The sequence below is a fragment of the Anolis sagrei genome, chromosome 12 (assembly GCF_037176765.1).
Source record: "Anolis sagrei isolate rAnoSag1 chromosome 12, rAnoSag1.mat, whole genome shotgun sequence".
Classification (NCBI taxonomy): Eukaryota; Metazoa; Chordata; class Lepidosauria; order Squamata; family Dactyloidae; genus Anolis; species Anolis sagrei.
Window position 1 is genome coordinate 10,192,075 of NC_090032.1, and position 144,179 is coordinate 10,336,253.

Sequence of the window (144,179 nt, forward strand, 5' to 3'; positions counted from 1 at the left end):
GGTGGCATCTCATTTCCTGCAGTTTGACTCCATTGCTCCATTGTGTCCTTATCTCTGGATCATAGAATCATAGAGTTGGAAGTGACCTCATGGGCCAACCAGTCCAACCCCCTGAAAGAAGCAGGAATATTGCATTCAAAGCACCCCCGACAGATGACCATCAAGCAGAAAACAAGCCTAAGAAAACCCATTGAAATGTATATGGTATCCATAGATTGACAGGCAACTCATATTGGTGTGACTTCTCGTACATACTTGGAAGGTTTAAAGGTGCTTCACCAGGAAAGGGGAGGGCTGTTTCTGAGATTCCAAGAAGGGAGGAGAGAGCAGGCGTGCTCAGCACTCGGCAACGTGGTGCGCATGTGCGGGCAAGGGAGAGCATGTGAGGCGAGTGGGAAGTCCCTTCAAGGCATGTGTGCCAAGTTTGGTTCAATTCCATCGTTGGTGGAGTTCAGAATGCTCTTTGATTGTAGGTGAACTATAAATCCCAGCAACTACAACTCCCAAATGTCAAGTCTATTTTCTCCAAACTTCACCAGTGTCCACATTTGGGCATATAGAGTATTTGTGTCAAGTTTGGTCCAGATTCATTATTGTTTAAGCCCATAGTGCTCTCTGGATGTGGGTGAACTACAACTCAATGCCCACCAAACCCTTCCAGTGTTTTCTGTTGGGAGTTCTGTGTGCCAAGTTTGGTTCAATTCCATCGTTGGTGGGGTTCAGAATGCTCTTTGATTGTAGGTGAACTATACATCCCAGCAACTGCAACTCCCAAATGTCAAGTCTATTTTCTCCAAATTTCACCAGTGTCCACATTTGGGCATATAGAGTATTTGTGTCAAGTTTGGTCCAGATCCATCATTGTTTAAGTCCACAATGCTCTCTGGGTGTAGCTGAACTATAACTCCAAAACTCAAGGTCAATGCCCACCCAATCTTTCCTATATTTTCTGTTGGGAGTTCTGTGTCCCAAGTTTGGTTCAATTCCATCATCGGTGAGGTTCAGAATGCTCTTTGATTGTAGGTGAACTATAAATCTCAGCAACCACAACTCCCAAATGACAAAATCAATCCCTCCCAATCCCGCCAATATTCAGATTTGGGTGTATCAAGTATTTGTGCCAGATTTTGTCCAGTGAATGAACATACATCCTGCATATCAGATATTTACATTGGGAATCATAACAGTAGCAAAATTAGGATTGTGAAGTAGCAACGAAAATAATATGGTTGGGGGTCTCCACAATATGAGAAACAGCATGAACGGGTCGCGGCATTAGGAAGGTTGAGAAACACTGATCCTGATTGTGAGAGCCGTTCAGCAGTGGAACTCTCTGTCCCGGAGTGTGGTGGAGGCTCCTTTTTTGGAAGCTTTTAAACAGAGGCTGGATGGCCATCTGTCAAGGGTGATTTGAATGCAATATTCCTGTTTCTTGGCAGAATGGGGTTGGACTGGATGGCCCTTGAGGTCTCTTTCAACTCCTTGATTCTATGATTCTAGATTGGCAGAAGCTGAGGCTAACAGTGTAATTTAATGCTTTAAATTCTTCTTTGGTGATTTCTCCCTTTTTCCACTTCTTGTGCAAGTCAGGCCCAGGACAGACCCCTGCTGATGGCACTCAACTCGTCACTTCTTTCCAGGGCTTGACTTTTGCTGTTCAAAAAGTGGAGGGCTGGGCATATTTTGGTATCACTGCTGGATTGTTTTGCTAGTGCAGACAACCCCTAAGAGGGTATTTTGTATAGCTGAATATTGCAAAAACAGAGAGGGAAACGGTGGCAGGACGGATACCGCTCTGCCGCTCCCCATCAGTGCCTCTCTGATGACATCCAGAAGGCCATTCATCAAGGCCAATATAAATATTTCCCCACCAATGGACAGATCCCCAAAAGAGAGCCCGTTCTGAGCCACGTGCCACGCTGGGCCTGATTCATACGCTGAAGAAGGCACCTGACTTTTCTTGGAAGGCATTTCTCTCCCCGAGTTGGTAGATATTTATTAACTATGAACTGTTTGGAAGAAGGCGAGATAAATTATCCTTTGGCTCCGAAAATGCTCGGATAGGCCAAGGATGGTGATATGTTCAGGCTTGGCATCCCATCCAGAGTAATAGCAGGCTCTATAGTACCAGCACCCATCCTCTGCCCAGTATTTATTTGTCGTGTCAGGGCAACCAGTCAATTGTATTACAATTCTAACAGAACAGAACAAAACAAACAAACAAACAAACAGACAGACAAAATACAAAATTGGCAGACTTGGTATTCTATTAAATGTCCTTTGACCAGTAGCTGGCAACTTGGAGTGCTTCTGGTGTGGCTGCAAGAAGGTCCTCCGTTGTGCATGTGGCAGGGCTCAGGTTGCATTGCAGCAGGTGGTCTGTAGTTGGCTCTTCTCCACACTCGCATGTCGTGGATTCCACTTTGTGGCCCCATTTCTGAAGGTTGGCTCTGCATCTCGTGGTGCCAGAGCACAGTCTGTTCAGTGCCTTCCAAGTCGCCCAGTCCTCTGTGTGTCTCTCTTTTGGTATCAGCCATTCGTTGAAGTTCAGTGTTTGAGCCTGCCACTTTTGGACTCTCGCTTGCTGGGGTGTTCCAGCAAGTGTCTCTGTAGATCTTAGAAAACTATTTCTAGATTTAAGTTGTTGACGTGCTGGCTGATACCCAAACAGGGGATGAGCTGGAGATGTCACTGCCTTGGTCCTTTCACTATTGGCTGCTCCTTCCCGGCGGATGTCAGGTGGTGCAATACCAGCTAAGCAGTGTAATTTCTCCAGTGGTGTAGGGCGCAGGCACCCCGTGATAATGCGGCATGTCTCATTAAGAGTCACATCCACTGTTTTAGCATGGTGAGATGTGTTCCACACTGGGCATGCATACTCAGCAGCAGAGTAGCACAGCGCAAGCGCAGATGTCTTGTTGTGTCTGGTTGTGATCCCCAGGTTGTGCCAGTCAGCTTTTGTATGATATTGTTTCTAGCACCCACTTTTTGCTTGATGTTCAGGCAGTGCTTCTTGTAGGTAAGAGTACGGTCCAGAGTGACTCTCAGGTATTTGGGTGCACTACAATACTCCAGTGGGATTCCTTCCCAGGTGATCCTCAGAGCTTGGGATGTTTATCATAGAATCATAGAATCATAGATCATAGAATCATAGAATCAAAGAGTTGGAAGAGACCTCATGGGCCATCCAGTCCAACCCCCTGCCAAGAAGCAGGAATATTGCATTCAAATCACACTGACAGATGGACATCCAGCCTCTGTTTAAAAGCTGTCTGTTCTTAAGGTGAAAGGCACATGTCTGTGTTTTGGATGGGTTGGGGATCAGCTGATTTTCCCTGTAATAGGCAGTAAGAGCACCTAGAGCTTCGGAAAGCTTCTGTTCTACCATCTCAAAGCTCCCTGCTTGAGCAGTGATGGCACGATCATCTGCATAGATGAAGCTCTCTATCCCTTCTGGCAGTGGCTGGTCATTTGTGTAAATGTTGAACATGTATGGAGCAAGCATGCTCCCCTGAGGCAGGCCGTTCTTCTGTTTCCGCCATCTGCTTCTCTGGCCCTGGAACTCAACAAAAAAGCTCCTGTTTTGTAGCAGGTTTCCTATGAGGCAGGTGAGGTGGTCGTCCTTTGTGATACTATACATTTTTTTCTCAGGAGGAGGTAGTGGTTTACAGTCTCATAAACCGCTGACAGGTCTATGAAGACAGCGCCTGTGATCTGCTGCCTTTCAAAGCCATCTTCTATGTGCTGAGTCAGGTTCAGCACTTGCGATGTGCAGCTTTTGCCTTTCCTGTAGAATCAGACATGGGTCTATTTCTTCCATAATTCTATGCAAAATAAGTCTCTCCAGAACTTTGTAGAGGTGGCACAACAGGGAGATTGGTCTATAGCTTTTTGGATCATTACGGTCTTTGCCTGGCTTGAAGATGGCGATGACTCTTGCTTTCCTCCAGATTTTGGGGATCTGACAGGATGCAGTGCAGTTGTCTAAGAGAAAGTAGAAGAGGCAGAAAGAGAGATCCTTCAGTCCCTACCCATGTGCTACACTACAGGCTCTCTTTTGACTTTTGGAAACATAGGAACCTTTACCTTGTTACCTTCCAAGGTGACTCTGAGGTAAGGCCATGTTTGAACATGTGAATTATAATATTGACACAAGGACAAACATGGAACAATTGAAGAAGGAACAGTGGGAGGTTGTGCTATTTTACCAAGTCGGACTAATTCAGTTCCTCCAGAGTGGCAGAGGAACAAAATGGAGTAACACAACAGCAAAAGGAACTGAAGCTTTCAAGCCAGGCAGAAAGATCTAAGCAAGGAGGTGATACCTTTTTAGAGCAGTGTTTCTCAACCTTCCTCATGCCGTTCCTCATGTTATGGGGACCCTAACATTATTTTCATTGCTGTTTCATAATTTTTCTACTGTTATGAATCGTAATGTAAATATCTGATATGCAGGATGTATTGCCATTCATGGGACCAAATTTGGCACAAATACCCAATACACCCAAATTTGAATATGAGATTGGCAGGGTTGATTTTGTCATTTGAGAGTTGTAGTTGCTGGGATTTATAGTTCACCTACAACCAAAGAGCATTATGAACTCAACCAACAATGGAATTGAACCAAACTTGGCACACGGAACTCCCATGACTAATAGAAAATACTGGAAGGGTTAGGTGGGCACTTGAGTTTGGAAGTTGTAGTTCACCTAGATTCAGAGAGCACCGCGGACTCAAATAATGATGGATCTAAACCAAACTTGGCACAAATACTCAATAGGCCCAAATGTGAACACTGGTGGAGTTTGGGGAAAATAGACCTTGACCTTTGGGAGTTGTAGTTGCTGGGATTTATAGTGCGCCTACAATCATAGAGCATTATGAACTCTACCAAGAATAGGATTGAACCAAACTTGGTGCACAGAACTCCCATGTCTAACAGAAAATACTGGAAGGGTTAGGTGAGTATTGATCTTGACTTTGGGAGTTGTAGTTCACCTACATTCAGAGAGGACTGTGGACGCAAACAATGATGGATCAGGACCAAACTTGGCATGAATACTCAATATGCCCAAATGTGAACACTGGTGGCGTTTGGGGGAAACAGACCTTGACATTTGGGAGTTGTAGTTGCTGGGATTGATAGTTCACCTGCAATCAAAGAGCATTCTGAAGATTGAAAGAGAGAGAGAGAGATCGGTTTTCTGCCTTTGGAGGTAGGGCTTATTTCAGATCTTGAGTTGTTAGAAATCATTATTTGAGAACATTAGTTTCCTTGGATGATCTCAATGAAAAGTGCTCATTATAGACTGGTCCTAACACCACCACCACCACCACCACAACAGCCCACCTCTCATCACGGTTCAAATTGCCGCGTGTTAAAATAAGTTCCAGTTATGGAACATTTCATTCTAAAGGGTGGTGGCCTTGATGGAGGATCTCTTATTAGATACTAGATAGGCTGATGTGATCTAGCTACGTTCTTCTCTCATAGCTCACTGTTGTTTCCTTTCTTCCCCTTCTAGTTGAAGCCTTTGGCTTTCTTCCTGGAGCACCTTCTTGGATGGTGGCACGCAGAAGATGCCTCACAGTGAGATTATGAACCTCTCCACTTTCCCACCGTCTCCCAATCACACCCAGGAACCTACAATGCCTTCCTCGGGAGGTGGCTACTCCTTATGGGAGATAGCGCTGATTGTTTTAATCACCGGGATCCTCTCCTTGGTCACCGTGGTGGGGAACCTCCTGGTGATGATCTCCTTCAAGGTCAACCGAGAGCTGAAGACCGTCAACAACTACTTCTTGCTCAGCTTAGCTGCTGCCGATCTCATCATTGGCACCATCTCCATGAACCTGTACACAACCTACATCGTCATGGGCCAGTGGGTTATGGGCTCCTTGGCCTGTGACTTGTGGTTGGCCCTGGACTACGTAGCCAGCAACGCCTCTGTCATGAGCCTCTTGCTCATCAGCTTCGACCGCTATTTCTCCATCACCCGGCCACTCACCTATAGGGCCAAGCGGACCCCCAAGCGGGCCGCGGTGATGATCAGCATTGCGTGGCTGATCTCCTTCATCCTCTGGGCCCCGGCCATCTTGTTCTGGCAGAAATTCGTCGGGGAACGGACGGTGGCCGAACACGAGTGCTACATCCAGTTCTTCTCGGAACCCATCATCACTTTTGGAACTGCCATTGCTGCCTTCTACCTTCCGGTCACCATAATGGTGGTGCTCTACTGGAGGATCTACCAAGAGACACAGAAGAGAGCCAAGGAACTGTGTGGACTCCAGGGCTCAGAATTCAATAAGAACTTAGAGGTGGCATCTAGAACAACCAGGAATGGAGGAAGTGGAAGTAGCAGCAGCTCAGAGCCTTCCCAAGCTCTTGCTCTTTCTTCAGTGGCTGGAGAACGTCCTCTGCAACGGTGCTGCTTTGCTGGGCCAAAAACGGAGGATCTCTACATGGACCAGAGCAGCAATGGCAGCTGGAACACCACCGAGGATGAAGAGGCTGGTGAAGCTTCTGCTGACTCCTTGACGTCGTCTGAAGGTGAGCAGCAGCCTTTCGAGCTCCACAACGTCTGCTCTGCTGTTATTCGGCTCCCCATGATTGGCACCATCATGCAGCCCCCCAAAGAAATGCAGCACAAGGACCCCAAGATGGCAACTGGAATGGACTGGGTGGAAGGCAAGGTCTTTGTCGTGATCCCAAAACAACCGCTAGGCCTGGACAAGAGACTCAAGAAAGTGGCCTTAATGGAGAAGGCCCCAGAAATGGCCAAGAACCAAGTCATGGTGCCAGGCAAGAGGAGGAGGAGAAGGAAGAGGAGGAGCCTCTCCAAGCGGAAAACCCTATCACTGATGAAGGAGAAGAAGGCGGCCCGGACACTCAGCGCGATCCTGTTGGCCTTCCTGATCACTTGGACGCCCTACAACATCATGGTGCTCGTCTCCACCTTCTGCGAGGGGTGCATCCCTCAGAGCCTTTGGGAGCTGGGCTATTGGCTGTGTTACGTCAACAGCACTGTCAACCCCATGTGCTACGCCCTGTGCAACAGGTCCTTCCGCACCACTTTCCGGAGGTTGCTGCTGTGCCGTGGGGGTCAACGCCACTGAAAGAAGGGGTCAAAGAATCAATGGGAAAATGAACAATTATTCTGGGCTTAGAACCATGTTGGCAAGCCTAGAACCATGTTGGCAAACCTAGAACCATGGTGGCAAACCTAGACTCATGTTGGCAAGCCTAGAACCATGTTGGCAAGCCTAGAATCACATTGGCAAGCCTAGAATCATGCTGGGAATCCTAGAACCATGGTGGCAAACCTAGACTCACATTGGCAAGCCTAGAATCACATTGGCAAGCCTAGAGTCATGTTGGCAAGCCTAGAACCATGTTGGCAAGCCTAGAATCTCATTGACAAGCCTAGAACAATGTTGGCAAGCCTAGAATCTCATTGACAAGCCTAGAACCATGTTCAACTTAAACTCGCCCCTTCCTTTGGATAAGTCAGTCTGAATAAACAAGTATGCCCAGACATGGAAGAAATGGAGAAGAGGAAGAGAAGAGATAGGCTATTAGCACAACTTCATTCTTGGTGGGCTGCTGTGGCCCATTGCTCTACTGCTGTCACCATGATGTTTAGGTTATTGCTTGAAGCTGTTCCGGGAGCAACAAACTGTGGCAAAATGGTGGGAATGTCCCCAAACCAAGCTTAATATTATCTTTTCTTGCTAACATGCTTGCCAATGTCCTAAGCTGTCAATCAGAACTGAAGATCACTTTGAAATTCTGGTGGGCCACCATGTTCATCCAGCCATGTTCCTCTCTCAAATCCAACTCTGGATGTACAAGAGATATTTTGGAAGCTCCAGTCCCTTAGAACTATGGATTTGGAAAGGATGTCAACAGCCTTCTAGTCCAACAAATGTGCAGGAAATACATGACGAAATCATCCCCGGCGTTGGTTATCTAATCTTTTTTTCGACCTCCAATGAGACTTCACCACTGAGGCTTTATTGTGGCCTGTAAAGTTTACACCTTCGATTCAGGAAAACTTAGCAATGACTTCTCTGCTTGACATCCTGGAGAGGTATTATCACTAGTCTTGCTTACTTTGCAATAAATTTTATAAATATTGATGTGGTACGAGATTCTTTGTGCCGTTCACTCATCGACGCAGACGATTCTGGGCCAGCTAATCAATAGGTAAAGGTTTTCCACGACATTAAGTGTAGTTGTGTACGACTCTGGGGGTTGGTGCCCTCCAGAGGAGGGCGACTAAAATGATAAAGGGTCTGAAGAACAAGCCCTATGAGGAGCAGCTTAAGGAGCTGGGCATGTTTAGCCTGAAGAAGAGAAGGCTGAGAGGAGATACGATAGCCATGTATAAATATGTGAGAGGAAGCCACAGGGAGGAGGGAGCAAGCTTGTTTTCTGCTTCCTTGGAGACTAGGACGCGGAACAATGGCTTCAAACTACAAGAGAGGAGATTCCATCTGAACATGAGGAAGAACTTCTTGACTGTGAGAGCTGTTCAGCAGTGGAACTCTCTGCCCCAGAGTGTGGTGGAGGCTCCTTCTTTGGAAGCTTTTAAACAGAGGCTGGATGGTCATCTGTCAGGGGTGATTTGAATGCAATATTCCTGCTTCTTGGCAGGGGGTTGGACTGGATGGCCCATGAGGTCTCTTCCAACTCTTTGATTCTATGATTCTATGATCTCCATTTCTAAGCCAAAGAGCCGGCATTGTCTGTAGACACCTCCAAGGTCATGCGGCCGACATGAGCACTTTTTCCTTCCACCAGCGCGGTACCTATTTATTTACTCAAATTTGTCAGAAATATTAAAAATTAGGTATTTTTAATTATGTGAGTCAAGCACAGAAAGGGTTAAATAACTCATCAAAAGCCGCAGTTCAATATAAGCTTAGTAGCCCTCAGTATGAGAGAGTCCTCAGTGTGAGAAAGTCTCAGTGGGAGAAAGACCTCAGTATGAGAAACACAAAAAGCACAAATCCACTACAAGTTGTGGTACACAAAACACAAAGGTAAATATATTCTTTCAGCTAATATAATGCAATATTGAACAAATAACAAATAACAATTTACAATTTATATATTGTGTGGCATACAGCAGTATATAATGAATGCCCTATAGAGAAGTTGGCTTTACACCAAGAAAGACTTTTGCTACGGTTGTATAATCACTGTGTAAACCAAGTTTGTAATTCATTATATACTGCTGTATGCCACATTATATAAAATTGTAAATTGTTATTTGTTCAATATTGCATTATATTAGCTGAAAGAATATATTTACCTTTGTGTTTTGTGTACCACAACTTGTAGTGGATTTGTGCTTTTTGTGATTGTGGGAATCCATTGTCTTTTGTGTCTCAGTATGAGAAAGCCTGGTGTGCTTTTTTTTTTGTCATGTCAGGAGTGACTTGAGAAACTGCAAGTCGCTTCTGGTGTGAGAGAATTAGCCGTCTGCAAGGACGTTGCCCAGGAGATGCCCAGATGTTTTGACGGGCTCCCGGTGGCACAGTGGGCTAAACCCCTGTGCCGGCAGGACTGAAGACCGACAGGTCACAGGCACATATCCGAGGAGAGCATGGATGAGCTCCCTCTGTCAGCTCCAGCTCCTCATGCGGGGACATGAGAGAAGCCTGGCGTGATAAGCTTAAGTGGGAGAAGCCCCATTGTGTGTGCAGCTCGTGTGTGAAGGCTGCTGTGTGTAAAGCTACTGTGTAACTCTGGTGTGAGAGGAGGCTCTATGGGAGCAAAGCTGTTTACCTACATGAGAAAGAAGCCCAGCGTGGAAGCAAAGAAGAAAGTATAAAGCACTTTGGGTTGTTGTGAGTTTTCCGGGCTGAATGGCTATGTTCCAGAAGCATTCTCTCCTGACATTTCGCCTGCATCGATGGCAGGCATCCTCAGAGGCAAAATGTCAGGAGATAATGCTTCTGAAACATGGAAAACTCACAACAACCCAGTGATTCCGGCCATGAAAGTCCTCAACAATAAAGAACTTTATTTGTTATAGAAACCTTGTAAGTAGCAAAACCATATTATTCCATTATAAAGAAAAGCCTCCTATGGAAGAGATATTAACATTGGTCTGTGAGTTGTTATTTTTATCACTTTTGGCTACTGGTGCTTGGTCACGCTGCTGCTAATAAGTTACTCTGCTGTACATTTATGAGGAGGGTCTATTGTTAATAAGCCCACCCGCCCAACATTTGCATGTTTTCAAACTGCTAGGTTGGCAGAAGCTGGGGCTAACAGCGGGAGCTCACCCCGACCTGAGGGTTTGAACTGTCAACCTTTTGGTCAGCAAGTTCAGCAGCTCATCGGTTTAATCTGCTGCGCCACCAGGGGCTCCCTAGTTAATCAATAGTTCAGCTCAATTTGGGGGAAACTTCCGAAATCTTATTACGGTGTTCCATCACTTATCGCGGATGTTACGTTCAAGGGCCACCTGCGAAAAGTGAAAATCCACGAAGTAGGGACGCTATATATGTATATCGAATTGAGGGTGAGGCAGGAGCAAGGAGAGATTTAAAGGCACTGTGCACCTTTTTTCTCTCTTTCACCCTTCATTCGTGCTTCGTCAAATTCTACAGCACTCCTGGTCATAGCTGACCTTCAGCTGGAGCGTCCAAGGGCCAGTGCTTCCGAGTTCTTGATGTCTATGCCAGAGTTTTTAACGTTGGCTTTGAGCCCATCTTTCAATCTCTTTTCCTGCCCACCAACATTGTGTTTTCTGTTCTTAAGTTTGGAGTAGAGCAACTGCTTTGAGAGACGGTGGTCGGGCATCCGGACAACATGGCCGGTCCAGCGGAGTTGACGGCGGAGGACCATCGCTTCAATGCTGGTAGTCTTTGCTTCTTCCAGCACGCTGACATTTGTCCGCTTGTCTTCCCAAGAGATTTGCAAGATTTTCCGGAGGCAGCACTGATGGAATCGTTCTAGGAGTTGCATGTGATGTATCTAGACAGTCCACATCTTGAAGGCGTATAACAGGGTTGGGAGAACGATAGCTTTATAAACAAGCAACTTGGTATCCCTACGAATGTCCCGGTCCTCAAACACTCTCTGCGTCATTTGGAAAAATGCTGCACTCGCAGAGCTCAGGCGGTGTTGTATTTCAGTGTCAATGTTGACGTCTGTAGACTGTCCACGTCTTGCAGGCGTATAGCAGTGTTGGGAGGACAACAGCTTTATAAACAAGCAATTTGGTATCCTTATGGATGTCCCGGTCCTCAAACACTCTCTGCGTCACTTGGAAAAAAGCTGAACTCGCAGAGCTCAGGTGGTGCTGTATTTCAGTGTCAATGTTGACGTCTGTAGACAGTCCACGTCTTGCAGGCGTACAGCAGTGTTGGGACTACAATAGCTTTATAAACAAGCAACTTGGTCTCCCTATGGATGTCCTGGTCCTCAAACACTCTCTGCTTCATTCGGAAAACAGCTGCACTTGCAGAGCTCAGGCGGTGTTGTATTTCAGTGTTAATGTTGACGTCTGTAGACAGTCCACGTCTTGGAGGCGTATAGCAGGGTTGGGAGGACAATAGCTGTATAACCAAGCAATTTGGTATCCCTATAGATGTCCCGGTCCTCAAACACTCTCTGCGTCACTTGGAAAAAAGCTGCACTCGCAGAGCTCAGGCGGTGTTGTATTTCAGTGTCAATGTTGACGTCTGTAGACAGTCCACGTCTTGCAGGCGTATAGCAGTGTTGGGAGGACAACAGCTTTATAAACAAGCAATTTGGTATCCTTATGGATGTCCCGGTCCTCAAACACTCTCTGCGTCACTTGGAAAAAAGCTGAACTCGCAGAGCTCAGGTGGTGCTGTATTTCAGTGTCAATGTTGACGTCTGTAGACAGTCCACGTCTTGCAGGCGTACAGCAGTGTTGGGACTACAATAGCTTTATAAACAAGCAACTTGGTCTCCCTATGGATGTCCTGGTCCTCAAACACTCTCTGCTTCATTCGGAAAACAGCTGCACTTGCAGAGCTCAGGCGGTGTTGTATTTCAGTGTTAATGTTGACGTCTGTAGACAGTCCACGTCTTGGAGGCGTATAGCAGGGTTGGGAGGACAATAGCTGTATAACCAAGCAATTTGGTATCCCTATAGATGTCCCGGTCCTCAAACACTCTCTGCGTCACTTGGAAAAAAGCTGCACTCGCAGAGCTCAGGCGGTGTTGTATTTCAGTGTCAATGTTGACGTCTGTAGACAGTCCACGTCTTGCAGGCGTATAGCAGTGTTGGGAGGACAACAGCTTTATAAACAAGCAATTTGGTATCCTTATGGATGTCCCGGTCCTCAAACACTCTCTGCGTCACTTGGAAAAAAGCTGAACTCGCAGAGCTCAGGTGGTGCTGTATTTCAGTGTCAATGTTGACGTCTGTAGACAGTCCACGTCTTGCAGGCGTACAGCAGTGTTGGGACTACAATAGCTTTATAAACAAGCAACTTGGTCTCCCTATGGATGTCCTGGTCCTCAAACACTCTCTGCTTCATTCGGAAAACAGCTGCACTTGCAGAGCTCAGGCGGTGTTGTATTTCAGTGTTAATGTTGACGTCTGTAGACAGTCCACGTCTTGGAGGCGTATAGCAGGGTTGGGAGGACAATAGCTGTATAACCAAGCAATTTGGTATCCCTATAGATGTCCCGGTCCTCAAACACTCTCTGCGTCACTTGGAAAAAAGCTGCACTCGCAGAGCTCAGGCGGTGTTGTATTTCAGTGTCAATGTTGACGTCTGTAGACAGTCCACGTCTTGCAGGCGTATAGCAGTGTTGGGAGGACAACAGCTTTATAAACAAGCAATTTGGTATCCTTATGGATGTCCCGGTCCTCAAACACTCTCTGCGTCACTTGGAAAAAAGCTGAACTCGCAGAGCTCAGGTGGTGCTGTATTTCAGTGTCAATGTTGACGTCTGTAGACAGTCCACGTCTTGCAGGCGTACAGCAGTGTTGGGACTACAATAGCTTTATAAACAAGCAACTTGGTCTCCCTATGGATGTCCTGGTCCTCAAACACTCTCTGCTTCATTCGGAAAACAGCTGCACTTGCAGAGCTCAGGCGGTGTTGTATTTCAGTGTTAATGTTGACGTCTGTAGACAGTCCACGTCTTGGAGGCGTATAGCAGGGTTGGGAGGACAATAGCTGTATAACCAAGCAATTTGGTATCCCTATAGATGTCCCGGTCCTCAAACACTCTCTGCGTCACTTGGAAAAAAGCTGCACTCGCAGAGCTCAGGCGGTGTTGTATTTCAGTGTCAATGTTGACGTCTGTAGACAGTCCACGTCTTGCAGGCGTATAGCAGTGTTGGGAGGACAACAGCTTTATAAACAAGCAATTTGGTATCCTTATGGATGTCCCGGTCCTCAAACACTCTCTGCGTCACTTGGAAAAAAGCTGAACTCGCAGAGCTCAGGTGGTGCTGTATTTCAGTGTCAATGTTGACGTCTGTAGACAGTCCACGTCTTGCAGGCGTACAGCAGTGTTGGGACTACAATAGCTTTATAAACAAGCAACTTGGTCTCCCTATGGATGTCCTGGTCCTCAAACACTCTCTGCTTCATTCGGAAAACAGCTGCACTTGCAGAGCTCAGGCGGTGTTGTATTTCAGTGTTAATGTTGACGTCTGTAGACAGTCCACGTCTTGGAGGCGTATAGCAGGGTTGGGAGGACAATAGCTGTATAACCAAGCAATTTGGTATCCCTATAGATGTCCCGGTCCTCAAACACTCTCTGCGTCACTTGGAAAAAAGCTGCACTCGCAGAGCTCAGGCGGTGTTGTATTTCAGTGTCAATGTTGACGTCTGTAGACAGTCCACGTCTCGCGGGCGTATAGTAGGGTTGGGAGGACAATAGCTTTATAAACAAGCAACTTGGTATCCCTACAGATGTCCCGGTTCTCAAGCACTCTCTGCTCTTTCTTTCTTTCTTTCTTTTTTTGAATAATCTTTATTGAATTTTCCAAATCTAAAAACATACACACATACACACATTGCTTGCGTGGAAATAATGAAAAGTGGGGAAGGAGGGGGGAAAGAACCCATGCATACTCACATTCACCCACACAGACATTGCACATCTATGCCTACACCCGAACATCCCTAGAAGGGAGAGAGGAAGGAGAGAGAAAGGGAAAGAGAAAGAGAAAGGAAAGAAAAAAAGTGGTGAAAGGTCATGTATACAAAGTTAAAATTTAACTTCCATTTTGTGTCCAAACGGTGTAGCTATTTGCAAATTATAGTCTCCCAATTTCTCCTCTTTATTCGAGGATGAGATCCTAATGTCCTTGTGACCCACTGTTCTAATATTATACTTTTTAGACCTCTTTATTACCAGTTTTAGGCAGTTCTTTCTTCAGCTCTTTTTATCATCATCATCATCATCATTTAATCACTTATTAATCGCCCTCCATCCGAGAATGCTCTATGCGATTTACAGCTAAATTACAAAAGATAAAATACATACATACAAAAATTAAAAATCAACAGAGATCGAATGCTCTAGTAAAAAGCCAGGTCTTAAGTGCGAGAGTAAAAGGCTCAAAGTCACGCATGGCTCTCATGTAGGGCGGCAAGGGATTCCACAAGGCAGGGGCAGAAATAGAGAAAGCCCATCTGCGCCTGGTCCTTTCCAAGTGCACTTCTCTAGGACCCGGTATACGGAGTAAGTCACGTTGGGCTGGTCGTTGCGACCTCCGATGATGGGAGAAGGAGAGGCGGTCCCTAAGGTACGATGGACCCTGGCCGGAAAGAGTTTTAAAGGTCAGAACTAGCATCTTACACAGGCCACGGTACTCAGTTGGAAGCCAATGTCAACGTTGCAGCACTGGTGTTATATGGCATTTCATGGGCGTTCTTGGGAGTAACCTGGCTGCCGCATTCTGAACAATACGGAGCTTTCGGGTCGTAGACATCGGAAGGCCCACATACAGGGCGTTGCAATAGTCCAGCCTAGACGTGACTGTGGCATGGATGACCGTTGCCAGAGCCTCGTCAGATAGGTAGGGTGCCAGTTGCTTCGCTTGTCGTAGATGGAAAAAGGCCTGTTTGCTGGCAGCAGCGACCTGAGCTTCCATTGTCAGCTGCGAATCCAGGACGACACCTAAGCTCTTAACAGTGGTCGATGGAGATAGGGCGGCACCATCGAAGGTGGGTAATGGAGGAGTCGGACCTGCCGGGCGGCCATGCCAGAGAATCTCAGTCTTCGCCGGGTTCACCTTCAGTCGGCTAGCACGTAGCCAGTTTGACAGAGCTTCCAGACATAGGGTGAAATTGTCTGGAATTGACGTTGCTCCAGGCTCCAGGTGCAGAAGGAGTTGGGTATCGTCTGCATATTGGTAGCAGTCCAGGCTGAAACTCCGAGCCAAACTAGCAAGGGGTCTAACGTAGATGTTGAAGAGAAGAGAAGAGAGAATTGCACCTTGGGGGAACCCACATAGGAGGGGGGAATCTATCGGAGACTTGATCCATGTACTCCACGCGTTGACTCCGGTTCCGGAGAAATGTGTTGAACCAATTGAGGGCCTGACCACGAACTCCGGACATGGCAAGACGGTGAATCATTAGATCGTAGTCGACGGTATCAAACGCTGTGGTAAGGTCGAGAAGTACCAGTAGCGCGGATCCACCGTTGTCAGACTGGCAACGGAGTTCATCCGTAATGGCAACCTCCTTCCTTCCTTCCTTCCTTAGGCGATCCCTCGTTGGACGAGTAAGATGGTCTTCCATTATGGATTTCCTTGTGGGTCCGTATGTGGCTGTGGAGCCCTATTCTTGCTCTGCATCTTCTTCCACAGTGAGGGCATTAGTTTCCAGGTGGAAGGCGGTCCCGGTCGGGGTTGGCTTGACGCGCCTTCCTCCTGGCATGTTTCACTCTTTCACCCTCCACTCGTGCCTCCTCAAATTCTGCAGCACTGCTGGTCACAGCTGCCCTCCAGCTGGAGCGCTCAAGGGCCAGGGCTTCCCAGTTCTCAGTGTCTACGCCAGAGTTTTTAAGGTTGGCTTTGAGCCCATCTTTAAATCTCTTTTCCTGTCCACCAACGTTCCGTTTTCCGTTCTTAAGTTCGGAGTAGAGCAACTGCTTTGGGAGACGGTGGTCAGGCATCTGGACAACGTGGCCGGCCCAGCGGAGTTGTAGTTGGAGGACCATCGCTTCAATGCTGGTGGTGTTTGCTTCTTCCAGCACACTGACGTTTGTCCGCTTGTCTTCCCAGGAGATTTGCAGGATTTTCTGGAGGCAGCGCTGATGGAAACGTTGCAGGAGCTGCATGTGACGTCTGTAGACAGTCCACGTCTCACAGGCATATAGCAGGGTTGGGAGGACAATAGCTTTATAGACAAGCACCTTGGTCTCCCTACGGATGTCCCGGTCCTCAAACACTCTCTGCTTCATTCTGGAAAATGCTGCACTTGCAGAGCTCAGGCGGTGTTGTATTTCGGCGTCAATGTTGACTTTGGTGGAGAGGTGGCTGCCAAGGTAGCGGAAATGATCAACATTTTCTAATATTACACCATTAAGCTGTATCACTGGCATTGGAGAGGGGTTGGCTGGTGCCTGCTGGAAAAGCACCTTGGTTTTTTCAATGTTCAATGACAGGCCGAGCTTCTCGTATGCTTCTGCGAAGGTGTTTAGAGTAGCTTGTAGATCTTCTTCTGAATGTGCACAGACGACATTGTCATCAGCATACTGGAGTTCTATAACAGATGTTTTTGTGACCTTGGTTTTGGCTTTCAGTCTGCTGAGGTTGAATAGCTTGCCATCTGTCCGATAGATTATTTCCACTAATGGCAACCAGGACTATCTCCGTCCCATGACCTGGGTGAAAACCTGACTGGAAAGGGTCCAGGCCAGCTGTGTCATCCAGGAATTGCTGCAATTGTCCCAGTACAGCCCGCTCTATCACCTTGCTTTTATCTCATATTCCTCTACTGCTTTCCAGTCCGTTTGTTTCATTGGTTTTCCGGAAGTAGCTTTAAGCACTCTCTGCTTCATTCAGAAAAAAGCTGCACTCGCAGAGCTCAGTACGACAGCACTGTATTCACTTAGAATCTGCATCAAGAAAGGCGGGAGGAAAAGCACAGTGCCAGATGATGAAAAACACGAGAGCGTTCTTCTGTGTAAAAATGATATTTATTCACTAATGTTTATTACAGTACCTTAAAATAATAATAAAAAAGCCAAAACCACATATTTTTTTCAGCTTCGACTGCGATAACAAGATGGGTAGGAGGAGAGCCTCAGCACTTCTTTGTGAAAAGAGAACCGTTAATGGATCCCAAACGTGTAAAATGACATAATCGCACGGAGAAGGGGGACGAAAGCAATCCAATGTAATGATATAAAAGGGGAAGAGAAGGAGGGATGTAGAGAAGAGGGAAGTAAACGCAGGGTTGCAAAACGGACCCGTCGACACAAAAGGGCTGAGGTATTTTGGCCTCCTGAGTGCCCCAGGAACAGAAGAGATAAGAAGGGAAAGAAAGAAGAGAGTCCCGTGCCGGGAAAGGAGTAAGAGATGTGAACCCGCTTCTCTTTTGCTCCGAGGTGCTTTAACAAGGCTTTCCATCCCTCCTTACCGCATTCTAACAAACACAACGTAACCTGAGCATGGATTTCCCACAAAGCAGCAGGTATTTTCCAAAACTATTCCCCACCACACTGACTACATTAAAAGAGAAGTGAAAACAAGCCATTTTGGTGTTTAATTTCAGGTAATAATATATATATATATATATTTTAAGACACAGGTGTGATGCTTTGAAATGAGGACACGTCATGTTTTCTTAATGCATATCCCCATTTTTTGGGAACGGGCCGTCATCCCCACGCTTTGTCCGTCCATCCAACGATCCTTTGCACTTTACCCGATCCCCACAAACGGATGCGGGAGGAAAATCAAGTGCAAGGTCAAGGAAAAACAGCAACAGGTTCTCTTTGCGGATCGGGTCCCTAAAGAGATCCAAGGTTACGTTAAGTGCACAACAACTTGGGAGACTTCGCCTGATGTCCCTAGGTAAAGGTATCATTTTCCCCTGACATTAAGTCCAGCCGTGTCCGACTCTGGGGGGTGGTGCTCATCTCCATTTCTAAGCCAAAGAACCTGCGTTGTCCGTAGACATCTCCAAGGTCATGTGGCCGGCATGACTACATGCAGCACCATTACTTTTCAACCAAGGCAGTATCTACTCACATTTACATGTTTTCGAACTTCTAGGTTGGCAGAAGCTGGAGCTAAAGTGGGAACTCACCCCCCTCCTCGGATTCAAACCACCAACCTTTCGGTCAGTTCAGCAGCTCAGCAGTTTAAACCACTGCACCACCAGAGACCATTCCGATGTCCCTAATAAGCTCCAAAATGGGTTGTTGTAGGTTTTTTCAGGCTATATGGCCATGTTCTAGAGGCATTCTCTCCTGACGTTTCGCCTGCATCTATGGCAAGCATCCTCAGAGGTTGTGAGGTCTGTTGGAACTAGGCAAAAGTATATCATTATCACAGATTATATATCTGTGGAATGACCAGGGTGGGACAAAGGACTCTTGTCTGCTGGAGCTAGGTGTGAATGTTTCAACTGACCACCTTGATTAGCATACAATGGCCTGACTGTGCCTGGGGCAAACTTTTGTTGAGAGGTAATTAGATGTCCCTGGGTAATTAGATGTGCCCCAGGCACAGTCAGGCCAATGTATGCTAATGAAGGTGGTCAGTTGAAACATTCACACCTAGCTCCAGCAGACAAGAGTCCTTTGTCTCACCCTTTTGTTGAGAGGTAATTAGATGTCCCTGGCTAATTAGATGTGCCTGGGGCAAACTTTTGTTGAGAGGTAATTAGATGAGAGGTAATTAGAGGAAACCATGAAAATGAACAAAATCTGGCTACCAGTATTAAAAAACTCTAAAATTGCAACAGCACAACAACAGAGAGGAAGCAGGCAGGGACATCTAATTACCTCTCAACAAAAGTTTGCCCCAGGCACAGTCAGGTCATTGTATGCTAATCAAGGTGGTCAGTTGAAACATTCACACCTAGCTCCAGCAGACAAGAGTCCTTTGTCTCACCCTGGACATTCCACAGATATATAAACCCCTTTTCCTAGTTCCAACAGACCTCACTACCTCTGAGGATGCTTGCCATAGATGCAGGCGAAACGTCAGGAGAGAATGCCTCTCGACCATGGCCATATAGCCCAAAAAAACCTACAGCAACCCAGTGATTCCGGACATGAAAGCCTTCGACAAGCTCCAAAATGTTCCTGGGAAAACTCTTTGAGACCTGAAACTCTTATGTCCGCATGAAGACCCGTCAGAACACATAGGCATTGGGGTCAACAGTTCCCATTCCATTGCCATTGTCATATAAGCGAGATCTAGTTCCTCTGAGATCAATGCTATCTAGCAATGCGGCAATAACCAAGATGGAGTCCTTCCTCCATTTAGGTCAGGCCTGCACAAACTGCGGCCCTCCAGACTCCCAGAAGCCCTCACCAGCTTGACCAATGGCCAATTTTGGGAGCTAAGACCCAAAACAGCAGGCTTCATTTCTGCCTTAAGGGGAACTAAAGCTCGAGCATCCATGATTTGAATTCGTGACTTAAGAGAGGCATAATAATACAAGGGTTATCCGGAAAGTATGGTTACAAGGCACGTAGCTCTTGCGGGGAATTTTCGCAAGAGAAATTGTTATCACTGCTGTGTAGCAGGAAGCCAGCGGAAGTGAATGAGCAGTGCCAGCCATTGGTAGCTCAACTGGCATTGTGATGAAGGTTAGAGATGAGCATCCTCATTCCTTTTCCCTCCAAGTGCAAAGTTCACGCTGTAATAAGCTACCTGAATTCCATCTGAATATTACAAAGAACTTCCTGGCTGTGAGAGTTGTTCAGCAGTGGAACTCTCTGCCCAAGAGTGTGGTGGAGGGTCCTTCTTTGGAGGATTTTAAACAGAGGCTGGATGGCCATCTGTCGGGTGTGCTTTGAATGCGATTTTCCTGCTTCTTGGCAGAATGGGGTTGGACTGGATGGCCCATGAGGTCTCTTCCAACTCTAGGATTCTATGAAATGCATAAATGCACTACCTAAACATGGGGAATTTTCATGGGGAGAGTTAGTAACACTGCCTTGTAGCAGGAAGCCAGCTGAAACAAACGAGCAGTGTCAGTCGTCAGTAGCTCATCTACTGGCATTGTGGTGAAGGTTAGAGATGAGCATTCTCATTCAGTTTCCTTCCAAGTGCGAGGTTCGCGCTGTAATACTCTACCTAAATGCATAAATGCGCTACCTAAATGTGGGGGAAGTTGGTAACACTGCCATGTAGTAGGAAGCCAGCTGAAGCAAACGAGCAGTGTCAGTCGTCAGTAGCTCATCTACTGGCATTGTGGTGAAGGTTAGAAATGAGCATCCTCATTCAGTTTCCCTCCAAGTGCGAGGTTTGCACTGTAATACACTACCTAAATGCATAAATAAACCACGTAAACGTGGAGAAGTTGGTAACACTTCCGTGTAGCAGGAAGCCAGCAGAAGCGAACAAACGGTACCAGTCATCAGTAGCTCATCTACTGGCATTGTGGTGAAGGTTAGAGATGAGCGTCCTCATTCAGTTCCCCCCCCCGAGTGCAAAGTTCGCACTGTAATACGCTACTGGGCATGAATGCTGCTGCGATTCATCGTGAGATAGTTTCAGTTTATTGAGAGGACATAATGTCAGCACAGCATGTGGCAAAATGAGTATGGAATTTCAATTGCGGAAATTCACGAAAAGACAGGTGGACAGCTGTCCGTTGTGAGTGATGATGTGGCTGAAAAAAGCAGAGGGAGACTTCTATGACACAGGTATCAAAAACTCATCTTATAGATGACAAAATGTATTGAACTGAATGGTGATTATGTGGAAAAATAATGTAATACATAATCCATGCAAGTTTTATTAAAATATATTCATTCTTTGTATTTTTAAAAAAATCTTCCAACCTTAATCTCCAAATATCCGTCATACAGCTTGACCGCTGCACTTGGAGGGAAACAGAGTGAGAATGCTCATCTCTAACCTTCACCACAATGCCAGTTGATGAGCTACTGACAACTGGCACTGCTTGTTCGCTTCTGCTGGCTTCCTGCTACAGAGCAGGGATACCAACCTCTCCCGCAAAAATTCCCCGCGAGAGCTACATGTTTTGTAACCTTACTTTCCGAATATCAGTCATACAGCATGAACATTGCACTTAGAGAGAAACGGAGTGAGAATACTCATCTCTAACTTTCATCACAAAGCCAGTTGATGAGCTACTGACAACTGGCACTGCTCGTTTGCTTCCGCTGGCTTGCTGTTACACAGCAGGGATACCAACTTCTCCTGCAAACATTCCCCGCGAGAGTTACATGTTTTGTAACCTTACTTTCCAAATATCCGTTAAACAGCATGGACGCTGCACTTGGAGGGAAACCGAGAGAGAATACTCATCTCTAACTTTCATCACAAAGCCAGTTGATGAGCTACTGACAACTGACACTACTCGTTCGCTTCCGCTGGCTTCCTGCTACACGGCAGGGATACCAACTTCTCCCACGAAAATTTCCCGCGAGAGCTACATGTTTTGTAACCTTACTTTCCGAATATCCGTCATACAGTATGAATGCTGCACTTGGAAGGAAACTGAGTGAGAATACTCATCTCTAACTTTCACCACAATGCCAGTTGATGAGCTACTGACAACTGGCACTGCTCGTTTTCTTCTGCTGGCTTCCTGTTACACGGCAGGGATACCAACTTCTCCTGTGACAATTCCCTGCGAGAGCTACATGTTTTGTAACCTTACTTTCCGAATATCCGTCATACAGCATGAACACTGCACTTGGAGGGAAACTGAGTGAGAATACTCATCTCTAACTTTCACCACAATGCCAGTCGATGAGCTACTGACAACTGGCACTGCTCGTTCGCTTCTGCTGGCTTGCTGCTACACAGCAGAGATACCAACTTCTCCCGTGAAAATTCCCCGCGAGAGCTACATGTTTTGTAACCTTACTTTCCGGATAACCCTCGTAGTATCCCCTTCTCTGCTTTGCCAGTCTCAAACTATCAATTGCAAAGGAAAAGGGGATTGAAGGAGTGTGGAAGGACGGATGAAAGGGGAAGGGCTTTTGTGGAGGTAGGTCTGAAGTCAATTTTATCAAAAACAGGCACATCTTTATTATATTTTATTACACAGAACCCTATTCCAGAGAATAAACGCTTCCTCTTCCTCTCACTCTCGGAGAAGGACGCTGGAGGAAACGGCCATTATTTTTTAAAGAAGGGCTTTTCAAACATCACGTTAGGGCAAAGTCCTCCAACATGGAGGCAAAAAAGATGGGAACTGGGCAATGGTTTTGATGCATGGAAATGGGAAAGTCCAGCACGCCAACTGATTCTCGTCAGGCGGCGGCCATACTGCCCCCACGCTCCCATTATGTGCAAATGAATAAAAACTTGGCAGAAGTAAGGCTGAGACAAAAATAAAAAGTAGCCCAAAACGGATGGCACAGTGACCCAAAGAGGCACATAATGTCATGACAGTGGGGAAAAATGGGGAGAAGGCTTTGGGGTGGCCTCCTTAGATCTCTGCTGCAGAACCGAAACATTATAGGATGCTACCGTAGGTAAAATACCATCCATATAGGAAGCCATCCCTTTGCTGCCCCCCAGGCTACACCCTACAGAGGCCCCAAGACAAATAAACCTACTACAGTGGGCGAAAGCATAATACAAGAGGAATAAAATATGAGCAAGAAACAGGACAAACTCTCCAAAGGGTTGGCATTAAAAATATATATATTAAAATCCATCACACCTTAGAACTGCGAGCCAAACCCCGCAGGTTAGAGGTGTGTTTAAAACAGGATTCTATGTTCTGCTTTGAAGAACATAGAACACCAAGACACAGTCTTGACTCAGAACCATTATAATCAGTGGAAAAAAGGAGATAGCATATTCCCTTTGATTCTTTGGATTCGGGTCTTGGCTCCATCAGAATGGGAGCAAATCTGCCCCAAACGAGAAACGCAGCCACTTTCTGAACCAAGTCCTGGTTAGGTTGCTGTGAGTTTTCTGGGATGTATGGCCATTTTTCAAAAGCTTTCTCTCCAGATGTTCATTTTTCTCTACTGTTCATTGTTTAATGGTGGTTGTATTATTATAATTGTTTATATGTAGTGGCATCGTATTGCTGCCAAAATGTAAGCCATCCTGAGTCCCCCTTCGGGGGTAGAGAAGAGACGGGGTAGAAATACCAGAAATAATAATAACAACATCAATAATAATAATAATAATAATAATTAGAACCAATGCCATCAAAGCCAGAATGGAAAAGTCGACAACAGATCCCAACAGATCACAGTAAAGAAAGAGCAGCACTCAAATACCAGACAAGAAACAATCAGGACCAGCTAACACTTCCCAACAAAGCATTCCCCCAGGCAGGAAGCAGAAGAAACAATAGATTACATCCTCAGCTGCTGCAAGAAGATCGCGCAGACAGACTACAAGCAGAGGCACAACACCATTACTGAGATGATACATTGGAACTTGTGCCACAAATACTATCTGCGTGTGACAAAGAACTGATGGGATCACAAGCCGGAAAAAGTCCACAGCAGACACTCTGCTGGCTGTTGTATTGGATCACATGTTAATAATAATAATAATAATAATAATAATAATAATAATAACAACAACAACAACAACACATTATTTGTACCTCGCTACCATCTCCCCAAGGAACTCGGTGCGGCTTACATGAGGCCGAGCCCAAACACAACAGACTTCACAACCTCTGAGGATGCCTGCCATAGATGTGGGACAAACATATTATTATTATTATTATTATTATTATTATTATTATTATTATTATTATTATTAACATGCGATCCAATACAACAGCCAGCAGAGTGTCTGCTGTGGACTAATCTTCTTCTTCTTATTATTATTATTTGAAACACAAGAAGATTAGTCCACAGCAGACACTCTGCTGGCTGTTGTATTGGATCACATGTTAATAATAACAACAACAACAACAACAACAACACTTTATTTGTACCCCGCTACCATCTCCCCAAGGGACTCGGTGCGGCTTACATGAGGCCGAGCCCAAACACAACAACAAAAGCAATAAAACATCCATACAAGCAGTTAAAAGCATAGACAATAAAATACACAACATTATCAATAAAACAACACATAATTAAAAACAGTGGGAATGCCAAATGTAGAGTTAAAATTGGAAATAATGTTGGGACATAAATGGAAGGTGATACTGGTGTTTGTGGAAGGGCATACGAGCAGACTTAAAAAAAATGTTGGACACTTCCCACAGATGTGGGCAAAATGTCAGGAGAGAATGCTTCTGGAACATGGCCAGACAGCCCAGAAAACTCACAGCAACCCAATGATTCCGGACATGAAAGCCTTCGACAACACATCGAGTCCTGGTTCATAGCAATAGCCCATCTTGGTTTCTAGTAAGTATTATACAGTGTTTACTTGGGATTTCAGAGATTACTGTTTTGGTGCTGGATCGGCTGTCACTCATGTTTGGGACATAATAAATTCCTAGGACTCAGAAGACTATTCGTTGTCGTTTTCCTCGCAAACTGAAGTGGGAGCAGAACAGAGAAAAACGCAAAAAGATTTTGAAAAATAATATTATTTTTAAGACGGAAACTTGACAGTTGTCTGTTGGATAGAACAGCACAATAGGCTGCCCTTCCCATGGGATTTCTCTTGGAATATTAAGGCCGTAGATATGGTGATTTTCCACTCGGTGCTTCTAAACTAGCCTCTCAAGGAAGGGACCGTGGATATCTCAAACACAGGGCAAAAGCTACGGGGCAGAGGCCTGTACCCTGAAAAGGCTGTGGGCAAGATGGAGACCCGGATGAAGAGCAGGATGTAGGCGACCAAATCAAGACAAAGAAGAAGGGGGGAAAGCCCTGTGACGCAGCAGGCAACCCAAGGCGCCTCTTCCTCTTGACCTCCCTTTCCCCCTCCGCAGCTCCAAGGCCCATCAGGAGGAGTTCTGGTTCTGATAGATCGAGGCTTTCTCCTTCAGCAAGTCCAGACACAAGTGGCAGCTCCAGCTCCCTGCGAAGGGAACAGCGGACAAAGACAAACCATATCATGCCTGCTTGCAAAAGCAACGATTTTTGCCTCTTTGCTAGCTGCACTAGTCTAACTTCAGGGATGGGGGGGGGGGGGGGTCCCTGTCCATATTTTTAGGATCGTTGGTCTTGCAGTCCCAAAAGATTAAGATAATCCTGTTGGAAGGAATATGTTATCGTTTCTATATATATACCTGATATACTCAAGTATAAGCCAAGGTTTTCAGCCCTTTCTTAGGCTTATACTCGAGTTAAGATTATTTATTATTTTATTTTTATTCTATTTTATTACATTTATTTTACTCTACTTATTATTATTATTATTATTATTATTATTATTATTATTATTACTACATTTACATTATTTTGTTCTATTATTATTATTATACTAGCTGTCCCCTACTATGGCACAGTCTGGGTGTATGTGTTTGTGTGTGTATATATTTGTGTGTGTGTGTTTTGGTCGTGTCAGGAGCGACTTGCGAAACTGCAAGTCACTTCTGGTGTGAGAGAATTGGCCGTCTGGAAGGACGTTGCCCAGAGGACACCCGGATGTTGTGATGTTTTAACATCCTTGTGGGAGGCTTCTCTCATGTCCCCACGTGAGCAGCTGGAGCTGATAGAGGGAGCTCATCCGCACTCTCCCTGGATTTGAACCTGCAACCTGTCGGTCTTCAGTCCTGCCGGCACAGGGGTTTAACCCACTGCGCCACCAGTGTGTGTGTGTGTGTGTATATATATATATATGGTTTTGTGAATGCATTGTAATGTTTGTGGTTTTTTTTTTGCTTTTTAAGTCTCTTCTGCTGTGTTTTTCAGTGTTTTTATGAGTGATGGCCACTCGTTGGCCTGAGAGGTGTGTCGTGCCTGATAGGTGTGTCGAGTTATGTTAATCCCACAAACGAACATTACATTTTTATGTATATAGACTAGCTGTGCCCGCCACACATTGCTGTGGCCAACCTTCCCTCCCTCTTTCTGTCCTTCTTTCCCTCCCTCTTTTCTTCTTTCTCCCTTTTTCTTTCTCTTCTTCTTTATTCCTTCTCTACCTGTTTCTTTTCTCACTTCCTTTGCTCTTTGGTTCCATCCTTCCTTGTCTCTTTCCTTCCTTCCCTCTTTCTCTCTTTCGTTCCTTCTCTCCTTTCCCACTTTCACTATTTTATTTCCTTCTCTCCTTCCTTCCTTCTCTACCCTTCTTTCTTTCCTTCTCTCTTTCCCTCCTTCTTTCCTTCCTTCTTTCTCCACCTTTCTTTCCTTCTCTCCTTCTTTCCCTTTCTCTCCCTCCTTCTCTCCTTCCTTCTCCACCCTTCTTTCCTTCCTTCCTTCTCTCTTTCCCTCTTTCTCTCCTTCCTTCTCTACCCTTCTTTCTTTCCTTCCTTCTCTCCTTCATTCTCTCCTTCCTCCCTCCTTTCTGGGTATGTGTTTTGTGTGTATATGTATATTTTTGTGTTTGTGTATATATATGTGGTTTTGCGCATTCATTGTATTTTTTGTTTTTTTCTTTGCTTTTTATGTCTCTTCCATTGTGTTTTTCAGTGTTTTTATGAGTGATGGTCACTTGTTGGCCTGAGAGGTGTCTTGTGTCCAAGTCAATTCGTCCAGTGGTTTTTGAGTTGTTCATCCCACAAACAATAAATTCTATTTTTATTTATACAGATTTATTATTTTCCTCTATTATTGTTATTATTACATTTATTATTTTATTATTATTGTTTTGTTTATTATATTGTTATTAGTGTCTGACTCTGGGGATTGGTGCTCATCTCCATTTCTAAGCCAAAGAGCTGGAGTTGTCCATAGATGCCTCCAAGGCCGTCATGACTGCACGGAGTGGTGTTACCTTCCTGCCAGAGCGGTATCTATTGATCTACTCACACTTGAATGTTTTCGAACTGCATTTTGGGGGGGGGGGGGGTGGGTTGGTCGTAGTACTTACCTTCAGGAGGTTCTGACATGGGCGGTGTGAGGCAGTACATGTGATACCCACGGTCACAATCGTCACAAAAGAGCAGCTGGTCCTAAGCAAAATGGGGAAGAGGAAGGAGGACAAAAAAAAGCAAGAGAATGCAAATTATTCCTTTGGGAGGGTGGGATTCAATACCTCACGGGTATCTGCTTTCCTTCCTCTAATGGTGCTCCAGTTCTGTCCACCTGAGTGACACCCATCACGGAATCCCAGTGTTGGAAAGGACCCTAAAAGTCATCTAGTCCAACCCCGTTCTGCCAGGCAGGAATTGATCAATTGATTTAATGGTGGATTGAATCCTGGAATCATGGAGTTGGACGAGACCCCAAAAGGCCATACAGTTCAACGCTCTGCTAGGCAGGAAAACACAATCAAAGCCTTCCTGATAGATGGCCATCCACCCTTTGCTTAAAAACCTCCAGAGAAGCAAGGAGACTTGAGAAGGGCACATCTGAATCCCATACCAATCACAGAATCAGGGGATTCAGTCCTATGATGGGAACTCACATCGTTTTCGGAGGTTCCGCAGATATTGCAGCACTTGCATTCGATGCACTGCCAGCGGTAGGTCTTCACCGCCGCCATCATGACTGGTGTGAATTGCAGGCAAGAAGGGTGTCCTGGGAGGGAAGAAACAGGGTATTGAGGTGCATCTCCCAAATAATAGAACTGAAGGTGAAATGTACCATATATGTGTGTAAGTCAACCCGATGTATAAGTGAGGGCAGGTTTGGGCACCAAAAAGTATGGATTTTTGATAAGCCAAGGGTCATTCTTCAGAGAGACAAACAAGCCAGTGCTGCTTCAAAGAGGACAACAACAACAACAACAATAATAACAACTTTATTTTTATACCCCACCAACCATCTCTCCTAGGGGACTTGGGGCGGCTTACAACAATCCTTACATAAGATAGTTCATTTACTATTATTATTATTATTAGAACAAATGCCATCTAAGCCAGAATGGAAAAGTCAACAACAGATCCCAAATGTAGACTTTGCAAGGAAGCAGATGAAAAAACAGATCTCATCCTCAGCTGCTGCAAGGAGATTGCGCAGGCAGACTACAAGCAGAGGCACAACACAGTTGTTCAGATGATTCATTGGAACTTGTGCCAAATTATACCAACTGCCTGCGACAAAGAACTGGTGGGATCACAAGCCAGAAAAAGTTACAGAAAATGAACATGTCAAGCTACTCTGGGACTTCAGGATTCAGACAGAGTTTTGGAGCACAACACTCCTGACCTCACAATTGTGTTAAAAAACAAAGTATGGATTGTCAATGTTGCAATTCCAGGTGACAACAGGATTGCAGAGAAACAACTGGAAAAGACGACATGATATAAGAATTTAAAGATCGAACTGTAAAGACTGTGGCACAAGCCAGTCAAGCTGGTCCCAGTGGTGATTGGCACACTGGGTGCAGTGCCTAAGACCTTGGCCTGCACAAACGCAATTGGCGCTGACAAAATTATCATCTGTCAGCTGCAAAAAGCCACCCTACTGGGATCTGCACACATTATTCACCCATACATCACACAGTCCTAGACATTTGGGAAGTGTCCGACATGTGATCCAATACAGCAGCCAGCAGAGTGATCTTGTTTGCTGTGTACTGATCTTGTTATGTTTCAAATAACAACAACAACAATAACCTTGGCCAGCACTGAAAAGCAATCGGCACTGACAAAATTACAATGTCAGCTGCAAAAGGCCACCCTACTTTGATCTGCATGCATTATTCGCCAATACATCACATAGTCCTATAAATAATAATAACTGCAAAGACTAATAATAATAATAATAACAACAACAACAACAATCCCGGGCCCTCGGGATTGAAGGTGGTGCTGCTGAACGCCAGATCTGTCAACGGAAAAACGACCTGGATCCAGGACCTAATCCTGGAGGAGCGGGCAGATCTGGCGTGCATTACGGAGACCTGGTTGGATGAAGCTGGAGGGGTAAACCTGACCCAGCTTTGTCCTCCAGGCTTCTCCGTACAGCACCAACCTAGATCCGGAGGACGGGGAGGCGGGGTCGCAGTGATCTACAGGGATTCCATCCATCTGACCAGGAGCCCCATCCCGCAGACCACAAATTTTGAATGCGTCCACCTGAGGGTGGGTGACCGGGACAGAATAGGGATTCTGTTAGTGTACCGTCCACCTCGCTGCACTACAGTCTCCCTGCCTGAGCTAGCGGGGGTGGTCTCGAGCCTGGCGTTGGAGTCCCAACGGCTTCTTGTGCTGGGGGACTTCAACATCCATGCCGAGGCGGCCCCCACAGGAGCGGCTCAGGACTTCATGTCTGCCATGGCAACCATGGGGCTGTCCCAACAAATAACTGGCCCCACCCACTGTGCTGGACACACATTGGACTTGGTTTTCTGTCAGGGATGGGAGCAGGGTGGCGGTGTGGAGGAGCTGTCCATCTCTCCGTTGCCGTGGACTGACCACTTCCTGATCAGATTTAGACTCACTGCGCCCCCCAACCTCCGCAAAGGTGGAGGACCCATTAAGATGGTCCGCCCCAGGAGGCTTATGGATCCGAATGGATTCCTGACGGCTCTTGGGGATTTTCCCGCCACCTCGGCAGGTGACCATGTCGAGGCCTTGGTCGCTCTCCGGAATGGGGAGATGGCCAGGGCAATTGACACGATCGCTCCGGAACGTCCCCTCTCAAGTAACCGAGCTAAACCATCTCCTTGGTTCACTGAGGAGTTGGCAGCGATGAAGCGAAGGAAGAGGGAACTAGAGAGCGTGTGGCGCTCAGACCCAAGCGAGCCAAACCGAGCACGGTTTGTGTCCTTTTTGAGGGCATACGCCGTGGCAATAAAAGCCGCAAAGAAGACTTTCTTTGCGGCTACTATTGCGTCTGCAAAAAACCGTCCGGCGGAGTTGTTTCGGATTGTCAGAGGTCTTTTGACTCCCACCACTTCAGGTGGGAGCCCTGACAATTCGGCCACGCGCTGTGAAGCATTTGCTCGGTTCTTTGCAGACAAAGTCGCTTTGATCCGCTCTGGGCTGGACACCACATTAAATGCAGTCTCTGTGGATGTGACACGAGCGCCTGCTTGTCCTATTTTGTTGGATTCTTTTCAGTTTGTGAAGCCCGAGGATGTGGACAAGATACTTGGAGGAATGAGGCCCACCACGTCCATCCTAGACCCCTGCCCATCCTGGCTTCTGAGGGAGGCCAGAGGGGGATTGGCTGAGTGGGTAACGGTGGTGGTTAACGCCTCCCTTCGGGAAGGCAAGATTCCAGCGAGCCTAAAACAGGCTATTATAAAGCCGCTGTTGAAGAAACCATCACTGGACCCCACTAAATTCGACAACTTTCGGCCTGTTTCCAATCTTCCCTTTTTGGGCAAAGTCATGGAAAGCGTGGTGGCTTCACAACTCCAGGTACTCTTGAGAGACACGGATTATCTGGATCCGGCACAGTCTGGTTTCAGACCGGGACATGGTACCGAGACGGTCTTGGTCGCCTTAGTGGATGATCTGCGCCGGGAGCTAGACAGGGGGAGTGTGTCCCTGTTGGTGCTCCTGGACCTCTCAGCGGCCTTCGATACCGTCGACCACGGTATCCTTCTGGGGCGCCTTGCGGAAGTGGGTCTTGGGGGCACTGCTCTGCAGTGGCTCCAGTCATTTCTGGAAGGCCGTACCCAGAAGGTGTTATTGGGGGACTCCTGTTCAACTCCACAGCCGTTGACCTGTGGGGTTCCTCAGGGTTCTATCCTGTCCCCCATGCTGTTTAATATCTACATGAAGCCGCTGGGTGAGATCATCCGGAGTTTCGGGGTGCGGTGTCATCTGTACGCAGATGATGTCCAGCTCTGTCACTCCTTCCCACCTGCTACTAAGGAGGCTGTCGAAGTCCTGAACCGGTGCCTGGCCGCTGTAATGGTCTGGATGAGGGCGAACAAACTGAAATTAAATCCAGACAAGACAGAGGTACTCCTGGTCAGTCGCAAGGCCGAACAGGGTATAGGGTTACAGCCTGTGCTGGATGGGGTCGCACTCCCCTTGAAGGCGCAGGTTCGCAGCTTGGGTGTGACCCTGGACTCATCGTTGAGCCTGGACCCCCAGGTTTCAGCGGTGACCAGGGGAGCATTTGCACAGCTTCGGCTTGTGCGCCAGCTGCGCCCGTACCTTGGGAAGTCTGACTTGGCCACGGTGGTACATGCTCTGGTCACATCCCGTCTTGACTACTGCAACGCTCTCTACGTGGGGCTGCCCTTAAAGACGGCCCGGAAGCTGCAGCTAGTCCAGCGCGCGGCAGCCATGTTGTTAACAGGAGCAGGACGCAGGGAGCATACAACGCCCTTGCTGTTCCAGCTCCACTGGCTGCCGATTTGCTACCGGGCCCAATTTAAGGTGCTGGTGTTAACCTACAAAGCCCTAAACGGTTCCGGCCCAAAATACCTTGCGAACCGCATCTCGGCCTACGAGCCCACGAGGACCTTGAGATCATCTGGGGAGGCCCTTCTCTCGATCCCGCCTGCCTCACAGGCACGTCTGGCGGGGACGAGAGAGAGGGCCTTCTCGGTGGTGGCCCCCCGGCTGTGGAACTCCCTCCCTGCTGATGTCAGACAGGCCCCCTCCCTCATGGCCTTTCGTAAGGGCCTGAAGACTTGGCTCTTCGAGCAGGCTTTCAACTAAGTGCTATGCTACGGGTAAAGACAACCAGACTGAACTACGACGACGAGATTGACTACGATTCTTTAAACATGACGGAGCGGATTTTTAGTATAAGTTGATGTATGTATTAGTGATGTAAATTGTTGTTGATTCTTTTGTAAAGTGTCTTTTTGTACTGTACGCCGCCGCGAGTCGCCCTAGGGCTGAGAGCGGCGGCTAACAAATGCAAGAAATAAATAAATAAATAAATAAACAACAACAACAACAACTGCAAAGACTCTGGCACAAGCCAGTCAAGGTGGTCCCAATGGTAATTGGCACACTGGGTGCAGTGCCTAAAGACCTTGGTCTGCACTTAAACACAATTGAGGCTGACAAAATTACCATCTGCCAGCTGCAGAAGGCCACCTTACTGGGATCTGCGCGCATTATTCACCGATACATCACACAGTCCTAGACACTTCGGAAGTGACCAACATGTGATCCAATACAACAGCCAGCAGAGTGTCTGCTGTGTACTAATATTGTTGTATTTCAAATAACAACAGCAATCTTGGCCAACACTAACAAAATTACAATATCAGCTGCAAAAGGCCAGTCTACTTGGATCTGCACACATCATTCGAAAATACATCATACAGTCTTAGACGCTTGGGAAGTGTTCGACTTGTGATTCTGTGATACGAAATCCAGCATATAGATCTCGTTTGCTGTGACATACTGTGTTTTGGTGTCAATAATAATAATAATAATAATAATAAACTTTATTTATATTATGCCATCTTTCCAACAAAAAAGGCAAACATTCAATGCCAAACACATTCATAAATTTATTATTTATTTACTTTACTTTACTTATATACCGCTGTTCTCAGCCCGAAGGCGACTCACAGCGGTTCACAACCAATAAAAACAGCAATAATTCAATGCAAAATATAACAACAATTAGTAACTTAACACATTACCCAATCAATAAACACTTACTACGATAACCGATCACAGTCGTCTCATTATCAAAAACATAATCCAGATTCGTCATCCATTGTTCCATTCCTATGTTCATTACCAATCATTGCACTAGTTATTTGAATGCCTGCTTGAACAGCCAGGTCTTCACTTTTTTGCGGAATACCATTAGAGATGGTGCTAGCCTAATGTCCATGGGAAGGGCGTTCCACAGCCAAGGAGCCACCACCGAGAAGGCCCTATCTCTCGTCCCCGCCAACCGTGCTTGAGAAGCAGGCGGGATCGAGAGCAGGGCCTCCCCGGAAGATCTCAAAGTCCTGGTGGGTTCATAAGCAGAGATGCGGTTAGATAGGTATCTTGGGCCGGAACCGTTTAAGGCTTTATAGGCCAACACCAGTACCTTGAATTGAGCCCGGTAGCAGATCGGCAGCCAGTGGAGCTGGAGCAACAGGGGGGTTGTATGCTCCCTGCGTTCCACTCCTGTTAGAATCATGGCTGCCGCACGTTGGACTAATTGAAGCTTCCGGGCCGTCTTCAAGGGCAACCCCACGTAGAGAGCATTGCAGTAGTCTAGGAGGGATGTAACCAGAGCGTGGACTACAGTGGCCAAGTCAGACTTCCCAAGGTACGGGCGCAGCTGGCGCACAAGCTTTAGCTGTGCAAATGCTCCCCTGGTCACCGCCGAAACCTGGGGTTCCAGGCTCAGCGATGTAAAAAATACAAAACGAACCATTCAAATATCAAAAGGAAACAGCAGTGACAACAAAAAAATTAAGTTCAAAAAGTGGCTGGGAAGCAATAGCAGGCCTATTTTGGAATTAAGAGAGTTTTAAAAATACCTGATCGGCCGCAGTCTGAACAGGAAACCAGTTCCTCTGGTTGCCCTGTTTTCTTATTGATTTTTGAATCCCCCAGGCAGAAGTCGCAGTAATTGTTGGGCAGGGCCAAGCCATCGGGGCCTTTCTTTGCTAATGGAGAAGAAAAACATTCAAATGGTAAGAAATCAATCCAAGTCAACTCTGGGCTGAAGCCCAACCTGCCTTGAAACAAAAACGTATATGCACAGTGTAAAGAGATTAGGGGCACTCATTGGATCCTTCTTTCCCTATCCTCTGTGCCAGGGTCACTCTCCCATTTACCCGTATATACTCGAGTATAAGCTGACTCAAATATAAGCCGATGCAGCTAATTTTGCACAAAAAACTGGGAAAACATATTGACTCAAGTATAAGCTGAGGGTGGGAAATGCGGCACCTACTGATAAATTTTAAAATAAAAATAGATACCAATAAAACTACATTAATTGAGGTTATCAGTAGGTTAAATATTTTTGAACATTTACATAAAACTGTAATTTAAGATAAGACTGCCCAACTATGATTAAACCATTATTCTAACCTTCTCCAATGTAAATGTACTGATGTATCTTTTCAATAATAATAGAGCAAAATAATAAATGTAATAATAATAATAATAATAATAATATAGTAAATTAATGGAAATGCAATAATAATAGTAATAATAAAATAAAATAATCAATGTAATAATATCAATAGAATAAAATAATCAATGTAATAATAATAGAGTAAAATAATAGTAATAATAATAATAGAGTATAATAATGAATGTAATAGAGTAATTTAATAAATGTAGTAATAATAATAATAAATAATAAAGTAAAATAATACATGCAACAATAATAGGGTAAAATAAAAATGTAATAATAATAATAAAGAGTAAAATAAAAATGTAATACAACAATAGAGTAAAATAATAAATGTAATAAAAATAGTAATAATAGAGTACATTAATGGAAATGCAATAATAATAGTAATAATAAAGTAAAATAATCAATGTAATAATATCAATAGAATAAAATAATAAATGTAATAATAATAGAGTAAAATAATAAATGTAATAATAATAATAGAGTAAAATAATTGTAATAATAATAATAGAGTATAATAATGAATGTAATAGAGTAATATAATAAATGTAATAATAATAATAAATAATAAAGTAAAATAATAAATGCAACAATAATAGGGGAAAATAAAAATGTAATAATAATAGAGTAAAAATAAATGTAGTAATAATAATAGAGTATAATAATACATACAATAGAGTAAAATAATAAATGTAACAATAATAAACAGAGTAAAATAATACATGTAATAATAATAATAATAATAATAATAAATAGAGTAAAATAATAATTGTAATAATAATAATAATAATAAAAATAGAGTAAAATAATAATTGCAATAATTATTGTAATCCTAAATGCTTGGGGAGTGTTCGACTTGTGATTTTGTGATATGAAATCCAGCATATGTATCTCGTTTGCTGTGTTATACTGTGTTTTTGTGTCAGTATAATAATAAATAGAGAAAAATAATAATTTAATGATAATAATAATAACAATAATAACAATAATAACAACAGAGTAAAATGATAAATAACTGACTCGAGTATAAGCCAAGGGGGGCTTTTTCAGCCTTAAAAAAGGGCTGAAAAACATGGTTTATACTCGAGTATATACAGTATATTGTCACCTTCAAATCTAAATTTAACCATCGAGGCACCAACTACAGCGGCTACCAAGTTATCTCAGAAAAGAGGAATTTTCATGCAAAAAATGTAAAGGATTACACAATTCATAAGATAAGAGACGTACATTTTTGTTCCTCGGACCTCTGAGAAACAGGTGTGGGGGGCTGAGAGTCTTCCTTGTCCTCCCCTTCCTCCTCGGCCAGGTGAGAATGTGCGTAATGGTAGCTCAACCCGGGACGGTTCTTGTAGCGCTTACCACATACTGAAGAGATGATAAGAAAAGACGGAGACGACATCTGAGACATCACCGTCCGCTATGGTGTTTCGGGGCGGATTACAAGTCACTCCAAGTGAAATATAACACACACACACATATATATCTGTGTGTGTGTGTAAACATTATATATATATATATATATATATATATATATATATACACACACACACACACACACATACATACATATAAAAACATAACATATATATAAAAATATAACAGTACATGAGTATCAAACAATATCACATATAAAGTTATAAAACTACCGCTATCAACACATAAAATAAAACAACACAATTTAAAAACACAGACTATCTATACTTAAAACTAGCTGCCATCAATCTATATAAATAAAAATGTAATGTTCGTTTGTGGGATTAACATAACTCAAAAACCACTGGACAAATTACTGCCAAATTTGGCCACAAGAAACCTACTAACCCAAGGAGAGACCATCACTCAAAAGAATGAGTCATTTGGAAGCTGAAGTTGCTAGGATTTATAGTTCACTTACAATAGTTCACCTACAATCAAAGAGCATTCTGAACTCCACCAATGATGGAATTGAACCAAACATGACACACAGAACTCCCAAGACCAACAGAAAATACTGGAAGGGTTTGGTGGGCATTTGGTGGGCGTTGAGTTTGGGAGTTGTAGTTCACCTACATCCAGAGAGCACTGTGGACAATATAGTAATATATAATACTGATATTGTACTATGCTAATCTATATAAATAAAAATGTAACGTTCGTTTCTGGGATTAACAGAACTCAAAAACCACTGGATGAATTGACACCAAATTTGGACACAATACACCTAACAACCCAATGTATGTCCTTCACTCAAAAAAATTGACTGTGTCGTTTGGAACTTGTAGTTGCTGGGATTTATAGTTCGCCTACAATCAAAGAGCATTCTGAATTCCACCAATGATGGAATTGAACCAAACTTGGTATACAGGACTCCCATGACCAACAGAAAACACTAGAAGGATTTAGTGGGCATTGCCCTTGAGTTTGGGAGTTGTAGTTCACCTACATCCAGAGAGCACTGTGGACTCACACAATGATGGATCTGGGCCAAACTTTGCACGAATATTCCATATGCCCAAATATGAACACAGGTGGAATTTGGGGAAAATAGACCTTGACATTTGGGAGTTGTAGTTACTGGGATTTATAGTTCACCTACAATCAAAGAGCATTCTGAACCCCACGAATGATAGAATTGGGGCAAACTTCCCACACAGAACCCATATGACCAATAGAAAATACTTAAGGCCGTCCAGTCCAACTCCCTTCAGGAGGCAAGAAAACGTAATCAAATACTGTTTACCCACAAGCAGAAAGAAATTACATATATTAGAAACTAACACTTTCTCATTACTTTATTTTCCAGAACATCAGACTGGGCCACAGCAACGCATGGCAGGGGACAGCTTGTTCACAACTAAAGTGCCAAAGTCTTAATCTCATAGGTGTCCATTTCAGCCTACTTAAGGCCAAAAGGCTATTTAAAAATCCATGTTTTTGGGCTGGATCAAAGGACCTAATCTCTTTTGGGAGGGTATTCGAGAGCCAGGAAGCCACTACAGAGAAAGCCCTCTCTATTGTCCCCAACAACTGCACTTGAGACAGTGGTGGGACCAAGAGAAGGGCCTCCCCTGCCACTCTCAAAGCCCATGCAGGTTCATTGAAGGAGATGCAGTTTTGAAGATAGCTTGGACCCGGAGCAAATAGGGCTTGGTAGGTAATAACCTGCACCTTGAATTAAGCCTGGAAAATTATCAGAAGTCAGTGTACCTGTTTGTTTAGGGGCATAATATGTTCCCTATAGCTAGCCCCAGTTAGTAATCTGGCAGCTGATCTTTGCACTAACCGCAGTTTCCAAACCATCTTCAAAGGCAGCTCCACGTAGAGTGCATCTTCCCACCGGAATGGAAATCATCTATCGGACAGATGGCAAGCTATTTAACCTCAGTAGACTGAAAGCCAAAACCAAAGTTACAACAACATCTGTTATAGAACTCCAGTATGCTAATGACGACGTTGTCTGTGCACATTCAGAAGAAGCCACTCTAACCACCTTTGCAGAAGCATACGAGAAGCTCGGCCTGTCACTGAACATCGAGAAAACCAAAGTGCTCTTCCAGCAGCCACCAGCCAATCCCTCTCCAATGCCAGAGATACAGCTTAATGGTGTAACATTAGAAAATGTGGACCATTTCCGCTCCCTTGGCAGCCACCTCTCCACCAAAGTCAACATCGACACTGAAATACAACACCGCCTGAGCTCTGCGAGTGCAGCGTTTTCCCAAATGACGCAGAGAGTGTTTGAGGACCGAGACATCCGTAGGGAGACCAAGGTGCTTGTTTATAAAGCTTTTGTCCTCCTAACCCTGCTATACTCCTGCAAAACGTGGACTGTCTACAGATGTCAACATAGACACTGAAATACAACACCGCCTGAGCTCTGTGAGTGCAGCATTTTTCCGAATGAAGCAAACAAAGCAACACTCAAAGCAGTTAATTTTAAACACTCACTCAGATTTCTAGTGCCCTCTAAGACAAAGCTTATCCTGAAGCAGAAGGGAACAAAATGGATTCTGCTTCCTCAACTTCTGTGGGAGCCCAACTCCTCCCTTTCCTCCTCCCTTCCTTCCTTCCCTTTTTCCTCCCTCTTTCCCTATCTCCTTCTCCTTCCATCCTTCCCTTCCTCCCTCTCATCCTTCCTTCCTTCCCTTTTTCCTCACTTTCCCTCTCTCCTTCTCCTTCCATCCTTCCCTTCCTCCCTTTCATCCTTCCTTCCTTCCCTTTTTCCTCCCTATTTCCTTCTTTCCCTCACTCCTCCCTCTTTCCCTATCTCCTTCTCCTTCCTTCCATCCTTCCCTTCCTCCCTTTCATCCTTCCCCTTTCCTCCCTCTTTCCCTCTCACCTTCTCCTTCCATCCTTTCCTTCCCTTTCTCCCTTTCATCCTTCCTTCCCTTTTTGCTCCCTCTTTCCCTCTCTCCTTCTCCTTTCATCCTTCCTTCCTTCCCTTTTTACTCCCTCTTTCCCTCTCTCCCTTTCCTTCCATCCTTCTCTTCCTCCTTTTCATCCTTCCTTCCCTTTTTCCTCCCTCTTTCCCTCTCTCCTTCTCCTTCCATCCTTCTCTTCCTCCTTTTCATCCTTCCTTCCCCTTTTCCTCCCTGTTTCCCTCTCTCCATCTCCTTCCATCCTTCCCTTCCTCCCTTTCATCCTTCCTTCCCTTTTTCCTCCCTCTTTCCCTATCTCCTTCCTTCCATCCTTCCCTTCCTCCCTTTCATCCTTCCTTCCTTCAATTTTCCTCCCTCTTTCCCTCTCTCCTTCTCCTTCCATTTCTCCCTTTCATCCTTCCTTCCTTCCCTTTTTCCTCCCTCTTTCCCTATCTCCTTCTCCTTCCATTCTTCCCTTCCTCCCTTTCATCCTTCCTTCCCTTTTTCCTCCCTCTTTCCCTATCTCCTTCTCCTTCCTTCCATCCTTTCCTTCCTCCCTTTCATCCTTCCTTCCTTCAATTTTCCTCCCTCTTTCCCTCTCTCCTTCCATCCTTCCCTTCCTCCCTTTCATCCTTCCTTCCTTCAATTTCCCTCCCTCTTTCCCTCTCTCCTTCTCCTTCCATCCTTCCCTTTCATCCTTCCTTCCTTCAATTTCCCTCCCTCTTTCCCTCTCTCCTTCTTCTTCCATCCTTCCCTTTCTCCCTTTCATCCTTCCTTCCCTTTTTCCTCCCTCTTTCCCTCTCTCCTCCTTCCATCCTTCCCTTCCTCCCTTTCATCCTTCCTTCTCTCTTTCCTTCCTCCTTCCCTCCTTTCCTTCCATCAATGGGCAGCCATCAAAGTCCTCTTAGCAGGGAGTGCTAGCATGCGGCCCACAAGTTAGAAACTTTCCCTACGCCTGCCATAGAGACAGGGAAGAAGTGCTGGTAAACGTTCTTAAGAGACAAAGATATACAGCAGCATCCCCACTTTCTGGCTCTCTAGCCTTATATAAGGGATCGACTACGATGGGAGACAAAGATATATCCTTTCTGGAGCCTATTAAGTTATGTGTGCTTCTCTGCAAAGTGACAGAGGAGCTAATTTGCTGGGAAACAAAAAGTAATGTCTCTCTTAGGGTTGTGTAAACACAGCTGAGGAAGTAAGAGCCTCCGCTGGCAAGATCCTCTCCAGTGCTGCTACTGTTGTGCTCTAGTTTCTAGGAAATCCCAACTGGTTGTAAAGAACAACCTTGGAAAAGAGGAGAAGGGTTGCTGTGAGTTTCCAGGCTGTCAAGCCACGCTCCAGAAGCATTCTCTCCTGATGTTTTGCCCACATCTACGGCAGGCGTCTGATGGAAACAAGGCAAGTGAGGTTTATACATCTGTGGAATGACCAGGGTGGGAGAATTAACTCCTGTCTGTTGGAGGGAAGTGTGAATGTTGCAACTGGTCACCTTGATTAGCATTGAATGGCCTTGCAGCTTCAAAGCCTGGCTGCTTCCTGCTCGAGGAAATCCTATATTGGGAGGTGTAAGCTGGCAGCTTCAATGCCTGGCTACTTACAAGGCCATTCAATGCTAATCAAGGTGGCCAATTTCAACATTCAATATGAATGGGTTGAATGAGTGAAGAGAGAGGGGGCCAGGGGACAGTTCCACCTTGTCTCCTATGCTATTCTAACAATATAATATAATATAATATAATATAATAGATTGTATATTCATATAATATTTATAATACTATAATGTAATGCAATATAATAATAATAAAATTATTATTATCTGAGGATTATCTGGGAAGGAATCCCACTGGAGCATTGCAGCGCACCCAAATACCTGGGAGTCACTTTGGACCGTGCTCTGACCTACAAGAAGCACTGCGCTAGAAACAACATCATACGAAAGCTGACTGGCACAACCTGGGGATCACAACCAGACACAGTGAAGACATCTGCCCTTGCGCTGTGCTACTCTGCTGCTGAGTATGCATGCCCAGTGTGGAACACATCTCACCACACTAAAACAGTAGATGTGGCTCTTAATGAGACATGCCGCATTATCACAGGGTGTCTGCGACCCACACCACTGGAGAAATTACACTGCTTAGCCAGTATTGCACCACCTGACATCCGCCGGGAAGTAGCAGCCAATAGTGAAAGGACCAAGGCAAAGACATCTCCAGCTCATCCCCTGTTTGGGTATCAGCCAGCACATCAACGACTTAAATCAAGACATAGTTTTCTTAGATCTACAGAGACACTCGCTGGAACACCCCAGCAAGCGAGAGTGCAAAAGTGGCAGGCCCAAACCCAGCACCTCAATTAATGGGTGATACCAGATGAGAGACTCCCCCCTGGGCACACAGAAGACCGGCTTGGAAGGCGCTGAACAGACTGCGCTCTGGCACCACGAGATGCAGAGCCAATCTTAAGAAATGGGGCTACAGGGTGGAATCCTCGGCATGCGAGTGCGGAGAAGAACAAACCACTGACCACCTGCTGCAATGCACCCTAAGCCTTGCCACATGCACGATGGAGGACCTTCTTGCGGCAACCCCAGAGGCACTCCAAGTGGCCAGATACTGGTCAAAGGACATTTAACCAAATACCAAATTTGCAAAATCTGTGTGGTTTTTTTTCTTTCTCTTTTTTCTTCTTCTTTTTTTTCTTTTTAATCTCTGTGTTTGTTTTGCTCTGTTAGAATTGTAATACAATGGTTGCTGATGACACGATAAAAAAATAAAAAAATATGATATTATAATTATATATTTAAATTACATGTAATATTACTAATAATATTACGATATAGTGATATGGTGCAATATAGCAATGTTTAATGCTGATATTGTACTATGCTAATAACATAATAGTCCAACGAGAGGCAGCCAGGTTAATAACTGGGGCGGCATACAGGGAGCACACAACTCCCATGTTACGCCAGCTCCACTGGCTGCCAGTTTGCTACCGGGCACAATTCAAAGGGCTGGCTTTGGCCTATAAAGCCCTAAACGGCCCCGGCCCAAATTACCTGTCTGAACGCATCTCTCCCTATGAACCATCGCTGAGATTAAGATCCTCCGGGGAGTCACAGGCACGATTGGTGGGGACGAGAGACAGGGCCTTCTCGGAGATTGATCCTATGGAACTCCCTTCCTCGTGAGATCAGGTCGGCCCCTCCCTCCTGTCCTTTAGAAGGATGGTCAAAACTTGGCTGTGGGACTAAGCTTTCGGGACAGGGCAATAAAGCAGAAATAGGAAAGATTACCAGGCCAATTAGATTTCATGTGGATGACTAGGACGGTTTTAAATGGTGCATTTAAATATTTTGGTAAATGTTTTTAATGTTTACGTATTAGGCTTGGGCAATCCATGGTTCTAAATGGTTCTAAAGTACTTACAAAACTAAAATTCAGGTGGTGAAAATTTCAGAACTCTAACAAAACTCTCAAAATTTCATAATAAATGGCAGTTCCTAATTGGTTCTGTCATTAAAATCACCAATAATGAAGTAATAATTAAATTTTGAAAGTTTTGTTAGAGTTCTGAAATTTTCACCACCAGAACTTTAGTTTTGTAAGTACTTTAGAACCATTTAGAAACATGGATTGCCCAAGCCTATTACATATGTATATAATAACTTGTGTCCCGGCTTTGAAGGTTTGCCATATATATGTTGTGCTCCGCCCTGAGTCCCCGTCGGGGTGAGAAGGGTGGAATATAAATGTTTTAAATTAATAAATCTATATAAATAAAAATGTAATGCTCATTTGTGGGATTAACATAACTCAAAAACCACTAGGCGAATTGACACCAAATTTGGACACGATACACCTATGAGGCCAACAAGTGACCATCACTCATAAAAACACTGAAAAACACAACAGAAAAGACTTAAAGAGCCAAAAAAACCCCATTACAACACGTGTGCAAAACCACACACATATATTCAAACACACATATAAATATATACACACACAAAGCACATATTCACAGACTGGGCCACAGCAACGCGTGGCAGGGGACGGCTAGTAAATAAATAAATGTGTACTGTGATCCACCCTGAGTCCCATTGGGGAGATAGGGCAGAGTATAAATAAAGTGTTGTTGTTGTTGTTTTTATTATTCACACCTGCATCCAACAGACAAGAGTTCTTTCTCCCACTCTGGACATCATTCCACAGATATATAAACCCCACTTGCCTACTTTCCAACAGACCTCACAATCTCTGAGGATGCTTGCCATAGATGTGGGTGAAACATCAGGAGAGAATGCTTCTGGAACAGGGCTAGACAGCCCGGAAAACTCACAGCAACTCAGTGATTCCGGCCATGAAAGCCTTTGACAACAGACCTCACAACCTCTGAGGATGCTTGCCATAGATGTGGGTGAAACATCAGGAGAGAATGCTTCTGGAACATGGCTAGACAGCCTGGAAAACTCACAGCAACTCAGTGATTCCGGCCATGAAAGCCTTCGACAATAGACCTCACAACCTCTGAGGATGCTTGCCATAGATGTGGGCGAAACCTCAGGAGAGAATGCTTCTGGAACATGGCAATACAGCCCGGAAAACTCACAGCAACGCAGTAATTCCGGCCATGAAAGCCTTCAACAATAGACATCACAACCTCTGAGGATGCTTGCCATAGATGTGGGCAAAACGTCAGGAGAGAATGCTTCTGGAATAAGGCAATACAGCCTGGAAAACTCACAGCAACCCAGTCATTCCGGCCATAAAAGTCTTCTTTTTTTCGGTCGTATCAGGAGCGACTTGAGAAACTGCAAGTCGCTTCTGGTGTGAGACAATTGGCCGTCTGCAAGGACGTTGCCCAGGAGACACCTGGATGATTTGATGTTTTTATCATCCTTGCGGGAGGCTTCTATGTCCCCACATGAGGAGCTGGAGCTGATAGAGGGAGCTCATCCACCTCTCCCTGGATTCGAACCTGTGACCTGTCAGTCTTCAGTTCTGCTAGCACAGGGGTTTAACCCACTGCGCCACCGGGGGCTCCTATGAAAGCCTTCGACAATAGAGCTCACAACCTCTGAGAACGCTTGCCATAGATGTGGGCAAAATGTCAGGAGAGGATGCTTCTGGAACAAGGCAATACAGCCTGGAAAGCTCACAGCAACTCAGTGATTCTGGTCATGAAAGCCTTCGACAATAGACATCACAACCTCTGAGGATGCTTGCCATAGATGTGGGTGAAACATCAGGAGAGAATGCTTCTGGAACATGGCAATACAGCCCGGAAAACTCACAGCAACCTAGTGATTCCGGCCATGAAAGCCTTCGACAACAGACCTCACAATCTCTGAGGATGCTTGCCATAGATGTGGGCGAAACGTCAGGAGAGGATGCTTCTGGAACATGGCAATACAGCCCAGAAAACTCATAGCAACCCAGTGATTCTGGCCATGAAAGCCTTCGACAACAGACCTCACAATCTCTGAGGATGCTTGCCATAGATGTGGGTGAAACGTCAGGAGAGAATGCTTCTGGGAAACTCGCCTGGAAAACTCACAGCAACCCAGTGATTCCAGCCATAAAAGCCTTCGACAACATATAACCAACAAAATTTCTGCATCTAAGCACCCGATTTTTAAGTAATAACGCGATTGTTGAAACACAGCATTGTTTATAGGGATTTTTGCTCAGAATCTGCCTCATCAAAGCCTAAATAAAAATGTGAATCCCCAATTCTCCATGATCCAAGGAAAAAAAGGTTCAGAACAACACATAGAAAGTTAACTGCATATCACAAGGAAGGAGAGATTTTTTGGTGCCCTGCATCAAAGAAACCCATTTTGTCTCAAACCCCAGAGTTTTTAAAACTAACATTTCAGAAGAACGAAGTCAGGAAGAAATTAAAATAGCAGACAGAGAGAAATGACTACCTCGGTCAGGAGGTTTCGAGGTATGCTTTTGTTTGTTACTATCTGAAATATAGAAAAGAGAATGAGAGAAAAGTGAACACATTCTAGATCACGCACGTTAACATGCACACAGTAAAGCTATACGAGGCGATTAAAAGGGAGAAAAGAAAAAAAGGGCGAGTCGGGTGTTATTTTAAATCAAAAAGGGGGGATTCTTGCAGGAGAGTCAAGGAGGAGAGAAAGAAAAGTAATTTCAAAAACTCATAAAGACTTGCCAATCGCACCCCAAATTTCACATCAATCTCCGAGTTTGCATGGGCATTAAATGTCCAGATTAATAGGCACAGGGAAAAAATAACATAATATGGAATTAATAAGGAATACGGCACACAAAGATCACAGAATAGAGCTCAAGTCCCAACACCTAGGCGCTTAAAGCAGGGGTCCCCAAACTTTATGAACAGAGGGCCGGATTATAATTTGGAAAAAAAATGAATGAATTCCTATGCACTCTGAACATATATTATTTGCAGTGCAACCCCCCCCCCCCCCCAGTCCCAGACGCGTGGGAAGTGTTCAACTTGTGATTTTGTGATACGAAATCCAGCATATAGATCTTGTTTGCTGTGACATAATGTGCTTTTGTGTCAATAATAATAATAATAATAATAATAATAATCTATATAAATAAAATGTAATGTTCGTTTGTGGGATTAACAGAACTCCAAAACCACTGGACAAATTGACACCAAATTTGGACACAAGACACCTAACAACCCAATGTATGTCCTTCACTCAAAAAAATTGATTTTGTCCTTTGGGAGTTGTAGTTGCTGGGATTTATAGTTCAACTACAATCACAGAGCATTTTGAACCCCACCAACGATGGAATTGAACCAAACTTGGCACACAGTTCTCCCATGACCAACTGAAAATACTGGAAGGGTTTGGTGGGCAGTGTCCTTTGGTTTTGGAGTTGCAATTCACCTACATTCAGAGGTAGGTGAATGTGGACTCAAAAAATGATGGATCGGGATCAAACTTAGCACAAATACTTAATATGCCCAAATTTGAACACTGGTGGAGTTTGGGGAAAATAGAATCTTGACATTTGGGAGTTGTAGTTGCTGGGATTTATAGTTCACCTACAATCACAGAGCATTCTGAACCCCATCAACGATGGAATTGAACCAAACTTGGCACACATAGAATCATAGAATCAAAGAGTTGGAAGAGACCTCATGGGCCATCCAGTCCAACCCCATTCTGCCAAGAAGCAGGAATATTGCATTCAAATCACCCCTGACAGATGGCCATCCAGCCTCTGTTTAAAAGCTTCCAAAGAAGGAGCCTCCACCACACTCCGGGGCAGAGAGTTCCACTGCTGAACGGCTCAGTTCTCCCATGACCAACAGAAAATACTGGAAGGGTTTGGTGGGCAGTGTCCTTTGGTTTTGGAGTTGTAGTTCACCTGCCTCTATAAATCACTGTGGACTCAATGATAGATCTGGACCAAACTTGGCACTGATACTCAATATGTCCAAATGTGAACACTGGTGGCGTTTGGGGGTTGTATTTGCTGGGATTTATAGTTCAATCAAAGAGCATTCTGAACTCCACCAATGATGGAATTGAACCAGTCTTGGTACACAGAACTCCCATGAACAACAGAAAATACTGGGTTTAGTGGACATTGACCTTGAGTTTTGGAGTTGTAGCTCACCTGCCTTCACCACGCCGGCATTCCCTGGCCACGCCCACCCAGCGCTGCTCCGTCAATTGCGGACACCCTCTGCTCCAGCCGCAGCCGGAGGAGAGGGTGTCCGCAATTGGTGGAACGGCGCCGGGTGGGCATGGCCAGGCCAGGTCAGGCCGCGCGGGCCGGAGAAATGCCCTCGGCGGGCCGCATACGGCCCGTGGGCCTAGTTTGGGGACCCCTGACTTAAAGCATCCAAGGTGACAATGCTTTTATATATATATATATAATTTTTATGCATTTTATGTTGATATGTGTTGACTTTATTGATATATGTATTTTATTTTTTGATATATGTATTTTATTTTTATGCATTTTATGTTGACATGTTTTGACGTTATTGGACCCCGCCTTGAGCCATTAGAAAAGGCAGGTAACAATTAAAATGTATTATTGGTGTTATTTTTCCCCAATGATTGAGGAACAATTGTCATATTTTGTCTGTTAAGGTATCAATTTAAACAGGTGTAAAGGAGTGCAATGCTTTATGTTTTCATAGCAAACAAAAGCGCTCTGAAAATGGGGGAAATACTGCCCATTTTCAAAGCCAATATATGGTTTGGGTTGTTATAAGTTTTCCGAGCTGTCTGGCTATATTCGAGAAGCATTCTCTCCTGACATTTTGCCCACATCTATGGCATGCATCCTCAGAGGTAGGAGCCCCCGATGGCGCAGTGGGTTAAACCCCTGTGCTGGCAGGACTGAAGACCGACAGGTCGCAGGTTCGAATCCGGGGAGAGGCGGATGAGCTCCCTCTATCAGCTCCAGCTCCTCATGCAGGGACATGAGAGAAGGATGATAAAAACATCAACTCATCCGGGCGTCCCCTGGGCAACATCCTTGCAGACGGTCAATTCTCTCACACCAGAAGAGACTTGCATTTTCTCACGTCGCTCCTGACACAACAAAAAAAAATCCTCAGAGGTTGTGAGGTCTGTTGGAAACTAGGCAAGTGGGGTTTATATATCTGTGGAATAATGTCCAGGGTGGGAGAAAGAAATCTTGTCTTATTGTGGTAGGTGTGATTGTTTCGCATGTAATGGCCAAGCAGTTTCAAGGTGTGCCTTCTTACAGCCTGGGGGAATCCTTTTGTTGAGAGGTGATTAGATGCCCCTAACTGTTTCTTGTCTGGAGTTCCCCTGTTTTTGAGTGTTGTTCTTTATTTACTGTTATGATATTAGAGGGTTTTTTTTTAATACCGCTAGCCAGATTTTGTTCATTTTCATGGTTTCTTCTCGTTTCAACTGGACAGTTCATCTTGTCTCCTGTGCTTTACTAATAATATAATATATTATATTATATATACATATAATATTTATACGTATATATAATATAATATATTATATTATTAGTAAAGTATATAATATTATATTATATTATAATGTAATACAATATAATACTACTACTACTAATAATAATAATAGTAATACAATATTATAATTATATATTTTATATTACATGTAATATTACTAATAATATTACAATACTAGCTGTACCCGCCACGCGTTGCTGTGGCCAACCTTCCCTCCTTCTTTCTCTCTTTCTTTTCCTCCTTACTTCACTCCCTCTTTCCTTCCTTCCTTCCCTCCCTCCCTTTCCTTCTCTACCTCTTTCCTTCCCTCTTTTTCTTTTCCTTCCCTTTCTCTCCTTTCTTCCTTCTCTATCTCTTTCCTTCCTTCCTTCCTTCCTTCCTTCCTTCCTTCCTTCCTTCACTTTTTGCTTCTATCCTTCATTCTGTTTTTTCTTCCCTCCCTCTTTCTCTCCTTTCTTCCTCCTCTACCTCTTTCCTTCCTTCCTTCTTTCCTTCCTTTGCTTTTTGCTTCCATCCTTCCTTCACTCTTTCCTTCCCTCCCACTTTCTCTCCTTTCCCTCCTTCCTTTCTTTTTTCTTTCCTTCTCTCCTTCCTTCCTTCTCTACCTCTTTCCCCCTTTTCCTTTTCCTTCACTTTTTGCTTCCAACCTTCATTCTGTCTTTCCTTCCCTCCCTCTTTCTCGCCTTTCTTCCTTCTCTACCTCTTTCCTTCCTTCCTTTGCTTTTTGCTTCCATCCTTCCTTCTCTCTTTCCTTCTTTCCTTACCTCCCGCTTTCTCTCATTTTCTCTCCTTCCTTCCTTTCCTTTTTTCTTTCCTTCTCTCCTTCCTTCCTTCTGTACCTCTTTCTTTCCTTCCCCCTTTTTCTTTTGCTTCCTCTTTCACTCCTTTCTTCTTTCTCTGCCTCTTTCCTTCCTTGCTCCGCTCTTTGCTTCCATGCTTCCTTCTCTCTCTCTCTCTCTCTCTCTCTCCTCTTCCTTCCCCCTTTTCCCCCTGTATCATCATTTAGCTTTTCGTCATTTAGCTTTCTGGGGTTTTAAAATCCTTTCCACTTTTTTTTGGGGGGGGGGGGTTATGAGTGATGGTCACTCATTGGTCTGTTAGGGGTATCGTGTCCAAATTTTTTGTGTCAATTCACCCAGTGGTTTTTGAGTTATGTTAATCCCACAAACGAACATGACATTTTTATTTATATAGATAATGGTGTAGTACAATATTGTTATATTTAATACTGATACTGTACTATGCTATAGGGCTGGGCGCTTTCGTTTCGTTAATTCGTTAAAAATTCGTTATTTTTTTTTTTGATAACGAAGTGATAACGAACCATTCTGGAGCAACTTAAAAACGAAACGAATTTTTAAATTCGTTTCGTAAATGCTTCGGATTCGTTATGTATTCGTTTCGTTATCGGTTTGAGGTCGTTTCGTTATTATTTCCGCATGTCTGGGGCAAGTTATATAGTTGTTTTTTGTTTAATTAGTGAAAAAAAATTATAATATCACACCAACAGTCAACAACAGAGGGAGAGGGAAGCTTCAGAAGTTCCCCCTGTCCCATTTGGAGGTTTTTTAGCGTATTGCGCGGTCGCGTCCGCCATTAACGAATCGATTCGTTATTGTTTCGTATTTGTTTCGTTAATGTTTCGTAATTTTTTTAACATTTACGAAATTTCGTAAATATCGAACTTTTTAAAAGAAAAATTTCAGAATTCTTTTAAATATAGAAACGCAAAAAACCCCAAAAAACGAATCGATTTTAGAAACAAATTTTTCCGTTGTTACCCAGGCCTACTATGCTAATAATTTAATACATTTTATGTATGCGTGTGTGTGTGTGTGTGTGTGTGTGTATATATATATATATGCCGCCCTTCTCACCCCAAAGGGGACTCAGAGCAGCTTACAATATATATATATATATATATATATATATATATATATATATCTTGTAAGCCGCTCTGAGTCCCCTTTAGGGTGAGAAGGGCGGCATATAAATGCCATAAATAAATAAATAAATAAAAGCTGGCTGACGGTATTAAAAACTTCTAATAATGCATATGTGTGTGTGTGTGTGTGTGTGTGTGTATATCTCTCTCTCTCTCGTAAGCCGCTCTGAGTCCCCTTTGGGGTGAGAAGGGCGGCATATAAATGTCGTAAATAAATAAATAATAAATAAAATAAATCAGAGCAGTAAATAAAGAACAACACTCAAAAACTGAGGAACTCCAGACAAGAAACAATCAGGGACAGCTAATCACCTCTCAACAAAGGATTCCCCCAGAAGCCACACCTTGAAACTGCTAGGCCATTAAATGCTAATCAACGTGGCCAATTGAAACATTCATACCTACCTCCAACAGGCAAGAGTTCTTTCTCGCACCCTGGACACTCCACAGATATATAAACCGCATTTTCCAACAGACCTCACAACCTCTGAGGATGCTTGCCATAGATGCAGGCGAAACGTCAGGAGAGAATGCTTCAGGAACATGGCGATACAGCCCGAAAAACTTGCAACAGTCCAGTGATTCTGGCCATTATAGCTTTTGACAATACATTAAATATATGGTTTTCTTGGTCTAGTATCCCATGACAAAACAACCCAGGAAACTCTTATCGCTATCATCACACAGACCCTCAAAATAGACCTCAATGCACCAGCTTCAGAAAAGGTGCCTGAAAAGCAAAGTAACAAGAACGAGCAGGAATTTGACCCGGATCTTCCATGCGTTTTTCTAAGAGATCCAACCACAGCATCATCCAACCCACCCATTAAAAAGCAATGCATGCCTTTTCAAAGCGCTACCACAAAGCTCGCCTTTTTGTTTGTTTGTTTTACTCACTGTCACAGGCATAAGGTTTGTCTCGGTCTTCCAAAATAGCGGCATCCAACTTTTTTCGGGCAGACCCCACGCCTTTGCCCTAGAGAGTCCAGAAAGGAGGAAGTCATACCTTTTATTTATATATTTATATGCCATCCTTCTCACCCCAAAGGGGATTCAGAGAGGCTTACAATATAATAATATATTATTACAATATAATAATATATTAATATATTATATTATTAGCATAGTACAAGATCAGTATTAAATATTACTATATTGTACTCTACCATTATATTGTAATATATTGCCAGATAAATTAAAATTTAACTAGGTATTTTTCATTACAAAAATGTGAGTCAAGCACTGAAAGCGTTAAATGGGTGCAATGACTCAGCAAAAGCTGCAGTTCAATATAAGCAAGTGGCTTAGTAGCCCTCAGTCCGAGAGAGCCCTCAGTGTGAGAAAGCCTCAGAGTTAGTTCACCTCAGTGTGAGAGGAGATTCTATCTGAACATTAGGAAGAACTTCCTGACTGTGAGAGCTGTTCAGCAGTGGAACTCTCTGCCCCAGAGTGTGATGGAGGCTCCTTCTTTGGAAGCTTTTAAACAGAGGCTGGATGGCCATCTGTCGGGGGTGCTTTGAAATTTTCCTGTTTCTTGGCAGAATGGGGTTGGACTGGATGGCCCATGAGGTCTCTTCCAACTCTATGATTCTATGAGAAAGGTGTCGGTCTGAGAGAACCCTCTGTGTGAAAAGGCCTCAGTGGGAGAAATAATAATAATAATAATAATAATAATAATAGACAGATCCCAAATGTAGACTCTGCAAGGAAGCAGATGAATCAATAGATCACATCCTCAGCTGCTGCAAGAAGACTGTGCAGACAGACTACAAGCAGAGGCACAACACCGTTGCACAATTAAGACTCTTGCACCAGCTGCGACTGTACCTCGTGAAGTCGTATCTGGCCATGGTAGTCCACGCCATAGTCACCTCCAGATTGGATTACTGTAATCAGGGCCGGCCCTGGGTAATTTTCTGATACTGTACTATACTGATAATTTAATACATACTCTACATTTAATATTCTACATGGGGCTACCCTTGAAGACAGCTCGTAAATTTCAATTGGTTCAACTGGAGCAACTTACAGGGAGCGGTCTACCCCCCCCCCCCGGGTTTAAGGAGCTCCATTGGCTGCCGTTCATTTTCCGGTCCCAATTCAAGGTGCAGGTTCCGACCTACAAAGCCCTGAACGGTTTGGGACCCGTCTACCTGCATAACCGCATTTCTGTGTACGAACCCACGCAATCTCTTTGATCATCTGTAGAGGCCCTCTTCTCACTCCCGCCCCCTTCGCAGGTGCGATTGGTGGGGACAAGGGAGAGGGCCTTCTCTATGGTGGCCCCCCGACTCTGGAACTCACTCCCCAAGGATATCAGGCAAGCTCCCACATTGGCAGTCTTTAGGAGGAGCCTGAAAACATGGCTGTTCCAGTGCGCCTTCCCTGAATGAAGGAAACAATGCCCTGCTCTGACCAATTCCCTACAAAATGTCCTCAGAAGCATTTTAACTACCCGTTGGGTTGCTCTCCCTACATTATCCTTTAAAACCCTCCTGGTTAGATACATCCTGGTTAGATACATTCAAGAGAGATATTGACAAGCTGGAATGTGTCCAGAGGAGAGTGACTAAAATGATCAGGGGTCTGGAGAACAAGCCCTATGAGGAGCGGCTTAAGGAGATGGGCATGTTTAGCCTGAAGAAGAGAAGGCTGAGAGGAGATATGATAGCCATGTATAAATATGTGGGAGGAAGCCACAGGGAGGAGGGAGCTAGCTTGTTTTCTGCTTCCTTGGAGACTAGGACGCAATGGAACAATGGCTTCAAACTAAAAGAAAGGAGATTCCATCTGAACATGAGGAAGAACTTCCTGACTGTGAGAGCCGTTCAGCAGTGGAACTCTCTGCCCCGGAGTATGGTGGAGGCTCCTTCTTTGGAGGATTTTAAACAGAGGCTGGATGGCCATCTGTCAGGGGTGATTTGAATGCAATATTCCTGCTTCTTGGCAGAATGGAGTTGTACTGGATGGCCCATGAGGTCTCTTCCAACTCTATGATTCTATGAATTGTGCTGCCCAGAATTGGACACAATATTCCAGATGAGGTCTAACCAAGGCAGAACTGGATTATTGATGTGTTGTTCGGCTTGGCCTCATGTAAGCAGCCCCGAGTCCCCTTGGGGAGATAGTGTTGGGGTATAAATAAAGTTTTTGTTGTTGTTGTTTTTGTAAATAGTGCGACCATATTATTTTGCTATAAAGAAAAGCCTCCTATGGAAGAGATAACATTGATCTGAGTGTTTTTGATATTTTACCACTTTGGGTTACTGGTTCTAGGTCATAGTTACTCTGCTGTACAGTTATGAGGAGGGTCTTTTGTTAATAAGACCACTCGCCCAACCATTTTCTATCCAAAATATGCCAGCCATACCTTGGCTTTGCCTTTGCCTCTTCGTTTTGGAGTGTCTTCTTCGTAGTCTTCGTCATCCAAGTCATCCAAGAAATCATCGGGTTCCAAAATGCGCTGGAATTAACAAGGAATTAACATTATTTTAGAGAAAGGAAGGTAGCTGGGGGAGGGGGTATTAATTTTTACTAAGCAGTAAGTCCCTCCTTCCTTTCACACAATGTGTTCCATCTCCCTGGGTTTTGGAAAACAAGCCACAACTTTTCTTCTTCAGATGCCTTACTAGGCTACTGAAGTTGACGCTGGAAGACGGCCAGCGCAGTTATGAGGTTCAGCAGTTCACCAAGGCAATAACATGATGAAAACCAGAGCACTGCTGTGCGCACACACATACAAGGTATTGCAAAGGCAAAATGATTGGTATTTCACATAAACCCCATCATGAGTGAAAAGTAAAAGAGGGCAAGGTCAGCAAAAACAGGGTTGCCCGAAAAAAGTATTGTTTTTTTAAAAAAATGATTGAAAAATAATATTCGTCAGTATGGAAATACTGAAGAATATAATTTTTCAATCATTTTTTTTAAAAGTGTGGAAATAGGAGCCTCCGGTGGCACATTAGGTTAAACCCTTGTGCTGGCAGGACTGAAGGGAGTTGGACTGGATGGCCTTAAGTATTTTCTGTTGGTCATGGGGTTCTGTGTGGGAAGTTCGCCCCAATTCTGTCGTTGGTGGGGTTCAGAATGCTCTTTAACTGTAAGTGAACTATAAATCCCAGTAACTACAACTCCCAAATGTCAAGGTCTATTTCCCCTAAACTCCATCTGTGTTAATATTTGGGCATATGGAATATTCGTGCCAAGTTTGGTCCAGTTCCATCATTGAGTCCACAGTGATCTCTGGGACCTGGGAAGTCAAGACCTCGGGGGGGGGGGGGGGGTGTCACCTTACTTTTACTTAGGCGATCCCTCGTTGGACGAGTAAGATGGTCTTCCATTATGGATTTCCTTGTGGGTCCGTATGTGGTTGTGGAGCCCTATTCTTGCTCTGCATCTTCTTCCGCAGTGAGGGCATTGGTTTCCAGGTGGAAGGCGGTCCCGGTCGGGGTTGGCTTGACGTGCCTTTCTCCTGACACGTTTCTCTCTTTCACTCTCCACTCGTGCCTCCTCAAATTCTGCAGCACTGCTGGTCACAGCTGTCCTCCAGCTGGAGCGCTCAAGGGCCAGGGCTTCCCAGTTCTCAGTGTCTATGCCAGAGTTTTTAAGGTTGGCTTTGAGCCCATCTTTAAATCTCTTTTCCTGTCCACCAACGTTCCGTTTTCCGTTCTTAAGTTTGGAGTAGAGCAACTGCTTTGGGAGACAGTGGTCAGGCATCCGGACAACGTGGCCGGCCCAGCGGAGTTGATGTTGGAGGACCATCACTTCAATGCTGGTGGTCTTTGCTTCTTCCAGCACACTGACGTTTGTCCGCTTGTCTTCCCAGGAGATTTGCAGGATTTTCCGGAGGCAGCGCTGATGGAATCGTTCCAGGAGTTGCATGTGACGTCTGTAGACAGTCCACGTCTCACAGGCATAGAGCAGGGTTGGGAGGACAACAGCTTTATAGACAAGCACCTTGGTCTCCCTACGGATGTCCCGGTCCTCAAACACTCTCTGCTTCATTCTGGAAAATGCTGCACTTGCAGAACTCAGGCGGTGTTGTATTTTGGCATCGATGTTGACTTTGGTGGAGAGGTGGCTGCCAAGGGAGCGGAAATGGTCCACATTTTCTAATGTTACACCATTAAGCTGTATTACTGGCATTGGGGAGGGATTGGCTGGTGACTGCTGGAACAGCACTTTGGTTTTCTCAATGTTCAGTGACAGGCCGAGCTTCTCGTATGCTTCTGCGAAGGTGTTTAGAGTGGCTTGTAGATCTTCTTCTGAATGCGCACAGACGACGTTGTCATCAGCATACTGGAGTTCTATAACAGATGTTGTTGTAACCTTGGTTTTGGCTTTCAGTCTGCTGAGGTTGAATAGCTTGCCATCTGTCCGATAGATTATTTCCACTCCGGTGGGAAGCTTCCCATCAACAAGGTGAAGTATCATAGCGATGAAGATGGAGAATAGAGTTGGGGCAATAACACATCCCTGTTTGACACCCGTCAGAAGGGTCACCAAAGACCACCAGAAAACATAGTATTTTATGTTGATCATGAGGGTTCTTTGTGGGACGTTTGCCCCAATTCTGTTGTTGGTGGGGTTCAGAATGCTTCTTGATTGTAGGGGAACTATAAATCCCAGTAACTACAACACCCAAATGTAAAAGTCTATTTCCCCAAACTCCAAATGTGTTTATATTTGGGCATATTCAGTATTTGTGACAAGTTTGGGTCAAGATCCATCATTGTTTGAGTCCGCAGTGCTCTCTGGATGTAGGTGAACTACAACTCCAAAACTCAAGGTCAATACCCACCAAACCCTTCTAGTGTTTTCTGTTGGTCATGGGGGTCCTGTGTGCCAAGTTTGGTTCAATTCCATCATTGATGGAGTTCAGAATGCTCTTTGATTGTAGGTGAACTATAAATCCCAGCAACTACAAGTACCAAATGACAAAATCATAATGTTTTGAGTGATGGTCATTCCTTGTGTTGTGAGACGTTTTGTTGCCAAATTTGGTGTGATTTCATTCATTGGTTCTTTTGTTTTTAAGGTTCTCATTACACACAGAGAATGTATATATAGATAGATATAGTATTACATAGAGCCCCCGGTGGCGCAGTGGGTTAAAGCACTGAGCTGCTGAGCTTGTTGATCGAAAGGTTGCAGGTTCGATTCCGGGGAGCGGCGTGAGCTTTCGCTGTCAGCCCTAGCTTCTGCCAACCTAGCAGTTAGAAAACATGCAAATGTAAGTAGATCAATAGGTACCGCTTCGGCAGGAAGGTAACGGCGCTCCATGCAGTCATGCCGGCCACATGACCTTGGAGGTGTCTACGGACAACGCTGGCTCTTCGGCTTAGAAATGGAGATGAGCACCACACCCCAGTCAGACATGACTGGACTTAATGTCAGGGGAAACCTTTACCTTATAGTATTATATTGTATTAAATTATAATATTATTAATATTATATGTATATACAATATATTGTATTATAAGCAGAGTGCAGGAGACAAAATTGAACTTGTCTTTTACTCTGACCTCACAGAGAGCATAGATTTGACGTAAACAAGGGGCATTTTTTCATAGGTCCTTATGCACTTTGCTGAAAAACCCACTGTGCAGAATTCCCCAGCCATCAGATCTACAGATATTTGAGCTCTAGCATCAAAAAGGTGATTTCTCTCAGTCTTCTTTCTCAACCAGTACCTTTCGTGCGCGACTGTTGGTGATGGGGAATTCACCAAGGCTGTCTTCATCCGTGCGTGGGTCCGGCAGGCTGCGCTTCTCGAGAGAGTCCGTCCGCAAGAGAGCCTCCAAGCTGCTCCCATCCTGAGAGATCAAGCCCTCTTTCTTGAGCGTCTGCTCAGTGTCTGCAGAGGGAAAATCCACCGGAAGGGCTACATTAGCAAACAAGGCGCTCTCAGGCATCTTAAAGACAGATTATGGCTTAATACAAATCACAACAAAATAGCCCACTTATATACAAAATGGAAAATAAATATGTTCAGTCAATAATGTGACTGTTGAAACTTATTATACAGTTCAAATTCACAGTAATCACAAACAATATTGTATGAATGTATTGTTGAAGGCTTTCATGGCCGGAATCACTCAGTTCTTGTGGGTTTTTTCGGGCTATATGGCCATGTTCTAGAGGCATTTCTCCTGACGTTTCGCCTGCATCTATGGCAGGCTTCCTCAGATTCACACCTAGCCCAACTTACAAAAGCCTTTTGTCTCACCCTGGTCAGTCCACAGATATATAAACCCCTTTTTTCCCAGCTCCAGCAGACCTCTGAGGAAGCCTGCCATAGATGCAGGCGAAACGTCAGGAGAAATGCCTCTAGAACATGGCCATATAGCCCGAAAAAACCCACAAGAACTGAGAATATTGTATGAGTTTGGTACAGTCACTTTGAAATAGTACCAACGCCGTGTGCTCTTGCGTCGAGTTGGCTGAACTTATTATTTTACATTTCGTATATAAGTGGGCTATTTTGATGTGCTTACTAACTCAGGAACCCATTCATATTGTACTTTTTAATGCAGATCACAACAAATAGCAACAGCGGCATAAAGAATTGTCCTCACAGTTACAGAGGTTCTGGCCCAGACTACCTGTCCGAACGTATCTCCTGCCACGAACCATCACATATACTACTAATAATAATATTATATTATAATTATATATTTTATATTACATGTAATATTACTAATAATATTACAGAATAATGTTATAGTGCAGTGTTTCTCAACCTGGGGGTCGGGACCCCTGGAGGGCTCGCAAGGGGGTATCAGAGGGGTCACCAAAGACCACCAGAAAACACAATATTTTCTGTTGGTCATGGAGGTTCTGTGTGGGAAGTTTGGCCCAATTCAATCGTTGGTAGGATTCAGAATGCTCCTTGCTTGTAGGTGAACTATAAATCTCAGCAACTACAACTCCCAAATGTCAAGGTCTATTTTCCCTAAACTCCACCAGTGTTCACATTTAAGCACATTGAGAATTCGTGCCAAGTTTGGTCCAGATCCATCATTGTTTTGAGTCCACAGTGCTATTTGGATGTAGGTGAACTCCAACTCCCAAAACTCAAGGTCAATGCTCACCAAACCCTTCCAGTATTTTCTGTTGGTCATGGCAGTTCTGTGTGCCAAGTTTGATTTAATTCCATCGTTGGTGGAGTTCAGAATGCTCTTTGTAGGTGAACTATAAATTCCAGCAACTACAACTCACACAGGACAAAATCAATATCCTCCCCTAATCCCACCAGTATTCACATTTAGGTGTATTGGGTATTTGTGCCAAATTTGGTCCAGTGTATGAAAATACATCCTGCATATCAGATATTTACATTACTATTCATAACAGCAGCAAAATTACAGTTATGGAGTAGCAATGAAACTAATTTTATGGTTTGGGGTCACCATAACATGAGGAAGGGGTCGTGGCATTAGGAAGGTTGAGAAACACTTTTATAGTGCATTGTAATATATAATATTAATATTGTGCTATGAAAATAATATATTGCATTTACTTTTTACTTGTATGCCGCTCTGAGTCCCCTAAGAGCCTAAGGGGCTGCATCCAGCCTCCGGGCCTGGGTTTACCCATGCCTGGTTTAGGTTCGAACAGAAGAAAACAAACTTGTTCCATCTCATTAAATCAAGCTGCTGTTAGGTACAAACCTGGTTTAATGGAAGGGAAGGAAAGCCTGGGATCCTCAGGAGGGTGAGCGCGGCGTTTTTTCCTCCAGCGCCGAGCCGGATACGAATAGAGCTGCCCAGATGCCAAACCTTTTAAGAAAAAGCAGAGTGGGAAGAACATGTTTTCAGAAATAATAATAATAATAATAAACAGAACATAGATTAAAAGCTCTATTTTCAGAGACCTCACATGCCCAACCTTGGGGAGAAGTAATTTGTGTCTCTCCAGGTAAAAATGTAAAGCTTTCCCTTGACATTAAGTCCGATTCTGGGGGTTAGTGGTGGGGACGAGGGACAGGGCCTTCTCGGTGGTGGCCCCACGACTCTGGAACTCCCTGCCCAAGGACATCAGGCATGCCCCAACGTTGGCAGTCTTTAGAAGGAGCTTGAAAACATGTTCCAGTGTGCCTTCCCAGAATAAGGAATCCCAAGCGATATGTCGCAAATGCACTTTACGAGAGATTTTGAATTGTCTGCACACCCACCTATCCCTAAAATAGCCATCCTATTTCTCTTGAACATGCCCAGCATTTTAAAATTTTAATCATTACATTTGGCCCTGCCACAGGTTTTAAATGCGTCGTGATATTATTGTTATTGTTTTGCTTTGCTTTGTTATGAGTTATTTATTGTTGTATTGTTGTTGTTGTGCTTTATTGATGTATTTGGGCTCGGCCTCTTGTAAGCCGCACCGAGTCCTGCGGGAGATGGTAGCGGGGTATAAATAAAGGTTTATTATTATTATTATTATTATTATTAGTGCTGATCTCCATTTCTAGGACGAAGAGTCGGCGTGGTCCATAGATGTCTCCTAGGTCATGTGGCTGGCATGACTGCATGGAGCACCATTACCTTCCTGCAGAATTTTTTCTCACATTTGCATGTTTTCGAACTACTAAGTTGGAAGCTGGGGCTAACAGCGGGAGCTCACCCCGCTCCCTGGATTCGAACTGCCGACCTTTTGGTGAGCAAGTTCAGCAGCTCAGCGGTCTGACTTGCTGCGCCACCAGGAGGCCGTCTCTCCAGGTATTGAATTGCAATTCACACATTCTGCATTCCATCTTAGTTGGGCTAGTCTACAGAGTTGGCACAAATGAGCTCTTTAGTGTGTGCCAGGGGCCACTGTGCCCATTTGGTGCCTTTTAGAAGTTGTTTAGGGTCTCCTTCATGTGTGACAGGGGCCACTGTGCCCATTTGGAGCCTTTTAGAAGTTGTTTAGGGTCTCCTTAGTGTGTGCCAGGGGCCACTGTGCCAATTTGGTGCCTTTTAGAAGTTGTTTAGGGTCTCCTTCGTGTGTGCCAGGGGCCACTGTGCCCATTTGGTGCCATATAGAAGTTGATTAGGGTCTTCTTAGTGTGTGCCAGGGGCCACTGTGCCCATTTGGTGCCTTTTAGAAGTTGTTTAGGGTCTCCTTCGTGTGTGCCAGGGGCCACTGTGCCCATTTGGAGCCTTTTAGAAGTTGTTTAGGGTCTCCTTAGTGTGTGCCAGGGGCCACTGTGCCCATTTGGTGCCTTTTAGAAGTTGTTTAGGGTTTCCTTAGTGTGTGCCAGGGGCCACTGTGCCCATTTGGTGCCATTTAGAAGTTGTTTAGGGTCTCCTTCGTGTGTGCCAGGGGCCACTGTGCCCATTTGGAGACTTTTAGAAGTTGTTTAGGGTTTCCTTAGTGTGTGCCAGGGGCCACTGTGCCCATTTGGTGCCATTTAGAAGTTGATTAGGGTCTCCTTAGTGTGTGCCAGGGCCACTGTGCCCATTTGGTGACTTTTAGAAGTTGTTTAGGGTCTCCTTCGTGTGTGCCAGGGGCCACTGTGCCCATTTGGAGACTTTTAGAAGTTGTTTAGGGTTTCCTTAGTGTGTGCCAGGGGCCACTGTGCCCATTTGGTGCCATTTAGAAGTTGATTAGAGTCTCCTTCGTGTGTGCCAGGGGCCACTGTGCCCATTTGGTGACTTTTAGAAGTTGTTTAGGGTCTCCTTCGTGTGTGCCAGGGCCACTGTGCCCATTTGGTGACTTTTAGAAGTTGTTTAGGGTCTCTTTCGTGTGTGCCAGGGCCACTGTGCCCATTTGGTGACTTTTAGAAGTTGTTTAGGGTCTCTTTCGTGTGTGCCAGGGCCACTGTGCCCATTTGGTGACTTTTAGAAGTTGTTTAGGGTCTCTTTCGTGTGTGCCAGGGCCACTGTGCCCATTTGGTGACTTTTAGAAGTTGTTTAGGGTCTCCTTCGTTTGTGCCAGGGGCCACTGTCCCCATTTGGTGCCTTTTAGAAGTTGTTCAAGCCCTCATTGACAAGAAATGAAACTGATGCTGCTGTCACATGCTGAACCCCACAAGAGGGAACCAAACTGCAATCACAATGCCTCACGATATCTACACAATGTCAACACTATGGCCAACCTGGTCCCCTGTGCCGCTTCTCCATCCAGATGTAGCAGTTGCTCTGCGCCACTCCGGTCTGCGAGTCTAGGAAGGGCAAGCGAACGCTCCTCTCGGCGCATAGCCGGGCATTGTAGTTGTGGCACTGCTCCATTGCGTCCTTATAGTATTGTTCGCCAAGACTGGAAAGGAGAAGGAAACATGCATAAAAGGGGAGCTTTTCCTTACTAAAGACAGGTGCATACTCTAGAACAGGGGTCCTCAAACTAAGACCCGAGGGCCAGATACAGCCCTCCAAGGTCATTTACCCGGCTCTCGCTCAGGGTCAGCCTAAGTCTGAAATGACTTGAAAGCACACAACAACAATCTTATCTCATCAACCAAAAGCAGGCCCACACTTCCCATTGAAATACTAATAAGTTTATATTTGTTAAAATTGTTATTTATTTTAATTATTGTATTGTTTTAAAGTGTTTTTTGCACTACAAATAAGATATGTGCAATGTGCATAGGAATTCATTCATGGTTTTTTTCCAAATTATAATCCGGCCCACCAACAGTTTGAGGGCCTCTGTTTAAAAAGTTTGAGGACTCCTGCTCTAGAACACAATGGATTCAAATTGCAGAAAAAGGAACTTCACTTAAATAAAATATCAGGACAGTAAGAGCTGCTCAGCAGTGGAACACATTTGCTTGAAATCCGGAGTAGTCTCCATCTCCGGAGATTTGTAAGCAGAAGCTGGATAGCCATCTGTCGAGAGGGCTTTGATTGTGTCTTCTTGCCTGAGAAAGCGTTGGAATTGATAATCTTTGGGTTCTCTTCCAACTGTAGGATTTTATTACTCTAAGCAGGAATCCTCAACTGCAACTAACGGTTCTGGCCCAACTTACCTGTCCGAATGTATCTCCCCATACAAACCATCGAGGACTTTAAAATCGTCTGGGGAGGCCGTGCTCTCGGTCCCACCTTCATCACAAGTACATTTGGTGGGGACGAGAGACAGGGCCTTCTCAGTGGTGGCCCCTCGGCTATGGAATGCCCTCCCTTGGGAGATGAGATCTGCTTCCTCCCTCTTAATATTTCGGAGGCAAGTTAAACCATGGCTGTTCAAGCAAGCGTTTACAAATGCAGAGTAGCTAGTATAGGAAATCGAATGGAACTGGACAATGCTTGATAAGAACGAGACGCTAATGATGTTGTTTTTATTGCTTTTGTGGTGTTTTATACTGTTTAATGTTTTAATCTATATTATGTTTTTATGTATACTGATTTGTTGGAAACCGCCTTGAGTCGCCAATTGGCTGAGAAAGGCAGTATACAAATACAGTAAATAAATAAATGTGCCTTCCCAGAATAAGGAAACTCCCAGCAATATGTCCCTAATCGCACCTTATTAGTGATCTAGAATTGTCTGTACGCCCCATTCTTTTCCAAAATTCTATCCTAGTTATATTTCACCTGGTCTTGTCCAGCATTATTTTTAAATTTTAACTATTACATTTGGCCCAGCCATTGGTTGTTAAATGTTATTGTCGATGTTTACTTCTTATTTTTTGTTTATTAGATTTATTTTATTGTTTTCTATTACGGCTGTTGTTGTTTTTTGCTGATGTACTGTGGGCTCGGCCTCATGTAAGCCATACTGAGTCCCTTGGGGAGATGATAGCAGGGTATAAATAAAGTTTTTCTTCTTATTATTATTATTATTAATAATTATTATTATAAATAAACAAACAATGCAACAGCTTCCTAAAAGATTTAACTCTTTTAAAGGATATTCATAACAAATTCACAAGCACGCCTGGTGGGGACGAGAGACAGGGCCTTCTCAGTGGTGGCCCCTCGGCTGTGGAACACCCTTCCTACAGATATCAGATCGGCCCCCTCCTTATTGGCATTTCGGAGGAAAATGAAAACCTGGCTGTTCGAACAGGCAGTGTAATTGGTTATAGGAACATGGAATAACGGATGATGAGACTGGATTCTGATTCTATTGATGAGACGTGATTGATTTGTCATATTGATGTTTGTTGTTATGCTATTGCTTTTAAATGTTCCCATGATTTTGTAAAGTTTATATTGAAACTGTTGTTAACCGCTTTGAGTCGCCTAAGGGCTGAGAAAAGCGGCATATAAATGAAGTAAATAATAAATAAATAAATAAATAAATTCATTCCTGTCATTGGGTTGCTGTGAGTTTTCCGGCCTGTATGGCCATGTTCCAGAAGCATTCTCTTCTGACATTTCACCCACATCTATGGCAGGTATAAATATGGACGAAATGTTAGGAGAGAATGCTTCTGGAACATGGCCGTCCGGTCCGGAAAACTCACAAAAACCCATTAATTCCAGCTATGAAAGCCTTCGACAACACAATACCTGTCATATTTCAAAGTTTAAGGTGCTAATGTCAAAATGCTATTAGGCTCCCACTCTACTAAGCAAAGGCATTTTCCAAAGCTAGCATTAGATATCATTACATCTCAAGTTCTATCAATCGGGGAAAAAAGAAAATAGCCAATTCTGTTCAATCGTTCCATTAGCGAAATGGCTCAAACGGAAAGCTATTAGGCATATTTTTCCTGATCCTTCTGAGAAGGGTGGCAAAAGAAAGAATCGGGAAAAATAACCCACTTGCATTTTCCTTCTTGCTCTGTTTGAATCTGTGCTTCGGCACCTATGAAGCTTCCTTAATAGGTTATAATTACAGTAATGCCAGTGTTTAAGCCTTGCTGTACAAAGTAACATAAGGGGGGTACAGGAGCCAATGATTGTCAATTTGCTCAGAGGGAAAGAATAATGCTATACCATTCCTGCTAAGAAAAATCTAGGAGGGAGGAAGAAAATAAGGTAATTAAGCTGAAAGCTCACTGTATTCATATTATTTCATACTTGACACACTAACCCGAGCAGTAAAGCAATAAAGCAACCCACCACAGAGTCCTTTTTTCACAAATGTAGTCAAGGTGCTTAATAATACTGAAATCTGTGGCGATTAAAACAGCAGTCGTTTCCCTTTGTCCTGGCGGAAAAAAATTCATTCTACACACATTTCCGCACGATTAAGACTAATATGATTTTGGGAACAGGTGGGGATTATACTATTCAGCTCCAAATAAGGCCTACGAATATGCCCCATCTACCTTCCTCTCCAGCAATTCTGACTAGCAGAGACCTTCTTCTTATGCGAAGGTGTTCTTTTCTTTTGTGCACCACATCTGATCCCTCCTGCTATCACTACCTTTCAATTCCCCTAAATTCACCCACCAGTATTTTTCCAACAGTCATTTTGTACCTGATTTGTACAAAAGGAGTAAAAACAATTTAATTTTCCCCAAATGCTTTGATTCTGCCCACAAATGCTCTCGGTCCCACCTGCGTCACAACTCTGAACATGAGGAAGAACTTCCTGACTGTGAGAGCCGTTCAGCAGTGGAACTCTCTGCCCCCGAGTGTGGTGGAGGCTCCTTCTTTGGAAGCTGGATGGCCATCTGTCAGGGGTGATTTGAATGCAATATTCCTGCTTCTTGGCAGAATGGGGTTGGACTGGATGGCCCATGAGGTCTCTTCCAACTCTTTGATCCTATGATTCTAAGTACGTTTGGTAGGGACGAGAGACAGGGCCTTCTCAGTGGTGGCCCCTCAGCTGTGGAACGCACTTCCTATAGATATTAGATCGGCCCCCTCCCTGTTGACATTTCGGAGGAAAGTGAAGACCTGGTTGTTCGAGCAGGCATTTGAACAGACAGTGTAACGAACATAGGAATATGGAGCAATTGGATGATGAGACTGGATTTCAATCTGCGAATGAGATGTTTTATATTAACTGTATGCTACTGTTTTAATTGTTTTAAACTGTTTTATAATGTTTTTGAGCATTGAATTTTGCTTTTGTTAACCGCTCTGAGTCGCCCAAGGGCTGAGAAGAGCGGTATACAAATATAGTAAATAAATACAAGTTTCTCTACTACATTCTCCTTCCAATGTTCCGGCGTTTCTCAACCTGGGGGTCGCCAGAGACCATCAGAAAAATCAGTATTTTCTGTTGGTCATGGGGAGGGGAGGAGAAGAAGAAAAGAGAGAGGAAAGGATGAGAGGGAAAGCAACTGAAGAAAAGAAGAAAGTAAAAGAGAATGGGAGAAGGAATATGAAGGAAAGGAGGAAGGAAAAAGTAAAAGGAGACAAGAGAAAGGAAAGGAAGGAGGAAGACGGAGTAATGAGGGAAAGCAACTGAAGAAAAAAAGAAAGGAAGAGGGAGGAGAAGTGTTATGAAGGAAAGAAAAAAAAGGAAAGGAGTGAGGAAGAGGGAGTAATGAGGGAAAGCAACTGAAGAAAAGAAGAAATGAAAAGAGAGGAAAAGGAGTATGAAGAAAAGGCGGAAGGAAAGAGAAATTAGACATGAGAAAGAAAGAAGGGAAAGAAAGGAAAGAAGGAGAGGAGGTCTGAGGGAACTGAAGGAAGGAAGGAAGGAAGAGGGAGGAGGAGTATGAAGGAAAGGAGGAAGGAAAGAAAGAGAAAGAAGACATGAGAAGGGGGGAAGGGAAAGGAAGAAGGAGGTATGAGTGAAAGTAACTGGAGTCCCCTGGGAAGATAGGGCAGAATACAAACTATTATTATTATTATTATTATTATTATTATTATTATTATTATTTGAAACACAACAAGATGAGTTCACAGCAGACATTCCGATGGCTGTTGTATTGGATCACATGTCGGACACTTCCCAAGTGTCTAGGACTGTATGATGTATCAGCGAATAATGCGTGCAGATCCCAGTAAGGTGGCCTTCTGCAGCTGGCAGATGGTAATTTTGTCAGCACCAATTGTGTTTAAGTGCAGACCAAGGTCTTTAGGCACTGCAGCCAGTGTGCCGATCACCACTGGGACCACCTTGACTGGCTTGTGCCAGAGTCTTTGCAGTTGTTGTTGTTGTTATCATTATCATTATTATTATTATGGAAGGAAGGAAGGAAGGAAGGAAGGAAGGAAGGAAGGAAGGAAAAAAGGATGGAAAAGAGTAAGGCAGATGGAGTAATGAGAGAACACATCTGAAGAAAAGAAGAAAGGAAGAGGGAGGAGAAAGAGTATGGAGGAAAGGGGAAGGAAAGAAAAAGAAGAAGAGGAGGGAAGGAAGGAAGGAAGGAAAAGAGTGAGGCAGATGAAGTAAAGAGGGAACACATCTGAAGAAAAGAAGAAAGGAAGAGGGAGGAGAAAGAGTATGAAGGAAAGGGGAAGGAAAGAAAAAGAAGAAGGGGAAGGAAAGAAAGAAGAAGGAGGTAAGAGGGTAAGTAACTGAAAGAAGGGAGATAGAAAGAGCGATGAGAATGAGTATGAAGGAAAGATGAAAAGAAAGAAAGAAAAAAGCAGGAGAAAGGAAGGAAGAGAAAGAAAAGAAAGGTAGAAGAGGGGATATGAGGGAAAGCTAATGAAGGAAGGAATAAAAAAGAGAAGGAATATGAAGAAAGGGGGAAGAAAAGAAAAAGAAAGGAAGCAAAATGAAAGGAAAGAAGGGATAGGGAAGGCAACTAAAGAACAGAAAAGAGAGGGAGAAAAAGTATGAAGGGGAAGGAAAGAAAGAAAAAGAAGACAAGAGGAAGGAAGGAAGAGAAAGAAAGAAAGAGAGAAAGAAGGAAGAGGGGTTATGAGGGAAAGCAACTGATGAAAGGAAGAAAGGGAAAAGAGAAAGGGTATGAAGGAAAGAAAGAGAAAGGGCCCTTCCACACAGCCCTATATCCCAGAATATCAAGGCAGAAAATCACACAATATCTCCTTTGAACTGGTTTATCTGAATCCACACTCAGATAATGTGGAATTTTCTGCCTTGATATTCTGGGATATAGGGCTCTGTGGGAGGGCCCAAAGATGACATGAGAAAGGAAGGAAGGAGAGAAGAAAGGAGGTATTAGGGAAAGCAACTGAAAGAAGGAAGGAAAAGAAAGAGGGAGAAAGTATGAAAGGGGGAAGGAAAAAGAAAAAGTCAAGAAAAAGGATGAGAAAGGAAAGGAAGGAAGAAAAAGGAGGTATGAAAGAAAGCTACTGAAGGAAGGGGAGTGGAAAGAAAGAGAAATAAGACATGAGAAAGGAAGGAAGGAAGGAGAGGGAGGGAGGAAGGAAAGAAGGAAGGGAACCAACTGAATGAAGGGAAAGAGAGAGGGAGAAGGAGTATGAAGGAAAGGGAGAAGGAAAGGAAGAGAAAGAAGGCATGAGAAAAGAAGGAAGGAAGGAAGGAAGGAAGGAAGGAAGGAGAGGGAGGAATGAGGGAAAGCAAATGAAGGAAGGAAGGGAAAGAGAGGGAGAAGAAGTATGAAGGAAAGAGAGAAGGAAAGAAAGAGAAAGAAGACATGAGAAAAGAAGGAAGGAAGGAAGGAGGGAAGGAAGGGGAGGAAAGAGGGAAAGCAACTGAAGGAAGGGAAAGAGGGAGGAGAAGAAGTATGAAAGAGAGAAGGAAAGAAGGAGAAAGAAGACATGAGAAAAGAAGGAGGGAGGGAGGAAGAAGAGGGAAGGCTGAGGGAAAGCAACTGAAGGAAAGAATGGAAAGAGAGGGAGAAGAAGTATGAAGGAAAGAGAGAAGGAAAGAAAGAGAAAGAAGACATGAGAAAAGACGGAAGGAAGGAAGGAAGGAAGGAAGGAAGGAAGGAAGGAAGGAGAGGGAGGAATGAGGGAAAGCAACTAAAGGAAGGGAAAGAGAGGGAGAAGGAGTATGAAGGAAAGAGAGAAGGAAAGAAAGAGAAAGAAGACACGAGAAAAGAAGGATGGAGGGAAGGAGGGAGAGAAGGAAGGAAGGAAGGAGAGGGAAGAATGAGGAAAAGCAACTGAAGGAATGGAAAGAGAGGGAGAAGGAGTATGAAGGAAAGAGAGAAGGAAAGAAAGAGAAAGAAGACACGAGAAAAGAAGAAAGGAAGGAAGGAAGTAGAGGGAAGAATGAGGGAAAGCAACTGAAGGAAGGAAGGGAAAGAGAGAGGGAGAAGGAGTATGAAGGAAAGAGAGAAAGAAAGAAGGAGAAAGAAGACATGAGAAAAGAAGGAAGGAAGGAAGAGAGAGGAATGAGGAAAAGCAAATGAAGGAAAGATGGGAAAGAGAGAGTGAGTATGAGGTATGAAGGAAAGAGAGAAGGAAAAGAAGGAAGGAGGGAAGGAAGAAGACGGAGGAATGAGGGAAAGCAACTGAAGGAAGGAAGGCAAGGAGGGAGAAGAAGTATGAAGGAAAGAGAGAAAGAAGACATGAGAAAAGAAGGAGGGAGGGAAGGAGAGGGAGGAATGAGGGAAAGCAACTGAAGGAAGGGAAAGGGAGGGAGAAGAAGTATGAAGGAAAGAGAGAAGGAAAGAAAGAGAAAGAAGTCATGAGAAAAGAAGGAAGGAAGGAAGGAAGGAAGGAGAGGGAGGAATGAGGGAAAGCAACTGAAGAAAAGGTGGGGAAAAGAGAGAGGGAGAAGAAGTATGAAGGAAAGAGGGAAGGAAAGAAGGAGAAAGAAGACATGAGAAAAGAAGGAGGGAGGGAGGGAAGGAAGGAGAGGGAGGATTGAGGGAAAGCAACTGAAGGAAGGAAGGACAAGAGAGAGGGAGAAGGAGTATGAAGGAAAGGGAGAGGGAAGAAAGAGAGAGAAGACTTGAGAAAAGAAGGAAGGAAGGAGAGGGAGAAGAAGTATGAAGGAAAGAGAGAAGGAAAGAAAGAGAAAGAAGACATGAGAAAAGAAGGAGGGAGGGAGGAAAGAAGGAAGGAAGGAAGGCGAGGGAAGAATGAGGGAAAGCAACTGAAGGAAGGAAGGGAAAGAGAGAGAAGTATGAAGGAAAGAGAGAAGGAAAGAAAGAGAAAGAAGACATAAGAAGGAAGGCAGGAGGGAGAGGGAGGAATGAGGGAAAGCAACTGAAGGAAGGAAGGGAAGAGAGGGAGAAGAAGTATCAAGGAAAGGGAGAAGGAAAGAAAGAGAAAGAAGACATGAGAAAAAGGAAGGAATGACGGAAGGAAGGAGAGGGAGGAATGAGGGAAAGCAACTGAAGGAAGTAAGGGAAAGAGAGGGAGAAGAAGTATGAAGGAAAGAAAGAGAAAGAAGACATGAGAAAAAGGAAGGAAGGGAGGGAGGGAGGGGAGGGAGGAATGAGGGAAAGCAACTGAAGGAAGGAAGGGAAAGAGGGAGGGAGAAGTATGAAGGAAAGGGAGAAGGAAAGGAGAAAGAAGACATGAGAAAAGAAGGAGGGAGGGAAGGAGGGAGGGAGGGAGGAAAGAAGGAAGGAAGGAAGGAGAGGGAGGAATGAGGGAAAGCAACTGAAGGAAGGCAGGGAAAGAGAGAGGGCGAAGGAGTATGAAGGAAAGAGAGAAGGAAAGAAGGAGAAAGAAGACATGGGAAAAGAAGGAAGGAAGAAGGAAAGATGAAGGAAAGAGAGAAGGAAGGAAAGAAAGAGCTTCAAAGAAAAAGCAAACCCAGGCAATGCACACTTTAGTATACACCAACAACATCCCTTCCACCTCAGGACACCATTCATTGAGGTGGAGTTGTCCTTCCTCCATTCCTGAAGGCCTCCTTTTCCCTCAGGCCCGCCTCAAGTAACAAAAGTGTTATTTCCCTTCCACAAACCTTACTTTGGAAACTTTAAGGCACTGACTCACCTGTGTTTCTCTCCTCTGGCTCCACTATATCCTGCTCATATGTATCATAAACTTTAGGGCCAAACAATGAGAAGAAAAAAGACCCAACAACTCTCCTCCTTCTCCCTCAACAAAGATTTCCCCTTTCCCCCCTGCGAATGGAATGGGCCCGCCCTCTGCTCCCGCTTCGCAAAGGCTCGGGCTGTACCACTCCTGACGGAAAAGAGGGGGGAACACAAGAGGAAAATTTCCACTCACAGCTTCACCACATTCTGGACCACCGCCGCCATCTTGCCCGCCTCAACTGCGCCTGCGCGAACCGCCCGCTCGGGCTCTCATGAGGGATGCTCGCGCACGGCACGGCGCATGCGCTCCGTGGCTGCGCATGACCCTTCGCTGTTCCCAGCTCATGCTGTTCAATCCCGAGAACGGGGTGTAGTTTGTGTGCGCATGCGTTGAATGATCTCATTTTTTTTTACGCCACAGGAGGCTTCGACGGATGCCCTGAGCGACCAAAAAAAAGACAAGACTGCGTTTCGCTATGAATGCGGTTGGCTGTGGAATCTTAAGAGGAGAGGTTGCAGTGCCAGGAGCCAAGATGGCGCCTGGAGAGTGACACTCGGGGTCTGCGCATGCGTGAGCCCCAGTTTGGCCAGGAAGAGGGTCAAAAGGTCTTATTTACTACAGAGAAAGGTGGTGGTTGTGGTTGAGAGGAGAAAAGGTAAGGAGAGAGAGGGGCAGAATGTATTGTCGAAGGCTTTCATGGCCGGAATCACTGGGTTATTGTAGGTTTTTCCGGGCTATAAGGCCATGTTCTAGAGGCATTTTCTCCTGACATTTCGCCTGCATCTATAGCAAGCATCCTCAGAGGTAATGAGGTCTGTTGGAAGTAGGAAAAATGGGTTTATATATCTGTGGAATGACCAGGGTGGGACAAAGGACTCTTGTCTGCTGGGGCTAGGTGTGAATGTTGCAATTGGCCAGCTTGATTAGCATTCAATGGCTTGGAAGTGCCTGGGGGGAATCTTTTGTTGAGAGTGATTTTCTGTGCCTGTTTGTTTCCCCTCTGTTGTTTTGCTATTGTAATTTTAGAGTTTTTTTTAATACTGGTAGCCAGATTTTGTTCATTTTCATGGTCTCTTCCTTTCTGTTGAAATTGTCCTCATGCTTGTGGATTTCAATGGCTTCTCTGTATGATGGAAAGAGAGAAGGAAAGAAGGAGAAAGAAGACATGAGAAAAGGAGGGAGGGAGGAATGAGGGAAAGCAACTAAAGGAAAGATGGGAAAATAAAGAGGAACAGCTTTCATGTGATATTTTAGGAAAAGCTTGAAAACTTGGCTGTTCCACCTTGCTTTTGAGGAATGAACAATAATGCCATGCCTGTCCCAGTGTATACTCGTCCCCTTGATGCACTTCCTAGCAAGTAATTGGTCAGTCGTAAGGCCGAACAGGGAATAGGGTTACAGCCTGTGTTAGACGGGGTTACACTCCCCCTGAAAAAGCAGGTTCGCAGCTTGGGAGTGATCCTGGACTCATCGCTGAGCCTGGAACCCCAGGTCTCAGCGGTGGCCGGGAGAGCTTTTGCACAATTAAAACTTGTGCACCAGTTGCGCCCGTTCCTTGGGAAGTCTGATCTGGCCACAGTGGTCCACGCTCTTGTTACATCCCGAATAGACTACTGCAACGCGCTCTACGTGGGGTTGCCCTTGAAGACGGTTCGGAAACTTCAACTGGTCCAGCGAGCGGCAGCCAGGCTGCTCACTGGGGCGACATACAGAGAGCACACCACCCCTCTGCTGTGTCAGCTCCACTGGCTGCCGGTTCAGTTCCGAGCCCAATTCAAGGTGCTGGTCTTGACCTACAAAACCCTGTACGGGTCCGGTCCAGCGTATCTGTCCGAACGTATCTCCCTCTACGTCCCACCACGGAATTTAAGATCATCTGAGGGGGCCCTGCTCTCGACTCCACCGCTTTCCCAAGCAAGGCTGGTGGGGACGAGGAGCAGGGCCTTCTCAGTGGTGGCCCCCCACCTGTGGAACTCACTCCCAGTGGATATCAGGGCATCGACATCACTCCTGTCCTTTAGGAGAAAGGCAAAGACGTGGTTGTGGGACCAGGCCTTCGGGCAATCTGCTAACTAGATAGGACAACCAGGCAATTAGGACCGGCAGGACTGATATATGTGGACTGATAAATGTGGAAGAAAACTCTGAACCATGAGATAGCGAACACTGACTGCCAAGAAGGAAGAAGCGGTTTGTATCGGTTTGTATGAAATTTTATTGGTTTTATTGGTTTTAACGGGTTTAGATGCAATGTGTTGTTGTTGTTGTTGTTTGCTAATTTGTTATTTTGTTTTATTGCTTATTATTGATGTATGCTATGGGCATCAAATTGTGCCTTGGATGTGTAAGCCGCCCTGAGTCCCCTTCGGGGTGAGAAGGGCGGGGTAAAAGTAAACCAAATAAATAAATAAATAAATAAATAAACTCCAATGACATTGAACATCGAGAAAACCCAAGTGGTCTTCCAGCAGTCACCAGCCAATCCCTCTCCAATGCCAGGAATACAGCGTAACGGTGTAACGTTAGTAAATGTGGACCATTTCTGCTCTCTTGGCAGCCACCTCTCCACCAAGCAGTGCTTCTTATAAGTCAGAGTACAGTCCAGAGTAACTCCCAGGTATTTGGGTGTACTGCAGTGCTCCAGAGAGATTCCTTTCCAGGAAATCCTCAGAGCTTGAAACCTTTGATTGTGGGAGTTGAGGTCCAAAAAACCTGGAGGGATGAAGTTTGCCCATGCCTGATGTAAATGAATTATATTTTACCTTCCTTTTGCAGCTTCCTGTTCCATCTTCAGAGGCAACATGGCCAGCAATCTGGACATCTTCGTGGGGAACACTACTCTCATCGATGAGGAGGTCTACCAGCTCTGGCTGGATGGCTATTCAGGTGCGACAGGTGTCTCAGGTGTCTTTCTTTGTTTTGGGGCTATTTATTTATCGTGTCATCAGCAACTATACCATTATATTACAATTCTAACAGAACAAAACAAACACACAGATTAAAAAGAAAAGAAAAAAAAACACAGATTTTGCAAACTTGGTAGTTGGTTAAATGTCCTTTGACCAGTATCTGGCCACTTGGAGTGCCTCTGGGGTTGCCGCAAGAAGGTCCTCCATGGTGCATGTGGCAGGGCTCAAGGTGCCAGGTGGTCAGTGGTTTGCTCTTCTCCACACTCGCATGCCGAGGATTCCACCCTATAGCCCCATTTCTTAAGATTGGCTCTGCATCTCTGCAACTCTTATTATTTTCAGTAATAAATGGGTTACCTCCTGCTGTAAACATATGAGAATAGAGCATAAAGCCTTGATTGAATGATACCCACCAAACTGACCAAGGCTTAACCTTTGTTATCCAGCCTGGTGTCCTTGCCCTTAGCAAAACTATAAGTTACTATCTCTGGGGAGAGGGTGGGGGGGGGGGTCACGTTCGACTTCAGTTGTAAGAAGGTCCTCCATTGTCAGAGGTGGCCCTAGGTAATTTTCAATGGTAAGCAAACAGTATTCCCCCCCCCCCCCCAACCAATCACTGATATATATTTTCCTTTCATCGTGGGAGTTCTGTGTGCCATATTTGGTTCAATTCCATCATTGGTGGAGTTCAGAATGCTCTTTGATTGTAGGTGAACTATACATCCCAGTAACAACACATATGTCAAGGTCTATTTTCCCCCAAGAGCGCCCCTGTGCAAAATCAACTATGCCGCAAATGCTTACTTTGTGTAATGGGTTGAGCCGCCCCTGTCCATTGTGCATGTAGCGGGGCTCAGACTGCATTGGAGTAAGTGGTGTGTGGTTTGCACTTCTCCGCACTCGCATGCCGTGGATTCCACTTTGTGGCCCCATTTCTGAAGGTTGGCTCTGCATCTCGTGGTGCCAGAGCACAGTCTGTTCAGAGCCTTCCAAGTCGCCCACTCTTCTGAGTGCCCAGGGGGGAGTCGTTCATCTGGTATCACCCATGGATTGAGGTGCTGGGTTTGGGTCTGCCACTTTTGGACTCTCGCTTGCTGGGGTGTTCCAGCAAGTGTCTCTGTAGATCTAAGAAAACTATGTCTTGATTTAAGTCATTGACGTGCTGGCTGATACCCAAACAAGGGATGAGCTGGAGATGTCTCTGCCTTGGTCCTTTCACTATTGGCTGCTACTTCCCGGCGGATGTCAGGTGGTGCAATACCGGCTAAGCTGTGTAATTTCTCCAGTGGTGTAGGGCGCAGACACCCTGTGATAATGCGGCATGTCTCATTAAGAGCCACATCCACTGTTTTAGTGTGGTGAGATGTGTTCCACACTGGGCATGCGTACTCAGCAGCAGAGTAGCATAGTGCAAGGGCAGAGTTTTGGGGCTAAACCTGATCTCTCAATGTGGCCATATATTGCTTGGGAATTGCAGTCCAGCCCACCTTGAAGGCGCAAGGTCAAACAAGACTCATTGTGAAGCAAGATTTGCCTTAAAATACTCTTGGCTTTGGATTCCTGTATACACACACATACATACATATATATGTATATTTGTGTGTGTGTGATTTGATTGTATACTGTGTGTGTATATATATCTATATAAATAAAAATGTAATGTTCGTTTGTGGGATTCACAGAACTCAAAAACCACTGGACGAATTGACACCAAATTTGGACACAAGACACCTAACAACCCCATGTATGTCCTTCACTCAAAAAAAATGGTTTTGTCATTTGGAAGTTGTCGTTGCTGGTATTTATAGTTCACCTACAATCAAAGAACATTCTGAACTCCACCAATGATGTAATTGGGCCAAACTTGGCACACAGGACTTCCATGACCAACAGAAAACACTGGAAGGGTCTGGTGGACATTGACCTTGAGTTTGGAAGTTGTAGTTCACCTACATCCAGAGAGCACTGTGGACTCAAACAATGATAGATCTGGACCAAACTTGGCACGAATATTCCATATGCCCAAATATGAACACAGATGGAGTTTAAGGGAAATAGACCTTGACATTTGGGAGTTGTCGTTGATGGGATTTATAGTTCACCTACAATCAAAGAGCACTCTGAACTCCACCAATGATGGAATTGAACCAAACGTGCCATACAGGACTTCCATGACCAGCAGAAAACACTGGAAGGGTTTGGTGGACATTGACCTTGAGTTTGGAAGTTGTAGTTCACCTACATCCAGAGAGCACTGTGGACTCAAACAATGATGGATCTGGACCAAACTTGACACAAATATTCCATATGCCTAAATATGAACACAGATGGAGTTTAAGGGAAATAGACCTTGACATTTGGCATTTGTAGTTACTGGGATTTATAGTTCAACTACAATCAAAGAGCATTCTGAATCCCACAAATGACAGAAATGGGGCAAACTTCCCACACAGAACCCCCATGACCAACAGAAAATACTTAAGGCCACCCAGTCCAACTCTCTTCAGGGCAAGAAAATGTAATCAGAGCCCTCCTGACAAAGAGCCATCCAGTCATAAATATAGATAGATATGATTCTCACACACACACACAGATATAGTATCATAGATTTGAAAGAGACCCTTAAAGAAGGACTATGATATGTTGCATGTTCCAGAGTGGGCAAACCAGACACTCTCCACATCAACACTGACAAAGAAACAGCAAGAAATACTGTTTACTCACAAGCAGAAAGAAATTACATATATTGGAAACCAACACTTTCTCGTTACTTTATTTTCCAGATCACCAGACTGGGCCACAGCAACGTGTGGCAGGGGACAGCTAGTATATATATAGAGAGAGAGAGAGAGGGGGATTTTGATCTAATCAATTTTTTATTACTTTTTAAAATGTATATATTGTATTTTGTTGATTCTAAGATTCCCCTTTCTCCATATAAACATCTTGAAAAATGTGTTGTATCTCAGAATCACAGGTATTTATTTATTATTTAATTATTTACTGCTTTCATATTCCGCCCTTCCCACCCTGCAGGGGACTCAGGGCGGATTACAGCGTACACATATATGGCAAACATTCAATGCCAATTTTTGACATACAAACATATACAGACATACACAGAGGCTATATTTAACTTTTTCTGGCCGCCAGGGGAGCTGTCGCTTTCATCGTCCATCTGCGACGCTGATGAATCACTTCCACATTCCCCGCATGCTTCCCGGCTGGAATGCTTTGCTGGAGTCTTCTTTATGGCCTCATAAATCAGTTAATTTAGCCTCCCCACACTTTAAGGTGGTACCTAATTTTCCTACTTGACAGATGCAACTGTCTTTCGGGTTGCAAAGATCGACAACAGGCTACACACAATTGGTTGGAAACCCACTCCAACCCAGGCTGGCTTCGAACTCATGACCTTTCGGTCAGAGTGATCTTAATGCAGCTGACACTCAGCCAGCTGCGCCACAATCCCGGTGCTATATCTTTTTCTGTGTCTTAGAATAGATAATAATAGTAATAATAATAATTTATATTTATTACCGGCCTCTCCTTTCAGCTCGAGGCAAGGTACAACATATGTCAAATGCATCTTTAATATTAAAACATAGTTAAAGGGCAACCATAAAAGCACATATAAAAACACGAATATAATAAAATACCCGAGACAAAAAATTAGAACACAATACACATAGAATGGGTGAGCCTGCTGGAAAACCTTCAGTTGTGCTTCTTTAGATGGTGTCGTAGGATTGACAAAATACGTCCTTTCTTTTCGTCACTTGGGTTTTTTTGTTTTTTAGAGGTACGTTTTGAATAAACAAAGCAGAGTAGCACTAGACATGTCTAAAAATGTTTCTTACCCCTAGTGAACGATGCGGTGGCGCTCCGCCTGCGCAGCGGGATCCTGGAGCAGACGGGGGCCACGGTGGACGTGCTCCAGAGCGACACCATGGACCACTACCGCACTTTCTACATGCTGGAACGGCTCCTGCATTCGCCCCCCAAGCTGCTGAACCAGCTCCTCTTCCAAATCCCTCCCTATCGCCAGACCATGCTGATTGAGAGGTGGGGTGATGTAGCCTCGGAAAGGGGCACTGAGTTGGGGGGAGTCTCCAAATTTCAATGTAATAATAATAATAATAATACTTTATTTATACCCCGCCATCATCTCTCCAAGGGTGGCAGGGTGCATCATATTGCGACATAGACATTCAGTCTATCTGTCATCCATCATCCGTCTATCAGCCAACCATCCTCTCATCCATCCAACTTGATGTTTATCAGCCAATCATCCACCCTCCATCAGTCTCTTATCAGCCATCCATTCTCCCATCCTACGATTATCCATCTGTCTGTCGATCAGCCAGCCATCCTCCAGCTATCCTTTCATCCATCTATCTATCATCCATATATCTATTATCCATCTATCAGCCATACATCCATCCATCTTCCACCCTCTCATCCATCCATTCTCCATCCTTTCACTCATCTAGCATCAATCTGTTTATCAGCCATCTGTCCATCCTCCATCCATCCTCTCATCCATCATCCATCTGTTTATCAGCCATCCATCCATCATCCGTCTATCTATCAGCCATCCTTCCATCCATCATCCTTCTGTCTATCTATCTATCAGCCATCCTTCCTCCATCTATCATCTCATCCATTCATCATCCATCTGTTTATCTATCAGCCATCTATCCATCATCCATCTGTCAATCAGCCATCCGTCCATCCTATCAATCACTCATCTATCAGCCATCCTTCCTCCATCCATCATCCATCCTCTCATCCATCCATCCATCCATCATCAGTCTATGTCATCCATCCTCAATCCATCCATCTATCGGCCATCCATCCTCATCCAGCTATCATCCATCTGTTTATCTATCTATCAGATATCCTTCATCCATCATCTATCCTCCCATCCATCCATCCATCTGTCTATCTATCAGCCCTCCATCCATCTTCTCATTTATCCATCTATCATCAGCCAGCCATCCTCCCTCATCCGTCCATCATCCATCTGTCTATCTAGCAGACATCCGTCCTCCATCCATCCATCATCTGTCCATCAACCATCCATCCTCTTATCCATCGTCCATGTATCAGCCAGCCATCCTCCTTCTGTCTATTTATCAGCCATCCATCCTCCCATCCATCTATCTATCAGCCATCCATACTCCATCCATCCATCTTTCTGTCTATCTATCAGCCATCCAGCCATCTGTCACCCATCCATCCTCCATCTATTCTCTCATTCATTAGCCATCAGTCTATCAGCCATCCATCCATCCTCTCATCCATCTAGCATCCAACTGTCCATCTATCAGTCATCTATCATGTCATCCATCCATCTATCCTTTCATCCATCCATCATCCATCTCTCGATCTATCAGCCATCCATCCTCTCATCCATCTATCTATCAGCCATCCTCCCATCTATCCATCCTCTCATCCATCCAGCCATCCATTCATTTATCTATCAGCCATCCTCCATCTCTCCTCTCATCCATCATCTCATCCTCTCATCCATCTATCAGTCATCTATCGTTTCATCCATCCATCTTCCATCTATCCTCTCGTCCATCCCTCATCCATCTCTCGATCTATCAGCCATCCATCCTCTCATCCATCCAGCCATCAATCCATCTATCAGCCATCCTCCATCTCTCCTCTCATTCATCACCCATCTATTAGCCATCTGTCTATCAGCCATCCATCCATCTTCTCGTCCATCTAGCATCCAACTTTCCTCCATCCATCCTCCACCTGTCCTCTCATCTGTCCATCATCCATCCGCCAGTCTATCAGCCATCCTCCATCCATTCGTATATATACTTGTAACCCAGAGCTCTCCAAACATTTCATGTTGGTGACACACCTTTTAGGCACGCCCCATTTCACGTAGACCCCATCCCTCTCTAACTGCTCCCCCTCTTTGTCTCGTGCCTTCCCTTCTCCTGGCTGCAGATACTATGCCTTTGACGAGGCCTTCGTGCGGGAGGTTTTGGGCAAGAAGCTCTCCAAAGGCACCAAGAAAGACCTGGACGACATCAGCGTCAAGACCGGGGTGACCCTCAAGAGCTGCCGCCGGCAGGTACTCTCTCCCAGCGTCCCCAGAGTCACCTCTTTTGAGTGAATCAGAAGACTCTGCATCTTTGTTCTTGCAAAACATTGTCATGTCCCTGTCCTGCTTTGCTTCCAATGAGCTGAAGTCTGGCCTCTCCTCAGTTTAGCCTCACAACAACCCTATGAGGAGGGACAGACTAGCTCAGTAACAGCTTCGATTCTGTTTTGTTCCAGTTTGACAATTTCAAGAGGGTCTTTAAGGCCGTCGAGGAGCTTCGGGGGTCACTAGTGGAAAACATCCAGCAGCACTTCCTGCTCTCAGACCGACTGGCCAGGTGAGGGGTCAGTGCCTTTAAATCTTTTTCTCCCAAGACTCTTAACTAATTCATTAACTGCATTTTTGCTGCCCTTCTAGGGATTACGCGGCCATCGTCTTCTTTGCCAACAGCCGCTTTGAGACGGGCAAAAAGAAGCTGCAGTACCTGACCTTTGAGGATTTTTCCTACTGCGCAGAGCAGATGATCCAGAACTGGACTTTGGGAGCCGTGGGTAAGATTATAATAATTATTGTTGTTGTTTTATTTATTTATACTGTCAGAAGCAAATTGGGTACAGCTGTAATGTATTTAAAAATACAAACAAAGTTAAAAACTTGGCATTATGCTAGATTTCCTTTGACCACTTGGAGTGCCTCTGGTGTTGCTGTGAAAGGTTGCAAGTTCGAAGCCCCGGGTTGGCGTGAGATGCCAACTGTCAGCCTAGCACATTGTTTACCTAAGCAATTCGAGAACAGCTTTAGCTGTGATTAGGGAAATTAGGTACCGCTAAAAGCGGGGGAGGTGTTTTACAACGCCATAAAGAAAGAAAATCAGAAAATGCTGGGCGACCAAAAGGAAGGAGGAAGTCCTGACAGCTCTTCGTCATAGAGGATAGAGCAACAGCACCCCTTGGACTCGAGCCCAACCTTCCGTGGCACCTCCTTCTGTTCTGTCTGTCTGTGTTTTGTATATACAAAGCGACATTGAATGTTTGCCGTGTATGTGTACTGTGATCCACCCTGAGTCCCCTTCGGGGTGAGAAGGGTGGAATATAAATAGTGTTGTTATTATTATTATTATTATTATTATTATTATTATTAACACAACAAGATGAGTCCACACTCTCCTGGCTGTTGTATTGGATCACACGTCGGACACTTCCCAAGTGTCTAGGACTGTATGATGTATTTATTATTATTGTTATTATTATTATTATTATTATTATTATTATTATAAACACAACAAGATGAGTCCACAGCAGACACTCTACTGGCTGTTGTATTGGGTCACACATCGGACACTTCCCAAGTGTCTAGGAATGTGCGATGTATTGGCGAATAATGCGTGGAGATCCCAGTAAGGCGGCCTTTTGCAGTTGGTAATCTTGTCAGCGCTGATTGTGTTTAAGTGCAGGCCAAGGTCTTTAGGCACTGCACCCTGTGTGCCAATTATTTATTTATTTATTTATTATTATTATTATTCAACCACTTCAAAGTGCCTCGCTTGAGCTGTGATGGCGGAATCGTCAGCATAGATAAAACTCTCTGTCCTTCTGGCAGTGCTGATCATTTGTAAACATTGAACATTGGTGGAACAAGCATTCTCCCCCGAGGCAGGCTTGTTCTGTTTTTGCTATCTGCTTATCTGGTCCTGTGTGATGAATTCCCTAAGGTGAAAGAAGAAAGTGCAAAAGCCGGGTTGCAGCTAAACATCAAAAAAACCAAGATTATGGCAACAAGAATGATTGACAACTGGAAAATAGAGGGAGAAAATGTGGAGGCCATGACAGACTTTGTATTTCTAGGCGCAAAGATGACTGCAGATGCAGACTGTGGCCAGGAAATCAGGAGACGCTTCCTTCTTGGGAGGAGAGCAATGTCCAGTCTCGATAAAAGAGTAAAGAGTAGAGACATCAGACTGGCAACAAAGATCCATTGCCTAGTCAAAGCCATGGTCTTCCCTGTAGTCACCTACGGATGTGAGAGCTGGACCTTAGGGAAGGCTGAGCCAAGGAAGAGAGATGCTTTTGAGCTGTGGTGTTGGAGGAAAGTTCTGAGAGTGCCTTGGACTGCGAGAAGATCCAACCAGTCCATCCTCCAGGAAATAAAGCCCGGCTGCTCACTGGAGGGAAGGATACTAGAGACAAAGTTGAAGTACTTTGGCCACATCATGAGAAGACAGCAAAGCCTAGAGAAGACAATGATGCTGGGGAAAGTGGAAGGAAAAAGGAAGAGGGGCCGACCAAGGGCAAGATGGATGGATGGCATCCTTGAAGTGACTGGAATGACCTTGAATGAGCTGGGGGTGGTGACGGCCGACAGGGAGTTCTGGCGTGGGCTGGTCCATGAGGTCACGAAGAGTCGGAGACGACTGAACGAATGAACAACAACAACAACAAGGTCAGAGTAAGCTCAGAAAAGTAGGCCCAGGAAGTTCAGCAGCCATTTTAGAAGGGTGCCTGGCGGCATCCTTCCTGAAGGGGGCGTGTTTAGGAGCAGCTTGGAGGGAAATGAGGGGAGTCTGTGATTGGCTGGGAGAGAGTGGGCGGAGCTTAACTCGAAAAAATTGACTTTCAGGGGACGTTTTAAAATCAGACAGCTCAAATGGGGTCTGGGTGTCAGAGAAGACGGAAGATTGAGCCTGGGTGTCAAAGAAGAAAGATTTAGAGTTTGGAGAGCAGAAGAGAAAGGTTAGGGAAGCCTGAAGTTGGTCAGTTAGCTAGCAGTGTTCCGTCTTCCAGGAACATAGTTTGCATTACCTTTTAGTTGCATGGGATAGTGTTCTTTTGCAGCATCTTGGAAGTTAAACAGTATCAGAGTCTGCAAAGCCAGCCTGCAGGCCCTCTGCAGTTATTGGTTTAGAAAGTATCTCTTTGGGTGTAGAGACCGCCCTTTTTCCAGGGGAGGAGATCTCCATTTTGGAATCCCCCTGCCTCCTTCAGTAAAGAAAGAAAGCTTCAGATGTGGGGTTGCCTTTGGGGTTGCCTTTGAAGACGGCCCGGAAGCTCCAATTAGTCCAACGCTCGGCAGCCATGATACTAACAGGAGCGGAGCGCAGGGAGCATACAACTCCTCTGCTGCACCAGCTCCACTGGCTGCCGATCTGCTACCGGGCTCAATTCAAAGTGCTGGCGTTGGCCTTTAAAGCCCTAAACGGTTCAGGCCCAACTTACCTATCCGAACGTATCTCGGCCTATCAGCCCACCAGGACCCTAAGATCTTCTGGGGGGGGCCCTGCTCTCTATCCCGCCTGCTTCACAGGTGCGGCTGGCGGGGACGAGAGACAGGGCCTTTTCTGTGGTGGCCCCGCGGCTATGGAACGCCCTTCCCATGGAGGTAAGATCAGCCCCCTCATTGATGGTATTCCGAAGAAGATTAAAAACCTGGATGTTTGAGCAGGCATTCGGTTAACTCAGTGCAAAGAATGTAATGATTAAAAGGACTGGCAATATGGACGACGAAACTGGATCACGATTTTAGTTAGGAGATGAATTGGATTGTTGTTGACATATGTATTGTGTATTAAGTTTTTTTATGCTTTTAAACTGTATACTGTCGATTGTTATATTCTGTTGTAAACCGCGTTGAGTCGCCGTCTAGGCTGAGAAACAGCGGTATACAAGTATAGCAAATAAATAAATAAATAAATAAATGTGCTGTTGGTCAGGCAGGTAGCTCTGAAAAAAATCATTGTAAGTACAATTGAGAATTGAGATACTATAGATAGAGAGGCAGATTGAGTTATATAGATAAAGAAGCTAATTGAGATAGGTAGAATAGCAATTGAGATATGATTGAGTAATATTGGGTCTAATTGAGATAGATAGATAGCAAGTGAGCAATTGAGTTATAGATAGATATCGAGTTATTGAATATTATTGAGCATTACTTCATCTCCAAAGCTAACCTTGAGCTATAGATAGGCAAAAACCTGTTTTTTCTAACCATAGCAGCTCAGGGTTAGGGTGAAAGGATCCCAGGATATTTTCTACCATTTGGGGAAGAGTTACCTCAGTAACTGAAGGAAAAAGAAAGAAAGTTAATCTCTATGGTTTCACCAATTGACTGTTTTGTTTGTAACTTTGACAAGCTGTGCCAAGTCGGTCAAGGACTTTGAAAATAAATATTGCTGAGAATTTTTGAGCTTTTAAAGAAAGACCCCCGCGGTCCACCCAGACAAAGAGAGAAGCACATCTTAGTTTTATTTTATATTTTTATTTATTTATTTATTTATTTATTATTCAAATTTATATGCCGCCATTCCCCTCACGCTCGGAGCGGCTTACAAGAACAGACTAAAATCTAAAACAATTAAAAAAAACAGCAATATCAAAGATCAAAAGGGTGTAAAAAAAATAGGATCTGAGTGTGACGGCACAAGCAGAGTTAGTTAGTGAGAAGATTTACAGCTATTGGGAAGGATAGCTAGGGAGTGGAGTGACAAATCCAGGGAAAAAGGACTGTCTGTGTGGAGTTTGGGATTGCTGGGCAGAGAGGCATCCTGTCAGTAATTTCTGGAGGGAAAGAGGAGAGTTATGTGCAACTGAGTTTTGAACTGTTTAAAGAAACCACACGCTTTATTCAACATTGAAACAGCTAAGCTTAATGCCTGTTTTGTTCAAGTTCTCTCAAATAAACAACATTGTTATTTGTTCACAACATCTGCCTCACGTGTGCCTCTGTGTGTGAAGTTTTAAAGCAATTTGCTGAAGAAATCGAAGTTTAATGGTGGCAGTATTTATTTAAAATAGGAATCTCTTCAGTGTTACCTCAGAGCACAAAGCCTGAGTGCTTGCTCTCTATCCTAGCAGTGGATTCAAATAAAATAGATGGGAAATAATAATTCCTGGCTACGTAAGGCAGTAGCAAAGGCCCACAGAATGCACCGGCACTCTCCAAAAAGACTTCTAACCATTCTGCCTTTTCTTGGCAGATACCAACGTGGACGATATGGATGTTGACCTTGATAAAGAGTTCCTTCAAGGCCTGAAAGAGTTGAAGATCCTGATTACCGACAAAGACTTGTTAGACCTGCACAAAAGGTACATCAGTAGCAGAGACTGGAGAGATTGGTGGAAATATCATGGGGAGACTTCTCTTCCCATCACCGCCATGTCTCCTAGGACCGTGATGGTGAACCTATGACACGCATGTCAGTACTGACACGCGTAGCCATTTCTACTGACACGAGCCCGCCGGATATTATTTGTTTATTTATTTTATGCCATTTTAAAAAATAAGTAGGAAAGAAATTATTATTTTGCAATGTTACCTAAATATTAAGGAGTTTCATATTTAAACTGAATGATAAATACTATGACTTTGCTATATTATTCAAATATTAAAATGCATTCAATTAAATGTCAAATTTAAAAATATTTAATTATTATTAATATTTAGGTAACATTGCAAAATTTAATTATTTTAATTTATTAATTATTTTAAGTTATTTAATTATATTATTGCTATATTATTGCTATATTATTCAAATATCATCCGGAGATCATCCGGAGTTTCGGGGTGCGGTGTCATCTGTACGCAGATGATGTCCAGCTCTGTCACTCCTTCCCACCCGCTACTAAGGAGGCTGTCGAGGTCCTGAACCGGTGCTTGGCCGCTGTGACGGTCTGGATGGGGGCGAACAAATTGAAATTGAATCCAGACAAGACAGAGGTACTCCTGGTCAGTCGCAGGGCCGAACAGGGTATAGGGTTACAGCCTGTGTTAGACGGGGTCGCACTCCCCCTGAAGACACAGGTTCGCAGTTTGGGTGTGATCCTGGACTCATCGCTGAGCCTGGATCCCCAGGTTTCGGCGGTGACCAGGGGAGCATTCGCACAGTTAAGACTCGTGCGCCAACTGCGACCGTACCTTGGGAAGTCTGACTTGGCCACGGTAGTCCACGCTCTGGTTACATCCCGCCTTGACTACTGCAACGCTCTCTACGTGGGGTTGCCTTTGAAGACGGCCCGGAAGCTCCAATTAGTCCAACGGGCGGCAGCCATGGTATTAACAGGAGCAGGGCGCAGGGAGCATACAACTCCTCTGCTGTACCAGCTCCACTGGCTACCGATTAGCTACCGAGCCCAATTCAAAGTGCTGGCTTTGACCTTTAAAGCCCTAAACGGTTCTGGCCCTACATACCTATCCGAACGTATCTCAGCCTATCAGCCCACCAGGACCCTAAGATCTTCAGGAGAAGCCCTTCTCTCCATCCCGCCTGCTTCACAAGTGCGGCTTGCGGGAACGAGAGATAGGGCCTTTTCTGTGGTGGCCCCCCGGCTTTGGAATGCCCTCCCTACTGAAATAAGATCAGCCACCTCGCTAATGGCATTTCGGAAAAAACTGAAAACTTGGATGTTCGAGCAAGTTTTCAACTAATTCCGATGTGATGATGTTTTGATCATGGACTAGCAATCAAGGATAACGAATTGGATTACGACTTTAACTATGAGATGTTCCGGTCTGTATTGGTGGCCCAATACTATGTATGTATATGTATGTATTTTTATATTTTATTTTATATTTTTAAAGTGAATATTGTATTTTTAAATACGTTGTAAACCGCAATGAGTCGCCGCACAGGCTGAGATATTAGCGGTATACAAGTGTACTAAATAAATAAATAAATAAATATTAAAATGCATTAAATTAAATGTCAAATTTAAAAATATTTAATTATTATTAATATTTAGGTAACATTGCAAAATTTAATTATTTTAATTTATTAATTATTTTAATTTTATTTATTTAATTATTAAGGAAACTAATATTATTTTGCATTTTTTCCCTAAATATTAAGGAGTTACATATTTAAATTAAATTAAATGATAAATAAAACTTTGCTATATTACTCAAATATTTCAGAATGCTTTAAATGAAATGGTAAATTGAATTTTAATTTGACATTTAATTTAATGCATTTTAATTTAGTGCATTTTAAATATTTTTAATATATGCCTATATATATATATATATATATATATATATATATATATATATATGCCTTAAATGAAATGGTAAATTAAATATCAAAATATTATTTTGCAATGTTACTTTATTGTTATTGCATTATTGTTATTGTTATTATTATTATTATTATTATTAGAAATACATTAAATAGCATATTAAATGCTAGAAATACATTTAAATTAAATTAAAAATAAATTATATTTTGATGTATTGTCGAAGGCTTTCATGGCTGGAATCACTCAGTTCTTGTGGGTTTTTTCGGGCTATATGGCCATGTTCAATAATATTTTGTTGGGTTTTTAAAATTATATTTTTATTAAACACTCCAAAAAGGATATTATTTACATAAAGAGAGGTAGAACAACATGATAAGAGAGAAAGTGGGAATTACAATTATATATATTTTTGTTATTTCAACTAATTATTGCGAAATTATGGTTTTTTTCTTGAAGTGACATACCACCTGAATTATGCCCAGTTTTTTGGCGAATTTTGACACACCACGCTCAAAAGGTTGCCCATCACTGTCCTAGGATAATGGAAATCTGATAATTTTGGGAGCGCCATGGGTTCTCCACCCCTAGCTTTATGTCTTTTTGAAAAACATGGTTCTCAGCAGAGATGTCTCCTCTGATGTCTTATTATTTCTTTCTCGCCCAGCTTAGTGTGTACGTCGTTGCGGGGAAAGATCTCCGTGTTCAGTGAGATGGAAGCCAATTTTAAGGTGTGCCATCCAGTCCCGTCTTCCTTCCCTTCCCTCTCCTGCTACCTCTCTAGAGGCCATCAGGGTGCCCGTGTGCCTCTGGAGAACCTCTCCTGCATCTCACAATCCTCAATTCCGAGTGGGATGAAGGGATGGAGGTGGAAGACAGGGCGAGGGCCCCCTTCTCTGACCCTCCTTTCCCCACTGCTCCCCTTTCAGAACCTCTCCCGGTCTCTCATCAACATCGCTTCGAAGCTCACCCACAGCAAAGACGTTCGGGACTTCTTTGTGGACCTGGTGGAGAAGGTGAGCCGTCTCCCATCACCGGTGGAGCCATTTTGGACCCGGAGTGTTGTCCTCACCTCCCCTCTCCTTAACTTGAGGGGTGTCTTGCCTCCACTTTGATATCCGTGTCCCCACCGTCTTTTTTGGCAGTTTGTGGAGCCCTTCCGGTCCGACAAGTGGAGCCCAAACGATGTTCGTCTCTTCTTGACGCAATACACGGCTTGTGCCCACACCCTGGACGCATTCAGGTTGGTGAGGGGCTCCGGCCAGCCGACTGTTGTTTCTCCTTCTGATTCTCAGTGGCTCCGGATCTCATAGTGAGAAGTACATTTCCTTCCTTCCTTCTTTTCTTCCTTTTCCTTCCTTCCTTCTTGGTGGCTCCAGCTCACATAGTGGAAACCAACCTTCCATTTTCCTTCCTTCCTTCACTCACTTGCTCACTCAATCAATCCTTCCTTCTTTCACTCACTTACTCAATCCTTCCTTTTTCATTCACTTGCTTGCTTGCTCAATCCTTCTTTCCTTCCTTCCTTCGCTCGCTCAGTAACTCAATTCTTCCTTCCTTCACTTACTCACTTGCTCCCTCAGTCCTTCCTTCCTTCTTTTCTTTACTCACTAACTTGCTCACTCACTCAGTCCTTCCTTCACTTGCTCACTCAGTCCTTTCTTTCTTCATTCATTCACTCGCTCACTCAATCCTTCCTTCTTTTCTTCACTTACTCGCTTACTCAATCCTTCCTTCACTCACTCACTTGCTCACTCAATCCTTCCTTCCTTCACTCGTTCACTTACTCAGCCCTTCCTTTTTCGGTCACTCGCTCGCTTGCTCAATCCTTCTTTCCTTCCTTCCTTCGCTCAATAACTCAATTCTTCCTTCCTTCCTTCACTTGCTCACTCACTTGCTCCCTCAGTCCTTCCTTCACTCAACTTGCTTGCTCACTCAATCATTCCTTCCTTCTTTCCTTCACTCACTCACTTGCTCCCTCAGTCCTTCCTTCTTTTCTTTACTCACTAACTTGCTCACTCACTCAGTCCTTCCTTCACTCGCCCACTCAGCCCTTTCTTCATTTACTCACTCACTCACTCACTCAATCCTTCCTTCTTTTCTTCACTTGCTCACTTACTCAATCCTTCCTTCCTTCACTCACTCACTTGCTCACTCACTCAATCAATCCTTCCTTCCTTCACTTACTCAATCCTTCCTTCCTTTTTTCTTCACTCGCTCGCTTGCTCAATCCTTCTTTCCTTCCTTCCTTCCTTCCTTCACTCACTCAATAACTCAATCCTTCCTTCACTTACTCACTCACTCACTCACTTTCTTGCTCACAGTCCTTCTTTCCTTCTTTCCATCAGTCACTCACTTGCTCCCTCAGTCCTTCCTTCCTTCACTCACTTGCTTTCTCACTCAATCTTTCCTTCCTTCTTTTCTTCACTTGCTCGCTCACTCAATCAATCCTTCCTTCATTCACTCTCAATCAATCCTTCACTCACTCACTCACTCAATCCTTCCTTCCTTCACTCACTCACTCAATCCTTCCTTCCTTTTTCCTTCACTTGCTCACTTGCTCAATCCTTCTTTCCTTCTTTTCTTCACTCACTCACTTGTTCCCTCAGTCCTTCCTTCCCTCACTTGCTTGCTCACTCAATCCTTCCTTCCTTCTTTTCTTCATTTGTTCGCTCACTCAATCAATCCTTCCTTCCTTCACTCACCCAATCAATCAATCCTTCCTTCACTCACTCACTCAATCAATCCTTCCTTCCTTTTCCCTTCACTCACTCGCTTGCTCAATCCTTCCTTCCTTTTTCCTTCACTCACTCACTTGCTCAATCCTTCTTTTCTTCCTTCCTTCGCTTGCTCACTCAATCCTTCCTTCCTTCTTTCCTTCACTCACTCACTTGCTCCCTCAGTCCTTCCTTCCCTCACTTGCTTGCTCACTCAATCATTCCATCTTTCCTTCCTTCACTCACTCATTCAATCCTTCCTTCCTCCTTCCTTTTCCCTTCACTCGCTCACTCCTTTCTTCCTTCCTTCCTTCCTTCCTTCCTTCCTTCCACCCGTCCATCTTGGTGCTCCAGTTCCCATAGTGAGAACCAATCAACCTATTTTCCTTCCTTCCTTCCTTCCTTCCTTCCTTCCTTCCTTCCTTCCTTCCTTCCTTCCTTCCTTCCTGGTAGTTCCAGTTCTCATAGTGAGAACCAATCTTCCTCCCTCTCTCCTTCTTTCCCTTCTTCCTTCCCTCCTTTCCTCTTGGTGGCTCCATCTCCCATAGTTAGCACCTTCCTTACTTTCCTTCTTTTCCTTGCCCTCTTTCCTTCCTTCCCTTCTGTTTGCTCCTTCTTCCTATACGTTATTACTCTGACACGTGGTTCTCCGTGGTTCTCTCCTCGCAGGCACCAGGCCCTTTGGGAGCGGTACATGGGGACCCTCAAAGCCTGCCTTTTGAAGATGTACCACAACTGAGCCCCGTCTTCCAGAACTATTTATTTATTTTCGTTTCGAAATCAAAATGGCCTCTCCTTCCTTCAGGGCGAGACCAGTGCGAGGCACAAGAGAAGTCCGAGCTTCACCTGCAACAGGAGAACGGCGTCATTCATTCTCATTGGCTGCCACCCATGTGCCAAAAAGTCACCATTTGGGGACAGCTCCCAGAATCCTGGCTGGAGGCGATGGAATTCTGGGACTTAGAGTGTGTATAAGAAACCACTTCCAAAGCTCTGGCTGCCCTCCTGGCCTCAGGTCTCACTTCCCAGCTTCCCTCATTTCCTGTCTTCAGAGGGTTGTTTGGGAGAGATAGAAGAGCATTTGCCTGGCCTCCCTCGCAGGGATGTTGTGAGGATAAAGGTGGGAAGGAAAGGAGCATGTGTGCTACCTTAAGCTCATTGATACAATGGCTGGCTGGATAGAAAGGTAAATAAACAAAGCCAGAGCTTGAACCAACTCATTTTGTGGCTTCATTCAGTCAGTTGACTTTATTAATAATAATAATAATAATAATAATAATGCCATTACTAATCTGAACATGAGGAAGAACTTCCTGACTGTGAGAGCCGTTCAGCAGTGGAATTCTCTGCCCCGGAGTGGGGTGGAGGCTCCTTCTTTGGAGACTTTTAAACAGAGGCTGATGGCCATCTGTCAGGGGTGATTTGAATGCAATATTCCTGCTTCTTGGCAGAATGGGGTTGGACTGGATGGCCCATGAGGTCTCTTCCAACTCTTTGATTCTATGATTCTATAGGTTGGGTGAGAGGATGCAGCCTTGCCGGATGCCTTTCCCAATCTTGAACCAGTCTGTTGTTCCGTGGTCAGTTCTGACTGTTGCTCCTTGGTCCTTGTACAGATTCCTCAGGAGAGAGGGAAGGGGGCTTGGGATGCCCATCCCACCAAGAACTTGCCACAATTTATGATGATCCACACAGTCAAAGGCTTTAGAGTAGTCAATGAAGCAGAAGTAGATGTTTTTCTGAAACTCCCTGCCTTTCTCCATTCTCCAGCATCCGGATGTTGGCAATCTGGTCTCTGGTTCCTCTGCCTTTTCTAAACCCAGCTTGAACGTCTGGCAACTCTCGCTCCATGTATTGCTGGAGTCTTCCTTGCAGGATCTGGAGCATTACCTTACTGGCATGATGAGAAATAAGGGCCGCTGTACGGAAGTTTGAGCAGTTTGAAACTTAATAGAAGAGAAAAAGAGAAAAAAAACGGGGAAAAACATAAACAAAAAAGGGGGGAGTGGGAGGGTAAAACAAGAATGTTTTCCCTGTGAGTTGCTTCCAGGTTCTGTTTGTCAAGGATCTAATTTGTGTCTGAAACATTTTTTTTGTTCATGTGGCGTTGTTTTCTTATTTTCCCCTCTATCCTTTAAGTTTCTTTTAACTTTCCTTTATATAAAGTCCTGGAGCCCCCGGTGGCGCAGTGGGTTGAAACCCTGTGCTGGCAGGACTGAAGACCGACAGGTCGCAGGTTGAAATTCGGAGAGAGGCGGATGAGCTCCCTCAGGGCCGTAGCCAGAAAAAAAATTCGGGGAGGGTTGAAATTTTGGGGAGGGGGGGGGTTTGAAAATTTCAGGGGGGGGGATTTTGAAAATTTCAGAGGGGGGTTGAAAATTTGGGGGGGGGGAGAGTTTTGAAAATTTGGGGGGGGGGGTTTAAAATTTCGGGTGGGGAGAAAGTTGAAACCTGCCTCTTAGGTCACGCTGAAGCAAAGAGCACAGCAGGGGCAGAGCAGCCTTCAATAGACTGCAGCTCCGCCCCTGTCAACCACCTCCACCAAGTCTGGCCTCCTTAATGAGAGCATTCAACACCCCCCTCCAACTTGGTTGCTTTGCTACATCGGCTATTGCTGCAAGTAATGACAGTGTGAATAAATTGTCAATATTTGCTTGAGATAGTGCTTGCAGGGAGGGACTCTTAATTTTTTGCATCTCATAGACTTAGCATGGGGATAAGCCACTGCCAGAAGGGACAGAAAGTTTCATCTATGCTGATGATCATGCCATTACTGCTCAAGCAGGGAGCTCTGAGATGGTAGAACAGAAGCTTTCCGAAGCTCTAGGTGCTCTTAATGCCTCTTACAGGGAAAACCAGCTGATCCCCAACCCATCTAAAACACAGACATGTGCTTTTCATCTCAAGAACAGACAAGCATCCCAAGCTCTGAGGATCACCTGGGAAGGAATCCCACTGGAGCATTGCAGCGCACCCAAATACCTGGGAGTCACTGGACCGTTCTCTTACCTACAAGAAGCACTGCCTGAACATCAAGCAAAAAACACTAGAAACAACGTCATACGAAAGCTGACTGGCACAACCTGGGGATCACAACCAGATACAGTGAAGACATCTGCCCTTGCGCTGTGCTACTCTGCTGCTGAGTATGCATGCCCAGTGTGGAACACATCTCACCACGCTAAAACAGTGGATGTGGCTCTTAATGAGACATGCCACATTATCACGGGGTGTCTGTGCCCTACACTAGAGAAATTGCACTGCTTAGCCGGTATTGCACCACCTGACATCCGCTGGGAAGTAGCAGCCAATAGTGAAAGGACCAAGGCAGAGACATCTCCAGCTCATCCCTTGTTTGGGTGTCAGCCAGCACATCAACGACTTAAATCTAGAAACAGTTTTCTAAGATCTACAGAGACACTCGCTGGAACACCTCAGCAAGCGAGAGTCCAAAAGTGGCAGGCTCAAACCCAGCACCTCAACCAATGACTGATACCAAATGAGAGACACCCCCTCGGCACACAGAAGACTGGGCGACTTGGAAGGCGCCCGAAAAATTTCGGGGGGGGGGGAGGTGTTGAACCGCTAACCCCCCCCCCCCCCTCGCTACAGGCCTGAGCTCCCTCTATTTATTTATTTAGAGCTTTTATAAGCCAGTCTTCCCGATCTCCGAAGAGGGACTAAGGCCGGCTAACAACAGGAAATTCATATACAAATAAGCTAAAACATAATAACACATAATAGTACATTAATACATTAAAATACAGATCAAATAATTACATAAAGCCAAGTCGTCAAGGTAAATCACAAATTCTTCATCATCCGCCAGTGTGGTCAACAGTTATTGATTCGATCATCTATGTTCCAAAGCCAAGATTTTACCAGCTTTCTGAAAGTCAGGAGGGAAGGGGCAGATCTGATCTCCATTGGGAGAGAGTTCCAAAGCCGAGGGGCCACCACCGAGAAGGCCCTGTCCCTCGTCCCCACCAGAAGCGATTGCAAAGATGGTGGGACCGAGAGCAGGGCCCCTCCAGAAGATCTTAACAACCTTGATGGCTCGTAGGGGAGAATCCGTTCGGACAGGTAAACTGGGCCGGAGTCGTTTAGGGACTTATAGGTCAACACCAGCACTTGCGAGTGTAGAGAAGAGCAAACCACTGACCACCTGCTGCAATGCAACCTGAGCCCTGCCACATGCACAATGGAGGACCTTCTTGCGGCAACACCAGAGGCACTCCAAGTGGCCAGATACTGGTCAAAGGACATTTAATCAACTACCACACTCACAAATTTCGTAATTTGCTTGTTTGCTTTGTTCTGTTAGAAATGTAATATAATTTGACTGGTTGTTCTGACGCGACAAAGAAATAAAAACTGCGACTATAATCTCAAAGAGCCAGAATAAGGAGGAAGTATTCATATTTGTATTGGAAAGTGCTTCTTATACTTCGAAAGGTTGTGTCTTGAGTGATGTCATGGCCGATGGCTGGTACAATAGAAAGATCTCGTTCTGCCTGGAGAGTCTTGGGAACCGGGTGATGATGATCCCTTTGTGACCTCAGGCGGATCAGAATGTCGGGGCGGTTGCCGTGCTTTCCTGCCTTCCTTGCGTCTCCCAGTTCTCCAAGGAGCTTGGCCCTGAACGCCGACATGGGGAACGCTGTCGTCCGTCCGTCGGGGCCCCGCGTTGTGGTCCTAAACTTTCCCGAAAACGACACGTCCCTGTCCTTCCTCAATGGGAGACAGAACCGGGTGGGAAGCACCCAGGAGGAGGTGGGCAGACCTTGGAGATTCACCCAGGTCCTTTGCACATGGTTTGATGTATTGATTGTGATGTCTGTTATTGATACGCTCCTTGTAGGCATTGAATGTTTTTGGCCTTATGTCTTGGATACCGCCCTGAGTCCCTTCGGAGAGACAGGGTGGTCCACAAAGAAAGAATAATAGTAATAATTATTATCATTGTAACACATGATACAGCAAACGAGATATAGATGCTTCATTTCGTATCACAAAATCACAAGTTGAACGCTTTCCAAGAGTTTAGGACTGTGTGATATATTATTATTATTATTATTATTATTATTATTATTATCATTATTATCATTATTATTCTAACACCAAAACACAGTATGATACAGAAAACGAGATATATATGCTTCATTTCGTATCACAAAATCACAAGTTGAACGCTTTCCAAGTGTTTAGTGCTGTGTGATATATTGTTGTTGTTGTTGTTGTTATTTTACTGACACAAAAACACAGTATGATACATCAAACGAGATATATATGCTGAATTTCGTATCACAAAATCACAAGTTGAACGCTTTCCAAGCGTTTAGGGCTGTGTGATATATTATTATTATTATTATTATCATCATCATTATTATCATTATTATTTTAACACCAAAACACAGGATGATACAGAAAACGAGATATAGATGCTGGATTTTGTATCACAAAATCACAAGTTGAACGCTTTCCAAGCATTTAGGGCTGTGTGATTTATTATTATTATTATTATTATTATTATTATTATTATTATTATCATTATTATTTTAACACCAAAACACAGGATGATACAGAAAACGAGATATATATGCTGGATTTCGTATCACAAAATCACAAGTTGAACGCTTTCCAAGCGTTTAGGGCTGTGTGATTTATTATTATTATTATTATTATCATCATCATCATCATTATTATCATTATTATTCTAATACCAAAACACAGTATGATACAGAAAACGAGATATATATGCTGGATTTCGTATCACAAAATCACAAGTTGAACACTTTCCAAGTGTTTAGGACTGTGTGATATATTGTTATTGTTGTTGTTGTTGTTATTTTACTGACACAAAAAAACAGTATGATACATCACACAAGATATATATGCTGGATTTCGTATCACAAAATCACAAGTTGAACACTTTCCCAAGTGTTTAGGACTGTGTGATATATTATTATTATTATTATTATTATTATTATTATCATCATCATCATCATTATCATTATTATTCTAACACCAAAACACAGGATGATACAGAAAACGAGATATATATGCTTCATTTCGTATCAAAAAATCACAAGCTGAACTCTTTCCAAGCATTTAGGACTGTGTGATATATTGTTGTTGTTGTGATTTTACTGACACAAAAACACAGTAAACTACATCAAATGAGATATATATGCTGGATTTCGTATCACAAAATCACAACTTGAACGCTTTCCAAGCATTTAGGACTGTGTGATAAATTATTATTATTATTATTATTATTATTATTATTATTATTATTATTATTCTAACACCAAAACACAGTAAACTACATCAAACGAGATACATATGCTTCATTTCATATCACAAAATCACAAGTTGAACACTTTCCAAGCATTTAGGACTGTGTGATATATTGTTGTTGTTGTTGTTGACACAAAAACACAGTAAGCTACATCAAACGAGATATATATGCTGGATTTCGTATCACAAAATCACAAGTTGAACGCTTTCCAAGCGTTTAGGGCTGTGTGATAAATTATTATTATTATTATTATTATTATTATTATTATCATTATTATTCTAATACCAAAACACAGGATGATACAGAAAACGAGATATATATGCTGGATTTCGTATCACAAAATCACAAGTTGAACGCTTTCCAAGCGTTTAGGGCTGTGTGATTTATTATTATTATTATTATTATTATTATTATTATTATCATCATTATTATTATCATTATTATTCTAATACCAAAACACAGGATGATACAGAAAACGAGATATATATGCTGGATTTCGTATCACAAAATCACAAATTGAACTCTTTCGAAGCATTTAGGACTGTGTGATATATTATTGTTATTATTATTATTATTATTATTATTAGGCTTGGGCGATCAAGAAAAAAATGGGTTCTAAACTCGTTTCGTTTCTCGGGTGCGCTAGCGTTTCGAAATTCTGAGGACTTCCAAAATTTAAGATTTCAAAATTTAGAAATTTCTGAAATTTCGTAAATTACGAATTGATTCGTTAATGGCGGACGCGATTGCGCAATATGCTAAAAAAACCTCCAAATGGGACAGGGGGAACTTCTATTATATTATTATTATATTATTGTATATTATATTATTGTATATTATATTATTGTATATTATATTAGTATATTATAATTATATTATATATTATAATAAAAATATAATAATTTATTATATTATATATATTATATTATTATAATATTATAATATTATATTATTGTATATTATATTATATATTATATATATTATATTATAATATACAATTATAATATAATATAATAATAATATAGTAATATAATATATAGTATAATAATATAATATAATATACAATAGTATAATATAATAGTATTATAATAATATAATATAAGAAAGAGGAGGGAAGCCGCAGAGCAAAGTGGGGTAAATGCGAGATTGTAAAACTTGCACCAGACATACGAAAATAATTACGAAATAATTACGAAATAATTACGAAAATTGGAAAAAATTGTTTCGATTCTTAATTACTCCTCACACAATTCCTGCATGGCTCGATATTGGATCGTAAGCTAATTTAAATACAAATCAATAACAAATTACGAAATTAACGAACTCGATTGCCCAAGCCTAATTATTATCATTATTATTCTAATACCAAAACACAGTATGATACAGCAAACGAGATATAGATGCTGGATTTCGTATCACAAAATCACAAGTTGAACACTTTCCAAGTGTTTAGGACTGTGTGATATATTCTTCTTATTGTTGTTGTTGTAATTTTACTGACACAAAAACACAGTATGATACATCAAACGAGATATAGATGCTGGATTTTTTGTATCACAACACTTCCCAGCTTGTTGATTGAAAGGTTTCTGCTTCGATTCTGGGAAGCGGGGTGCGCTCCTGCTGTTAGCCCCAGCTTCTGCCAACCTAGCCATTCGAAAAGATGCAAATGTGAGGGAAGGTAACGGCACTCCATGCAGTCATGCTGGCCACGTGACCTTGGAGGTGTCTAGGGACAACGCCGGCTCTTTGGCTTAGAAATGGAGATGAGCACCACACCCCAGAGTTGGACACAACTGGACTTAATGTCAGGGGAAAACCTTCACATTTACCGATATCATTATTATTATTATTATTATTATTATTATTATTATTATTTTACTGACACAAAAACACAGTATGTCACAGCAAATCTATGCTGGATTTCATATCACAAAATTGCAAGTCGAACACTTCCCAAGCGTCTAGAACTGTGTGATGTATTTTCGAATGATGTGCCCAGATCCACGTAAGGTGGCCTTTTGCAGTTGACAGATCGTGATTATTATTATTATTATTATTATTATTATTATTATTATTATTATTATTTGAAACACACAGATATTCTGCTGGCTGTTGAATTGGATCACACGTCGGACACTTCCCAAGTGTCTAGGACTGTGTGATGTATCAGCGAAGAATGCGTGCAGCTGGCAGATGGTCATTTTGTCAGCGCTGATTGTGTTTAAGTGCAGGCCAAGGTCTTTAGGCACTGCACCCAGTGTGCCGATCACCACTGGGACCACCATTATTATTAGTATTGGGTTGTTGTAGGTTTTCTCGGGCTATATGGCCATGGTCTAACGTTTCCTTAGCTCTCTCCAACCAGAGACCTAATCTCATATCATGGGACAACAGTAGCAAAATGACAGTTGTGAAGTAGCAACGAAAATAATGTTATGGCTGGGGGTCACCACAACACAAGGAACTATACTAAGGGGTCGCGGCATTAGCAAGGTTGAGAAGCACTGGTCTAGAGGCATTCTCTCCTGACGTTTAACCTGCATCTATGGCAAGCTTCCTCACTACCTCTGAGGATGCTTGCCATAAATGCAGGCAAAACGTCAGGAGAGAATGCCTCTAGACCATGGCCATATAGCCCGAAAAAACCTACAACAACCCAGTGATTCTGGCCATGAAAGCCTTCGACAATATATTATTATTATTATTATTATTATTATTATTATTATTACCCCCCCCCCCCCCCGGTGGCACAGTGGGTTAAACCACTGAGCTGAACTTTCTGACCAAAAGTTTGGTGGTTCAAATCCAGGGAAGGGATGTTAACCCCAGCTTTTGCAAACTTAGCAGTTTGAAAACATGCAAATGTGAGTAGATGAATAGGTACCGCTCCGGTAGGAAGGTAAGGGCGCTCCATGCAGTCATGCTGGCCACATGACCTTGGAGGTGTCTATGGACAACGCCGGCTCTTCGGCTTGGAAATGGAGATGAGCAACATTATCCAGATTCGGACACAACTAGACAATATCAGAGGAAACCTTTACCATTATTATTATTATTATTATTATTATTATTATTATTATTATTATTATTTCCCTCCCTCCCTCCGCCCCCCTTCTGACTCTGCTCCTCTTCCTCTCTCCTGGGTCAACAGAGCAGCGGCAAGGAAGACAAGGAGACCTTGGCACTGGGCAAGAAGCCCAACCGCATCCTCAAATTCTTCGGAAAGTCTGCACGCTACTCCCAGCGCGGTGAGTCTGGGGGCCGATGGTGGGACTGTGTGTATCCGTGGCAGTGATGCCGCTCATCCTAGGCGGTTGGTCCCCAAGTGGGTGTCAGGGTGTCGGGAGGTGGGCATGGTTTTCCCAAGCTCCCCTCCTTTGAGAGCATCTCCTTCCCTTTGGCATCACTTTCTTTGGTCTCCCACCGGTGCTGTGCCAGCTTGATTTGGGGGTTTCTGCATGAGTGGGAGGCCAGAGTGAGTGGGGAAGGAGGCGAGTGGGTCCCTCGGTCCTTTTCCGCTTGGGAGGAAACAGTGGGGAAGAGGTTGTTTTCTGCAGCTTCGGCTTTCCTTTCGGCTGCCTGACTCGCTATTTCTGCTGTGAAAAACCCGAAGTGACCAAGCCTTCACCCAGGGAAGTCTGAGAAGTCACTTCCTGAGGTTGTAACTTTCAGGATTCCAGGAGATTTGGGGTAGTGATTGGCTGATGCCCCAACAGCTGGGAGGAGGCGTGCGTGGGCCAATCAAAAGGCTCCTGCCAGTTTGGCACGTCGGCGAATCAGGAGGGAGGGAGGCGGGACAAGGGAATACAATGCATTCGTGAGTGGATTATGGAAACTCAGGAAATGCCCAAATGCCTGGTGAGTCCTAGAAAGTAGGGCTGTCCAACCACGGAAAAAATTGTTTCTAAATTCGATTTGTTTTTAGGGGTTTTTTGCGTTTCATTATTTAAAAGAATTCTGAATTTTTTCTTTTAAAAAGTTCGATATTTACGAAATTTCGGAAATTATGAAACAATTCCGAAACAATAACGAATCGATTCGTTAATGGCGGACGCGATTGCGCAATACGCTAAAAAACCCTCCAAATGGAACAAGGGGAACTTCTGAAGCTTCCCTCTCCCTCTGTTGTTGACTGTTGGTGTGATAATTTATTTTTTATCACTGATAAAACAAACAACAACTATAAAACTTGCACCAGACATACGGAAATAATAACAAAATAATAACGAAACAATTTCGAAACAATTACGAAACAATTTCAAAACAATTATGAAACGAATTGGAAAAATTCGTTTCGTTTTTTAGTTGCTCCTGAATGGTTCAATATCGCTTCATTATCAAAAAAACAACGAATTAATAACGAATTACGAAATTAACGAATGAAAGCGCCCAGCCCTACTAGAAAGGCCTGCAAGCCAGGCTAGTCTATTGTCCCAGATTCTTCTCTGCTTTTAAGTATCACTTCCTGAGGTTGTAACTTTCAAGATTCCAGGAGATTCGGGGTAGTGTAGTCTTCTTAAAGGGACCCCCCAGTGGCGCAGCGGGTTAAAGTGCTGAGCTGCTAAAGTTGTGGACTAAAAGCCCGGCAGTTTGAATCCTGGGAGTGGGGTGAGCTCCCGCTGTTAGGCCCAGCTTCTGCCAACCTAGCAGTTCAAAACATGCAAATGTGAGCAGATCAAAAGGTACCGCTTTGGCGGGAAGGGAACGGCGCTTCATGCAATCATGCCGGCCACATGACCTTGGAGGTGTCTACGGATAAAGCCGGCTCTTCGTCTTAGAAAGGAGGGAAGGAATGAAGTAAAAAGAGAGAGGGAAGGTGTTATAGAGGAAGAATTTAGGAGTCTTTGCCAGGAGGCAGAGACCAATCTGACTCTTTAAAGAGTTCGTTGCCCTGGCAAGACGGAGAAGCACCCAATATTTTCCCCTGATTTTCCCAAGAAAAGGTCTCACCAAGTGGAAGGAAGTGCCACTGAGGTTTATTAGCGATTCAGCTGAAAAGATGCAAAGCAGCAATCATTCGCCAAGCAGAGCATGTGGTTACAGAAAAAATGGCATTTTTATAGAAAATACAGAGTTGTGGGTTTCAATTCTCCCCGCTCCCCACCCTCCGCCTGGCTGAAAAGTGATTGGCTGATGCCCCAACAGCTGGGAGGAGGCGTGCGTGGGCCAATCAGAAGGCTCCTGCCAGTTCGGCACGTCGGCGAATCAGGAGGGAAGGAGGCGGGACAAGGGAATACAATGCATTCTTGAGTGGATTATGGAAACTCAGGAAATGCCCAAATGCCTGGCGAGTCCTACAAAGGCCTGCAAGCCAGGCTAGTCTATTGTCCCAGATTCTTCTCTGCTTTTAAGTATCACTTCCTGAGGTTGTAACTTTCAAGATTCCAGGAGATTTGGGGTAGTGTAGTGTTTTTAAAGGGAGCTCCCAGTGGCACAGCAGGTTAAAGTGCTGAGCTGCTGAACTTGCGGACTAAAAGCCCGGCAGTTTGAATCCTGGGAGTGGGGTGAGCTCCCGCTGTTAGGCCCAGCTTCTGCCAACCTAGCAGTTCAAAACATGCAAATGTGAGCAGATCAAAAGGTACCGCTTCGGCGGGAAGGGAACGGCGCTTCATGCAATCATGCCGGCCACATGACCTTGGAGGTGTCTACGGATAAAGCCGGCTCTTCGTCTTAGAAAGGAGGGAAGGAATGAAGTAAAAAGAGAGAGGGAAGGTGTTATAGAGGAAGAATTTAGGAGTCTTTGCCAGGAGGCAGAGACCAATCTGACTCTTTAAAGAGTTCATTGCCCTGGCGAGACGGAGAAGCACCCAATATTTTCCCCTGATTTTCCCAAGAAAAGGTCTCACCAAGTGGAAGGAAGTGCCACTGAGGTTTATTAGCGATTCAGCTGAAAAGATGCAAAGCAGCAATCATTCGCCAAGCAGAGCATGTGGTTACAGAAATAAATGGCATTTTTATAGAAAATACAGAGTTGTGGGTTTCAATTCTCCCCGCTCCCCACCCTCCGCCTGGCTGAAAAGTGATTGGCTGATGCCCCAACAGCTGGGAGGAGGCGTGCGTGGGCCAATCAGAAGGCTCCTGCCAGTTCGGCACGTCGGCGAATCAGGAGGGAGGGAGGCGGGACAAGGGAATACAATGCATTCTTGAGTGGATTATGGAAACTCAGGAAATGCCCAAATGGCTGGCGAGTCCTAGAAAGGCCTGCAAGCCAGGCTAGTCTATTGTCCCAGATTCTTCTCTGATTTTAAGTATCACTTCCTTAGGTTGTAACTTTCAAGATTCCAGGAGATTTGGGGTAGTGTAGTCTTTTTAAAGGGAGCTCCCAGTGGCACAGCAGGTTAAAGTGCTGAGCTGCTGAACTTGCGGACTAAAAGCCCGGCAGTTTGATTCCTGGGAGTGGGGTGAGCTCCTGCTGTTAGCCCAGCTTCTGCCAACCTAGCAATTAAAAAACATGCAAATGTGAGTAGATCAATAGGTACCGCATGGGCGGGAAGGGAACAGCACCCCAAGGAATGTGTCCAGAGGAGGGCGACTAAAATGATCAAGAGTCTGGAGAACAAGCCCTATGAGGAGCGGCTTAAGGAGCTGGGAATGTTTAGCCTGAAGAAGAGAAGGCTGAGAGGGGATATGATAGCCATGTATAAATATGTGAGAGGAAGCCACAGGGAGGAGCGAGCGAGCTTGTTTTCTGCTTCCCTGGAGACTAGGATGCAATGGAACAATGGCTTCAAACTACAAGAAAGGAGCTTCCATCTGAACATGAGGAAGAACTTCCTGACTGTGAGAGCCGTTCAGCAGTGGAACTCTCTGCCCCGGAGTGTGGTGGAGGCTCCTTCTTTGGAAGCTTTTAAACAGAGGATGGATGGCCATCTGTCAGGGGTGATTTGAATGCAATATTCCTGCTTCTTGGCAGAATGGGGTTGGACTGGATGGCCCACGAGGTCTCTTCCAACTCTTTGATTCTATGATTCTATGATTCTAGATTGGCAGAAGCTGAGACTAACAGTGTAATTTAATGCTTTGAATTCTTCTTTGGTGATTTCTCCCTTTTTCCACTTCTTGTTTCTACTTAATGTGAATGTGGCAGTTTTTTGATATGTCTATTTGTAATATATACACTACAATGGAAACTCCAAGATTGGTTGGAACAAGAAAGCATATTAGCTGAGGAGCAAGCTGGATTCAGGGAAGGTCGATCCACCATGGATCAGTGCCTAGTGCTGCAACACCTTGTGGAAAAATATTCCTCCCAAAACATAACCTCACTATATGCTGCTTTTATTGACTTTAAAGCAGCATTTGATTCCATCTTGCGAGTTAAACTTTGGGAAAAACTGGAGAGTTCCACAATGGATCGCCGTCTACTATATCTAATACGCCAACTTCACGAAAAGACCACACTCAAAGTAAGATGCAACCCACAGGGCCACCTCACCGAGGCAGTTGAAACATGCAAGGGTGTCAAGCAAGGCTGCGTCCTGGCCCCTTTGCTGTTCAACTTCTATATAAACTCCATAGTGGACCAGCTTCAAAACATGGACTTCCACCCCCCAAAGCTGGCGGGAAGACACATCTCCATCCTGCTTGATGCAGATGATGCTGCTGTCCTCTCTAGAACACCCATTGGGCTCAAAAGAGCTTTGAGAGCATTAATACAACATTGCAACACAGATCAGCTCCAACTCAATTACAATAAAACTAAAATCATGGCTTTCGCTAATAGGCCCAGGACTTACTCTTGGAGCATAGATGGTCATAAAATTGAACAAGTTACATCCTTCAAATATCTAGGTGTAGTTTTCCAATCTAATGGTAGCAGAAGAGCTCATGGGGATCAAGTCTCCAACACCGCGCAGGGGAGCTCAATGGCCATTCTCAAATATCTTAAGTCAAGAGGGGGCCACTTCACACCGGCAGCGCTCAAGCTGTTTGAAGCCAAGTCATTAGCCCAACTCTTGTCTGGGGCTCAGCTGGGCCCCTTCCCCAGTTTTGCCCCATTAGAGCTGGTTCAGTCCAAGTTTCTGAGATCGGCCTTGCAGGTCCCTCAATGCGTTTCTAATGCCACCCTGCGACTAGAGACGGGCTTGATGAGAGTGGAGGCCAGGGTGTGGGTGGCCATCCTCAACCTCTGGCTCAGACTGTCCCGTGCACCCCTTGGCCTTGCCCCACTAACCATGGAGGATGACTTCCAATCCACATGGAAGCAGGCGGTAGCATCCAAAATCTCGTTGGGATTTCCTCCAGGTCTATTATTCGCTATGGATTACAATCAAGCCAAAGCACTTATTAAACAACGTATCACAGACACAGAGCGCCAACTAGATCTGGCCTCGGCTCCAAGCTTCCTTATCAGCGAAGACAGCAGATACCTTGCCTCCCCTATGGCATATTTCACATACTTAGAGGTTCCTCTTCATCGAAGGGCTTTCACCCTGGCCCGATGCCACGCTCTCCCATCAGCTGTACTCGAAGGAAGGTCGCTACCGGAAGATCCCTTTCCCAGAGAGACTCTGCTGCCCCTGTGACTCGGGTCACGTAGAAACAATAGAACATGTGCTCCTTCAGTGCCCGTTCTACAGGGATACCCGTGCCAGGCTTATCTTACCTCTGATAGACAAGCACCCAGGCCATTCAGGACAATTTTATACCTCCCTGCTACTTGCAGATACTAATTCAGCACAACCTACAATGTTGCAAAGTTCTGTGCAGCAGCATACACAATCCGCCAGGGAATGACTAGTTCCAAAAGTCAACTCTGTGTCCAGTAATCTTCTTCCCTGAATCTACAATTTGGTGATGGATCTGGGCATTGTATGTTTTTACCCTGTTTCCCCTTCTGCTCCCTCACCCATATTGTGTTTTTAGTAGTTATATTTATATTTTTAATGTAGCAAACATGCCAGGTGTGTCTGGAAATGTGACACTATTTCCTGTGCTGGTCAATGACCGAAATAAATATTTTGATGTTGATGTAATATATACATGGAGTCAATTTAGTTATTTTCATATTACCACAATCAGTGGATTTTGGTCTCCACAGTTTCAAGGAACCAATTTTTCCTTTTTGGTTGGACTGGATGGGTGATTTTGGTTGTTGTCAAGTTTCCCAGAGGCTTCTGGGAAATCAAAGGAGGTGTATGTGTGCCCAGCTTCTGCCAACTTAGCAGTTAAAAAGATGCAAATGTTAGTAGATCAATAGATACCGCTTGAGTGGGAAGGGAACAGTGCCCCATGCAATCATGCTAGTCACATGACCTTGGAGGTGTCTACTGATAAAGCCGGCTCTTTATCTTAGAAATAGAGATGAGCACCACCCCCGCCTCCCAGAGTCGGACACAACTAGACTTCATGTCAAGGGGAAACCTTTCCTTACTTTTAGTCTTTTTCCAAAAGCTGCCTCACCCAAGCTGTGCCCTCAGAGCCTCTGCTAGGACAGAGCCTGGTTCTCCCCAGAGTCCCTGTTATTATTGAGTCCCCAGCAGGGAGAGCGGGAGGCCTGCTAACGGTCTGCCTTCTCCCCTTCCCTTGGATCAGTTAAGCCTGGCAACGTGGGAAGCGGAAGCCACCAATCTGAGGACAACCAAGATGATGATCCTGAGCAGCTTGACACCGGGAGTTCCCCAGAAGTCCCCGTGGAGATGGAAAGGTAGGATGCAAGGCTGGGCCAGCTCGAGTGGACCAAACCTGCCTGGAAACAGGCAGGGTTGGAGGGCAAATTGGAGCAGCCCCAAACTCATTCTTTACTTTCCAATATAGTGGATGATCTGAAAGGTTTCCCAGGTACACCAAGATCAAAGAAGTTTAATCAACACCTTGGGTGTGGGTTTTGTTTGTTTCCAGCCAAGGTGACGAGGAGGAGGCGGAGGAGTACGAGGAGGAGGAAGAAGCGGAGGAGCATGGGGAGGTGGAGCAGGAGGAGCAGGAGGAGCAGGAGGAGCAGGAGGAGCAGGAGGAGCAGGAGGAGCAGGAGGAGCAGGAGGAGCAGCAGGAGCAGCAGGAGCAGGAGGAGCAGCAGGAGCAGGAGGAGCAGGAGGAGCAGGAGGAGCAGGAGGAGCAGCAGGAGCAGGAGGAGCAGGAGGAGCAGCAGGAGCAGGAGGAGCAGGAGGAGCAGGAGGAGCAGGAGGAGGAAGAAGAAGAAGCTGGTTTTCCCTGCAGTATTCGGTAATATTATTATAACTTTATTTGTACCCCGCTAGCATCTCCCGAAGGACTCGATGCGGCTTACATAGGCCCAGGCCTCAAAACACAACACAACAAAACAACACCTAAAGCAAATTAAAAACAGTGAAGCAGTATAAACAACAAACAATAAACAATACATCAAGACACTATCAAACTGGGCTGGGCCAGAGTAATGGGTACAAGATTAAAAGTGCTGATGTGGCAGGAGGTATGTAGGGTTCTAAGTAAGTGCAGTGTGCGGTGTGCAGCGATCTTCGTTCTACTAAAGTGCTTCTAGGACTTGGTATTGGAGATTCCTAATCTGGGAAGGCACATCGGAACAGCCAGGTCTTCAACTTCTTTCTGAAGACTGCCAATGTAGGGGCCTGTCTGAGATCTTTTGGGAGGGCGTTCCAGAGTTAGGGGGCCACCACAGAAAAGCCCCTGTCTCGAGTCCCCACCAAGCGCGCTTGTGACGCAGGCGGGATCACAAGCAGGGCCACCCCAGATGACCGAAGTGAACGCATGGGTTCATAGACGAAGATGCGGTCACGCAGGTAGGCTGGTCCCAAACCGTTCAGGGCTTTGTAGGTAAGCACCTGCACCTTAAATTGGGCTCGGAAGATAAACAGCAGCCAGTGAAGCTCCTTGAACAGAAGGGTTGACCTCTCTCTGTAAGGAGCCCTGGTTAACATCCTGGCTGCTGCCCGTTGGACCAGTTGGAATTTCCGAGCCGTTTTCAAGGGCAGCCGCACGTAGCGCGCATTGCAGTAATCCAATCTAGAGGTGACCAAGGCATGGACCACCTAAAGCTTTGGAGAGCTTCTGTTCAACCATTTTAAAGCTCCCTGATTGGGCAGTGATGGCACGATCATTTTGTTAGTTAGAGAGATGGGCCGAAACTAACAAAATGAAGTTCAACAGTGACAAATGCAAGATACTCCACTTTGGCAGAAAAAATGAAATGCAAAGATACAGAATGGGGGACGATGCCTGGCTCGAGAGCAGTACGTGTGAAAAAGATCTTGAGTCCTCGTGAACAACAAGTTAAACATGAGCCAACAATGTGATGTGGCGGCAAAAAAAGCCAATGGGATTTTGGCCTGCATCAATAGGAGCCTAGTGTCTAGATCTAAGGAAGTAATGCTACCCCTCTATTCTGCTTTGGTTAGACCACATCTGGAATATTGTGTCCAATTCTGGGCACCACAATTCAAGAGAGATATTGACAATCTGGAATGTGTCCAGAGGAGGGCGACTAAAATGATCAAGGGTCTGGAGCACAAGCCCTATGAGGAGCGGCTTAGGGAACTGGGCATGTTTAGCCTGAAGAAGAGAAGGCTGAGAGGAGATATGATAGCCATGTATAAATATGTGAGAGGAAGCCACAGGGAGGAGGGAGCAAGCTTGTTTTCTGCTTCCTTGGAGACTAGGACGCAATGGAACAATGGCTTCAAACTACAAGAGAGGAGATTCCATCTGAACATTAGGAAGAACTTCCTGACTGTGAGAGCCGTTCAGCAGTGGAACTCTCTGCCCCGGAGTGTGGTGGAGGCTCCTTCTTTGGAAGCTTTTAAGCAGAGGCTGGATGGCCATCTGTCAGGGGTGATTTGAATGCAATATTCCTGCTTCTTGGCAGAATGGGGTTGGACTGGATGGCCCAGGAGGTCTCTTCCAACTCTTTGATTCTATGATTCTATGATCGTCAGCATAGATGAAACTCTCTCTCCCTTCTGCCTGTGGCGGGTCATTTGTGTAAATGTTAAACATTAGGAATCAGGTGGTTTCCCCTGAAATAGGCAGTAAGATCACCTAAAGCTCTGGAGAGCTTCTGTTCAACCATTTCAAAGCTCCCTGATTGGGCGGTGATGGCACGATCGTCAGCATAGATGAAACTCTCTCTCCCTTCTGCCTGTGGCTGATTCTTTGTGCAAATGTGAAACATTGATGGACGAAATGCAAAGATACAGAATGGGGGATTCTATGGTTCTATGATGGAGACCAGCACAGTCTCTGTCCCATGCCCCGCACGGAAGCCGGACTGGAAGGGATCGAGTCCGGCCGTGTCGTCTAAGAATTGCTGCAACGGCTCCGCTGCTGCCCTCTCCCTCACCTTGCCCAGGAACGAGAGGTTCGAAACTGGGCGGTAACTGGAGGGAACCGAAGAATCTAAGTCTGGTTTCTTCCGCAGGGGAGGGAGAGACCACCGCCTCTTTTCGACCCTCTGGAAAAACTCCTTGCTCAAGGGAGCTGTTGATCATCTTCAATTAGCTGGGTCACGTCATCCCTCCAAGCAGGATTTCACCAACCAAGAGGGACACGGAGGGACACAGGATCATCATTATGAACCTCGGGTGGCGGGGTGGGTGAAGCCGCTGAGCTACTGAATATGCTGACCAAAAGGTCAGCTGCTCAAATCCAGGGAGCAGAGTGAGCTTCCACTGTTAGCTCCAGCTTCCGCCAACCTGGCAGTTCGAAAACAAGCAAATGTGAGTAGATCAATAGGTACTGCTTTGGTGGGCAGGTAACGGCCACATGACCTTGGAGGTGTCTACGGACAACACCGGCTCCTTGGCTTAAAAACGGAGATGAGCACCACCCCCAGGGTTGGACACAACTGGGCTTAATGGTTGCCACCCTTTTCCCTTTCTCGTCCTCAGCCCGGTGCTCGAGGATGAGGACCTGACCAGCCAAGATTCTGAAGAGGAAGAGGAGGAAGAGGCAGAGGAGGAAGGGGAGGAGGAGCAGGAGGAGCAGGAGGAGCAGGAGAAGGATGAAGAAGCAGCAGGAGAATCAGGTGCACAGCTAGGGGATATTTTGATTCATCATTTATCGTATCGGAAGGAACCCGAGGGTACAGTTGTAATGTATTTCTAAACACACACACACACACACAAAGTTTCAAAACTTGGCATTGCACTAAATGTCCTTTGACCAGTAGCTGGCCACTTAGAGTGACTCTGGTGTTGTTGTGATCTAGAGCTAAAATTTAGGGGTCTTTGTCAGGAGACTCATCAAAGAGTTCTTTTTTCCTGGTGAGAAGAGAAGCACCCAATATTTTTCCCTGATTTCCCAATGAAAGGTCTCACCAAGTTGAAGAAAAGCCCTCAAGGTTTTATTTGCGATTCAGCTGAAAAGGATGCAGAGCTGCAATCATTTGCCAGCAGAGCATGAGAAAATACACCAATGCAATCATATTTATAGTAAATTCAAAATTGCAGAGTTCAAACTTCCCGCCCCGGCTTCCCTGTTGTTCCCCGCCGTGATTGGGCAATGGGTGAACAGCTGGGAGGCGGCCCTCCCGCCCCTGGTGCCTCTGGACCAATCAGGAAGCTCCAGTGGTCCGTAGGATCCAATGGGGAGACCTCTGCCACCTGGCGGCGAGAGCAAATCAGGAGAGAGGGAGGTGGGACGATAGAACACAAAGGAATCTGGGAATTAGCTTTGAAAAAATAATGCCATGTGGCTCGCGAGACAAAAAGGAAGTCTCCAGCAGGGCTGATCTATTGTATTCATGAGTGTTGTAAATCAGCATGTGTAAAAATATCCAGATCCTTCCTGGCTGTGAGACAGGAGAACAATTGATGGCAGCCTGGGGTTAATGCTAATGGGAAATAAACCAAAAGCAGAGGGGAAGATTTCCCCTGATCTTACTTGAAGGGTGATAGAAACTTTGCCAAACAATTCTTTACTCTAGTGGGCCATCTCGGATGCTAGAGATAAGAATCTCCTCCTGTTATCCATGCAAATGTGCCTTTGGCTGGAAGTTTCAGTAATCGCGAATGGCTTTTGTTTCTGCAGGCCAGGTGGTTCCCTTATATACTTCTTTGGAGGGAGAAGGGGGCAAAGGGTCAGGAATACAAGGAAACATGAGGGGAAATATAGAAATACAGGAGTAAATATGAAAATAAAATATAGAAATCATAATACAGAGAGTAAACCCAACTACCTTCCCCCAGTGTCCATAAAGGGAAATATATCCATGAGGGGGAAAGGGAGTCCCTTGTCTGTGAGATGGGGGGCCATCAGGAGCCCAGGTGTGCCTCAGGTGGGAAAATTCAAATACTTTTGTGGCATGATTTTCAGTAATAAATGGGTTACCTCCTGCTGTAAACATATGAGAATCGGGCATAAAGCCTTGATTGAATGATACCCACCAAACTGACCAAGGCTTAACCCTTGTTATCCAGCCTGGTGTCCTTGCCCTTAGCAAAACTATAAGTTACTATCTCTGGGGGGGTGGGGTGGGGTGGGTCATGTTCAACTTCAGTTGTAAGGAGGTCCTCCATTGTCAGAGGCGGCCTTCGGTAATTTTCAGTGGTAAGCAAACAATATTTTGCGCCCAACCAATCACTGATATATATTTTCTGTTCGTTGTGAGAGTTCTGTGTGCCATATTTGGTTCAATTCCATCATTGGTGGAGTTCAGAATGCTCTTTGATTGTAGGTGAACTATACATCTCAGTAACTACAACTCACATATGTCAAGGTCTATTTTCCCCCAAGAGCGCCCCTGTGCAAAATCAACTATACCGCAAATGCTTACTTTGCGTAATGGGTTGAGCCGCCCCTGTCCATTGTGCATGTGTCAGGGCTCAGACTGCATTGGAGTACATGGTGTGTGGTTTGCACTTCTCCGCACTCGCATACCGTGGATTCCACTTTGTGGCCCCATTTCTTAAGGTTGGCTCTGCATCTCGTGGTGCCAGAGCGCAGTCTGTTCAGAGCCTTCCAAGTCTGTGTGCCAAGGGGGAGTCTCTCATTCAGTATCAGCCACTGATTGAGGTTCTGGGTTTGAGCCTGCCACTTTTGGGCTCTCGCTTGCTGAGGTGTTCCTGCGAGTGTCTCTGTAGATCTTAGGAATCTATTTCTTGATTTAAGTCGTTGGAGTGCTGGCTGATATCCAAACCGTGGATGGGCTGGAAATGACACCGCCTTGGTCCTTTCTGTTATGTCCCAGTGGATGTCAGGTGGTGCAATACCGGCTAAACAGTGTAATTTCTCTAGTGGTGTAGGGCGTAGAATTCCTATGATACTGCGGCGTGTCTCATCTCACCACTGTTTTGACGTGGTGAGATGTAGTCCACACTGGGCATGCGTACTCAGCAGCAGAGTAGCAAAGCGCAAGAGCAGATGCCTTCATTGTGTCTGGTTGTGATCACCAGGTTGTGCCAGTCAGCTTTTGTATGATATGGTTTCTAGCACCCACTTTTTGCTTGATATTCAGGCAGTGCTTCTTGTAGGTAAGAGCACGGTCCAGAGTGACTCCCAGGTATTTGGGTCCAGTGGGATTCCTTCCTAGGTCATCTTCAGAGCTCGAGATGCTTGTCTGTTCTTAAGGTGGAAAGCACATGTCTGTGTTTTAGATGAATTAGGAATCAGCTGGTTTTCCCTGTAATAGACAGTAAGAGCACCTAAAGCTTCGGAGAACTTCTGTTCAACCATCTCAAAGCTCCCTGCTCGAGCGGTGATGGCACGATCGTCAGCATAGATGAAACTCTTGGTCCCTTCTGACAGTGGCTGGTCATTTGTGTAAATGTTAAACATCAGGAATCAGCTGGTTTTCCCTGTAACAGGCAGTAAGAGCACCTAAAGCTTCGGGAAGGGTCTGTTCGACCATTTCAAAGCTCCCTACTGGGACGGTGATGGCATGATCGTCACCATAGATGAAACTCTTGGTCCCTTCTGACAGTGCCTGGTCATTTGTGTAAATGTGAAACATCAGGAATCAGCTTGTTTCCCCTGTAACAGGCAGTAAGAGCACCTAAAGCTTCGGGAAGGTTCTGTTCGACCATTTCAAAGCTCCTTACTTGGGCGGTGATGGCACGATCGTCAGCATAGATGAAACTCTCTGTCCCTTCTGGCAGTGGCTGATCATTTGTGTAAATGTGAAACATTGATGGAGCAAGCACGCTCCCTTGAGGCAGGCCGTTCTTCCGTTTTCGCCATCTGCTTCTCTGGCTAGTGGGTAATCCACAGAAGAGTGGGCTCCAAGAGCTGGGAGTAGGCCTTCCACCCTGCAAGTTGGCCCAGGGGTCGTGGCACAAAGGGCATCTCCCTTCCAGGGGTTGAGCACAGGAGGGGAGGAGAAGGGAAGACCCCACCACCAGCCCCCTTCCTCAATTTCCTGAATTGGGAATGGGCCGCTTGAAAGGCTTCTTCGACCCTCCCCTCTCTCGCCAATTGTCCCCCGCGGAGGAGACCCTGACGGACCTCAGTTTTGAAGTAACGCATTCTGTCCCTATAGAGGAGGAAGAGGACGAGGAGGAGGGCGAGAAGGAGGCCGAGGAAGAGGACAACAACGAGGAAGAGGAGGAGGAGGAGGACGACAACGAGGAGGAGGAGGAAGATGAGAAGAACAACGAGGAGCATAAGATAAGGAGCAGTACATGGAGAGGAAGAGGAAGAGTTGGAAGGGCGTGGAGAAGGCTCAAAAAAATCTGGAAGCCCAGGGGCACAGTCGCTCCATGTTCTGGAAAAAGGTAAGGTTCCTGCTCCTCCTTAGGCCTGTCACTCATCTCCATTGAGTGACAGGAAAGCACTTGTGGTTCCAATGTATTGTCGAAGACTTTCATGGTCGGAATCTGGAGCTAGGTGTGAATGTTTCAGCGGATCACCTTCATTAACATTTGAAGGCCTGCCTGAGCCTGGGAAAATCTCTTGCTGGGAGGTGTTAATCTGTGCCTGGTTGTTTCCTCTCTGTTGTTTTGCTGTTGTAATTTTAGAGTTTTTTTTAATACTGGTAGCCAGATTTTGTTCATTTTCATGGTCTCCTCCTTTCTGTTGAAATTGTCCACACAGAGAAGCCATTGAAATCCACAAGCATGTGGACAATTTCAACAGAAAGGAAGAGACCATGAAAATGAACAAAATCTAGCTGCCAGTATTAAAAAACTCTAAAATTACAACAGCAAAACAGCAGAGAGGAAACAAACAGGCAAATCTTAACACCTCTCAATAAAACATTTTCCCAGGCTCAGCCAGGCCTTCAAATGCTAATGAAGGTGTTCAGTTGAAACATTCACACCTAGCTCCAGCAGAGAAGGGCTCTTTGCCCCACCCCAGCCATTCCACAGATATATAAACCCATTGTCCTAATTCCAACAGACCTCACTACCTCTGAGGATGCTTGCCATAGATGCAGGCAAAACGTCAGGAGAGAATGCCTCTAGAACATGGCTCTATAGCCCGAAAAAACCCACAAGAACCTAGTGATTCCAGCCATGAAAGCCTTCGACAATAAATTCTTCCCATGTTGAGGTAATAGTAATAATTCAGCCTTTGGTTTTTTCTTTCTTCTCCCTCCGTATTTGCAGACAGGAAATGTAACAGCAGCCGGAAAGAACCACAATAAGAGCCGTGACCATTTGAAAAGGGAGCAAGCAAAGAGGCGAGGAAACAACCGGATCTAGAAAAAACCTCACCAAAACAGGACTAGGTCGATGCGTGCTGCCTTTTGGCCGCAACAAAGAGATGGCAATATGAGAGACAGTCCTCGTTTCAATCGGGAGAGGGTGAAGAAAGAAGCCAAACAGCCCAAGATCAGAGGCAACGGCAAGAAGGTGGGAGAGTCCAACCCTGTTCCACACTTCTGGGCTCTCTTCATCGATTTGGGATTCGCAAGCACTTTTTTTCCCAAGCTTTTTCTACCTTCAGTTGCCCTTCGGTTCTCACCAATGTATTCCTTAATTCAAGTCCTGAATGAGTCCCGCTCCCCTAGCAGTTGGGTTCCTTCCCAGCTCTTTGCTCTATATAGTTCTCATGGGGAAGGTCAGCATGATGGACCATTTGAAACCATGATCAACTTGAGGAGGGGAGGTATATGGGAGGTAGGAGGGAGGGGTTCCTGAAGGTCAACATTCATAGGGAGCAGGTCCTCCAGTTCTTGGTTTCTAGGGATCCCTCTCCCTTCCCAATGGTGCTTGCCCTGTCTCTCGGGCCCAGGTCCTTTGGTCCTTGTTTGTCTCCCTTCTCCGGCTTTCTGGCTTTCTGCTCCTTCCCTTTTCCAGTCTCCGCCAGCCGTTCCACCGCTCCTTTCTCTGGCCTCGGCCTTTCTTCCCTCCTCCGCGTTCCTCCGACCTCTGGCTCTTCCCTCTCTCTTCTCACACTCTCGGTCTCACAGTTTACTCCCGGTTTACTCCAGCTCGTGTCAATCCATTTAACAGTCAGTCCTTTCAACTCTTTTTTCAACTCTCCAATTTAGTTGTTAGATAGTGTGGTTAGTTATAGTGTGTTAGTTGTTAGATAGTGTGGTTAGTTATAGTGTGTCAGTTGTTAGATAGTTGTGGGGTTTGTTTTAAAAAATAATTTTTATTGTTTTCCATTATAAAAGAAGACAAACACATTACATACTATACATACAATACAATAAATACCCTCTTCTCGACTTGCTCCCGTTATGGATTTTTCCACTGAATCCCACCTTCTTGACATAGTTCCCCCCTCGGCTACTTGTGGTCTTTCCTTCCTGTCTGTAGGATTCCCACCTATCACACTCTTTCTTTCTTTTTTTTTTTTGAGAAAATTTTATTAGGTTTAATGTGATTACAGCGAAAGTGTGAGAATAATATAAGAAGATAGAAAAGTAGGAAAACTAAGAGAGAGGCATAAAAATAAAACAGAAAAAAAATCCAAAAAGTCCAAAAATATCACCAAAAAAAAAAAAAAGCCCCAAAAAGGTGAGCCGGTGTGTGCAAAAGGGATAAAGAAGGAAAGAAAAAAAATAAAAAAAAAAATAAAAAAAGGGAGTGGACTCCCTTCTGATACTGCTTCGCACTTTAAAGTCTCATCTTCTTTCTATGTGTAGGGAATGTAAATCCCTCTTTATTGTGTTCAAATAACCTCTGTCCCGTTAATCTTCTTTATCTCTTGTTTCCATATAATTGTCTAATATTGACCAGTTTGTCTGTTTCATTATGTTGCCTGTGTTCTTCTTTAATAAAAATGTTAAAGTATCCATATCCTTGATCTCATTTATTTTTGTAATCCATTGGAGCACGTCTGGTAGTTCTTTCTGTTTCCAAAGTTTGGCGAAAATAATTCTAGCGGCTGTGGTCAGATACGTAAACAGAATATCCTCATTTGAGTCCAATATTATATCAGAATCTGTTAGTCCTAATAAATAATATTCTGCTTTTCTTGGGAATTTTTTACTGAATATTATTTGCATTTCTTCATGTATTCTTTTCCAATATTTTTGAGATTCTGTACAACTCCACCAAAGATGAAAAAAAGTTCCCTCATGTTGATTACATTTCCAGCAGAATTTTGAAACATTCTTATACATAGAATGTAATTTTACTGGAGTCAAGTACCACCTGTGAAACATTTTCATCCAGTTCTCCTTTAGGTCCATTGCATAGGTATATTTAAGTTTTTTCTTCCACATTATTTCCCAGTCGCATAGAGCTATTGGTCTTTTAAAATTTTCGGCCCATTTTACCATACATCCTTTTATTGTATCACACTCTTTCTTTTTGCAGTTTCCTTTGGTACATTGTGAGCTTGTCTACCTTTCTACCTACATCCTCCCCTACCCTCCCCCCAACATACTTACATGTGACATAATACATACGTACACACATTAACAACATTTACAATCCTCCTAACTTCCAGGGATTTCGGGGGAACATTTGATTTGTTTCTTATGCAAATATCTAATTTCTTAATAGTCTTAGCGTTCTTAATGGTCGGTCACTATCTTAACTAATACTCTCTTTTGGAGATGTTCTTTTCTTCTTGTTTTACCATTACTTTATGCTATTTTTGTTTAAGAAGATTATAAATTTGTGCTCCAATTGGTATTTTCAAGCCAGAGAAGGGAGACAAACAAGGACCATTCTTCTTTAGTTTCTGTGTTAATTGGTCCGTGTTCATGATATCCATGACTTTGCTTATTCACGAACTAAAGATTGCTGTTTCCTTATTTTTCCAAACTCGGGCCACGCTTATCCTAGCTGCTGTGGTGAGATAGAATAGGATTTTTTCATCGTTTTTTTTTCAGATTTAAGTTATTCATTCCAAGAAGGAAACATTCTGGTCTAAATTCTAAATCAGCTTGTAATATCTCTTTTGTTTTTTGATGAATTTCTTTCCAATTTTTTTTGATGGTCCTGCATTCCCACCACATGTGTTTGAATGTTCCTTTTTTCTTCTGGCACCTCCAACAATTCCTATCAGTCTTCCCCTTGCTATACTTTGCAATTTTTTCAGGGGTTTGTTTGTTAGATAGTGTGGTTAGTTATAGTGTGTTAGTTTTTAGATAGTGTGGGGTTTGTTTGTTCCTTTAATCGGCTTCCAGCTGGCTCCAACAGGCTCCGTGGCTGTAGCGCACCAGGCGCAAAGAATTAAAATGTATTCAAACAATGTTAATGGCTTAAATAACCCAAATAAAAGAAGTAAAATTAAGAAAAGGCAGTTTGATATAGTCTCTTTGCAGGAAACCCATACTTGCCACATACATGTGGCCCACCTAACGCAAAAGAATTTGGGGAAAATGTACTATGCGTCTGGGGGAGAGAAGAAAAGGGGGGGTAGTAAAATACGTTAAAGAAACTATTCCCTCTAAACAAGTATTCAAAGACGAAGAGGGAAGAATGTTAGGCATTAACTTACAGTTTGGTGGGAGGAATGTGTTATTGTGTAACATCTACGCCCCCAATGGAACAAAAACAAAATTTGTAGACACATTATATAAGAAGATATTAGAACAGGACTATGAGGATTTAATCATAATGGGTGATATCAACGGAGTTATGGATAGTAGAATAGATAAATCAAAGGGAGTAAAAAACAAACAAACAACTACTATGCGGGGGAACTCCCAAGAGACTTTAAACTGCTAAAAGAAAATTTAGGACTACAGGATATTTGGAGACACTTCCACAGGGACGAACTGGACTATACTTTTTTCTCAAATCGACATAACACATGGTCGCGAATAGATATGATCTGGGGAACAAAAACAATCATATCGAAAACAACAAAAGTCAAAATAGCGACAAGAATAAACTCGGACCATGCCCCGCTAGAAGTAATCTTTGAGAACACAGATGTCAGGGGAAAAAAAACATTTAAATGGAGACTCGACGACCAGATAATAAGAGAACACAAGGACCAGGAAAATAATAAAAAGATAATGGAAGAGTTTTTCAAGATTAACATGGAACAAGATATAACAATTGATATTATTTGGGATGCCTCTAAAGCATATATAAGGGGCCACTTTGTACAACAGAAAGCAAAAAGAATCAGAATTAAGAATGACGAACTCAGAAAGATAGAGGAGGAAATTCAAAAAGCAGAGGTAGAACTTAAAAAAAAACCCCAGACAATAAGAAAATGTGCCTACAATTGGATATACTTAGAAAAAGGATAGAATCATTTCAGTTAGAAGAAATAAGTCAAAAACTTAAATACATGAAACAAAACCACTTCGAGAACGCTAATAAAGTTGGGAGATACCTAGCATGGAAGATCAGAAGGAGAAAAAACAAACAGCAGATAAATAAAATAGAAGAGGAGGGGAAATGCTATGTCAACCAAATAGATATTGAGGAACAATTTCGCAAATTCTATAAGAAATTATACATGGACGATAATATCAGTAAAGAAAAGATCTTATCCTACCTGGGAAAACAGAAAATAAGGAAATTGACAGAGGAGGAAAGAGAGATATTAAATAAGAAGGCAACAGAAGAGGAAATACGGAAGATAATAGCAGACCTACCATCAAGTAAATCCCCCGGCCCGGATGGACTGACGGAAAAGTATTACAAAACGTTTAGTGAGGTATTAACACCCCTCCTGACGAAAGTGATAAACAGAGCTTTGGAGGAGAGGAAGATGCCCGATACATGGAGGACTGCGCATATAATGCTAATACCTAAAGAAGACCACGACAACACAAAAATCAAAAACTTTTGACCTATCTCCTTGCTCAGTGTTGATTATAAAATATTCTCAGGATTACTAGCATCGAGACTGAAAAGAGTTCTTATCTCAAGGATACATGAAGATCAAACCGGCTTTTTGCCAGGGAGACAAATAAGGAATAACACCAGATTGATCCTAAAGGCAATCGAATACTACGAGAGGCATATACAAAAAGAAGTAGGGCTATTGACAAGCTGGAATGTGTCCAGAGGAGGGCGACTAAAATGATCAAGGGTCTGGAGAACATGCCCTATGAGGAGCGGCTTAGGGAACTGGGCATGTTTAGCCTGAAGAAGAGAAGGCTGAGAGGAGATATGATAGCCATGTGTAAATATGTGAGAGGAAGCCACAGGGAGGAGGGAACAAGCTTGTTTTCTGCTTCCTTGGAGACTAGGACGCAATGGAACAATGGCTTCAAACTACAAGAGAGGAGATTCCATCTGAACATGAGGAAGAACTTCCTGACTGTGAGAGCCGTTCAGCAGTGGAACTCTCTGCCCCGGAGTGTGGTGGAGGCTCCTTCTTTGGAAGCTTTTGAGCAGAGGCTGGATGGCCATCCGTCAGGGGTGATTTGAATGCAATATTCCTGCTTCTTGGCAGAATGGGGTTGGACTGGATGGCCCATGAGGTCTCTTCCAACTCTTTGATTCTATGATTCTTTTCTTAGATGCGGAAAAAGCCTTTGACAGGGTCAACTGGGGATTCATAATCGAATTGTTAAAAGAAATGGACGCCGGCTTCCACTTTCTAAATGCAATGAGGGCAATTGATTCACAACAGTCTGCAGGAATTATAGTGAACGGTAGGCCTGGGTAACAACGGAAAAATTTGTTTCTAAAATCGATTTGTATTTGGGGGGTTTTTTTGTTTCGATATTTAAAATAATTACAAAATTTTCCTTTTAAAAAGTTCGATATTTACGAAATTTCGTAAATGGTAAAAAATTAACGAATCGATTTTCGAAACAATAACGAATCGATTCGTTAATGGCGGACGTGACCGCGAAATACGCTAAAAAACCTCCAAAACCTTCTGAAGCTTCCCTCTCCCTCTGTTGTTGACTGTTGATGTGATATTATAATTTTTTTCACTAATTAAACCATAAAACTGGCCCAGACATGCGGAAATAATAACGAAACGACCTCAAAACAATAACGAAACGAATACAATATCGAAATACGAAGCATTTACAAAACGTTTTTGAAAATTCGTTTTTTTTAATAATTGCTCCAGCATGGTTCGTTATCGTTTTGTAATTGAAAAAATTAACGAATTATTAACGAATTACGAATTAACGAAACGAAACCACCCAACCCTAGTGAACGGACAAACCTCCGAATTAATTCAAAGAAATAGGGGAACTAGACAGGGATGTCCATTATCCCCACTGATTTTCATCATGATCCTGGAGGTGCTATTGGAAAGCATGAGAAGAAACCAGGAAATTATTATTATTATTATTATTATTATTATTATTATTATTAAACTTTATTTGTACCCCGCTAGCATCTCCCGCAGGACTCGATGCGGCTTACAAAGGCCAAGGCCTCAACACACAATACAACAATACAAAACCTAGGCACATTAAAACAATTAAAGCAATCTAAATCAACAAGCAAAGAACAATCCACTAAGGCACAAGAAAACTGGGCCGGGCCAGAGTAAGGGTACAAGGGTTCAAAGTGCTGATGTGACAGGTGGAATATGAGGCTTATGGGCAAGTGCAGTGTGCAGTGTGCAGTGTGCAGCGGTCTTGGCTTTAATAAAGTGCTTGTGGGACTTGGTAATGGAGGTTTCCTATTCGGGAAAGGCACATCGGAACAGCCAGGTCTTCAAGTTCTTTCTGAAGGCTGCCAATGTAGGGGCCTGTCTAAGATCTTTGGGGAGGGTGTTCCAGAGTCGGGGGGCCGCCACGGAAAAGGCCCTGTCTCGTGTCCCCACCAAACGCGCTTGCGACGCAGGTGGGATCACGAGCAGGGCCCCTCCAGATGAACGGAGAGAGCGTGTGGGTTCGTAGACGGAGATGCGGTCACGCAGGTAGGCTGGTCCCAAACCGTTCAGGGCTTTGTAGGGAAGCACCTGCACCTTCAATTGGGCTCGGTAGAGAAACGGCAGCCAGTGGAGCTCCTTGAACAGGAGGGTTTAATCAAGGGATTAAAGGTGAGGCTAAATAGATACAAAGTAGCTGCTTTCGCGGACGATGTGATGTGCCTAATGGAGGACCCAATAGAGCAGTGTTTCTCAACCTGGGGGTCGGGACCCCTAGGGGGGTTGCGAGGGGGTGTCAGAGGGGTCGCCGAAGACCATCAGAAAACACAGTATTTTCTGTTGGTCATGGGGGTCTCTGTGGGAAGTCTGGCTAAATTCTATCATTGGTGGGGTTCAGAATGCTCTTTGATTCTAGGTGAACTATAAATCCCAAATGTCAAAATCAATCCGCCCCACCAGTAGCAATGAAAATAATTCTATGTTTGGGGGTCACCACAGCATGAGGAACTGTATTAAGGGGTCGCAGCATTAGGAAGGTTGAGAACCACTGCAATAGAGCAATGGGACAAATGGTGGAAGGAATGGGAGACATTTGGAGAAGTGGCGGGGCTGAAGATGAAGAACGAGAAGACTAAATTCCTGATTAAGAACATGTCAAGAAAGAGAAAGGAGGAACTCAGGAAGAAAACAGGGATTGAAATTGTCACAAAGGTTAAATACTTAGGGATACAGAGAACAGCGAGTAATGCGCAATTCTTAAAAAATAATAATTACGATACTAGATGGAAGAAGATAAAGGAAAAAATGGGACAATGGATGAAGTTAGACCTATCGCTCTTAGGAAGGAGAGCAGTCCCAAAAATGAACATGCTTGCGGAGGTGTGATACCTATTCCGAATGATCCCAATAGTAAGAACTAAACAGAATCATAGAATCAAAGAGTTGGAAGAGACCTCATGGGCCATCCAGTCCAACCCCTTTCTGCCAAGAAGCAGGAATATTGCATTCAAATCACCCCTGACAGACGGCCATCCAGCCTCTGTTTAAAAGCTTCCAAAGAAGGAGCCTCCACCACACTCTGGGGCAGAGAGTTCCACTGCTGAACGGCTCTCACAGTCAGGAAGTTCTTCCTCATGTTCAGATGGAATCTCCTCTCTTGTAGTTTGAAGCCATTGTTCCGCGTCCTAGTCTCCAAGGAAGCAGAAAACAAGCTTGCTCCCTCCTCCCTGTGGCTTCCTCTCACATATTTATACATGGCTATCATATCCCCTCTCAGCCTTCTCTTCTTCAGGCTAAACATGCCCAGCTCTTTAAGCCACTCCTCATAGGGCTTGTTCTCCAGACATTAACCAAATGGCAGAAAGACATAAATAGATTGATATGGCAAAATAAAAAGGCCAGAATAAAATTCAGAAATATATTTATTTATTTACTTTATTTACTTTATTTCTATACCGCTTTTCTCAGCCCTTAGGCGACTCAAAGCGGTTTACATAGTACAAATTAACAAGACAGTATCATAACAATTAAAAACACATTATACATAACAATCAGTATCAATAAACAATCATTATCATAGCGCCTCAACAACAAATCAGAATCCATTCTCATAATCCTTTGTTCCATGTTCCTATGTTCGATTGCACCGTGTTCCTATATTCAATTGCACTGTTTAGCCAAACGCTTGTTCGAAGAACCAGGTCTTCACCTTACTCCGGAACGCCAGCAACCAAGGGGCCTGTCTGATGTCTACAGGTAGGGCATTCCACAGCCGAGGGGCCACCACCGAGAAGGCCCTGTCCCTCGTCCCCGCCAAGCGCGCCTGTGATGCAGGTGGGATCGAGAGCAGGGCCTCCCCGGACGATCTTAATGTCCTAGTCGGTTCATAGGTGGAGATGCGTGCGGAGAGGTAAGTAGGGCTGGAACTGTTTAGGGCTTTATAGGCCAACGCCAGCACTTTGAATTGTGCCCGGAAGCAGATTGGCAGCCAGTGGAGCTGGCGCAACAGAGGAGTGGTATGCTCCCTAAGTGCCGCTCCTGTTAGTTACCTGTCTGCCGAGCGCTGGACCATTTGAAGCTTCCGAGCAGTCTTCAAAGGCAACCCCACGTAGAGAGCATTGCAGTAGTCTAGACGGGATGTAACTAGAGCGTGGACCACCGTGGCCAAGTCAGACTTCCCAAGGTACGGTGAATTGTGCCCGGAAGCAGATTGGCAACCAGTGGAGCTGGCGCAACAGAGGAGTGGTATGCTCCCTGAATGCCGCTCCTGTTAGTTACCTGGCTGCCGAGCGCTGGTCCATTTGAAGCTTCCGAGCAGTCTTCAAGGGCAACCCCACGTAGAGAGCGTTGCAGTAGTCTAGACGGGATGTAACCAGAGCGTGGACCACCGTGGCCAAGTCAGACCTCCCAAGGTACGGGCGCAGCTGGCGCACAAGTTTTAATTGTGCAAAAGCTCCCCTGACCACCGCCGAAACCTGGGGATCCAGGCTCAGCGATGAGTCCAGAGTCACTCCCAAGCTGCGAACCTGTGTAAGCGACGAAACCAAGAGGGGAGGACGAGGATTGCCAGACCTTCAGCGATACGATGACGCAGCGGCACTGGTTTGGGTTAAGGATTGGGCGGCGTTAAGTAACAAGGGAATATTATTCTCATTGGAAGGAGAAGACCTGAACAGAGGCTGGCAGAGTTATTAGTTCCGGCCCAGTTTACCTGTCCAAACGTATTCTCCCCTTTGAACCATCAAGGACGTTACGATCTTCCGAAGAGGTCCTGCTCTCAGTCCCACCACCTTCGCAAGCGCGTTTGGTGGGAACGAGAGACAGGGCCTTCTCTGTGGTGGCCCCTCGCCTATGGAACTCTCTCCTGAGCGATATTAGATCTGCCCCCTCCCTCTGGTCCTTCAGGAGGCTAGTGAAATCCGGGTTATGGAATGAAGCATTCCCAGAATAATGGCTGAGACTGGTTACAGACCAAAGTGGGTGTCCACATACGCAGACTGAGTTGAAAATGATTTTACCTTGGTGATTTGGTATATATGTATTTTAATCTTGTATTGTTGTATGATGTTTTAACTTGTATTAGTATCATTGAATCCTTGCTCTAGAATCATAGAATCATAGAATCAAAGAGTTGGAAGAGACCTCATGGGCCATCCAGTCCAACCCCATTCTGCCAAGAAGCAGGAATATTGCATTCAAACCACCCCTGACAGATGGCCATCCAGCCTCTGCTTAAAAGCTTCCAAAGAAGGAGCCTCCACCACACTCCGGGGCAGAGAGTTCCACTGCTGAATGGCTCTCACAGTCAGGAGGTTCTTCCTCATGTTCAGATGGAATCTCCTCTCTTGTAGTTTGAAGCCATTGTTCCGCGTCCTAGTCTCCAGGGAAGCAGAAAACAAGCTTGCTCCCTCCTCCCTGTGGCTTCCTCTCACATATTCATACATGGCTATCATATCTCCTCTCATCCTTCTCTTCTTCAGGCTAAACATGCCCAGTTCCCTAAGCCGCTCCTCATAGGGCTTGTTCTCCAGACCCTTGATCATTTTAGTCTCCCTCCTCTGGAAACATTCCAGCTTGTCAGTATTCTCCCCTATGAACCATCAAGGACGTTACGATCTTCCGGAGACATGCTGCTCTCAGTCCCACCACCTTCGCAAGCGCGTTTGGTGGGAACGAGAGACAGGGCCTTCTCTGTGGTGGCCTCTCGGCTATGGAACTCTCTCCCGAGCGAGATTAGATCTGCCCCCTCCCTCTTGTCCTTCAGGAGGCTAGTGAAATCCGGGTTATGGAATGAAGCATTCCCAGAATAATGGCTGAGACTGGTTACAGACCAAAGTGGGTGTCCACATACGCGGACTGAGTTGAACATGATTTTACCTTGGCGATTTGGTATATATGTATTTTAATCTTGTATTGTTGTATGATGTTTTAACTTGTATTCGTAGCATTGAATCCTTGCTCTAAGCCGGTCTGAGTCCCTCTATGGAGGCGAGAAAATCGGGATATAAAAGTTTTAAATCAATAATAATAAAGAAATAAATATTGGACCCTCCAGTTTCCCCATGCCTGCTTTACACCCTTGATATTAATAGGAAAAACAATACACTTACAGTTTTTGTGGACATTCCATTCCCAAGGAAAGGAGACAACTATGTGAGCAAAGCAATGTTCCAAAGACTTTTACCATAACTGGGCTCAAAGCCAACCTTAAAAACTGAGGCATAGACACTGAGAACTGGGAAGCCCTGGCCCTTGAGCGCGCCAGCTGGAGGTCAGCTGTGACCAGCAGTGCTGTAGAATTTGAAGAGGCACGAATGGAAGGTGAAAAAGAGAAACATGCCAAGAGGAAGGCTCTGTCATTAAAACTTGTAAAAAGTTGATTAAACTGCCCGAACTTTCTTTTCGGGAACCACCCTGTAGCATATTTTGCTCTAGTTTTTCAATGAAGATCTCGAGTCTCAACCCATCCGACATAGTTAGGGCCCACAGAAACAAAGCTTTTGGATTAGAACAACGACTTTCCAAATAAACAGTAAAGGTAAAGGTTTTCCCCTGACATTAAGGCTAGAGGTTGGTGTTCATCTCTATTTCTAAGACGAAGAGCTGGCGTTGTCCGCAGACACCTCCAAGGTCATGTGGCTGGCATGACTGCATGGAGCGCTGTTTACCTTCCCACCAAAATGGTACCTATTGATCTACTCACATTTGCATGTTTTCAAACTGCTAGGTTGGCAAAAGCTGGGGCTAACAGCGGGAGCTCACCCCATTCCCTGGATTCGAATCGGTGACCTTTCAGTCAGCAAGTTCAGCAGCTCAGCGGTTCAACCCACTGCACCAATAAGGACCGGACCATGCATTTAAATAGGAAAAAGTGCTTACAAACTAAGAAGATATTTCAAATTTTATTACATAAACTAGCCATCCCCTGCCACGTGTTGCTGTGGCCCAGTCTGTGTATATGTGTTTTGTGTGTGTATGTATGTGTGTTTGCGTATATATGTGGTTATGCGCATGAGTTGTAATGTATTTTCTGTTTTTGGCTTTTTAAGTCCCTCCTGTTGTGTTTTTCAGTGTTTTTATGAGTGATGGTCACTTGTTGGCCTGTTAGGTGTATTGCGTTCAAATTTGGTGTCAGTTTGCCCAGTTTTTTTTTGTCATGTCAGGAGCAACCTGAGAAACTGCAAGTCGCTTCTGGTGTGAGAGAATTGGCCGTCTGCAAGGAGTGCTTTTTGAGTTATGTTAATCCCACAAACGAACATTACATTTTTATTTATATAGATACAAGCTTGGGTATATGGAGTTGCCTGGCTTATTTGGAAAAGTCATTTAAATTTTAAAAAATGTACCAAATACATAAGGTTGTGGGTGAACTACAACTCACATCATGCCAGGTGAAGCTTGAGAAACTTAGCTCTATGTGGCAAGTTTGGTCCAATTCCATCTTTGGTGGGACTCAGAGTGCTCCTTGATCGCAGGTGAACTATATATCCCAGTACCTATAACTCCAAACTACAACTCCCTTTAGAGCAGCGCTTCTCTACTTGGGGGTCAGGACCCCTGGGGGAGTCATGAGGAGGGTGTCAGAGGGTTCGCCAAAGACCATCAGAAAACACAGTATTTTCTGTTGGTCATGGAGGTTCTGTGTGGGAAGTTTGGCCCTGTGTGGGAAGTTTGGCCCAATTCTATCGTTGGTTGGGTTCTGAATACTCTGATTGTAGGTGAACTATAAATCCCAGCAACTACAACTCCCAAATGTCAAGGTCTATTTTCCCCAAACTCCGCCAGTGTTTCCATTTGGGCATATTGAGTATTTGTGCCAAGTTTGGTCCAGATCCATCATTGTTTGAGTCCACAGTGCTCTCTGGATGTAGGTGAACTACAACTCCAAAACTCAAGGTCAATGGCCACCTAACTCTTCCAGTATTGGTCATGGGAATTCTGTGTGGCAAGTTTGGTTCAATTCCATTGTTGGTGGAGTTCAGAATTCTCTTTGATTGTAGGTAAACTATAATCCCAGCAACTACAATTTCCAAATGTCAAGCTCCATTTCCCCCAAACCCCACCAGTGTTCACATTTGGGCATATTGAGTATTTGTACCAAGTTTGGTCCAGATCCATCATTGTTTGAGTCCACAGTGCTCTCTGGATGTAGGTGAACTACAACTCCAAAACTCAAAGTCAATGCCCACCTAACCCTTCCAGTATTGGTCATGGGAATTCTGTGTGGCAAGTTTGGTTCAATTCCATTGTTGGTGGAGTTCGGAATTCTCTTTGATTGTAGATGAACTATAAATCCCAGCAACTACAACTCTCAAATGACAAAATCATAATTTTTGAGTAATGGTCACTCCTTGTGTTGTGAGACTTTTGTTGCCAAATTTGGTGTGAATTCCTTCATTGATGGGAGTTCTGTGTGCTAAGCTTGGTTCAATTCCATTGTTGGTGGAGTTCAGAATTCTCTTTGATTGTAGGTAAACTATAATCCCAGCAACTACAATTTCCAAATGTCAAGCTCTATTTCCCCCAAACCCCACCAGTGTTCACATTTGGGCATATTGAGTATTTGTACCAAGTTTGGTCCAGATCCATCATTGTTTGAGTCCACAGTGCTCTCTGGATGTAGGTGAACTACAACTCCCAAACTCAAGGTCAATGCCCACCTAACCCTTCCAGTATTGGTCATGGGAATTCTGTGTGGCAAGTTTGGTTCAATTCCATTGTTGGTGGAGTTCGGAATTCTCTTTGATTGTAGATGAACTATAAATCCCAGCAACTACAACTTTCAAAGGACAAATCATAATTTTTGAGTAATGGTCACTCCTTGTGTTGTGAGACTTTTGTTGATCAAATTTGGTGTGAATTCCTTCATTGATGGGAGTTCTGTGTGCCAAGCTTGGTTCAATTCCATCGTTGGTGGAGTTCAGAATTCTCTTTGATTGTAGGTAAACTATAATCCCAGCAACTACAATTTCCAAATGTCAATGTCAATTTCCCCCAAACTCCACCAGTGTTCACATTAGGGCATATAGAGTATTTTGCCAAGTTTGGTCCAGATCCATCATTGTTTGAGTCCACAGTGCTCTCTGGATGTAGGTGAACTACAATTCCCAAACTCAAGGTCAAGTCCCACCAAACCTTTCCAGTATTTTCTCTTGGTCATGGGAGTTCTGTGTGCCAAGCTTGGTTCAATTCCATTGTTGGTAGAGTTCGGAATGCTCTTTGATTGTAGGTAAACTATAAATCCCAGCAACTACAACCCCCAAATGTCAAGATTATATTTCCCCAAACTCCACCACATTTGGGCACATTGAGTATTTGTGCCAAGTTTGGTCCAGATCCATCATTGTTTGAGTCCACAGTACTCTCTGGATGTAGGTGAACTACAACTCCCAAACTCAATGTCAATGCCCACCACACCTTTCCAGTATTTTCTCTTGGTCATGGGAGTTCGGTGTGTCAAGCTTGTTGATGGAGTTCAAAATTCTCTTTGATTGTAGGTGAACTATACATCCCAGCAATTACAACTCCCAAATGATGAAATCAATCCCTCACCAACCCCACCAATATTTAAATTTGGGCATATTGGGTGTTTGTGCCAAATTTGGTCCAGAGAATGAAAATACATCCTTCATATCAGATATTTACATGATGATTCAGAGCAGTAGGAAAATCACGGTTATGGCGTTGCAACGAAAATAATGTTATGGTTGGGGGTCACCACAACATAAGGAACAATTCAAGAGAGATATTGAGAAGCTGGAATGTGTCCAGAGGAGGGCGACTAAAATGATCAAGGGTCTGGAGAACAAGCCCTATGAGGAGCGGCTTAGGGAACTGGGCATGTTTAGCCTGAAGAAGAGAAGGCTGAGAGGAGATATGATAGCCGTGTATAAATATGTGAGAGGAAGCCACAGGGAGGAGGGAGCAAGCTTGTTTTCTGCTTCCTTGGAGACTAAGACGCGGAACAATGGCTTCAAACTACAAGAGAGGAGATTCCATCTGAACATGAGGAAGAACTTTCTGACTGTGAGAGCCGTTCAGCAGTGGAACTCTCTGCCCCGGAGTGTGGTGGAGGCTCCTTCTTTGGAAGCTTTTAAGCAGAGGCTGGATGGCCATCTGTCAGGGGTGATTTGAATGCAATATTCCTGCTTCTTGGCAGGGGGTTGGACTGGATGGCCCATGAGGTCTCTTCCAACTCTTTGATTCTATGATTCTATGATTCTATGAAGGCTCTGTCATTAAAACTTGTAAAAAGTTGATTAAACTGCCCAAACTTTCTTTTCGGGAACCACCCTGTAGCATATTTTGCTCTAGTTTTTCAATGAAGATCTCGAGTCTCAACCCATCCGACATAGTTAGGGCCCACAGAAACAAAGCTTTTGGATTAGAACAGCTACTTTCCAAATAAACAGTAAAGGTAAAGGTTTTCCCCTGACATTAAGTCTAGAGGTTGGTGTTTATTTCTATTTCTAAGACGAAGAGCTGGCGTTGTCCGCAGACACCTCCAAGTTCATGTGGCTGGTGGTATCGAGCTGCTTTTAGGAGGGTCTCCCTGAGAGAGAGATCCCTGAGGACTGCACCAAAGAGAGTCCTTAATAAACCTTGGTGAGGCCAGAGAAAGCCAATTTCAGCAATAAAAAAATATTTAAAATAATAAATCCTCACCAAAGTGGAAGAAGTTTTTCAAGCGACCGAGGTGTTTTATTAGCGATTCAGCTGATATCGGATGCATTGCAGGAATCATTCCACCACAAGTATGCCGGAGCACAGTGATGCAGGCATGTTTATACAATTTTTGAAAACCCAGAGTTCAAACTTCCCGCCCCGGCTCCTCTGATGTTCCCCGCTGTGATTGGGCAACAGGGCAGGCAGCTGGGGAGGAGCCTCCCATCCCCTGGGATCCTGGACCAATCAGGGAGCTTCAGGGGCGTGCTGGATCCAAGGGGGAGGGCTCCTGTCGCCTGCCGGCCAGTGAATCAAAAAAGGGGAGCCGGTGATATCGAGCTGCTTTTAGCAGGGTCTCCTTGAGAGAGAAACCCGAGGACCGCGCCTAAAGGGCTCTGGGTCCCTTGGTGAGGCCAGCGAGAGCCAATCCAAAGAGTAAAAATATTATAAATAATAATGCCTCATCCAAGTGGAAGAAGTTTCTTTTCAGCAACCGAGGTTTATTGTGATTCAGCTGAGATCAGATGCATTACAGGAATCATTCCACTGCAAGCATGGTTTTACTGAGTTTTACAGGCATTTTTATAGTCTACAGACAAAGGAAACATTTTCAAAAATCCCGCCCGCCCTCTGCTGGCCGGCTTTGCTCTGATTGGCTGGCCACGGAACAGCTGGGAGGAGGCTTGGCGGCCCGCCTCGGCTCTCAGCCAATCAGAACGTTCCTGCGCCTCGGGAGGGCCAATGGGCGCCCTCTGCTCGCTTCTGAGTTTGGACCAATCAGGAGCGAGGAGGGCGGGACGGCCGCAGACAAAGGGGAAAGATGATGGGATTTGGATTTCCTGCTTGCTGGAATGCAGGCTTTGTCTTGGGCGGGAAAAGGGAGATATTTGGTAAACAAAGAGCTTTCCTGTCCTTGATGGGTCTGGCGAGTGATTTGAATGGGCTAGATCGATATCGGACCACCCGGAGGGTCAACAATATCTGGATGAATTAATCAGTCTCTTCTTCCTAAGTTTCTGTTGACCCTTCCCTGGCTTACTGTCTGCTCTGAAAGTATGCAAAGAGAAGGGATCAATCACGGGCCCATGCAAATGTAAATATGAACCATTTTTAGGAGGACAAAGGGTTTCCTCCCTGTCGCAGTAATCCTTAGGTCACATTCCTTTTGGGGCAAGGGTCAAAGAGGAGAAGTAGGGAAGGGGAACCAAAGTACATTTCATTCCATTACATACATTTCATATATCTCATACATTTCATAAGGCAATCCCATCCCCATCCCCAGCAATGATTTATTACAATATTGGATCTTTATTATAACGCAAACTGGAGATCTCATAGTCCTTTGGCAAAGGTGCGTGGAAACGGAGGCTGCTTGCTTTTCAAGGCAAGCACCAGAAGGAAGTTCGTGGCCAGGGATGTGGAAAAAAAGTTCATGATGCAGAGAGTCAATAAGAGAAGGCAGAAGTCCAGTGATGGGCGCTGGGTTGGGTAGTAGCAGAGTCCATAGTCCAGTGCACAAGCCAGAGAGTTCACAAAGAGGAAACAGGAACCCAGTTATGTGCGCTGGGTCAGGAAGCAACAGAATACATTGTCCGGCCCTTGGCGAACTACAAATACTTGGGGGGGGGGGGGGAAGATGCTCGGCATCAGCGGGACGACAGAACACAAAGAGAGTTCATGAATGGGTCAATGGAAACTGGCCATGTGCTCAGCGAAACAAAGGAAAAATGTCTCCAGCCGATGCAGCTTAATGTCCTTTGAGGGGTTTTGGTGAGGGAAACAAACAGGATCAGGCCAAGTGGACCTCGGGGGGGGGGGGGGGGGGATCAACGCTGCCCTTTGTAAATCGATCATAATGTCCGTATTCCAAATAGACTTCCTCATCTCACTGGGCCAATTCCGAGGGCGAGACAGAGGAAACCATAAATGGCTATATTGTCCATGCCTTATGAGTCAATCAAAAATGAGTTCCGAGGGAGGCAGGGGGTCTCCCTCGGGCATTTCTACATTTCCTGGTCACTTTTAGTAGGGCAAAAGTCAAGGGGGAAAGGGGGAAAGAAACTACATTTCATACAATAATTTCTTATACAAAGTTCATATAAAATTTCCCTTCCCACCCCACATCTTTATTATTTTATTACAATATTGATTTATTAAAAGAACTGGAAATCCCATGCCCCTGGGGAAGGTTTGTGGAAGCGGAGGTGGCTTGCAGTCCAAGTCAGGCAGCAAAGAGTTATTTCTCTTGGTAGAAGTCAGCGGATGGGCGCTGAGTTGATAGATAACATGATCCATCGCTCGGTCCTTGGGGGAACTACAACTCTCACAAAGGGCAGAAGTCCCAAGATCCAGGCATTTCCCAAAAGCCTCGTGGGGTCCTTGTTGTTGTCAGTGCCTTGGCAATGTGACCAAGACTTAACCCTTGTTGTGTAGTCTGGTGCCCTTGCCCTTTGCAGAACTATAAGTCACTATCCCTTATTTGGGGGGGGGGGGAGGGGTGCTCGACATCACTGGCATGACTGCATGGAGCGCTGTTTACCTTCCCACCAAAATGGTACCTATTGATCTACTCACATTTGCAAGTTTTCAAACTGCTAGGTTAGCAAAAGCTGGGGCTAACAGCGGGAGCTCACCCCGCTCCCTAGATTCGAACCGGTGACCTTCCAGTCAGCAAGCTCAGCAGCTTAGCAGTTTAACCCACTGCACCAATAAGGACCATGCATTTAAATAGGAAAAAGTGCTTACAAACTAAGAAGATATTTCAAATCTTACTACATAAACTAGCCATCCCCTGCCACGTGTTGCTGTGGCCCAGTCTGTCGGTAGGCTGTTAGGAATTGTGGGAGTTGGAGTCCAAGATACCTGGAGGGCCGAAGTTTGCCCATGCCTGCTCTAGAGATACCCCACTCCTTTCTCTCCCTTGTTACCCGAAGGCTGTCTTCTCCCCCCACTTCTCTCTTATTTCCCAAACAAGGCTAGGAGCTCGTGCTGGCTGCCAAACCCATCTCGCTTGAGTTGTTAGGCTAAATATTTTGAATGTAACACTTAAAAACATCCCTTGGAACTGGTCCAACCCAGTTTGCCGGCGATCTAGAAAAACACACGTATGCAAAGGGGGTGCTGAGGGTGTTGGGTGTCCATAGGGGGTGCCTTTAGAGCCGGCCTGGCCACTGAGCCCCTCCTAACTCTGCTTGGCACCTCCCTCTGCTTCTCCCTTTCTCCAGCGTGCACAGGTGTGGGTGCCAACCGAGAGGAAGGATGCCAGCCGCAGCACAAGGGTGGCCCTGCTTTGCAGTGCACAGGTGACCCATTGCCAGGAGCAGGGCGATGCAGGCGATGCAGCCACCCCTTGGAAGCCAGCCATCCGGTGCTTTGGAGAGAGTCAAGGGTCTGCTCCGCTTGGCCCCTTCATGGACCATGGGGCGGAAAAGAGGGCCCTTCTCTCCTGTCTCCTGGGAAGCCTTGCTCCTCTTCCTCGGCATCTTCTGGATGGGTCCCCAGCCGGTCACACCTGAAGGTATTGCACGTAGGCCTGGGCGGTTTCGTTCGTTAATTTTGTAATTCGTTAAATATTCGTTAATTTTAGCAATTACAAAACGATTACAAAACTTATTTTTAAACCCGGAAGTGTTTTTAAATATCGAAATATTTTTGTATTTCCGTCCATTTCGGAAATACGTAAGATGGCTATGCTTTCTGGGAGCTCTCCTCTCTCTCCTCTCCTTAACCAGTCAGAGCCTGAAAGAGGAGGAGGAAGAGGAGGAGGAGAGGGCGGGGAAGGCGCCGGCTGAGCAAGCGAGCGAGAGGGCGAGCAACCCTCAGCGGGAAGGCGGCCCGTCCCTCCTTCCTCACCTTTGCGGTGGGTGTGCTTCGTTCTCCCAATTCCGCACTGAAACCTTAGCGGAGGGCTGGGCTAGATGGCCTTTGGGGAGCCCTTCTCCCAATTTCGCATTGAGACCATAGCAGAGGGCGGACTAGATGGCCTTTGGAGAGCCCCTTCTCCCAATTCCGCACTGAAACCTTAGCGGAGGGCTGGGCTAGATGGCCTTTGGGGAGCCCTTCTCCCAATTTTGCATTGAGACCATAGCAGAGGGCGGGACTAGATGGCCTTTGGGGAGCCCCTTCTCCCAATTCCGCACTGAAACCTTAGCGGAGGGCTGGGCTAGATGGCCTTTGGGGAGCCCTTCTCCCAATTTTGCATTGAGACCATAGCAGAGGGCGGGACTAGATGGCCTTTGGGGAGCCCCTTCTCCCAATTCCGCACTGAAACCTTAGCGGAGGGCTGGGCTAGATGGCCTTTGGGGAGCCCTTCTCCCAATTTCGCATTGAGACCATAGCGGAGGGCTGGGCTAGATGGCCTTTGGGGAGCCCCTTCTCCCAATGTTGCATTGAGACCATAGCAGAGGGCGGGACTAGATGGCCTTTGGGGAGCCCCTTCTCCCAATTCCGCACTGAAACCTTAGCGGAGTGCTGGGCTAGATGGCCTTTGGGGAGCACTTCTCCCAATTTCGCATTGAGACCATAGCAGAGGGCGGGACTAGATGGCCTTTGGGGAGCCCCTTCTCCCAATTCCGCACTGAAACCTTAGCGGAGGGCTGGGCTAGATGGCCTTTGGGGAGCACTTCTCCCAATTTCACATTGAGACCATAGCAGAGGGCGGGACTAGATGGCCTTTGGGGAGCCCCTTCTCCCAATTCCGCACTGAAACCTTAGCTTCGGAGGAGCCGGGCCCGACTCGGCGGCAGCGCTTGAGGGCCCGCCAGAGTGAGTGCCTGCCTTCCCTCCTTAATAATAATTTCTCCTCCCTATTCTACTAAATTAATAATTAAATTAAAAAAATATTGAAAAAATATTGGAAAAAAAAGGGCGCCATCTTTACAAAATGTTTTGTAAATATTAACGAAATTTCGTAAATACCGAATTTTTTTAAGGGAAAATTTTGTAATTATTTTAAATATCGAAACAAAAAAAAACCCCAAATACAAATCGATTTTAGAAACAATTTTTTGCGTTGTTACCCAGGCCTAATTGCACGAATTGATTTTATTATTACAGTCATAGACCATATATGACTTCATCACATGAGAGAATGCATCAACTTCAAATCCAGTTGCTGAGTCCTGCAGAATTATGGGGTTTGTAGTTTAGGTAGGAGCCTTTTAACAGCCCCACAATATGACAAACCCCAGCATTCTGCAGGAGGGAAGAAACCGGATTTAAAGTGGTCTCATTCTCTAGTGTGATGAAGTACTAGAGTACGAGTATAAGCCTAGGTTTTCAGTCCTTTTTTGAGGCTGAAAAAGTCTCCCTCCAATTCCGAGCACAATTCAAAGTGCTGGTTTTGACCTTCAAAACCCTATACGGTTCCGGCCCGACGTATCTGTCCGAACGGATCTCCCTCTGCGTCCCACCTCGGAGTCTAAGATCTTCTGGGGAGGCCCTGCTCCCGGCCCCGCCTCTATCACAAGTGAGATTGGCGGGGACGAGGAGCAGGGCCTTCTCGGTGGTGGCCCCTCACCTATGGAATTCACTCGCCGGGGAAATTAGATCAGCGACATCCCTCCTTTCCTTTAGTAGGAAATTAAAAACATGGATTTGGGACCAGGCATTTGGGCAATCTGGCAGATAAATAAAGGACTAGTCCAATGTGGGCTAGGCAAAACTACGGTGAGGTGGATCTGTAATTGGTTAAGTGGACGAACACAGAGAGTGCTCACTAATGCTTCCACTTCATCTTGGAAAGAAGTGACAAGTGGAGTGCCGCAGGGTTCGGTCCTGGGCCCGGTCCTGTTCAACATCTTTATTAATGACTTAGATGAAGGGCTAGAAGGCAGGATCATCAAGTTTGCAGACGACACCAAATTGGGAGGGATAGCCAATACTCCAGAGGACAGGAGCAGGATTCAAAACGACCTTGACAGATTAGAGAGATGGGCCAAAACTAACAAAATGAAGTTCAACAGTGACAAATGTAAGATACTCCACTTTGGCAGAAAAAATGAAATGCAAAGATACAGAATGGGGGACGATGCCTGGCTCGAGAGCAGTACGTGTGAAAAAGATCTTGGAGTCCTCGTGGACAACAAGTTAAACATGAGCCAACAATGTGATGTGGCGGCAAAAAAAGCCAATGGGATTTTGACCTGCATCAATAGGAGCATAGTGTCTAGATCTAAGGAAGTCATGCTACCCCTCTATTCTGCTTTGGTTAGACCACACTTGGAATATTGTGTCCAATTCTGGGCACCACAATTCAAGAGAGATATTGACAAGCTGGAATGTGTCCAGAGGAGGGCGACTAAAATGACCAAGGGTCTGGAGAACAAGCCCTATGAGGAGCGGCTTAGGGAGCTGGGCATGTTTAGCCTGAAGAAAAGAAGGCTGAGAGGAGATATGATAGCCATGTATAAATATGTGAGAGGAAGCCACAGGGAGGAGGGAGCAAGCTTGTTTTCTGCTTCCTTGGAGACTAGGACGCGGAACAATGGCTTCAAACTACAAGAGAGGAGATTCCATCTGAACATGAGGAAGAACTTCCTGACTGTGAGAGCCGTTCAGCAGTGGAACTCTCTGCCCCGGAGTGTGGTGGAGGCTCCTTCTTTGGAAGCTTTTAAGCAGAGGCTGGATGGCCATCTGTCAGGGGTGATTTGAATGCAATATTCCTGCTTCTTGGCAGGGGGTTGGACTGGATGGCCCATGAGGTCTCTTCCAACTTTTTGATTCTATGATTCTATTATTCTAAGTACGAGTATAAGCCTAGTTTTTCAGTCCTTTTTTGAGGCTGAAAAGGTCTCCTTCCAATTCCGAGCACAATTCAAACTGCTGGTTTTGACCTTCAAAACCCTATACGGTTCCGGCCCGGCGTATCTGTCCGAACGGATCTCCCTCTACGTCCCACCTCGGAGTCTAAGATCTTCTGGGGAGGCCCTGCTCTCGGCCCCGCCTCTATCACAAGTGAGGTTGGCGGGGATGAGGAGCAGGGCCTTCTCGGTGGTGGCCCCTCACCTATGGAATTCACTCCCCGGGGAAATTAGATCAGCGACATCCCTCCTTTCCTTTAGAAGGAAATTAAAAATATGGATTTGGGACCAGGCGTTTGGGCAATCTGGCAGATAAATAAAGGACTACGTCGAGGGATAGGAATAGACAATGTGGAATGAAGTATGGACCCTGAGTTGGCAAACGCTGAGCATGAGATTGGTTTATTGATTGTGATATATATTGATTGTTTTAATTGTTATAACTGTTTAATTGCTGTTTTTATACGTTTTTATATTATTGTGTAGGCATCAAATGGTGCTTGATTGTAAGCTGCCCTGAGTCCCCCCTCGGGAGTTGAGAAGGGCGGGGTAGAAGTACACGAAATAAATAAATAATAAATAAATTATACTCGAGTCAAGGTTTTTTATTATTTTACTCTATTATTATTATTATTATTATTATTATTATTATTATTATTAGCCATCCCCTGCCACGCGTTGCTGTGGCCCACTCTGGTGTTCTGTGTGGGAAGTCTGGCCCAATTCTATTGTTGGTGGGGTTCAGAATGATCTTTGATTGTAAGTGAACTATAAATCCCAACAACTTCAACTCCCAAATGTCAAGATTCTATTTTCCCGAAACTTCACCAGTGTTCACATTTTGGCATATTTTTATTTATAACTAGCTGTCCCCTGCCATGCGTTGCTGTCGCCCACATGGGGGTTCTGTGTGGGAGGTTTGGCCCAATTCTATCCTTGGTGGGTTTCAGAATGATCTTTGATTATAAGTGAACTATAAATCCCAATAACTACAACCCCCAAATATCAAGAGTCTGTTTTCTCCAAACTCCTCCAGTGTTCACAATTGGGCGTATTGAGTATTCATGCCAAATTTGGTCCAGATCAACAATTGCTTGAGTTCACAGTGCTCTCTGGATGTAGGTGAACTACAACTCCAAAACTCAAGGTTGATGCCCACCAAATGACAAGGTCGATTTCCTTCAAACTCCATCTGTGTTCATATTTGGGCGTATTGAGTGGTTGTGCCAAGTTTGGTCCAGATCTATCATTGTTTGAGTCCACAGTGCTCTCTGGATGTAGGTGAACTACAACTCCCAAACTCAAGGTCAAGTCCCACCAAACCTTTCCAGTATTTTCTGTTGGTCATTAGAGTTCTGTGTGCCAAGTTTGGTTCAATTCCATCGTTGGTGGAGTTCGGAATGCTCTTTGATTGTGGGTGAACTATAAATCCCAGCAACTACAACTCCCAAATGATATCAGTCCCTCGCCCAACCCCACCAGCATTGAATATTGAAAATACATCCTACATATCAGATAGTTACATTACAATTCATAACAGTAGCAAAATGACAGTTATGAAGTAGCAACAAAAATAATTTTATGATTGGGGGTCACCACAGCATGAGGAACTGGATTAAGGGGCATTAGGAAGGTTGAGAACCTCATCACACTAGTGAAGAAATGCACTTTAAATCCAGTTTCTGTTTCCTGCAGAATTCTGGGGTTTGTAGTTTAGGGATGAACCTTTAACAGCCCCAGTGGATTCATTCTGCAGTGTGATGGAGTAGTACTTACTTACTTAGGCGATCCCTAAGTAAGTAAGTACTACTGACAAACTTTTACATCCCTTTTGCATCCCTTGTCTCTGAACCTCATAGTATTAGGACCTGGTAATAGTGTAGTGATGTGAAAACAACAATAACAACAACAACAACCATATTTCTTCGCTTCTCCCTGGGACTCAAGTTTGAGTGCTGGACTATCACTCTAGGGACCATTGTTTGAATCCAAACTGAGCCTTCAAAACCCATTTAGTGGACTTTGGCAAGTATTTACTTACTTAGACAATCCCTCGTAGTCTGAGGATGATGGTCTTCCAAGTGTGGGTCCATAGGTGACTGTGGAGCCCTATTCTTGATCTGCATGTTCTCCCACAGTGAGGGCATCGGTTTCCAGGTAGAAGGCAGTCCCGGTTGGGGTTGGCTTGACGCACCTTCCTCTTGGTACATTTCTCTCTTTCACCCTCCATTCGTGCTTCTTCAAATTCTGCAGCACTGCTAGTCACAGCTGACCTACAGCTGGAGCGCTCAGGGCTTCCCAGTTCTCAGTGTCTATGCCAGAGTTTTTAAGGTTGGCTTTGAGCCCATCTTTAAATCTCTTTTCCTGTCCACCAACATTCTGTTTTCCGTTCTTGAGTTCGGAGTAGAGCAACTGCTTTGGGAGACTGTGGTCGGGCATCGGGACAACGTGGACAGTCATAGAATCATAGAATCATAGAGTAGGAAAAGTCCTCATGGGCCATCCAGTCCAACCCCTTTCTGCTAAGAAGCAGGAATATTGCATTCAAAGCACTCCTGACAGATGGCCACCCAGCCTCTGTTTAAAAGCTTCCAAAGAAGGAGCCTCGACCACACTCCAGGGCAGAGAGTTCCACTGCTGAACAGCTCTTACAGTCAGGAAGTTCTTCCTCATGTTCAGATGGAATCTCCTTTCTTGTAGTTTGAAGCCATTGTTCCGTGTCCTAGTCTCAAGAGCAACAGAAAACAAGCTTGCTCCCTCCTCCCTGTGGCTTCCTCTCACATATTTATACATGGCCCTCATCATGTCTCCTCTCAGCCTTCTTTTCTTCAGGCCAAACATGCCCAGCTCCTTAAGCCGCTCCTCATAGAGCTTGTTCTCCAGTCCAGTGGAGTTGATGGCGGAGGACCATCGCTTCAGTGCTGGTGGTCTTTCTTTCTTCCAGCACGCTGACGTTTGTCCGCTTGTCTTCCCAAGAGATTAGCAGGATTTTTCGGAGGCAACGCTGATGGAATCGTTCTAGGAGTTGCATGTGACGTCTATAGATAGTCCACATCTCACAGGGGTATTAAGTAGTAATTACCTCATCACACTAGTGAAAAAATCCACTTAAAATCAAGGTCAGTTTTCTCCAAACCTCTCCAGTATTTTTAATTGGTCAGGGGGCTTCTCTGTGCCAAGTTTGGTCTTGGTCCATTTTTGGTGGGGGTCACAGTATCTCTGGATGCAGGTGAACTACAACTCCCAAAATCCAGGTCAATTCCCCTGAAACCTCTCCAGTATGTTCAGTTGGTCATAGGTCTTCTCGGTGCCTAGTTTGGTCCCGGTACATTGTCGGTGGGGGACCCAGTAGGTCTGGACACAAGTGAACTACAACTCCCAAAAATCCAGATGAATTTTACCCAAACCTCTTTAGTATTTTTAGTTGGTCGGGGGGGGGGGGGGGGGCGGTGTTCTCTGTGCCTAGTTTGATCCTGGTCTATTGTTGGTGGGGTTCACATTATCTCTGGATGTAGGTGGACTACAACTCCCAAAAAATCAAGGTGGATTCCTCCCAAACCTCTCCAGAATATTTAGTTAGAGGGCTTCTCTGTGCCTGGTTTGGTCCCGGTCCATTGTTGGTAGGGGTCATATTACCTCTGGATGCAAGTGAACTACAACACCCAAAATCAAGGTCAATTTTCTCCAAACCTCTCCAGTATATTTAATTGGTCAGGGGACTTCTCTGTGCCTAGTTTGGTCCCGGTCCGTTGTTAGTGGCGATCACAGAATCTCTGGATGCAGGTGAGCTACAACTCCCAAAAATCCAGGTCAATTTCCCTGAAACCTCTACAGTATGTTCAATTGGTCATGGGTCTTCTCTATGCCTAGTTTGGCCCTGGTACATTGTCGGTGGGGGACCCTGTATGTCTGGATGCAGGTGAACTACAACTCCCAAAAATCAAGGACAATTCCTTCCAAAGCTCTCCAGTATGTTCAGTTGATCAGGGGGCCTCTCCGTGCCTAGCTTGGTCCTGGTCCATAGTTGGTGGGGGTCACAGTATCTCTGGATGCAGATGAACTACTACTCCCAAAAATCAAGGACAATTCCTCCCAACGCTCTCCAGTATGTTCAGTTGATCATGGGGCTTCTCTGTGCCTAGCTTGGTCCCGGCCCATAGTTGGTAGGGGTCACAGTATCTCTGGATACAGGTGAACTACAACTCCCAAAAATCAGGGTCAATTTCCCCCAAACGTCTTCAGTATATATATAGTTGGTCATGGGACTTCTCTGTACCAAGTGTAGTCCAGGTTGGTCATTTGTAAGGGTGGCAGTGTTCTGTTGAAGTCGGATCCAAAGCAGGTGAATGTACTGCAAATCCCATCATCCGTGGTCCACCGTGGACCTCAGAGAAGCATTTCCAAAAATTGGGGAAACATATCATTTTAAACCTGACAGCAATGAATGCCATCACATTACAGAACTGGCCATTTTGCTTGAAGGTAATTTCAAATAATATTTTTAGTCGTTTTGTGCACAAAACAAAGTTTGCGTACATTGAACAAACTGTCTTTTCAGAAACTGGGGCAGGAAATAATAGGGAGAGAGGAGATAGCGCATCCTGCACAAGCCGGCTGGGTTTATAGGCCAGGTAGAAAAGAAACTTCTGTGTTGGCAAACAGAACAGGAATAACAACACACAGAGAGAGGTGGCGAAAAAGCCACAATGGTCACTGCAGTGGTGTGGTTGCAAGACCTGCCTAAGCAGTCTAATGAGATGCCCTCCAACCATGATAGCTTCATCTATGGTCATCGTAGAAGAGATTGGGTTGCTGTGAGTTTTCCAGGCTGTCTGGCTATGTTCCAGAAGCATTCACTCCTGACGTTTCACCCACATCTATGGCAGGCATCCTCAGAGGTTGTGGGGTCTGTTGGAAACTACGCAAGTGGGGTTTATATATCTGTGGAATAATGTCCAGGGTGGGAGAAAGAACTATATTAATATAAGAATATAATATAATATCTATATAAATAAAATGTAATGCCATATATAAAATACATACATTGATAAAAAACAAAAAGGAAACATTACAATACAATTAGAGACATAAAAACAATGAATAGGAAGGCCGAAACTAAGACAAGTCAAACCCGCATTTTGGACTTTAGGAGAGCTGATTTCCAAAAAATGAAGGAAACGCTGAGCAGCATTCCGTGGACACAGATACTAAAAGACAAGGGAGTTACGGATGGATGGGAATTTCTCAAGAGTGAAATACTCAAGGCGCAATTGCAAACTGTGCCAACAAAGAGAAAAAATAGGACAAGTGCAAAGAAGCCAGAATGGATGTCCAAAGAACTTCTAACTGTGCTAAGACACAAAAGAGACATGCACAAGAAGTGGAAAAAGGGAGAAATCACCAAAGAAGAATTCAAACAAATAGCCAACACCTGTAGGGAAAAGGTCCGCAAGGCTAAAGCAAAAAACAAGCTCAGACTTGCCAGGGACATTAAAAACAATAAAAAGGGCTTCTATTCTTATGTCAGTAGAAAAAGGAAAAACAAGGAGGCGATAGGACCTCTTCGCGGAGAAGATGGGGCAATGCTGACAGGGGATAGGGAAAAGGCAGAACTACTTAATGCCTTCTTTGCCTCGGTCTTCTCACAAAAAGAGAGTCTTCAACCTCAGCAAGATGGAGTGGATGAGGGATTGGAGGACATCCAACCCCAAATTGGGAAAGAAGTCGTCCAGGAATACCTGGCCGCTCTTAATGAGTTCAAGTCCCCTTTCAGGGCCAGATCAACTACACCCCAGAGTACTGAAGGAACTAGCGGAAGTCATTTCGGAACCATTGGCAACCATCTTTGAGAGTTCTTGGAGAACGGGAGAAGTTCCAGCAGATTGGAGGAGGGCCAACGTGGTCCCAATCTTCAAGAAGGGAAAAAAGGATGACCCAAACAACTACCGTCCGGTCAGCCTCACGTCGATACCGGGCAAGATTCTGGAAAAGATTGTTAAGGAAGCGGTCTGCAAACACTTAGAAACAAATGCGGTCATCGCTAATAGTCAACATGGATTTATCAAAAACAAGTCATGCCAGACTAATCTGATCTCTTTTTTCGATAGAGCTACAAGCTGGGTAGATGCGGGGAATGCCGTGGATGTAGCGTACCTGGATTTCAGGAAGGCCTTCGACAAGGTCCCCCACGACCTTCTGGCAAGGAAACTAGTCCAATGTGGGCTAGGCAAAACTACGGTGAGGTGGATCTGTAATTGGTTAAGTGGACGAACACAGAGAGTGCTCACTAATGCTTCCTCTTCATCTTGGAAAGAAGTGACAAGTGGAGTGCCGCAGGGAACCGTCCTGGGCCCAGTCCTGTTCAACATCTTTATGAACGACTTAGATGAAGGGCTAGAAGGCATGATCATCAAGTTTGCAGACGACACCAAATTGGGAGGGAGAGCCAATACTCCAGAGGACAGGAGCAGGATTCAAAACGATCTTGACAGATTAGAGAGATGGGCCAAAACTAACAAAATGAAGTTCAACAGTGACAAATGCAAGATACTCCACTTTGGCAGGAAAAACAAAACGCAAAGATACAGAATGGGGGACAATGCCTGGCTCGAGAGCAGTACGTGTGAAAAAGATCTTGGAGTCCTCGTGGACAACAAGTTAAACATGAGCCAACAATGTGATGTGGCGACAAAAAAAGCCAATGGGATTTTGGCCTGCATCAATAGGAGCATAGTGTCTAGATCTAAGGAAGTAATGCTACCCCTCTATTCTGCTTTGGTTAGACCACATCTGGAATATTGTGTCCAGTTCTGGGCACCACAATTCAAGAGAGATATTGACAAGCTGGAATGTGTCCAGAGGAGGGCGACTAAAATGATCAAGGGTCTGGATAACAAGCCCTATGAGGAGCGGCTTAGGGAACTGGGCATGTTTAGCCTGAAGAAGAGAAGGCTGAGAGGAGATAATGACAGCCATGTATAAATATGTGAGAGGAAGCCATAGGGAGGAGGGAGCAATCTTGTTTTCTGCTTCCTTGGAGACTAGGACGCGGAACAATGGCTTCAAACTACAAGAGAGGAGATTCCATCTGAACATTAGGAAGAACTTCCTGACTGTGAGAGCCGTTCAGCAGTGGAACTCTCTGCCCCGGAGTGTGGTGGAGGCTCCTTCTTTGGAAGCTTTTAAGCAGAGGCTGGATGGCCATTTGTCAGGGGTGATTTGAATGCAATATTCCTGCTTCTTGGCAGAATGGGGTTGGACTGGATGGCCCATGAGGTCTCTTCCAACTCTTTGATTCTATGATTCTATGATTCTATGATTCTATGATTGGGTTGCTGTGACTTTTCCAGGCTGTCTGGCCATGTTCCAGAAGCATTCACTCCTGACGTTTCACCCACATCTATGGCAGGCATCCTCAGAGGTTGTGGGGTCTGTTGGAAATTAGGCAAGTGGGGTTTATATATCTGTGGAATAATGTCCAGGGTGGGAGAAGGAACTATATTAATATAATAATATAATATAATATCTATATAAATAAAAATGTAATACCATATATAAAATACATACATTGATAAAAAAAACAAAAAAGAAACATTACAATACAATTAGAGACATAAAAACAATGAATAATAAAAATTTTAAAAACGATGTCCTCTCGTTCAAATCTTCACCCATTCCATCGTCTTAACCGTTCCTGGGTTATTTTCCGATTCAAGTTTGTCTGTTTATCCTAAGGTTCCGAATGCTTGCTCAAAGAGCCAGGTTTTCACTCTTTTTCGAAAGATCAGGAGGGAGGGGGCTGATCTCATATCCCTAGGCAGGGAGTTCCACATCCGAGGGGCCACCACAGAGAAGGCCCTGTCTCTCGTCCCCGCCAAACGTGTTCGCAAAGCAGGCGGGATCAAGAGCAGGGCCTCCTCCAATGATCTCAAGTTCCTGGCGGGTTTGTAGGAAGAGATGCATTCAGATAGATAAGCTGGGCCGGAACCGTTGTTTAGCATTGTAGAGCCTTGCAACTTCGAGGCATGATCATCAAGTTTGCAGACGACACCAAATTGGGAGGGATAGCCAATACTTCAGAGGACAGGAGCAGAATTCAAAACGATCTTGACAGATTAGAGAGATGATGGGCCAAAACTAACAAAATGAAGTTCAACAGGGACAAATGCAAGATACTCCACTTTGGCAGAAAAAATGAAATGCAAAGATACAGAATGGGGGACAAGGCCTGGCTCGAGAGCAGTACGTGCGAAAAAGATCTTGGAGTCCTCGTGGACAAGAAGTTAAACATGAGCCAACAATGTGATGTGGCGGCAAAAAAAGCCAATGGGATTTTGGCCTGCATCAATAGGAGCATAGTGTCTAGATCTAGGGAAGTCATGCTCCCCATGTTCTATTCCGCTTTGGTTAGACCACACCTGGAATCTTGTGTCCAATTCTGGGCACCACCATTCAAGAGAGATATTGACAAGCTGGAATGTGTCCAGAGGAGGGCGACTAAAATGATCAAGGGTCTGGAGAACAAGCCCTATGAGGAGCGGCTTAAGGAGCTGGGCATGTTTAGCCTGAAGAAGAGAAGGATGAGAGGAGATATGATAGCCATGTATAAATATGTGAGAGGAAGCCACAGGGAGGAGGGAGCAAGCTTGTTTACTGCTTCCCTGGAGATTCGGACGCGAAACAATGGCTTCAAACTACATCTGAACTTGAGGAAGAACTTCCTGACTGTGAGAGCCGTTCAGCAGTGGAACTCTCTGCCCCGGAGTGTGATGGAGGCTCCTTCTTTGGAAGCTTTTAAACAGAGGCTGGATGGCCATCTGTCAGGGGTGATTTGATTGCAATATTCCTGCTTCTTGGCAGAATGGGGTTGGACTGGATGGCCCATGAGGTCTCTTCCAACTCTTTGATTCTATGATTCTATGAAATGCTTTCAGGCTTTTGTGCAACTGGTGGCTACTAACTGTTACTTTACTTTAAAGGAAAATCCCTTTCTAACTTCTCCCAGGCTGACTGTAAACCTAAACCTAACTGATGTGGGCTCCACTACCGGGTTGAACTGCGTCTCAAAGCACCAAGTGGACCTACCAGCAAGGCCTGTAGACTCTTCAGCTGGAGTTCTTTGATATTCAAAGCTGCTTTTCCCTCCAAAATTCCTCAGAGCTTTAGGGTTGTTTCCCTGGGAATCTTTGGGAATCTTTGGATACTCTTTTCCCCCGGAAAGTCTTGGAGGCTCTTAATAATAATAATAATAATAATAATAATAATAATAATAAACCTTTATTTATACCCCGCTACCATCTCTCGCAGGACTTGGTGCAGCTTACAAGAGGCTGAGCCCAAATACATCATAAAACATAACAACAGCAATACAACAATAAATAACTCATAACAAAGCAAATGAGACGACGCAATTAAAAACCGGTGGCAGGGCCAAATGTAAGAATTAAAATCTTTAAATGCTGGGCATGTCCAGGGAAATAGGTTGGATATTTTAAAAATAGGTGGGCGTGCAGACAGTACTAAATCTCTCGTAAAATGCTTTTGGGACATATTGCTTGGGAGTCCTTATTCTGGGAAGGCACACTGGAACATCCACATCTTCAAGCTCCTTCTAAAGACTGCCAACGTTGGGGCCTGCCTGATGTCCTCGGGGAGGGAGTTCCAGAGTCGCGGGGCCACCACCGAAAAGGCCCTGTCCCTCGTCCCCACCAATTGCACTTGCGATGCAGGTGGGATCGTGAGCAGGACTTCTCCAGATGAACAAAGGGATCATGTGGGTTCGTATACAGAGATGCGGTCACGCAAGTAGATGGGTCCCAACCCATTTAGGGCTTTGTAGGTAAGCACCTGCACCTTGAATTGGGCCCGGAAAATGAATGGCAGCCAATGGAGCTCCTTAAGACTGTTTCCCCCCGGAAAGTCTTAAGGGTTGAAGTTTTTGTACAGGGGAAGCTTGCACACATCCTGTACATTAGCTTTCCTTGCTGAGATTAACTAAAAATGGCTCCCTTCCCTTCCCAATTGCCCTGAGCAAGGAGCGGGACCAAAACTTAATGATGATGGACAAGAGACTTGCCCTATGACTGCAACCAAAGGGAGCCACCTATCTGCAGAGTCCCTGAAACCTAGGACTGCAAGGAAACATTTAATACAAAGCAAATAAAGTTGGAGCTCCTGGTACAACCGCACCAGAACAGTAACCCATCATCCTCCTCGTCCTGAGCAGGTTCAGAAAGCTCAGGCTCAGACTGAGCCACAACACCAACCTGGACACAGCCTATTATTGGAGAACACAGAAATTGGTTGCACTCTTTGTGTGGCGTTGGGGAAGCAACTTTGCCCATGCTCAGAGATACCCTTGTCAGACAGGCAACTGCAGAAGACATCAGAGATGGTAGCCAAGAGATTGGATGAATCTGAACAAGGAAAAGTGCTTAAACTTAGAGGGCCATGATTTGAGGGTAGGCTGGCACGC

At 44.6% G+C, this 144,179-nt stretch overlaps 4 protein-coding genes across 7 annotated transcripts in view; 3 read left to right on the top strand and 1 right to left on the bottom strand.

Moving 5' to 3' along the window:
• CHRM1 (cholinergic receptor muscarinic 1) overlaps positions 1-8,139 on the top strand; it is a 17,204-nt gene extending 9,065 nt beyond the window's left edge. Inside the window, exon 2 of the mRNA XM_060758181.2 lies at positions 5,526-8,139. Coding sequence (XP_060614164.2) covers positions 5,581-7,116 — 1,536 coding nt within the window. The 5' untranslated portion in view covers positions 5,526-5,580 and the 3' untranslated portion in view covers positions 7,117-8,139. The remainder of the gene's footprint in view (positions 1-5,525) is intronic.
• Positions 8,140-24,680: 16,541 nt separating this feature from the next.
• DPF2 (double PHD fingers 2) lies at positions 24,681-69,418 on the bottom strand. 3 transcript variants are annotated; one of them, XM_060758178.2, is made up of 12 exons: positions 69,346-69,405; positions 60,525-60,685; positions 58,120-58,227; positions 56,140-56,303; positions 52,818-52,910; positions 50,345-50,423; positions 44,456-44,497; positions 35,411-35,548; positions 33,573-33,701; positions 27,627-27,739; positions 27,090-27,171; positions 24,681-25,136 (listed from the first exon to the last, which is right to left on the bottom strand). In XM_060758178.2, exons 1-12 carry the CDS (start codon positions 69,375-69,377, stop codon positions 25,060-25,062), a joined length of 1,218 nt encoding a protein of 405 aa, XP_060614161.1. In that variant the 5' UTR covers positions 69,378-69,405; the 3' UTR covers positions 24,681-25,059. The 3 variants fall into 3 exon arrangements, with proteins under 3 accessions (XP_060614161.1, XP_060614163.1, XP_060614162.1); XM_060758180.2 differs by lacking the exon at positions 69,346-69,405 and adding an exon at positions 69,109-69,332; XM_060758179.2 differs by lacking the exon at positions 44,456-44,497 and having other exon boundaries at positions 69,346-69,418.
• A 48-nt stretch (positions 69,419-69,466) lies between these two features.
• Positions 69,467-89,069, top strand: FIBP (FGF1 intracellular binding protein). 2 transcript variants are annotated; one of them, XM_067472416.1, is made up of 11 exons: positions 69,467-69,808; positions 71,929-72,039; positions 75,929-76,127; positions 78,036-78,162; positions 78,369-78,469; positions 78,550-78,683; positions 83,105-83,213; positions 85,804-85,867; positions 86,066-86,152; positions 86,282-86,379; positions 88,659-89,069. In XM_067472416.1, exons 1-11 carry the CDS (start codon positions 69,547-69,549, stop codon positions 88,924-88,926), a joined length of 1,560 nt encoding a protein of 519 aa, XP_067328517.1. In that variant the 5' UTR covers positions 69,467-69,546; the 3' UTR covers positions 88,927-89,069. The 2 variants fall into 2 exon arrangements, with proteins under 2 accessions (XP_067328517.1, XP_067328518.1); XM_067472417.1 differs by having other exon boundaries at positions 69,469-69,808; positions 88,523-88,751.
• Positions 89,070-130,322: 41,253 nt separating this feature from the next.
• The window catches only part of INSRR (insulin receptor related receptor), a 93,968-nt gene continuing 80,111 nt past the window's right edge, over positions 130,323-144,179 (top strand). Inside the window, exon 1 of the mRNA XM_060758216.2 lies at positions 130,323-130,422. Coding sequence (XP_060614199.2) covers positions 130,323-130,422 — 100 coding nt within the window. The remainder of the gene's footprint in view (positions 130,423-144,179) is intronic.

Coding starts and splice junctions, on each gene's coding strand:
- DPF2 (XM_060758178.2), bottom strand. CDS start 69,377: ATGGCGGCGGTGGTCCAGAATGTGGTGAAGCT. Junction 56,304..58,119: donor CTTCCCTTCCATTAAACCAG/GTTTGTACCTAA, acceptor TTCCCTCTGCAG/ACACTGAGCAGACGCTCAAG. Junction 50,424..52,817: donor GAGGCAAAGGCAAAGCCAAG/GTATGGCTGGCA, acceptor TGGACTCTCTAG/GGCAAAGGCGTGGGGTCTGC.
- FIBP (XM_067472416.1), top strand. CDS start 69,547: ATGATCTCATTTTTTTTTACGCCACAGGAGGCTTCGACGGATGCCCTG. Junction 76,128..78,035: donor CAGACCATGCTGATTGAGAG/GTGGGGTGATGT, acceptor TCCTGGCTGCAG/ATACTATGCCTTTGACGAGG. Junction 78,684..83,104: donor CTGGACTTTGGGAGCCGTGG/GTAAGATTATAA, acceptor TTTTCTTGGCAG/ATACCAACGTGGACGATATG.